The sequence below is a fragment of the Argopecten irradians genome, chromosome 5 (assembly GCF_041381155.1).
Source record: "Argopecten irradians isolate NY chromosome 5, Ai_NY, whole genome shotgun sequence".
In the NCBI taxonomy this organism is placed as follows: domain Eukaryota; kingdom Metazoa; phylum Mollusca; class Bivalvia; order Pectinida; family Pectinidae; genus Argopecten; species Argopecten irradians.
The window spans coordinates 28,229,873-28,351,768 of record NC_091138.1 but is presented as its reverse complement, the minus strand read 5'-3'; the positions used below and the strand labels follow the sequence as shown (position 1 = coordinate 28,351,768).

The following is a 121,896-nucleotide window of genomic DNA, read 5'->3' as shown; positions in this document are numbered from 1 at the left end:
AAGACATTTTTCATGAAAACTTTTTCTATGAGGAAAATTTTTAAAAGTTAATTCATGTCGTGTCAAAATACCAACAAGAAACAGTGTGTATTTTAATGTTTCAAGTTTTTCCAAGTACACTGTAATGAACACATTTTCTCGGAGTGGATATGGTGTTCTGAAATAACATCACTAGGCTAATCCAACTCCATGAGGTAGTTCTCGGGTACCCAACATTTCAGATACCGACCATTGGTGACAGTTTTTTATGCAGGTACTCTTGGGTTTTCTCAGCCTCCTAAATCTGGCTCATGTCCCTAAATGACCCCAATTGTTCAAAGGCCATAGACAAAATAAACCCACTCCTAAACTCTCTGTACACAACAAAGACAACACGTATCATTTGTATGACATATAATAATGCTTTATTAAGTGATCATACCTACATCAGGAACACATTTGATTTTGATTTGATATACATCTGTTGTACAATCTCTCATATTAAAAATAATATATATATAAGGCCACTGTATAGGTATGTACAATGTATATGTAGCACTGTGATTGCATCGAGCACGCCATTTCATTGACTGCTGAAATAACATAGAAATAAATATATAACAACGTTAACAGTATCGTCCAATGCATTGCACTAAATTCCACTGGAAGTTTACACACCAGAGTATCACAATGTCTCACCTCAGGTTTAGTATTCAAAGCAACAGACTTCAATATTTCTGTTGTCACTAATTTACTCTCAAAGATTTTCCTTGGTGCTTCATGTTAATATTTACAAATTAATTACATGTTTGACCATGAGGTGACAAACATGGTGTATATATATATGTTGATCCAATACAATGGTTTAGATACGTATTAAGTTTTAGCAAATTACAGAGTTATCTACTCTTGACGGTATTAGTATTGATTGTTATGTCATTAGTTCATGTGTGGAAATTAAAGTCACTTTGTCACTTTCTCTGGAATATATGTAAAGTAACAAACACATCATGCGATAACCAATTCCTTCATAAGGGTAGATAACTCTGTTATATGCAAAGACAGAGTAATTTGTTTGCCAATTCTATTATAACACTATACAATGTTTCAATATATTAATCCAAGACTAATGATTATGCATGTATCTATATATGGCAGGTACCGATACGTAGCCTGGACTCTAGGATGATCAATGAGATATACACCATGTAACATATACCCACTTACAATGATGCTTCACAGATGTATTTCAGATGTCGGACATATTATTAAGTTATGATAAAAACATAACTGGCCTGTTGAATTCTATGATGGTTGGTATAACTTGCATGTTGGCTCTATCAAACAGAAACAACATGTGTGTTGAGACTATCTCTATGGCAAGTACTGATAACTAAATACAAAATACCGTAAATGATCGGGAAATTTGGAACTGATGACGAGGGAAATGACTCATTCCTGAGTTTAAATCTGATGAGAAGAGCACCACCTGGTTAACCAGAATTCTGATATGTAATATGAGAAATGAGAACGCATGCCAAAGCGAATTTTTATTTTAGGATGTGAAATGATAATCATATACACTACATCATATGAAAAAGTTGAACAATTTTGTGATTTTTTTTATAGATTAATATGCTTCAATGTGTTCAATATCTACAGTGGATTTCTTCCATAGGAATAAACAAGTTTATATTGGTATATATACTAAACCTAACTATTTACACAATCTAATGACATCAGAAAAAAAAATCTTCCTTTGTAATAAACAAATTCATATTGAATAATCATGCTCAAATTTGGCACAAACTACAACAGTTATAAGTACATGTAGGTAAATCACAATTTATGTATAAGATGGCACCAAAGACAACCTCACCGGACTACAAGTGTTCATGATTCTCTACCAACTTTACAATTGGACCATTCTATATAATTCCTTATGAATGCCATATCCTACAAGTCAATAGCGAACAGCACATGGACATTAAAAATAAGTGTTATCTAGGCACAAAAACTGTAATCTCACTTATAAGAGAACACAAAATATTTCAATTTTTGGCTTCAGTTTTTGGTTCACTGTAATGAATCTCTGGTTTGACTTAATCTGATCTCATTCTTAATGTCATCAGTATTAATGTGATTTACATTGAACAATTATTTTATAGATCACACACTGTGCGTGAATATATCACAAATGCTTTCATTCTCAAACTACAGCAGGTACATATTATACTTAAACATGCATAATTTAAACATTGTATTGGCGTACACATGTATCTCGAATAAAAAAAAATTCATCTACACACACAATACCCCGAATTATTACTCATAACCATACTTTCCAAAAAGCTTACTTACATACGTGTCCCTCTAAAAATGAATATATGTACACATGTGATCTAAAAACTTCCAATGTTACACGACTGGTTATATCATAGTTGGTAAAATTATTTTATACTAGCTGGTAATATTCATGCATCCTTAAGATGTCTCCCATACAATTCAATAAAACACAGTCCAATAATGCTGTCCATTACATAAAGAATCTTTTTATCAGATGTGGGCCAAATTTAAGGCACTACATACAAGTCACCGTTACCTACTTTTGGTGCATGCAAGATTAACACTATATCATCTAGATGAACCCATGACCCAAATAAATTGTTCTACACCCCTGTGTAACAGAGATATAGTGCCAAATTATAACTATTTTATCTTTGTAATGTTGGTAAAACATATAAAGATGCAAATCACAATCTGATGAAGACTAGCTATTCATGTTAAAACTAGTCATGAATGATTAAGATGTTTATGAGTATTTGAATCTCAAACATTTCTCTATACACTTTTCTATGACATTAAAGGCAAGACATACAATTTCTATATAAACAACTTGTCATAAATTTCATAGAGAATTTTCATCACTGTACAGTAATAAAGTAAATAAGTGATCATAATCACAAACAAACACAACCCAGCACACACTTTCATTCCACATGAGCTAAAGAGTACATTCAAACACACAAAATACTTATACACCAAACCACTATCATTCAGTCACACACTCAACATCAGCCTCCTTAAAACTATTACCTTTAATTCAAACACAATCTGTCATAATCTTAATATTCATTCAAACACATTTCCTTTAAACAACCAATTTGAAGAACTTTTTCCATTCAAATATCCCTGATCACCTCTTATATGTTCTCATTGAATGCTTAAGTACAAACACTTTGAAATGAATCGGACAAATTATGATGAAATGAAGTACAATGTTATCTACCAGTGAATGGAAAGACTAACTGCAGTGATATGTTCTCAGGTCTATAAGTAGAAGTGCCTTCATGTAAGGTACATGTAGATGTCTATGATCAGGGTTATATAGAGACACTTGAAACTTCATTGAGGCCTTCATGATGTCTAAAGGACACTTAATCAGTAATGAGTGTGGCCGTGTGCTAGTCTAGGCCAAAATACTATCAGTTACTGTGGTGACAATGGCCTCATCAGTCTAGGCCACAATACTATCAGTTACTGTGGTGACAATGGCCTTATCAATCTCGGCCACTTGACACTGTGATGGTGGTGGCTGTGGTCTTTATCAGGCTAATTAAGCCACAATACATTTCATTGGTAGTCGTGGTTTTAACCTGTATCAGGTCTTTCTCTGTAGTTGAGGTAGTTGCGGCCTTTATTAGGCTAGGCCACTGGACGTTTCATCGGTAATTATGGTTGTGGTCTGTATCAGACTACATCACTAGACACTTAGTTGTAATTAGGTTAAGTCATTAGCAGTGGTCCATTCATAGGGGTTTGATACCAGGATGGAGTCTAATAATGTTAATCCTAGGCTGTGGTCCAACTGTGACCTTGACCCCTAGGTGTGTCTGTCTGTCTGTCTAAGACTATAACAGTAGAGTGTGGTCCATCCATGAAATTGACCTGGAGTTATGACCATACTTGACCTTGGCCCCTTGGTGAGAGCCACCCACGACATTGTCCTTAGCTGGCTATGGACAATCAGTCCTTGTCCTAGAATGTACTCCATCTTTTTCAAGAGTTTGATCACTGATCTGCCTTTGACCTCCGATTGGTCTATCTGTGAAGAGCCCTCTCCCTTTGGCTGTGACCTTATTGTCACAGTGTGGCCAAAGGTTAGATGTGCTTCTGGGGCAGGAAGTACATCAGCAACTGGCAAGGCAGTTGTAGACTACTATTACCAACCTCATGATGTTGTTTCAGAAGTATGACTCTGATATGTCAAAGTTTCCATCTACAGAATGGTTGAGGTTGAATCTGGTTGGACGGATTTGTTGCGATTCCTGCGAGGACTCCGATGAGATGGATGGATCTCGCCAAAGTTCTGGTTCATCCTAACAGAAACATATGCCATTTTAATAATGATGTCCTTATATAGTAGTTTCTCGAAAACATCTTAAATACATATATCTACTTTTAATAATATAAGTTTTGTTCTAATCAAAGAATCATCAAAAAGATGAGTCATTATATACACAGAATGAAATAAGTCATTAGAGCTTAATGTCTTCCCTAACGAACTTCATTGACAGTCTATTATAAGATACTGAGAGAACATGAGGAAGCTATGAAACACTTACTCCTCAGATGGAAACGATTGATCTATACATAGTTATCTATAACAGTAACCATAGAATAATTGATCCTGACATTTCAATCAACAGCGACTGTTATCTTTATCAAACCTGTTTTTTTACAGCATTTCTTTTATCTCCCCACACAAATTCAAAATGTATTTAAGTGCATCTTCTAAACGAGAGTGATCATGACTGCAAGGGGAGATAACTCTGACTGTGTGTGATGAATAATCAGATTATATGCATGTACTTCTAAGTGTCAAAAGTGAGGAATGAGAGTACCAGTGTGAAGGGACTATATGTACACCTACATACAGTTTAGTGATGAGGTTCTGGTATGTGCTAGATGTATGGTATTATAGGTAAGGCATGGTTATAAAAAATATCAGTACCTCAAATATCAGTAGTGGTAATATGACATCTATGATAAACAAAATAGAATGATTTTTCTTAAAGCTATACACATACAATCATAAATCACATGTTTATTTGTATTGATTTTTTTCCGATACTCTGGATATGATATATGATAATCAATTTATCAATATAATGAGTTAGTGAAAATTCTCACTGGAATTTTTAACCTGTGACAGCCAAACATGATTATAATACATATCATTGCTTACCCTAGTACGATGTAGACTCCACGGAGGCTCAAGGTCAATGCTGGAAGAGGATCGAACAGGATGGGTCGGATCATCCGAGTCAGCCAGGTATATAGGGTTAAGGCGAAGTGGTATCCCTGAGGGATAGATGACAGTTTCATCTTCCCGATGCAGACGAGGAATATGTTGGTAATCTTCATCCTTACAATGAGCTCGTCGTCTGTCATTATAAAATGTTACATAGTAAGAAAACAATAAAAACACTTAAGTCAGTGGTGATGAAATTTTTTTAGTTCTGTAGAACTTTAATATATGAACAAAGCACAATGTTTTATAATTGACAATTAAATACAAAATGCATTTATAATCCGTGAGGAGGTATTAATCTTCATGCCATCAACTTCATAAAATTTTCCCAAAGTGAAAAAAAGTACAACACACTACTTATCATATATAATTACAAACTCTAAACTACAGAGAATATAAGAAGTATACTATTAAAACAAACAATAGACTTTTTATTGACATTTTGAGGACAAAGCCTACAATACAAACCTTTTGAGGACACAGAAGATGATAATGACAGCTATTGTGAACACTGCGAGAGATGCCCCGACAGCACTAACTGTAGTGATAGTTAATAGTCCACCCTCTGAAAAAATTAAACAAATCAATAACTAAATCAGAAACCAAAAAGTACATACACTCAATCATCAAAACAAAAACTTCATTGTTATCTAAATGGCTCCATGACATAATAGTTAAATACATCCATTAAATATGCGGTCATTGTTAATTTAAAGCCATTAAATTCTAAAGGTACTTTTACACCAATTAATTATGTGAACATTATTTTTTTAAAGCAACCAAATTCTTAAGTTACTACTGTTTTAAAAATTCAAGATTAAATTTTTAACTTTTGTAACATTTTCTATACCTGCTGTCTGACAGTCGTTTCCTGAGAACCCTCTGTTACACAAACAGAAAGCTGTTCCACCATCATCTTTACGACATTCTCCATTGCCACTACATCTGCCTTTACAGTTGTCTGAAGTGAAAATATTAACATTACAAAGTACTCTCCAACATTGCTCTGTAAAGGAAATATAAACTGGTACCTTATAAAACAATAAAGATGTTTTAGTACCAGAATTTTGCATCTTCTTTGAAATTAATTGATGAGATTGAAATTTCACAATTTACATTTTAGCATTTTTCTGCTACACCGTACTTGCACAATAATTTTACATTAAAGAGTGATTACTTTTATGAGTGTTAGGGAATAAAATAAAGGTAAATAGCATCTTTGGAAACTATAAGTATACCAAACCCAGGTCTATTATTGTTGGAAATGAACAATTATTGGATTGTATACTTGAGTTAAAGCATTCACCCCTGAAATTTCATAATGGACTGGTCTACTCTTGGATTTAGAAGAGCCCAACTGTTTCTTCAGAGGTGTATGAATTTACAATATTGACCTCTGGTGAGCTTACCTTTACAGTAGGTGCCGTTCCCCGAGAAGCCACTTATACACTCACACCTGTACAGATCAGGAAGGTCTATACAGGTGGCATTAGCGTGACAGTCATCCTGGCGCAGCATGCACTCGTCCACAGGCCCACTATAACACTGACTGCTGGACGTCGACCCAGGGTGGACAGTGGTCATTCCTTTACCACAGGTGTGACAACTGGACTGTCCAGTCTCTGGTTGGTAAGTTCCACGTGGACAGATCACACAACTGTTGGTGGAGTTTCTGTACTGGCCAGCAGGACATTCCACTGTAAAATGATTCAGTACATATCAAAACATGTCATACCTATTCAGTTTGTAGATGGAGATTATATATAATATCAGGGAGCTTTTTCATATAGATATAAAGCAAAAGAAAATTACAGCAACATGATCAGAAATCTAATTTGTGATCTCTGACCTCGAGATAGATGCTATTGATTTATCACACACAATGACTTGGAAAGGATTGGTTTTTTACACACTATTATTTCAGATAATGAATAATGACTGTACAAATGTATCAACAAACCAATAGAGCAGTCCAGTAGAGAGTTGGCCCCAGTGGTCAGTGTTGTGTAGCTGTACGGACAGGGAGCACAGGCTAACAGGTCGACACTGTCACGATATGTCCCTTTCTGACACGGCAAACACTTAGTCTCAGTACCAGAAATAGTCAACTCCTCTCCTAGACCACAGGCATCTGTAACAGACAGATCGTATACCAAGGTTAAAGGTCATAGACCAAGGTCACATTATCAAAAGGATGAAATACAAAATGACTAGACTACATCAACAGAAAGTTATGTACTGAAACAGTTTTCTTTACCTAGAAATAAAGATGATATATTTTACATGCATGTTGAGATGCACTGAGTAGTTTGCTGAAAAAAAAGATAGATACTGAATATACAAATGTATCTAAATTTAGGTACAGATGTACTGAGTAATTACACTTACAGGTACAGAGGTCCTGGGAATCTGCTCCTAGGTCTGTGGTCATCTGACCGTTGGGACAGGATTTACAACTGACCTGTCCTGCCTCATCCTGATAGTAACCAATACTACAGTCACTGCATCCTTGTTTTTCTTTACTGTAAAACTGACCAATAGGACAGAAAGCTGGAACAAAGAAATACAGTTAAACATGAATACGGAAAAGTAAGTAACATTCTTAGTCTCAATTTTAACAAAAGTTTAGCAATATAAGGGGCATAACTCCCTGACAATTCTTATAACTTTCACTTGAAATCTAACATATAAATTGCGCTGTTAAGTAAGTAATGAAGCCATATACAATCAAATAACTAGCTGGAACTCAATTGGTAGAAAATAAAGATTTTGAGTTTAGCTGGTCTCAGGTTGGAAGCTGAGTCTGGCCATGTATTCTGCTACTGTTCTATTTCATAAGTGCAACCAAACATCTTAGGTTTCAAGAAAGGCAAATTTCAAAATGGAGGGCATGCATGTGCTTTTTTTAGTTTCTCTTACAATAGAACTTATCTATTCAAAGCTTCCCAAAATATTAGATATATAAAACAAAGAACATGAACAGATCGACATAGACACAAGCAGTCTACCACTCTGTACCTCTGTTATGTTAGGTTATAACTGTGTGACTTACTGAAGCAATGTGAACTGGTGGTTGAGCCTTGTGCCTTGGTTGTGGTTCCTGCTGGACAGCTCTGACATGTTGTCTGTTTCTCAGAATCAGAGAACTCACCAACTGGACATAATTCACACGTCTCACCATTTTTATACGTCCCAACAGCACAATTCACTGTAAGGATAATGAAAAATAATATTGCATACAATACTACCAATTTAATAATTTGACTAATTAACACACACAGCTACTTTTGAAATGTTTATCACAAAATCAGTTTACAGACTGAAAGAAGTTTTTCCACCATTTTCCTCACTTTTACACTTAGTAATGAGGAAATTAAATACAAACATATCCTAATGTTTGCTTACCACAGAGTTTATCTGATGTGAGAACCTGTCCACTCTCCCCACACTGTATAGCACTTTGAATACTGACGTTGTTCTTATCCAGTACAAAGTCAGAGGTATCAAAGCTTCCCTCCTTCACCATGGTCTCAAATATCAGATTCCCAGCGTCACCAGAGCTGCCCAAGGATGATCTGAATCAACAAGAAATGGTGACAAAAACCTTTAGAGAATTTCACATAGATCTAGATCATTATTAGCATATATTTGACTACATTTCAATCATGTTTTACTCTCATGGGGAAGACTTTCACAAAAGTAATGCTTTTTTGAGATCAGAAATAAACTGACATGGAAATTTGCTGTCCCTGAATTGATGAAGACTTATTTTCTACATTATACATATTGATACTTCATAATAGATGACTACACTCACCCATTCACAGGTAAATCAAAGACGACACTATACGTGGTGTCAGCTTGTCTCTTCCTCCTCCTCCTTCCCATGACCAATCCTCCACAGTCTACGTGGAGGCTGACCCTGCTACAGTCGGAGGACGGACATAAAGACTGGTACATCTCTACAAACACAGCCATAGTGTCCTCCCTTAGGCTCAGTTTGGACTCCTCTGTACACACTGGTCCAGAAAACTTCATTTCCCCTGTCAGACTACCAGCTGCTGACGTCACGCCTACAACATCAACTCAGCAGTTGTAGGTTAAAGGTGTCTTTACAAAAAGTAATTTACAGATGTCGTTAATGTGTTTAATTATTATAATTGTAACCATGCAACCTCGTTAACTCGCCAGTTCAAGTAGAGTACTCAAGTTAAGTGTAATTGAATAATTCTAATACATGAAATTGAACAAAGTTCAATTTAATGAGGTTCAAATGTATTTCAAAAAGTCAAATAAAATCATGAGAAACAAAATGTAATCCTGCCAAATACCACTGGAATATCCTAATTTTAGATTATTTAGTTCAAAAGATAAGTGATTAAGAGATACAGCAGTTTGATAGGGTTAAGATTAAGATACAGTATGTGCTATACAGTACAATACATATTACCCACCAGCACAACTTGGGAGTGTGAAATCTGTTCCCTGAGGAGGGTCCCAGAAGCCTTCCCTGCCACAGGAGTACCAGGTTGGGACCGAGACCGGGAAGTTCTGCAGACTAGAGTCTTGACAGGCGATGTGTAAGGACAGGCCTTCCTCCCAACTACTCCACTCCATCTGGACATTGATAGGGCTCACGGGCACCACACAGTCCTGGGCTGTTAACATAGTATAATACAAATCAACGCTACCCTTTGTATGATACCATGGCAACCAAATGTTACACAAAGTATTGGCAGGGAGGAGGAGTTATAAACCTAATTATTGTTTACCATAGCTAGTGATGGCCCATTTTACTCTGTGAAAGATTTGGTTGTGTATCATAACAACCTGTGTAATCAATGGAAAGATGACAAAATATGAACCACAACCATTTATAGTTTATCTAATATTAAAGCCAGGATGATATACAGAACATTGAATTGTTTCTATTGTGATAATAGTAAAAACCTTACGTTTAATAAATATATCAAAGGTACAGATGGCAAAGTTGCCCTCGTCATCAAAGGCTGTGTAGTGAACTCTGTATTGTCCGTAGGATAACGTGATTCCAGGTCGGTGCGTCTTGATGATATTCTTTACGCCTACATCGTCCGAGAATCCTGGCTCCTGCCAGTCGACCCTGTGGAGACGCTGGTTACTGACAATCAATATGTCGTCTGTACAGTTGTGCACAATAGGAGGGTTCTTGTCTGCAAGTAAAAAACCCATTATCAAAGTCTTTGCAATTTATACTAATTCTATGAAAAATTTCACAACATAAATAATTTTTGTTTAAAATAATAAAACTGTTTCTTTTAAAAACTTTAATCAGGATCTGAATTCACGATGGATAATATTAACAATTTTTGACATATTCACAGAAATCTTCATAATCTGTTTTTGACTTGAAGATACCTACCTATTACTTGGTCACAGCGGGGCCCCTTCATACCTGGAGGACAAGTGGAGGCCCCACAGATGGTCGGCATGATGACACTGACATTACCAAGGAGATAGCTACTGAACTCCGCCCACTGATGGCGATCTCCGAGTTCCTGGCTGGTCGTACAGTTGTTGGCCATAGCTTGGATAGCTGTCTGACTCAGGGCCAGACTGTACACATTCACCTGACTGATCTCCCCTTCAAAGGGATTACGGGCAGTAACTGATGCTGACCTCTGTCCCAACACCATGGATTGCCTGTGAGGGAATGATAACAGAGCTTAAAATGCCATAAAGCAAATCATGACAACATAAACAATTGATGAACAAGTAACCCTGGTATTTAATTTGCATATTGTTTAGATGTCAGGCTTGGTCACACTTGCGGTTTTGCTGTAGTTAACCATAGACCTTGGACCGTAGTAGACCGTAGTTGTGAACCAAACTAACCCTTTGTAAACCATAGCACACCATACTTCTGACCTTGGGTTAACCTTGGATTTACTGTGGAAAAACCATAGGGAAAGCCAGAAATTTTGAACATATTCAAAATTTGGCTTCAGTATTTCAACCGTGAGAGACCTTGGAATACCTTACTTAACCATAGTAGACCATAGTAGACCATACGGTATGCCTTAGTATACCAGTAGCTAGGCCGTAGTAGGCTGTAAAAGACTGTTGTAGGCCGTAGTAGACCTATGTAGGCTGAAGTTCCTCATTTAGCTGCAGTTAGCCGTACCCTACACTATGGTTTAATATGGTTTACTATGGTATTTTTGACCGCAAGTGTGACCAGACCTGTATTAAGATGGCTTCTTTTGGTGACAAGAAAGTTTAGGACTTAATCAAAATCACACCTTTAAGCAAACTTTTTTGTCTTTTTGTTAATGCTGCAAACCTCATGGTTTTTTTAATTAGTGCTAGGAAATAATTGGTATTATCTATCAGTCCTTTAGCTTTGAACTATATTAAAGTTAAAAAAAGACTTACTTATCAGGCATGGGCAATTGTTGGCTGTATGAACTTCCTTCGTTGATGACCTGGCCGTCGACATACACTGACCATTGGCCAGAGTCTGACCACGTAAAAGCCACATGGTGCCACAGCTTGTCATGAACTGCCCAGTTAACCGTGAGTGGTGAGGAGAATGATAGCACCAGTTTATCTCCCAGCATGGCAAGTAATTCAGAACCTGATCCACTGTTGTTCAAAACACAAATAAGACAATTTATCAATTTTTCTTTATAGAATCACATAATCAAAGATATTTCATTTTCATATGTAAGTATTGTGCTGCAATTTCTATCATTATCTCACTACAAAATTGACAAACAGGTCTGTTCTGCATGTTCTAAACAATGTAAATATGGCATTCATACAAAGTTTACCATTACAAAGCTTCAGAATTGTAGATTATCTCATTAAATATTATTTATTTGTCTATATTCAAAGCTCTGATCAAAATTTATATGGAGGCTGCATAAATGATTCATTCCCTGGTTACAGTATTAATATGAGCCCTGGTTACAGTATTAATATGAGCCCTAGTTACAATATCAATATGAACCCTGGTTACAGTATCAATATGAGCCCTGGTTACCGTATCAATATGAGCCCTGGTTACAATATCAATATGAGCCCTGGTTACAATATTAATATAAGCCCTGGTCACAATACCAATATAAGCCCTGGTTACAGTATCAATATGAGTCCTAGTTACAGTATCAATAGGAGTCCTGGTTACAATATCAATATGAGCCCTGGTTACAGTATAAATATCAGCCATGTTTACAGTATCAATATGAGCCCTGGTTACTGTATCACTGTATCAATATGAGCCCTGGTTTCAGTATCAATATCAGCCCTGTTTATAATATCAATATCAGTCTTGGTTTCAGTATCAATATCAGTCCTGGTTACAGTATCAATATCAGTCCTGGTTAGAGTATCAATATGAACCCTGGTTACCCTATCAATATGAGCCCTGGTTTACCTACACAATACGTCTGGTTACAGTATCAATATGAGCCCTGGTTACCCTATCAACAATATCAGCCTGGTTTTATACATATCAATATGAGCCCTGGTTACAGTATCAATATGAGCCCTGGTTACAGTATCAATATGAGCCCTGGTTACCCTACAGATCAGTATGAGCCCTGGTTACAGTATCAATATGAGCCCTAGTTACAGATCAGTATGAGCCCTGGTTACAGTATCAATATGAGCCCTGGTTACAGTATCAATATGAGCCCTGGTTACAGTATCAATATGAGCCCTGGTTACAGTATCAATATGAGCCCTGGTTACAGTATCAATATGAGCCCTGGTTACAGTATCAATATCAGCCCTGGTTACAGTATCAATATGAGCCCTGGTTACAGTATCAATATGAGCCCTGGTTACAGTATCAATATGAGCCCTGGTTACAGTATCAATATGAGCCCTGGTTACAGTATCAATATGAGCCCTGGTTACAGTATCAATATGAGCCCTGGTTACAGTATCAATATGAGCCCTGGTTACAGTATCAATATGAGCCCTGGTTACAGTATCAATATGAGCCCTGGTTACAGTATCAATATGAGCCCTGGTTACAGTATCAATATGAGCCCTGGTTACAGTATCAATATGAGCCCTGGTTACAGTATCAATATGAGCCCTGGTTACAGTATCAATATGAGCCCTGGTTACAGTATCAATATGAGCCCTGGTTACAGTATCAATATGAGCCCTGGTTACAGTATCAATATGAGCCCTGGTTACAGTATCAATATGAGCCTGGTTACAGTATCAATATGAGCCCTGGTTACAGTATCAATATGAGCCCTAGTTACAGATCAGTATGAGCCCTGGTTACAGTAGCCCTGGTTAAGTATCAATATGAGCCCTGTTACAGTATCAATATGAGCCCTGGTTACAGTATCAATATGAGCCCTGGTTACAGTATCAATATGAGCCCTGTTACAGTATCATATGAGCCCTGGTTACCTATCATATAAGCCCTGGTTACAGATCAGTATGACCTGGTTACTGTATCAATATCAGCCCTGGTTACAGTATCAATATGAGCCCTGGTTACAGTATCAATATGAGCCCTGGTTACAGATCAGTATGAGCCCTGGTTACCCTATCAATATCAGCCCTGGTTACAGTATCAATATGAGCCCTGGATACAGTATCAATATGAGCCCTGGTTACAGTATCAATATAAGCCCTGGTTATAGTATCAATATGAGCCCTAGTTACAGATCAGTATGAACCCTGGTTAAAGTATCAATATGAGCCCTGGTTACAGTATCAATATGACCCCTAGTCACAGATCAGTATGAGCCCTGGTTACAGTATCAATATGAGCCCTGGTTACAGTATCAATATGAGCCCTAGTTACAGATCAGTATGAGCCCTGGTTACTGTATCAATATGAGCCCTGGTTACAGTATAAATATGAGCCCTAGTTACATATCAGTATGAGCCCTGGTTACAGTATCAGTATGAGCCCTAGTTACAAATCAGTATGAGCCCTGGTTACTGTATCAATATAAGCCCTGGTTACAGTATCAATATGAGCCCTGGTTACCATATCACTACAAACTCTTGTTAGAGTATCACACTGACCTATGTAGAGAGAGGAATGTCATGTTTGTTGTCTGGTTCCTGAAGTGTACCCACAGACACACAGACAGCTGGGAGGTCTGTTGTAGAGATATTACTGGAGACTGGACTATAGAGCCAGACTGACCAGGGAACACAAGGTCAAAGTCTCTCGTCATCACTGTAACAGACAAACAAATACAATTACAATCCTGATGTTTATCAGAGAATATTGTGACAGACAAGAAGACACAACGATTATTACAGTAAAATCATATGCGTTCATTTCATAAGTACTGGTATGGTATCATTAGATTTTTATTTTCTTATTTAAAGTAAAATCCTTCAACTCTTTCTTTCAAGGTAACAAGTTTTCAACTAAACTCGAACTTCTTCTTTCTGTAAAGTGTCCATACTTACTCTTGTCACAGTGCTTCCCTGTATAAAGTGGAGGACATTGACATCCAGATGAGGAACAGGTAGCACCGTTCTTACAGGGATTGTTCACCTCACATTCATCTATCTGATCCCTACAGACGTCCCCGGTGTAGGCAGGTGGACAAACACACATCACCTGGTCCCCCTCTACCACACAGCTCCCACCATTCTCACAGGATAACAGGTCACAGGGGTCAACAGCTTCATCACACTGTGGGCCAGTGTAGTCTGAATGTGGAACTCAAATCTTAACTATCTGTGTGTTGGTGTTATGTTTGAAAATTCATCATGAACAATATCTGGGTATTGTTGGCATATTATATGGAAACATTGAACTTAAAGTAAATTTTTAGTTTTCTTTAAATCCCAGTTAGATCTAGATTTTAAAAGAGTATACTGTTAACTAAACAACTGTTATCTTTATCAGAATACCAAGAAAAACATGACAGATGTTGATCATATTACCGTGTGTACATGTACAGTTGTAGCCGAGGTGCTTGTCTTGACAGGCTCCACCATTATGACAGGGCATACTTAAACAATCATCCACATCGTTTTCACAGTTGAGTCCAGTCCATCCAGGTTTACACCTGATAATCACAAAAGTCACACAATATACAACAGGTGCAAGTTTCACAAGGCATCAAAAGCAAAGAGTCACTCTGATATAGGTGTCCGATGTGTAACATGATGTACCTACAACAGTGTGTGTAATTACGGTGTCCGATGTGTAACATGATGTACCTACAACTGTAGTTGCCTAGGAGTCTGACACAGGGACTTGAGTTGTGACACTAGGTACCTACAACTGTAGTTGCCTAGGAGCCTGACACAGGGACTTGAGTTGTGACAATAGGTACCTTCAACTGTAGTTTCCTAGGAGACAGTGACTGAGTTTTACTTTATGTACATATAACTGTAGTTGCCTAGGAGCCTGACACAGGGACTTGGTTTGTGACACTACCTACCTACAACTGTAGTTGCCTAGGAGACTGACACAGGGACTTGAGTTGTGACACTACCTACCTACAACTGTAGTTGCCTAGGAGACTGACACAGGTGCCTGAGTTGTGACACTACCTACCTACAACTATAGCTGCCTAGGAGACTGCTGACACAGGTGCCTGAGTTTTGACACTACCTACCTACAACTGTAGTTGCCTAGGAGACTGACACAGGTGCCTGAGTTGTGACACTACCTACCTACAACTATAGCTGCCTAGGAGACTGCTGACACAGGTGCCTGAGTTTTGACACTACCTACCTACAACTGTAGTTGCCTAGGAGACTGACACAGGTGCCTGAGTTGTGACATGGTGATGAAGAGCACTGATCCAGCAGGCTGTCACACCTAGCCCCTGTGAAGCCCTGCTGACAAGTACAGGTATAACTGTTGACACTATCTGTACATGTTCCGCCATTGTAACATGGTCCAGATGCACAATCATCCACGTTCACCTGTAAACAACAAACACAATTACATATACCTATATCCATTTATAAAACTTTTATCAAGTAAACCTACTGGCACTTCAAGTTTAATGAGCGTTAAGTCTGCAAAACAATTCATAATACAAATTAAAACTGGAATAAATCCCCTTCTCTACTAGACTTTATACTAAGTTTATTAACAATCATATATTTGAAACATGTCATGGCAATCCAATAAAGGCAATTGTCTGACTGGTGAGGCCTTACCTGGCAGTCGAGTCCAGAGTACCCTTTAGGACAGTTACAGATGTAGTCGACATCAATATCTTGACATGTAGCTCCATTCTGACAGGGATGGGAAGTACATTCTTCCAACATTGTCTCACAATGCACACCTGTAAGTCACATCATTATCACATCAAATATTTTCTTATTTAACTTACAAATTCCTCTTTTCCTCACTTATCTATATCTGTATCAATAATCAATGAAAAGAATAGGATCGTCTATATCTGAATTTTTTAGTTGTGTCAGCAGTATACAATATGAACTTCTCGACAAAACGTACCTGTCCACCCTGGTTTACAGACACAACGGAATCCGGCCACAAGGTCTTCACAGTTGACTGTGTTGTTTTCCTGACATGGTGATGGCAAACAATCGTCAATGTTCACAGCACAAGTCTTCCCTGTATATCCTACGATAGATAGCATACCACACATCAGGAAATCAATCTTACGTCTCAAATAAGAGAAATGGAATATTCTTTTAAGTCTGATATTGTAAACATTTCAACTATCAAATTTCCATTTCTAGATGGTAATATCCTTGCATACTGTAAGTTGAACTAAAAAAGGTAACAATTAAGATAGTATGAAGTGGAGTTTCTGCTCTCCATAATTACAGATCAGAAGATTTACCTGCGACACAATCACAATCATAATCAGCTACTTTATCTATACATGTGCCTCCATTCTCACAGGAAAAACTTTGGCACTCATCAATGTCGTCCTGACAGTTGGTCCCTGTGTATCCCGGCTGTAAAGATAAATAGTTACATTATACATACACAGAAACGTGTTATTGAAATGATCATCATTTAGTTATTCTGATTATAACCAACCGTGTGTGGATTACAAACTTTAGATCTGTGCTATCTAACAATGCAGTAGTCAGTCACAATAGTTGTGTTGATGAAGGAGGAGGGAAAGAAACTGTTAAACCTAAAGTCTTGAGTAAAGATTGAAGCTAAACAGTGACATTAAACCTAAAGACTAGAGTAAAGATTGTAGCTGAACAGTGACTTTAAACCTAAAGTCTAGAGTAAAGATGGAAGCTAAATAGTTACTTTAAACCTAAAGTCTAGAGTAAAGATTGTAGCTAAATAGTGACTTTAAACCTAAAGTCTAGAGTAAAGATTGTAGCTAAACAGTGACTTTAAACCTAAAGTCTAGAGTAAAGATTGTAGCTAAATAGTGACTTTAAACCTAAAGTCTAGAGTAAAGATTGTAGCTAAACAGTGACTTTAAACCTAAAGTCTAGAGTAAAGATTGTAGCTAAACAGTGACTTTAAACCTAAAGTCTAGAGTAAAGATGGAGCTAAACAGTGACTTTAAACCTAAAGTCTAGAGTAAAGATTGTAGCTAAACAGTGACTTTAAACCTAAAGTCTAGAGTAAAGATGGTAGCTAAACAGTGACTTTAAACCTAAAGTCTAGAGTAAAGATGGAAGCTAAACAGTGACTTTAAACCTAAAGTCTAGAGTAAAGATTGTAGCTAAACAGTGACTTTAAACCTAAAGTCTAGAGTAAAGATTGTAGCTAAAGTGACTTTAAACCTAAAGTCTAGAGTAAAGATTGTAGCTAAAACAGTGACTTTAAACCTAAAGTCTAGAGTAAAGATTGTAGCTAAATAGTGACTTTAAACCTAAAGTCTAGAGTAAAGATTGTAGCTAAATAGTGACTTTAAACCTAAAGTCTAGAGTAAAGATTGTAGCTAAATAGTGACTTTAAACCTAAAGTCTAGAGTAAAGATTGTAGCTAAAAGTGACTTTAAACCTAAAGTCTAGAGTAAAGATTGTAGCTAAACAGTGACTTTAAACCTAAAGTCTAGAGTAAAGATTGTAGCTAAACAGTGACTTTAAACCTAAAGTCTAGAGTAAAGATTGTAGCTAAACAGTGACTTTAAACCTAAAGTCTAGAGTAAAGATTGTAGCTAAACAGTGACTTTAAACCTAAAGTCTAGAGTAAAGATTGTAGCTATAAACAGTGACTTTAAACCTAAAGTCTAGAGTAAAGATTGTAGCTAAACAGTGACTTTAAACCTAAAGTCTAGAGTAAAGATTGTAGCTAAACAGTGACTTTAAACCTAAAGTCTAGAGTAAAGATTGTAGCTAAACAGTGACTTTAAACCTAAAGTCTAGAGTAAAGATTGTAGCTAAACAGTGACTTTAAACCTAAAGTCTAGAGTAAAGATGGAAGCTAAACAGTGACTTTAAACCTTAAGTCTAGAGTAAAGATTGTAGCTATAAACAGTGACTTTAAACCTAAAGTCTAGAGTAAAGATTGTAGCTAAAAACAGTGACTTTAAACCTAAAGTCTAGAGTAAAGATTGTAGCTAAACAGTGACTTTAAACCTAAAGTCTAGAGTAAAGATTGTAGCTAAACAGTGACTTTAAACCTAAAGTCTAGAGTAAAGATTGTAGCTATAAACAGTGACTTTAAACCTAAAGTCTAGAGTAAAGATGGAAGCTAAACAGTGACTTTAAACCTAAAGTCTAGAGTAAAGATTGAGCTAAAACAGTGACTTTAAACCTAAAGTCTAGAGTAAAGATGGTAGCTATAAACAGTGACTTTAAACCTAAAGTCTAGAGTAAAGATTGTAGCTAAACAGTGACTTTAAACCTAAAGTCTAGAGTAAAGATTGTAGCTATGCTAAACAGTGACTTAAAACCTAAAGTCTAGAGTAAAGATTGTAAGCTATAAACAGTGACTTTAAACCTAAAGTCTAGAGTAAAGATTGTAGCTAAACAGTGACTTTAAACCTAAAGTCTAGAGTAAAGATTGTAGCTAAAAACAGTGACTTTAAACCTAAAGTCTAGAGTAAAGATTGTAGCTATAAACAGTGACTTTATAAACCTAAAGTCTAGAGTAAAAGATTGTAGCTATGGTAAACAGTGACTTTAAACCTAAAGTCTAGAGTAAAGATGGTAGCTAAACAGTGCCTTTAAACCTAAAGTCTAGAGTAAAGATGGTAGCTAAATAGTGACTTTAAACCTAAAGTCTAGAGTAAAGATGTAGCTAAACAGTGACTTTAAACCTAAAGTCTAGAGTAAAGATTGTAGCTAAAACAGTGACTTTAAACCTAAAGTCTAGAGTAAAGATTGTAGCTATAAACAGTGACTTTAAACCTAAAGTCTAGAGTAAAGATTGTAGCTAAACAGTGACTTTAAACCTAAAGTCTAGAGTAAAGATTGTAGCTAAAAACAGTGACTTTAAAACCTAAAGTCTAGAGTAAAGATTGTAGCTATGGTAAACAGTGACTTTAAACCCTAAAGTCTAGAGTAAAGATTGTAGCTAAAACAGTGACTTTAAACCTAAAGTCTAGAGTAAAGATTGTAGCTAAAACAGTGACTTTAAACCTAAAGTCTAGAGTAAAGATTGTAGCTAAACAGTGACTTTAAACCTAAAGTCTAGAGTAAAGATTGTAGCTAAAACAGTGACTTTAAACCTAAAGTCTAGAGTAAAGATTGTAGCTAAAAACAGTGACTTTAAACCTAAAGTCTAGAGTAAAGATTTAACCTAGCTAAAAGCCAGTGACTTTAAACCTAAAGTCTAGAGTAAAGATTGTAGCTAAAAACAGTGACTTTAAACCTAAAGTCTAGAGTAAAGATGGTAGCTATAAACAGTGACTTTAAACCTAAAGTCTAGAGTAAAGATTGTAGCTATAAACAGTGACTTTAAACCTAAAGTCTAGAGTAAAGATTGTAGCTATAAACAGTGACTTTAAACCTAAAGTCTAGAGTAAAGATTGTAGCTAAACAGTGACTTTAAACCTAAAGTCTAGAGTAAAGATTGTAGCTAAACAGTGACTTTAAACCTAAAGTCTAGAGTAAAGATTGTAGCTAAACAGTGACTTTAAACCTAAAGTCTAGAGTAAAGATTGTAGCTAAAATAGTGACTTTAAACCTAAAGTCTAGAGTAAAGATTGTAGCTAAACAGTGACTTTAAACCTAAAGTCTAGAGTAAAGATGGTAGCTAAAACAGTGACTTTAAACCTAAAGTCTAGAGTAAAGATTGTAGCTAAAACAGTGACTTTAAACCTAAAGTCTAGAGTAAAGATTGTAGCTAAATAGTGTGACTTTAAACCTAAAGTCTAGAGTAAAGATTGTAGCTAAATAGTGACTTTAAACCTAAAGTCTAGAGTAAAGATTGTAGCTAAAACAGTGACTTTAAACTAAAGTCTAGAGTAAAGATTGTAGCTAAACAGTGACTTTAAAACCTAAAGTCTAGAGTAAAGATTGTAGCTAATAGTGACTTTAAACCTAAAGTCTAGAGTAAAGATTGTAGCTAAATAGTGACTTTAAACCTAAAGTCTAGAGTAAAGATTGTAGCTAAATAGTGACTTTAAACCTAAAGTCTAGAGTAAAGATTGTAGCTAAAACAGTGACTTTTAAACCTAAAGTCTAGAGTAAAGATTGTAGCTAATTAGTGACTTTAAACCTAAAGTCTAGAGTAAAGATTGTAGCTAAATAGTGACTTTAAACCTAAAGTCTAGAGTAAAGATTGTAGCTATAAACAGTGACTTTAAACCTAAAGTCTAGAGTAAAGATGGTAGCTAAACAGTGACTTTAAACCTAAAGTCTAGAGTAAAGATGGTAGCTAAATAGTGACTTTAAACCTAAAGTCTAGAGTAAAGATTGTAGCTAAACAGTGACTTTAAACCTAAAGTCTAGAGTAAAGATGGTAGCTAAATAGTGACTTTAAACCTAAAAGTCTAGAGTAAAGATTGTAGCTAAAACAGTGACTTTAAACCTAAAGTCTAGAGTAAAGATTGTAGCTAAAACAGTGACTTTAAACCTAAAGTCTAGAGTAAAGATTGTAGCTAAAACAGTGACTTTAAACCTAAAAGTCTAGAGTAAAGATTGTAGCTAAACAGTGACTTTAAACCTAAAGTCTAGAGTAAAGATGTAGCTATAAACAGTGACTTTAAACCTAAAGTCTAGAGTAAAGATGGTAGCTAAACAGTGACTTTAAACCTAAAGTCTAGAGTAAAGATTGTAGCTAAACAGTGACTTTAAACCTAAAGTCTAGAGTAAAGATTGTAGCTAAACAGTGACTTTAAACCTAAAGTCTAGAGTAAAGATTGTAGCTAAACAGTGACTTTAAACCTAAAGTCTAGAGTAAAGATGGTAGCTAAACAGTGACTTTAAACCTAAAGTCTAGAGTAAAGATTGTAGCTAAACAGTTGACTTTAAACCTAAAGTCTAGAGTAAAGATTGTAGCTAAACAGTGACTTTAAACCTAAAGTCTAGAGTAAAGATTGTAGCTAAAACAGTGACTTTAAACCTAAAGTCTAGAGTAAAGATTGTAGCTAAACAGTGACTTTAAACCTAAAGTCTAGAGTAAAGATGGTAGCTAAACAGTGACTTTAAACCTAAAGTCTAGAGTAAAGATTGTAGCTAAAACAGTGACTTTAAACCTAAAGTCTAGAGTAAAGATTGTAGCTAAACAGTGACTTTAAACCTAAAGTCTAGAGTAAAGATTGTAGCTAAAACAGTGACTTTAAACCTAAAGTCTAGAGTAAAGATTGTAGCTAAACAGTGACTTTAAACCTAAAGTCTAGAGTAAAGATTGTAGCTAAAACAGTGACTTTAAACCTAAAGTCTAGAGTAAAGATGGTGTAGCTAAACAGTGACTTTAAACCTAAAGTCTAGAGTAAAGATTGTAGCTAGTAAACAGTGACTTTAAACCTAAAGTCTAGAGTAAAGATTGTAGCTAAAACAGTGACTTTAAACCTAAAGTCTAGAGTAAAGATTGTAGCTAAACAGTGACTTTAAACCTAAAGTCTAGAGTAAAGATTGTAGCTATAAATAGTGACTTTAAACCTGAAGTCTAAAGTAAAGATTGTAGCTATAAACAGTGACTTTAAACCTAAAGTCTAGAGTAAAGATTGTAGCTAAACAGTGACTTTAAACCTAAAGTCTAGAGTAAAGATTGTAGCTAAAAACAGTGACTTTAAACCTAAAGTCTAGAGTAAAGATTGTAGCTAGCTAAACAGTGACTTTAAACCTAAAGTCTAGAGTAAAAGATTGTAGCTAAAACAGTGACTTTAAACCTAAAGTCTAGAGTAAAGATTGTAGCTAAAAACAGTGACTTTAAACCTAAAGTCTAGAGTAAAGATGTAGCTAAACAGTGACTTTAAACCTAAAGTCTAGAGTAAAGATTGTAGCTAAACAGTGACTTTAAACCTAAAGTCTAGAGTAAAGATTGTAGCTAAACAGTGACTTTAAACCTAAGTCTAGAGTAAATTGTAGCAGTGACTTTAAACCTAAAGTCTAGAGTAAAGATTGTAGCTATAAACAGTGACTTTAAACCTAAAGTCTAGAGTAAAGATTGTAGCTAAACAGTGACTTTAAACCTAAAGTCTAGAGTAAAGATTGTAGCTATAAACAGTGACTTTAAACCTAAAGTCTAGAGTAAAGATTGTAGCTAAACAGTGACTTTAAACCTAAAGTCTAGAGTAAAGATTGTAGCTATAAACAGTGACTTTAAACCTAAAGTCTAGAGTAAAGATGTACAGTGACTTTAAACTAAAGTCTAGAGTAAAGATTGTAGCTATAAACAGTGACTTTAAACCTAAAGTCTAGAGTAAAGATTGTAGCTAAAACAGTGACTTTAAACCTAAAGTCTAGAGTAAAGATGGTAGCTAAACAGTGACTTTAAACCTAAAGTCTAGAGTAAAGATTGTAGCTATAAACAGTGACTTTAAACCTAAAGTCTAGAGTAAAGATGGAAGCTAAACAGTGACTTTAAACCTAAAGTCTAGAGTAAAGATTGTAGCTAAATAGTGACTTTAAACCTAAAGTCTAGAGTAAAGATTGTAGCTATAAACAGTGACTTTAAACCTAAAGTCTAGAGTAAAGATTGTAGCTATAAACAGTGACTTTAAACCTAAAGTCTAGAGTAAAGATTGTAGCTAAATAGTGACTTTAAACCTAAAGTCTAGAGTAAAGATTGTAGCTATAAATAGTGACTTTAAACCTAAAGTCAAGAGTAAAGATTGTAGCTAAGCAGTGCCTTTAAACCTAAAGTCTAGAGTAAAGATTGTAGCTAAGCAGTGCCTTTAAACCTAAAGTCTAGAGTAAAGATTGTAGCTAAACAGTGACTTTAAACCTAAAGTCTAGAGTAAAGATGGAAGCTAAACAGTGACTTTAAACCTAAAGTCTAGAGTAAAGATTGTAGCTAAACAGTGACTTTAAACCTAAAGTCTAGAGTAAAGATGGAAGCTAAACAGTGACTTTAAACCTTAAGTCTAGAGTAAAGATTGTAGCTAAACAGTGACTTTAAACCTAAAGTCTAGAGTAAAGATTGTAGCTAAACAGTGACTTTAAACCTAAAGTCTAGAGTAAAGATGGAAGCTAAACAGTGACTTTAAACCTAAAGTCTAGAGTAAAGATTGTAGCTAAACAGTGACTTTAAACCTAAAGTCTAGAGTAAAGATTGTAGCTAAACAGTGACTTTAAACCTAAAGTCTAGAGTAAAGATTGTAGCTAAACAGTGACTTTAAACCTAAAGTCTAGAGTAAAGATTGTAGCTAAAACAGTAGTGACTTTAAACCTAAAGTCTAGAGTAAAGATTGTAGCTAAATAGTGACTTTAAACCTAAAGTCTAGAGTAAAGATTGTAGCTAAATAGTGACTTTAAACCTAAAGTCTAGAGTAAAGATTGTAGCTAAACAGTGACTTTAAACCTAAAGTCTAGAGTAAAGATTGTAGCTAAATAGTGACTTTAAACCTAAAGTCTAGAGTAAAGATTGTAGCTAAACAGTGACTTTAAACCTAAAGTCTAGAGTAAAGATTGTAGCTACGGTAAACAGTGCCTTTAAACCTAAAGTCTAGATAAAAGATTGTAGCTACCGTAAACAGTGACTTTAAACCTAAAGTCTAGAGTAAAGATTGTAGCTAAATAGTGACTTTAAACCTAAAGTCTAGAGTAAAGATTGTAGCTAAACAGTGACTTTAAACCTAAAGTCTAGAGTAAAGATTGTAGCTAAACAGTGACTTTAAACCTAAAGTCTAGAGTAAAGATTGTAGCTAAACAGTGACTTTAAACCTAAAGTCTAGAGTAAAGATTGTAGCTAAACAGTGACTTTAAACCTAAAGTCTAGAGTAAAGATTGTAACTGTTCAGTGACTTTAAACCTAAAGTCTAGAGTAAAGATTGTAGCTTTCAGTGACTTTAAACCTGAAGTCTAGAGAAAAGACTTTAAACGACCAAACAGACTACTGTAAACCAACTCTCTTTCACATACAATTTATCAGCACATAAAAAAATGCAAAAGTTTATCTCTATGAATTAATATCTATATCTCTTAACTTTATTTGAATTTCCATTCAATTTTTAAATCTGCAAATGTTAATCTTCACAAACTTGTGAAATGGAAATTGTGAAATACAGTAGCCACGAAAAATAGTTGGTATACACTATGTATCTGTAATGTTTACCTGGCATATACAGGAATAGTTATGGATGCCATCTAGACACAGGGCCTGGTTCTGACAGGGAGTCGATTCACATTTGTCCTTGGACATCTCACATTGGGTTCCAGAGAATTCTACATAACAATAAAACTTATAATATTAGCAAAACAATCAACCATAGTGCTGGAAATCCAGTGGTTGATCAATGATAAAAACATGCCTCAAATATGCACATCATAAAAACCACAACAGTTTTATCACTGTTTTTATAATTAACTGTTTTTTCATACTATTTTATGGGATGAGGCATGAAAACCATTACCATTTCAATTTTTTCTCTATGATTGATAGGCTTGTACTTAAATTTTAAACTTGTCCACAAGAAAATTAGTTTTCTTAATGAAATGTGCCACCTCCCCACAAACAGAAATGACGTACCTGGTAAACAGGAGCACTTGAAGTCATCTATAAAGTCGTGACACATACCAAGGTTGAGACAGGTGTTTGGGAGACAGTCTATAACCGATGTGTTACACCGTTTCCCTTGGTAACCTGTTCCCTATAACCAAAGCAACAATCTGGGGTCAATAACACATCATACAGCCTTTGATTTTAAATGCATGTAGCAAAATGATCAAAAAAATAAACATTAACCGTGAGAAATGATTACTGAAATATAACCATATGTAGAATTGATATGGTATGGTGTGAATATATGATCTATATATGTGCAAGTGGAAAATGCCATTTATTTACACATACACATGATTGTATTCTAGTTTTATTCTCCCTTGTGTCATATGCTGAATTAGAGTAATATTCAGAATTTGGGATACTAAATCCTTGTAACTTACATTACAGAAACAACGGTATTCCCCAATCATGTCTATACAGGTCCCTCCGTTCATACATGGCTGACTGTCACACTCATTTACTTGGGTGTCACATCTACAGCAAAAACAGAAATTTACTTTATAAGATAATATAGTAAGATAAATATTATAATCAATAGCTTTTAACTATTTTTTGTTACTTTCTGACAAATATGAAATACTAAATACCTCATTTTTGTAATGTTCAAAGGAAGAAGATTATGGAAGTAATGTGTAAATAGATAATACTTCATTATCAGACCCAGGATATATAGCCCTAAACTTTGACACAGTAACTTACCCGAGTCCTTTGTAACCTGGGTAACAGGTACAGGAATATCCGTTGAGTTTATCTACACAGTTACCATGGAGACAAGGGTTGGATTCACATTCATTAATGTCTGTCTGACAGTACAAGCCAGTAAAGCCTGAAAAATACACCATTATTATAATACTACAACTGAAAACATAGTATATGTACATGTATATATAATCTGTCGAATGTAGAATTACAATACATACATGTACTGTGTAAATAATAAATTAGTGCTCCTCTTGAAATGAACACCTGCTTGAAAGTTTACCAGCGAGACCTATCAATAGTTAGGGTCATTTAAGGTCAGCCTCTACTGTAGGATATGTGTTACTTGTGTAAATGTCTGTATATAGAGGAAGGGTGCAATATATTTGTGTTGCATTTCCTTGTAATAGTGTTCTTATTATAGTGCTGCCTCACTGAATTATGCCTCCAAAGAAACCATGCAGCACACTAATGTTGAGCGATCCCCCTTATACAAAAAGTAAAACTTTACTAGGTATAGTTAACACTTTAGTTAAAGAGGTAAGATGTTGTATAAAAGGTCTTACCTGGTCGGCACATACAGATGTTGGGGCTACTGTTACCCAAACATGTTGCTCCGTTCATGCAGGGATAGCTATGGCATATATTCATCTGGTCTTCACAACTCTCACCTGTGGTGAACAGAGACCAATTACTAAGTAGTTCAAAGGGTAACAATAGTGAATTATAGCCTGACTGCTAAGGGACTGTATAGTATGTAGGAGTACAAAGATGCACAGCCAAACTGGGGTTCGAAGCCAAGACCCTCCAAACACTAACTGGATGCTCTACCAATTGATCTACCTAGTCACCCACAATCAATCCAATCCAGAACCAACTGTAACCTCAAATGTAATTATCAACAATTGATTTAGTCTTCAGTTTATATTTTTTCTCATTATAAATAAACAGAATTGTATATTTAACAGTATGTACTTTCACAGTGATAATCTAATCATACAAAATGTAATTTCGGTATATCGGAAATGATTTACATGTACAAGGATTTTCAGGCACATATTTTATATTATATCACATAAGTCTTAAAAAAGCTGCTGTATAAATTATCAACTTACCAGTAAATCCTGACAGACAGGAACATCTGTGGAATCGACCATGGTCCAGACTTGTACATGTACCATTGTTTCGACAAACTTGTGGATAGCAAGGATCCAGCGCTGTGAACAGACAACATAAACTCCTAAAATATCTCACTTTTGACATTGTTTCTTGATAAGATAACAATAAAATTTGAAAAGTAAACAAAGATTGAAGTAGACCTACAAGAACAGTTTACTTGGTATAACTTACATATATCAGCTTACATCAAACAAATGTTTCAAACAAGAGTAGATATAGAAGCCAGAGTCCCCCAAATCCAGAGTTTGACCCATGGACATCCAACACCAAACATGGATGCTCAACCACTTGACAGATCACCAGTTGTCAATCAAACCCCACAGGACTTTGCATTTTGTATTGTGTATGCTACAATGTTTGCTCCGATATTGAATAGAAACATGCGCGTTTGTTAGCATGAGGCATGACATTATTACACCTGGCGATCGGTCAATTTAGCTACCTGGTTGCAAGCAATCAACCTGGTCCAACACTGCTACATACATACTAATGTTTCAATATCAACTTTAAATCAGTTGTAGTAGAGTTTACTCTCCATTTTTAATGTGTCAAGTGGTAACAGAACACTAGCCTACCTTTACACTGTGTTTGTGAAGTACCACCAGATGATGTGGTGCCTGTCCCCCTCGGACATTCTGTACAGGATGTTGATCGGGTGTGGTTAGAATAGAAGTGATGAGGACAGTGAATACAAGGCTTCAGACCCGTCAAGCTATAGGCTCCCATTGGGCATTCATCTGGGTTAAAAAAAAAATCCCAAATAAGCATCTCTCACAGTAGATTTCGCATTAACCATGAACATGTGTGTCATCCAAGAACCTTCTATCTGATTGATATTTAATATGTGATTTTTAATGATTCTAGATATCAAATGATACTCAAGAAACAAAAGGAAACTAAAAATGTTAGAAGATAGCAAAATATGGAAGCCTGGTGTGCAAGTTAGTTACATCAGAACATTCACATGTGTTTGCAGAGAAAACACAAGCAATAATAAAATTCAAACTAATGTAGTAAATACAAACCTGTACAGTGTGAGGGAGATGATGATCCAATGTCCACTGTGCTGGATGACATCCCAGGGCATGTGGTGCAGGTTATACTGCCACTGTTTACAGAGTAGCTTCCCTTGGCACATTTGGTACATGGCTGTAGACCAGTATTGGAGTATTCTCCAGGTTTACACAAAGCTGTGGGTCAGAATATATTTTATTTTCATGGTGTCTTTCCTAAACCTTATATTTTGTTAAAGTTACAATTTTCAATCACAAATGCAATTAAAACTGCGTGCAAAGGATCTCATGTTTAACTCTGTGTCTGAATCTGAAAAGCTGCAAGCTAAGTATTGTCACTTCTCCAAGGAGATTATTCCTTCACTACAATAACAAACATGAAGATACATAACTGTAGTTAAGCTGTAATTTACACCTGATAAGTGTAAACCAGCAGAAGATACAATATGTGTGCTTATTTCTATTCTAATTCTCTTGTATATGATTGATATGGTACATAAGGGATATCTTGCAATGTTTCTATCACCACATCCTTATCTCAATTTTGATTGTAAGTTTTGTTGACTGAGCCTACCTAGACAGTGACTGTCGTCCTGAATGTCCTGGGAACAGATTCGACAATAAGGATGGCGATCCGCCTCACTGCCTCCGGGACAGGATTCACACTGACTTGTATTGGAATTAGGGAATGTACCCAACACACATTGACCTGTACAACACCAAATCACATTACCACGTTATACAATGCAAATTTGGCAACATCAGTTCTGTAACTCTAATAGTATAAATTTCTTTACACATACTATTTTTAAAATTAGCTCATGATCAGCATGTAAACCAAAAACTTAACTTTTTTCTTCAGGCAAAAGTATTAGGCATTTCAAAGAATTAAAACTTTTGGAATTTTTTTAGTTTTATTTAAAAAATTGTAGAGGCCATATAGGATTTTGACAGACAAAACATATGTTTAGAAAACAAAGCGAAAGAAAAAAAAATTGTGCTCAATTAAATACCAATAAAGAAAATGTTTGAGCTCCATCCATTCTACTATAATTGTGTCACTTACTGCATTGATGCTCTCCGTTAACCACACTGTAGTTAGGACATGTGAAGCCTTTTTGTAAACTGTTGTTGGAATAAGTCAGTTTGAATTCCCCACAATTGGACGAATGTAGAATTTCATTATTGAGGGCATCCAAAGCATTTGTGGCATAATTAGCACATAGTGACATTTGTTGTGGGGTTGCTGACAATGAGGTGGGATGTTTCCACATTTGGGCCGTAACATTGGCAACTTCCTGTAAAAGGTAATACATTAATATTTATTATTATCAAATTTGGGCCGTTGTGTTGGTACTCTCTTCAAAAGTTATCTCCCTTACAGTAGGTATCCTTGCGACATCCTTATTTCATGAGCGAAACATGCATCTTTTGCTCTAGAAAGCATAATGTTACTTTTGCAAACGCATGTCACAATCAATACCTATCTGCCAAGGCAGATAACTCTGTAATATGCAAATAAGAATAAGCAAAACTTAGTACTGCAGACTTTAAGTCCTGATGAAGCCCAACGAAGTGGACATAACTAGTAGACCCACTACCTATTATAAATACTCTAGATGAACTTGCCTCTTGTATATTAGGATACGCTGTTTCAGTTGATTCAAACCTAATACAGAATTACTGAAGTTGATACAAACCTGACTGATGATGACATGTTTCACCACCACATTAAACATCTGTGGTAGTATGGCTGAACAGTTAATGGTTTCCAACACTTTAGTCTTCACCAGAGAGCTTACATTACAAACACTCAAACTGACTGATTTAAAGTGTAAGCTGAAGTCTAACTGGTAGATGGGGAAACTATCATGTCCTGAAAGAAAGTAAGACTCAATCTAATATCATTTTAATCAAATTAACCTCAAAAGAGAGAAAAAATATCTACCAGACATACTGTTTATTTGTTTAATTTTTACATGGAATTTTTTTTTCTAATTTCTAAAATGCTAATTCGTCTTCATACATTTTTTAAATTTCTAACAGCAATAAGCTATACATGTTATTTAACTTGACCCTTGTCATCTTTTTAAATTCATTTGTGGGTAGATCCAGAAACTATTTTAACCATGAATATAACAAAATTTAATCCAAAGGCAACTACATGTATATATTATATGCTCCAAATGAAATCTGACAGGAATAGAACTGAATGGGACAGGACAGAATGGTCATAGGTAACACTAAATGTCACCACATTACATACCAAGGGTATCAAATGTTGAGTACTTACTCTGAGCTTCGTAGGTGAAATTACAGGAGGCTGTGTTTCCGGAGTTGTCGTATACTGTGACTTTGACTGGGATATGAGTCCGTATGCTGATGGGACTACCCTCTTGTGGGTAAAACGTGTGTTGGGCAATGTCCCTTGTCAAATTGAAATAGTTTCCTTGGTAGCGGATCGGAACAATTGTCTGGTTTGTGTAATACTTTTCAATTACTACAGACCTTGGGCATTCAATGGCAGGAGGAAATGTATCTGTAAAAGAAAGTAAAACATGTATACCTCAAGTAACTTATTACAAGGTCAACCCTACTGTAATAGCCTTTTGAATTATTTAATAAACTCCCCCTCAAAGTTGGTTGACTGTAAACTCTAACAGGTTACTTTTACAGCCACCTTCATGTTGTGGAGTTTATAGTTCACTTACCTCTCAGTATGACCTGGAAGCTACACCTGGCCTCATTAGCACTGGTATCCACGGCAGACACAGTTACTGTGGTATTCTACAACAAACATATTTCATTTGTAATATGTTATGGATATAAATTAATTAATTCTGCAAATGTGACACATATTATCTGCCAATACAAAATGCTTCATCTGTCAATATGATCCTGTGAATTTGTTCTACATCTGATGAAAACTTTTTCTTACTTGACCCAGAATTTTAACCTTCCAGTGAATGAAACGTCATTCAGTCCCGCTAAAAAGTGACATCATATTCACCGGAATGAAGTCATTTTTATGATATAAAAAATTTCTGATGGCAGTGTCGTTTTAAAGCTTGTATTGTAAGATACTAACCATGTATTCTCTATATGAATTATAGAAATTATCAAATGAACAGTTGTATCAATAATTTAATATCAGTTGAATAATTGAAACATTAACTTATTAGGATACCTTTCTGAAGATATATGGTGTTCTGAAGTCTGGTGGAGAATAGGTCACTGTGACTGAACTGTTGGAGTTGTCGTATACCGATGGAACCGTAATATTGACAGGAACAGGGCCTCCTGGTGGTAGACTAACAAACACTGGTGAGAGGGGACAATCTCTGAAGGTCGGTCGCTCTGTATCTGATGAAAGAAATATACAACAAATATGAAATAGGCCACAACAACTGTTAATTAAGAAAAAATACATGTATGTATAGAATCAAAATATTTTATCTTTCTATAATTTGATTCAAACATCAAAAATTAAGTGGTACGTGTATCATTTTAAAGTAAGTAGGTAATTAATTCATATGTGTAAGCAAATGATAGACTATATGTTCATTCCAAGAAATTAATTAGACACAAGTAGTACAAACAAGACCAATATAGGTCTGAATATATTCTGTCTTTATATATTACAGAGTTACTTCCCTTGAGGGTAGGTCACGTCATTATATTGTGAGTGAAACTTTGTTTTCTCTGAAAAGTATGACGTTTCGGTTACAACAAGATAACGTCATAATCAATACCTTCCCGCAAGGGCAGATAACTCTGTAATATGCAAATAAGGAATAATAGTAGTTGATATTATCATGTCTCATTGCTTCATTTTAACTGTTAATTGAGATATTTAGTGATTGCACTCTAATGACTTACCTCTACACACAGGGATATGTGTACTCCACACCATGTTCACAGCCGGGTGGGTCTCTACACTTCTCCGCCCTCTGACCATGTTTAGAGCAGATTGTGTCTGCAGACGCTGCCACCTACTCGCACTCTTTACAAGATTCAAAGTGGGAATCTGCTTAACATTTCTCTGATTTCTCCTAATGTTTATGGGCGCAATAGGGTTCACATTTTGATGATTCTGTGCTAGGTTTACAGAGGGAGCTGTCTTCGTCTTGTCCTTATTAAAACTATCTGATAAAGCAACAGACCACTTTTTCTTCCATTTCTCTCCTCTCATTGATTGATTAGGTCTTTTATTTGTGTACTCACGAAACCTCTGTCTCATCCACTTTTTATATAACATCATACCAGGATAACGAACCTTTGAATTGGTAGAAGACATTATTGCAGGCCTTCCCCTAGTAGGTTGTTTATTTCTGATATAAGGCCTGGAACCCCGTATAAGTCTCCGTCTATTCCGACTGCTGTAAGGGGAGGTAAATGGTGATTGTCTTTTGTCCTGGTATGAAGAGGTCTGGCTCGGACGATTTCTCCAAAAGTTGTTGCTATTGTATGGATGCGTAGATCTCTTTTTCCTGTTATCTGGAAACATTAAATGAAGGATTTACATAATGAGAAATATTACTATTCTTCATTGAAATTCATTATCAAGGTTAAAACACCAGGTCAATTTTATAGACATGTGATGTCAAGGTCAAGGTCAAGGTCTCATGCACAAGGTATTTCTATGATGTCCTTAATGTGTAATACAAGGTCAAATACATAATTTAGAGGATACAGGATTCTTAAACACTCTACAGTCACAAGATCATAGTCATACAATTACATGTCCTATTCAATCATGCAGAATTAAGGTAAACAATTCAGTTATATAAATCAAGATTATCCCAAGTCATACAAAGTTAAGTCAAGTCATACTAGCTAGGCTAAGTCAAATAGTCACAAATAGTCAAATAGTTATCTTACAGTAAATGCCTAAATTGAAGAAGCAAAGAACCTAAATTTTTCATTTCAAATGAACAAATTATAAACTCTATAATTATAATAATTTTTAATTGTTAAAAAATCAATCAATTCAGTCAAACACTTTCTAGTCACACTGGCAATGATTGTTAGGCAAATACCAACAGCTATAAAGCAGATAGGCAAAGATGTTAAATAATCTAAGCCTGTTAAACTTGTATAATCTAAAGCATATAAGATATTGTGCATGCATACATAGATCATTCACATAAAAATAAGGGATGTGAACAATGGAATAATAGCGTCCAAGCCAGATCAACAAGTTTAAAATACTGTTGAGAGGTATAAGATACACATATATGTATAAAACCCTTAACTACTTAAATCTCATGAAAATTCAATAATCTCCTATCTTACATTTCACAAATATTATTACATAACTTAATTTCAAAAGTTCATTATCATTTCCCAAGGAGAACTAGCATTTCGAGACAGGTGCATGTGTGACCAGACTTTTCAATGGAGGCCATTCCTCTCACTTAAGGGTGATTTATCTGAACATACCACAAGCTTTGGCCTCAAGATAATTGAAAAAATGTTAACATCAATGCCATCTTATCTATGTAATTTAAAAAGGGGGGAAATTAATTCATTTGAACATTGTGGTCATTAGTCCAAGCATGCTGCTGACCCAATACCATAACCCTGAGTGTCTTAGTTATCGAGAAAAGGTTGAAAATTGTTATGGACAGTTGACAAACAACCTTATACAAAAATCAATTGCACCAGATCATCTGGGACAATGATTATGTCTGGGATCACCTACAAACCATGCAGTTATTAAAAAACATGCATCCTAACCATGCAGATAATAATAATGAAGTCAGTGAATAACAACAGAGTAATTCTAAAACATGCTAACACCCATGCTACATAGTAAAAGATTCTTACAAAATTTGATTTAAAACATCAATAATTTTAAAACCTAGCTTTGAGTTTTGCAACATGAATAAGTTAGACTATACATGTTTACAGATAGACAAAATGTTGAAATGTTTTAAAGAAAAAATCACAAGGACCATTCACACATGACTTTTACTGACATTTGATTCCATAGTTAAATGTTTGACTTTAGTATATTGTAGCACGATGAAATATTTAAGTCAAGTCTCAGTTTGTATATATAATAGTATTACAAAATTATCAAATAAAATGAAAAATCTTTTTTATCATTCCAGCTGACAGCATTGATTTGTATTACATCCAGTAGTCAAAGTAACATGTGATCCGTAAGTTGTTCGACTTTTTACAATTAACGATTGCCACTAGCACGCCTCATGTTTGCACACACACATGTTTCAATTCAATGTTGGAGCAAATTTCGTATATCATACACATAGAAAATTGCAGTCACCTGTAGTACCCAGGGGGTTGACTGACAGGCGATTTGTCAATACCCAAAGTTCATATGTTATTAAGCCAATAAAAACAAACAGTTCTTTACTGACACTGTATTGAAAGGCATTTTAGGCTGCAGTATAAGAAAGAATAATATACATAATGATATAAAAGTTAAAGGAAGAGAAACCGACAACCAATCGTCAAAAGAGAAGCCATATATTTACAATTTTTTATAAAAAGATACATCTATTCCGTCTTTGCATGTTACAGAGTAATCTCCCTTGTGAGAAGGTATCGATTACGACATCATTATTTTGTGAGCACATATTTCACTTCACTTTCTCTGGAAAATATGACATCACAATCAATACCTATCTATAAGGGCAGATAACTCTGTAATATACATTTAAGGAATGCTAGATTGGAAACCTGATGTGAGAGAGTGACATTAGTTAGTGAGTGAAGCACACACTGTACAGTGTTAGGTCTGTAAGCCTGATATGTAGGTGATACATGGGAATACCAAGTACCTTGGAAGTCGAGTAACTTTGTATTTATATTACAAACTGATGACTGACAACAAGTCAGACAAGATGTGGAAGGGTCTGTTGGGTCACAGGGGTGGGAGCCATCGTCACACAGGGAGCTGGGACCACACCCCTTCGATATGGTGGGGTTCTTCTTATGATAATTTACCAGGGTTTGACAGGAGTTCTGGCAGATGGAACAAGATCACTTTATATATCTGTACTTATTTGGTGATATCAACCACTATACTGATAACGTTTTTTATTCATTACTTTTATTCAGAATTAGATGTCTTTCATTATAAATACAATTTTTTAATATTGCATATTATCGTATTCTTCAAACTTCAACTGATTTTTCAGATATATTTTGAATAATCATATAATATCTGCTGTAAATACTGTTTTGCTATAAAGTAAATTAATACAGCTATATTCATTGAAAGAGTGTTATTACGGAGAACTATATACTTAACAAAAACAGAAACACATGTCATGATTAAAAGATCTCAAATTCTTTTTAAAAGTTTCTATGAAATGGTATCAAAATAACAAATATGTCTGCAAAACATGAATGCTCCCGCATCCGAATGGAATCTGAATGAGATGATATGGGACAGAATGTGAAGAAATGAGACCTGACATGGTAACTTCCATGACTGGTGTACAGTGACTCTTAGAGCCTAAGAGGTAATCATTCTACTGTAACGGCTCTGGATCAGGTCAATTGGTGATCAGGTAAATAAATGTAGCTTCAGCAGTAGAGCTTCCAGCTAGTGTTTGGAGGTCCCAGGTTTAAACCCAAGCCTGGCTGTACATTTTTCCATCCCTACTACATTTCAATCAATGATGCATTCCATTGTGTGTTTATTAAGGGGGTTCTGACAATTTCTCATATGAAGCTTATCACAAAGATGCTCCATAGCAGAACACATGTCATACTAAATTAGAAACTTTATAATCTATTACCCTGTGACAATAGTACAATCACTGCCTTACAAAAAAGGTCAAATTTGTCCATCTTGTTGCACCTGATCACAATACCCAGCAACAGAAAGCATCATAAACACTAAGTAACACCGAAGTGGGACATAATATTGTAATGATCCAATAGCATCAAAATTTCTTTACCACTTTAAATTTAGGATAAGCATGACATTTTCACGTATTTCTGTTTTTCTCAAGGGCATAATTATAAACTTTATCTATAAGACAAACTTGATACTGCCATAAAACTAATATTCACCTCAGGTCCTTGACACCAAACAGACATGAGAGAACCGATACATCTGTCATGACTTTTAGATTCTGGACAATAAGCACACCAAAACGAAAGGAGTGCAGAACTGGTAGTTGTAGGTGTAATCGTGGAAGTTGTAGGTTTAGTAGTAGTTGAAGGTGTAACACTGGTAGTTGTAGGTGTAGTAGTGGTGGTTGTAGGTGTGGTAGTGGTAGTTGTAGGTGTAGTAGTGGTAGTTGTAGGTGTAGTAGTGGTGGTTGTAGGTGTGGTAGTGGTAGTTGTAGGTGTAGTAGTGGTAGTTGTAAGTATAGTAGTGGTGGTTGTAGGTGTGGTAGTGGTTGTTGTAGGTGTAATAGTGGTAGTTGTAGATGGAGTCATGGTAGTTGTAGGTGTGGTAGTGGTAGTTGTAGGTATAGTAGTGGTGGTTTTAGGTGTGGTATTTGTAGTGGTAGTTGTAGGTGTAATAATGGTAGTTGTAGGTGTAATAGTGGTGGATGTAGGTGTAGTAGTGGTGGTTGTAGGTGTAGTAGTGGTGGTTGTAGGTGTAAAAGTGGTAGTTGTAGGTGTAATAGTGGTAGTTGTAGGTGTAGTAGTGGTGGTTGTAGGTGTGGTATTTGTAGTGGTAGTTGTAGGTGTAATAATGGTAGTTGTAGGTGTAGTAGTGGTGGTTGTAGGCATGGTAGTGGTAGTTGTAGGTGTAGTAGCGGTAGTTGTAGGTGTAGTAGTGGTGGTTGTAGGTGTGGTAGTGGTAGTGGTAGTTGTAGGTGTAGTAGCGGAAGATGTAGGTGTAGTAGTGATGGTTGTAGGTGTGGTAGTTGTAGTGGTAGTTGTAGGTGTAATAGTGGTAGTTGTAGGTGTAGTAGTTGTGGTTGTAGGTGTAGTAGTGGCAGTTGTAGGTGTAGTAGTGGTGACTGTAGGTGTAGAAGTGGTGGTTGTAGGTGTAGTGGTGGTAGTGGTATAGTGGTGTTATTATAGGTGTGGTAGTGGTAGGTGTAGTGGTGGTAGTTGTAGATGTGAAGTGTAGTTGTAGGTGTAGTAGTGGTAGTTGTAGGTGTAGTAGTGGTAGTAGGTGTAGTGTAGTTGTAGTAGTGGTAGTTGTAGGTGTGTAGTGGTAGTTGTAGGTGTAGTAGTGGTGTTGTAGGTGTAGTAGTTTGGTGTAGTGTGTAGTGGTAGTTGTAGGTGTGTAGTGGTAGTTGTAGTGTAGGTAGTGTGGTAGTTGTAGTGTAGTAGTGGTAGTTGTAGGTGTAGTAGTGGTAGTTGTAGTGTAGTATGTGTAGTGGTAGTTGTAGGTGTAGTAGTGTAGTGGTAGTTGTAGGTGTAGTAGTGGTAGTTGTAGGTAGTAGTGGTAGTTGTAGGTGTAGTAGTGGTAGTTGTAGTGTGATGTTGTAGGTGTAGTAGTGGTAGTTGTAGTGTAGAGTTGTAGTAGAGTGGTAGTTGTAGTGTGTAGTGGTAGTTGTAGGTGTAGTAGTGGTAGTGTGTGTAGTGTAGTTGTAGTGTGAGTGTAGTAGTGGTAGTGGTAGTTGTAGGTGTAGTAGTGGTAGTTGTAGTTGTAGGTAGTGTAGTAGTGTAGTGGTAGTAGTGTTAGGTGTAGTAGTGGTAGTTGTAGGTGTAGTAGTGGTAGTTGTAGTTGTAGGTGTAGTAGTGGTAGTTGTAGGTGTAGTAGTGGTAGTTGTAGGTGTAGTAGTGGTAGTTGTAGTTGTAGGTGTAGTAGTGGTAGTTGTAGGTGTAGTAGTGGTAGTTGTAGGTGTAGTAGTGGTAGTTGTAGGTGTAGTAGTGGTAGTTGTAGGTGTAGTGGTTGTAGTGTAGTAGTGTAGTTGTAGGTGTAGTAGTGGTAGTTGTAGGTGTAGTAGTGGTAGTTGTAGGTGTAGTAGTGGTAGTTGTAGGTGTAGTGGTAGTTGTAGTTGTAGTGTAGTGTGTAGTGTAGTTGTAGGTGTAGTAGTGGTAGTTGTAGGTGTAGTAGTGGTAGTTGTAGGTGTGTAGTGGTAGTTGTAGGTGTAGTAGTGGTAGTTGTAGGTGTAGTAGTGGTAGTTGTAGGTGTAGTAGTGGTAGTTGTAGTGTGTAGTAGTGGTAGTTGTAGGTGTGTAGTGTAGTAGTGGTAGTTGTAGGTGTAGTATGGTAGTTGTAGGTGTAGTAGTGGTAGTAGTGTAGGTGTAGTTGTAGTGTAGTAGTGTAGTTGTAGGTGTAGTAGTGGTAGTTGTAGGTGTAGTGGTAGTTGTAGGTGTAGTAGTGGTAGTTGTAGTTGTAGTAGTGGTAGTTGTAGTGTAGTAGTGGTAGTTGTAGGTGTGGTAGTGGTAGTTGTAGTGTGTAGTGGTAGTTGTAGGTGTAGTAGTGTAGTTGTAGGTGTAGTGTAGTTGTAGTTGTAAGGTGTAGTAGTGGTAGTTGTAGGTGTAGTAGTGGTAGTTGTAGGTGTAGTGGAGTTGTGTAGTGGTAGTTGTATTGTAGGTGTAGTAGTGGTAGTTGTAGGTGTAGTAGTGGTAGTTGTAGTGTAGTGTGGTAGTGGTAGTTGTAGTGTAGGTGTAGTGTAGTAGTTGTAGTGTGTAGTGTAGTGTGGTAGTTGTAGGTGTAGTAGTGGTAGTTGTAGGTGTAGTAGTGGTAGTTGTAGGTGTAGTAGTGGTAGTTGTAGGTGTGTAGTGGTAGTTGTAGGTGTAGTAGTGGTAGTTGTAGGTGTAGTGGTGGTAGTTGTAGGTGTGTAGTGTAGTTGTAGTGTAGTGTAGTGTAGGTGAGTGTGGTAGTTGTAGGTGTAGTGTGGTAGTTGTAGGTGTAGTGGGTAGTTGTAGGTGTAGTAGTGGTAGTTGTAGGTGTAGTAGTGGTAGTTGTAGGTGTAGTAGTGGTAGTTGTAGGTGGTTGTAGTGTAGTTGGTAGTTGTAGGTGTAGTAGTGGTAGTTGTAGGTGTGTAGTGGTAGTTGTAGTGTGTAGTAGTGGTAGTTGTAGGTGTAGTGTGGTAGTTGTAGGTGTGTGTGTAGTGGTAGTGGTAGTTGTAGGTGTAGTGTAGTGGTAGTTGTAGGTGTAGTGGTGGTAGTTGTAGTAGGTGAGTAGTGGTAGTTGTAGGTGTAGTAGTGGTAGTTGTAGTGTAGTGGTAGTGTGGTGTAGTGTAGTGTAGTAGTGGTAGTTGTAGGTGTAGGTGTGTGTTGTAGTGTAGTGGTTGTGTGTAGTGTAGTTGTAGTTTGGTGTAGTGGTGTAGTTGTAGGTGTGTAGGTAGTTGTAGGTGTGTAGTGGTAGTTGTAGTAGAGTGGTAGTTGTAGGTGTAGTGGTGGTAGTTGTAGGTGTAGTAGTGGTAGTTGTAGGTGTAGTAGTGGTAGTTGTAGGTGTGTAGTAGTGGTAGTTGTAGTGTGTGTAGTGTGGTAGTTTGTAGGTGTAGTGGTGGTTGTAGGTGTAGTGTAGTGTGTAGTAGGTGTGTGTGGTAGTGTAGTGTGTAGTTGTAGTTGTAGTGTGTAGTTGTAGGTGTAGTGTGGTAGTTGTAGGTGTGTAGGGGTAGTTGTAGGTGTAGTGTAGTGGTAGTTGTAGGTGTAGTGTGTGTAGTTGTAGGTGTAGTAGTAGTGTAGTGTAGTGTAGTGTGTAGTGGTGTTGTAGGTGTAGTGTAGTGTAGGTGTAGTAGTGTAGTTGTAGGTGTAGTAGTGGTGAGTTGTAGGTGTAGTAGTGTGTAGTGTAGGTGTAGTTGTGGTGTAGTAGTGTATGTGGTAGTTGTAGGTGGTAGTGTAGTAGTGTGGTGGGTAGTTGTGTGTTGTTGTGTAGTAGTGGTAGTTGTAGGTGTGTAGAGTTGTAGGTGTAAGTTAGAGTGGTAGTTGTTTGGTAGTAGTGTGTAGTGTAGTGGTAGTAGTAGTGTAGTAGGTGTAGTAGTGTAGTGTAGTGTAGTAGGTGTAGTAGTGTGTAGTTGTAGTTGTAGTGTAGTAGTTGTAGGTGTGTAGTGGTAGTTGTAGGTGTAGTAGTGGTAGTTGTAGTGGTGTAGTAGTGTAGTTGTAGTGTAGTAGTGTAGTTGTAGTGTAGTATGTGTAGTTGTAGTTGTAGTAGTAGTTGTAGGTGTAGTAGTGGTAGTTGTAGTGTGTAGTGGTAGTTGTAAGTGTAGTAGTGGTAGTTGTAGGTGTAGTGGTAGTGTAGTTTGTAGTAGTGTGGTAGTTGTAGTGTAGTGTGTTGTTGGTGTAGTAGTGTGTGGTAGTTGTAGTGTAGTGTAGTGTAGTGTGTAGTGGTAGTTGTAGGTGTGTAGTGGTAGTTGTAGGTGTAGTAGTGGTAGTTGTAGGTGTAGTGGGTGTGTAGTGTGTAGTTGTGTAGGTGTAGTAGTGTTGTGGGTAGTTGTGTGTAGTAGTTGTGGTGTAGTGGTGGTAGTGTAGGTGTAGTGGTGGTAGTTGTAGGTGTAGTAGTGGTAGTTGTGGTGTAGTGTGTGTAGTGTGTGTGTGTGGTGTAGTGTGTAGTTGTAGTGTGTAGTGGTGGTTGTAGGTGTGTAGTGGTAGTTGTGGGTGTAGTGGTGGTAGTTTAGGTGTGGTAGTTGTAGGTGTGTAGGTGTAGTTGTAGGTGTAGTGTGGTAGTTGTAGGTGTAGTAGTGGTAGTTGTAGGTGTAGTAGGGTAGTGGTAGGTGTAGTAGGGTAGTAGGTGAGTGGTAGTGTAGTTAGTGTGGTAGTTGTAGTTGTGGTGTAGTGGTGTTGTAGGTGTGGTGTGTAGTGGTAGGTTGTAGGTGTAGTGTTGGTGTAGTAGTGTAGTGTGGGTAGTTGTGGTAGTTTGGTGTGTAGTGTAGGTGTAGTGTAGTTTAGGTGTGAGTGGTGGTTGTAGGTGTTGTGTAGTTAGTGTGTTGTGGTAGTTGTAGGTGAGTGTGGTAGTTTGGTGTGTAGTGTAGTTGTAGTGTAGTGTAGGTGGTAGTTGTAGGTGTAGTATGGTAGTTGTAGGTGTAGTGTAGTGTAGTGTAGTGGTGGTAGTTGTAGGTGTGTAGTGGTAGTTGTGTTGTTAGTTGTAGTGTGTAGGTAGGTAGGTAGTTGTAGGTGTAGTGGTGGTAGTGGTAGTTGTAGTGTAGTGTGGTAGTTGTAGGTGTGGAGTGTGTAGTTGTAGTGTAGTGGTAGTTGTAGGTGTAGTGGTAGTTGTAGGTGTGTAGTGGTGGTAGTTGTAGGTGTAGTATGGTGGTAGTTGTAGTGTAGTATGGTAGTTGTAGGTGTAGTGTGGTAGTTGTAGGTGTAGTAGTGGTAGTGTAGGTGTAGTGTAGGTAGTTGTTGTAGGTGTAGTAGTGGTAGTTGTAGGTGTAGTGTGTAGTTGTAGGTGTGTAGTGGTAGTTGTAGGTGTAGTGTGTAGTTGTAGGTGTGGTAGTGGTAGTTGTAGGTGTAGTATGGTAGTTGTAGTGTAGTGTGTTAGTTGTAGTTGTAGTAGTGGTAGTTGTAGTGTGTATGTAGTGTTTGTAGTTGTAGGTAGTTGTAGGTGTAGTAGTGGTAGTTGTAGGTGTAGTAGTGGTAGTTGTAGGTGTAGTAGTGGTAGTTGTAGGTGTAGTAGTGGTAGTTGTAGGTGTAGTAGTGGTAGTTGTAGGTGTAGTGGTGGTAGTTGTAGGTGTAGTAGTGGTAGTTGTAGTTGTAGGTGTAGTAGTGGTAGTTGTAGGTGTAGTAGTGGTAGTTGTAGGTGTAGTAGTGGTAGTTGTAGGTGTAGTAGTGGTAGTTGTAGGTTTAGTTGGTGGTAGTTGTAGGTGTAGTAGTGGTAGTTGTAGGTGTAGTAGTGGTTGTTGTAGGTGTAGTAGTGGTAGTTGTAGGTGTAGTAGTGGTAGTTGTAGGTGTAGTAGTGGTAGTTGTAGGTGTAGTAGTGGTAGTTGTAGGTGTAGTAGTGGTAGTTGTAGGTGTAGTAGTGGTAGTTGTAGGTGTAGTAGTGGTAGTTGTAGGTGTAGTAGTGGTAGTGTTGTAGGTGTAGTAGTGGTAGTTTTAGGTGTAGTAGTGGTAGTTGTAGTAGTGGTAGTTGTAGGTGTAGTGTGTGTAGTTGTAGTTGTGTGTAGTAGTGGTAGTGGTAGTTAGTGTAGTGGTGTAGGTGTAGTAGTGTAGTTGTAGGTGTTGTAGTGGTAGTTGTAGGTATAGTAATGGTAGTAGTTGTAGGTGTAGTAGTGGTAGTTGTAGGTTTTTTGGTTGTTGTAGTTGTAAATGAAATAGTTGTAGTTTTAAGAGAAGCAATGGAAGTTGTTTGTGTATCAGTGACTGTGTTAGTCAGTGTAGTATGTTCAGTTGTTGGAGTTGAACTTTGTGTTTGAGTTACTGAAGTGCTGAATGTGGAAAAAGAGAATGATTCAGTCGTTGAAATTGTGCTTCTGTCTCCTGAAAGAAACATAATTCATTGATCATTTGATGTAAGATTTCAATGAAACTAAAAATCAGTCTACACTTGCCATCTACAAAAGAACTGCTGATGAGTTGTTAGTATCTGATTTACATATATTGACTGGTAAAGGTTAAGGCAATGGCTAATGTATGGATTTACTACAGTGTTCTAAGGTTGTTTAAAAAAGTTAAATGAAATAGATTGGTAGTCCTGGGTTGACTGAGAATGTTGCTAATGTTTTTCTCTGGGTCTATCACAATTCACAGTTCTGCAATGTGAGAGATGAACTTTTAGTCTGAAACTTCAAGAGATGTTCTACACTGTCCATCACATGCAGATCTTTCCTACAATGTTCATGCAACTCCCATCTCCAACACCATATCTTTGGATACAGAGAAAGTTCTAATTACATATTTTACTGGCAAACAATAGAATCTACAACATGACCAAATACTGAATATTTTTACATGCCAAGATGCATAACAATTAAGACACCATACACTTCACCATGGTAACAATGGAGCTAATATCACATACCAGCAGCACAAACACAGATAAATACAACCTACCTGAGAGACATTGTACCAAAGTTGCATCCCACGTGGTACCTTCAGGGCATGACATGTATTTCTGCTTCACTCGGAATTCTACATTCGGATCCAAAACAATGCCTGGACACTTTGTCTCATCAACTAAATATGGCATTTCCTCATCAAAAGTAGGCTTTAGGAAATTAATGATTCTAGTTTCCATGGTAGGTGCACAGGACTTCAATGCTCCTGCATTCCCACTCCTGCTCCACAGCTCAAAAGGAATTTTGATGATTGCCTGAACAAGCAAGATTGTTATAGCAATTAATGATATGTAAATTTTTTAATTCTAAATATAAATCCTAATTCCAATAGCAAGAATTCCCAAATTACCCATAGCAACCAAGAATTATATCTCTCCAATGTTAACAGAGAATTGTCTGTGAAATAGGAATAGCAAGATTCTTTGAGCAGAAATGACAAAAGATCCCAGAGGAATCTTGGTGCCCACCAAACAATGATCTTTGACAATGGAAAGAGGGAATCAAACTTCAACTATCAAAATCCGAGGTGATGGCTTGTCAGCCATCTTGTTGACTAATCAGTCATATAGGGTACATAATACATATGAAATTTGAGACAGATCCTTTCAATACTTTCATCCATTCAAAATGGCAGCCTATTGGCCATCTTGTTGACAGATCAGGCCAAAATTGCAATATGCACAAGATAAAAAAATGAAAAGCTTAGTAACTGTTTACTTACCCTATCATACATGCTTCTTGTTGATGCATTCTGTTGACGAACAGACAACAAAACATCTGGAGTACAGAGAGATGTGCTATTGATTTCTCTGGAGATGTTTTTGAGGAATACACCAATTTCGTAGGATATTTCCTGCATCAGATTATTGAGACATTCCTCCCCCCCACCAACATCCCAGGTATACCCGACCTCGCCTGTCATAATGTATCCTACAGACGTCGCTGCAAACAACAATCATGTAATTTGTTATATCATACTTATGGACATCAGGAAACAGCAAACACAAAACTCTGATAAATATCCTAGATATATTTATTGAAAGTGAAACAACAACTTAAAACCAGCGATAATGTAACAGCAAGGAATTACAACAATTGCACAACCAGTCATGATATATCCAAATATTGACATCAAGAAAAATCAAATATGGTTAAACATGTTGATTGAATCTAACTTCAACATAAGTACCTTGTAATAATGTAAATAAACACCCTTGAACTTGAGCATGCCCAGAGAGTTATCTATATAGTATATGATGTACCAACCAAAATAATGTACCGGTAATTAACCTACACAGAAATAATACAGTATTTCTAACCCTGATATACAGTGGAACTTGGTTAATACGAACTCGAAGGGACAGAGTTATCTGAGTGTTCGAATTAAGCGAGTTCTCATGTTTACTAACTATCACTTTACTTGGTATATATAGACTAGTGTTATGTCGTAAAACGATGTGAACAAGAAAGATGTCAAAATCGCCGATGGTAGTTGCAAATTATAGCAAGAAAACCTAGATATATATTCTGAAATGCCGTTCTACGGCAGATTTATGCAAAAGAAATCGGCATTTTCGGCAATCTCATTGTCCAAAAAATCTCATTTCGAGTTATAAGAACATGTTATGAATGATTTTTGTCATTCGGACCCAAAATTAACTTCGTATTATGCGAGTTCTTCGATTTTCCGAATTCGAATTATCCGAGTTCTTTAAACAAAGATAAAGAGGGAGTTCGTCCAGGACCGTCAAAGTACTTCGTATTAAGCCGGGTTGTCGAATTATCCGAGTTTGTATCAACCAAGTTCCACTGTACTTGATTTTTAATGTTTGATTTTAAAATCCTACCAGATGACAGACAGTAGAAATAATTTTCCTGGAAGTCCAGTTCATGGCTACAACCAAACTCGAGACCAAGGTATCTGGATGACTCAACGAGGAGACTGCCACATGTGGGCAGTGTAAGTCGTGTCTGGTTGAAGAATGTGAGGAAGTCACTGACTACCATTCCCCCGCACATACTCAGATTCTCCTTGGTTACATTGATAGAGACAGCCGATATCTCCAGGGTAAAGTTGATACTGATCTACAAATCAGAAAACATTAACAATTCAGTATTGCTTAAATACACAAAACCTTCAATTGGTATAAAATATTGGGTGATAATGATCTAAAATGTCTGGAAAGATCATAATTGCACAATGAATTTCAAAAAGGAAAACATGATTTATTTACAATTTAGCCTTTCAAAGTCATTTAACTCTTTCCGTACCGTAACTAAGGACTGAGTTCCGGACTGAAAGTCATTATTAAGCTCCTTCCCGGACATTTGTAAAATATGGCCGTGTGTTTATTGTGTGTTCTGACGAGGTTGAATTATGTTGATATAATCTTGAAAATCGAGAACCAATGTTCGTGGCCTTCACAAATTTGTTTGATAACATAGATATCTTTATTTTTCCCAGGTTTGTATTTTACTGACAGTTGAATGATTGAGATCGTCACCATGTTGTTTACATTGGTGATGACAATCGGAGCATATCGCGGGAAATATACAAGCTAGCTGGGTCGCATGATAGAAAATAAGAACATTTTTCCTATAAAAATTTTGTTACAAACCGAGGAAGTAGTTTTTTCATAAAATTTTATTGTGTAACTCATATGTTGTCTGCTGGACATAACAAATCCTAAATCAGTTCACACCAAGTGCCTTGTCATCTGTATTCGACGGGATGAGATACCACGTTTTTCTGTCATCTGTATATGACAACGGTACAGAAAGAGTTAATAATGCAAAACCCTGTTAGATTTAAAGAAATTTGTTGGTCCAAGTTAAACTCAAATTAAATACTGTAACATTAAAATCCATTAATCAATTTTACTACCGTTTTGATGACTTCAAGAAAACCAGGTTTGACTTTTAAGTTTAGGTTACAGTTTCATGGAGAAACTGTTAAGGAATACCTTTGTCAAGGAAAAGTATTTGAACATTTATCGTTCTACAGTTCTTTACCTTAGTATGTGCAATAACCAAGAAGGAATCATCTGAGACGTTACCAGTCATGGCAGGACACCAGTTGGAGATGTTACGCTTTAACCAGTTGCCAGTAAATTCAACAAACTCTGAGTTACAGGCAGTGGTTGGTGTTGTCGGGATCTGAATGTTTACAGACAGAAATGCCATGTAGACGGGGATAAGACGTAGTATTGAGCTGTAGTCTGTCTGGGGTGTTGTCACGGACGTCATTGACACTGTTGATGTTGCTTCAGTAGGTGGTGAGTTCTCTATACACACATGAGTTCCTGACGTCTCTGATACAGAGTAACCTTCCTCACATTCCCAAGTCGACTCAATGATATGGAATCTGTGTATCTGTAGCACACCACAGATCCCGTCCAGCTCCAATAGTCTAGTGTTGAGGTTTGTCTCGAATATCTGGTTCAGTTGGGGGATGATTTCATTGTTGGCACAATTCTCAACATTAGCATCACTGGCCGTGAAGCTCTGCATGGCAAAGGGCACAGTAAAGGTCAACTGAAATGTGAGTAAACACAAAACGTCATGCATGAACGATGAAAACAACAAACTAAATAAGCAAAAAGGTCTAAAAACTGGCTAACAACAAAATGAAAGTGTTAGTTGTACTCACAATATTTTTCAGCAGGAAAAGTTAAAATCTAAGGTTGTTCTATTAGCATATAACATTTATTTTTTTGGCATGAAATATTTATCTGCATAAATGTTCATTAGCATAAAGTGTTATTCTATTAGCATAACATGTTGTTTATTAGCATAACATGTTGTTTATTAGCATAACATGTTGTTTATTAGCATAACATGTTGTTTATTAGCATAATATGTTGTTTTATTATTATCGACATGGAACAGAGGCAGTCTTCCAAACTGTGTTACACTAAAACTACCATATTTTTATGTCCTCATAATAATTTTAAAAGAAATTAAAGTATTGTTTTTACGGTATAATCTTGATATCATAAAAGTTTTAAAAATTTTAATTTACTAAACTAATGCTATCATTAATTTGTGCGCTTTGTACTATGACTCATGATGATAAAACAAAAATAACAAACATATTCAAGCTTTTGTTTAAAATTAAAATGTTAATAAGTTCTAAGTGTTTTAATTACAAATGTACTACTTTTAGACTGGCAACAAAGGATTAACAACCACGATCTGGGAATTTTTACAATAATTAACTTACCATTTTATCTAGAATGGTAATTTTGCCATTGGTCTTCATGATGAGTAAATTGGAAGCATAGCTACACATAGTTTTCTCAAACTCCACACCCGTTTGGATTTCATCACTTGTGTTTTGTACGGCTTCCTCTATCGCTATCTTGAGCAGTGGGATACAGGTGAAGTTGAGGATGCCAGTGCTGATGATTTCCGTCTCCATAACAATCACATAATACGGGATGACTCCTGATGGACAAACAGCATAAACAGTGGCACAATACATTAATTTGTGAGCTCTGTATTCTGCAAGCAAGCAATCTGTCATATACAAATTTCGCAACAAACATGAAAGCATAAGCCATGTGTGCTTGAAGCTTCAATATAGTTATAAGCATATCTGCTAGATTGGCTTTAGCTATGAATAAGCTGATTGTGTCTAAGAACACTACATGTATATTGTACTTGTCAGAGAAATAGCTTACTACATAATGCATAAGGCAGGGATATCAATACACAAATTTCTATATTTCAACATTACAGACAGAAATACAGAATCAAGAAGTTTTAAATAATTTCATCAATTGAGCAGAAGAAACAAGAACACAAGGCAAGCTGGCTGGGGCCCCCCTTGTATTAGAGATTATGAATTACCTGGGTTTGGTAATGTGGTGGTAGGTACCGTGGGAGCTGTGGTGGCCACGGTTGTACTTGTGGTCGCCTCTGTACAGTCTGGACAGTAGGTACACAATGTCCTTGTGGTATCTATCTCATAGCCCAGGAAACATTCCCACTCACTTCTGTCAAACCAAGGATCAGTTAGTGATACGCCGGCACACGTGCCTGATATCTGCTGAATTTCATTTTCTATTTCATTTTTTAGTTTTTCTTCAATGTATGTCTGCAGACCTGCATTGGCACATGATTCAATAGCATTGTTATCAACTGTTGATACACCACTTGTTAGCAGGAATGCAGGAATGATGGTGAGCTGGGCCTACAAAATTAAGGGAAAATCTATGATTAAATGAAAACTCATATATAAATTTTTTTTTGGAAAAGAAATAAACACATCTTTGAACATTATGTGGAAAATCTTTGTTTATCAGATGAAATCAAATGTTGTATATTTTATAGATATCAAGTGATTAAAAATTTAAGGTCTTTGAACCTTTAGGTTAAGATCAGCAATTTGAATACATTTGATAGTAAACACATTGATGTTTATAAAATATACCTGGGCGACTGTGAGGGAGACGAGGTAGATGGGCGAGGTCACCTCCCTACACAGCTTGTATGTGGTCAATTGCTGTGACAGCCTGGCGTAAACGTTAGCAATAGATTGGTTAACAGCAGCCTGAAGGGTCGTCCTACACTCGTCCTGGTCAATCTGGTTACCGGTCAGCATGGCCTGGTAGTACAATGCCAGGTGGGAGCGCACTGGTGTAAAACATCAAATACAACTACAAACTTGGAAAAGATTTATACAACTTAACGTAAAATATTTCATAATCAAAACACTTTTGTCTATCCTTATTAAAACCTTCTCACTTGGCAAACTTCCCATACAACAAGATCATTTATTACATGATACTAGAACAAGAAAAAGAGACAATGTCAGCAAATTTTATGTTGGTTCCCCCATTTATAAGGCATGTCTAAGGCTGGCCAGTAAATCTCTGACATCACGAATGATATATCTTGGTGTACGGTTATAGACCATGAGCACAATTGCTTTTCTAAAATGTCTGTAACAAAATGGACATTTTCGCGAGAGTATTTCATCATACTCTCCATGATCTTTGAGGAAACATTTGTTAAAGGTGATGACCTTATTCTCAGTCCAAGGTATATTTACCATGTTATTCTTTTGTGGTTAGTTTGAAAATATTGGCTCTTAGCTGTCTTTACGTACCAAAGGTATGCACCATAATCATAAGATAACCATGTGAAGTATAAACAATGTCCAAAGACCAGACATCAATATTCGGACACAAATTTACTTTTGTTTTTTGACAAATTCTCCTTAAAATCTTGTGTGAATCTCGACAAAAATCTGCAGAATCTATAGATGATATTTGCATAAATGTCTATGGCTCATTTCAAAAGATATCATATGTTACATTTTTATAAATTTTGTCAATGGAATTATAATATAAGAACAAGAACAAATTCATGTAAGTTTTGTTACATTTCATGTAATCATCTATTTCATTAAAACCAAATAAAGGAGAAATACTTCAAACATATCTGAAGAAAGTAAAGGTAGTGTTCTACAAACTTTTGAAATTGAAGAAACTCTGTTTAAAAAAAAATCATGATAGTAAATTAAAAATTAATCAAAATGTATGACACATATAGTAAAAATATGACATGTCCGAATACTTATGTCTGGACTTGGTAGTTCCCCTGTCTTGTGTACATATCTTAGACTTAAGAGTAACACTGAGCACTGATTTGCCCCATATGAGTTTTTCGAGTTTCGTGCACTATTCTTGAGCCTTAGAAATACCGGGTGGTTGAGTATAAATGTAAGAGTACAAACATATATTGATAGGTTAAGATTACATGTACTAAATATCAGACACGTACTGGGTGGTTGAGTTGGAGGGGGAGGTGGAGGAGCTATCGAGGAAGGCTGAGTGGTTGTAGGACTAGATATAGTTGAGGTAGCATCAGGTAATGTCTGTGATGTTATGGTAGAACTGGTCACAGAATCAGAAGTAGTAGAGTCCGCTGTGGCTGGTGATGTGACTACTGTCTGTTTGGAAGATTCAGTAGATGTTGCGGTAGACGTTAGCTCTGTAGGACTAGATGTAGTAGTGACTGGGACTGTAGGAACGCTCATTGTCCGACTAGTGGCTGTGGTACTGGTTGGTTGTGACGATACTCTGGTTGTAGTGACTTGACCTGTTGTAGTAACAGCTGGTACCATGGTTGTAGTACCAGCACTTGATGGTATGGTAGTTGTACTAGTTGGACTGGTGGTCGTGGCACAGCTAGTACACTTAGTACAGGTAGTTTTATCGTCGCTGAGTATATAGTCAGTCTCACACACCCAGTCATACCAGCCTGTACCGACCAGGTGTGCAGTGGTTACTGAACACCGAGTGAATTCGTGCAGGGAGTTGACTAGTTTGTCTGTGATATAGTTATATATGTCTCTACCACACTGTTCCACGGCACTGACACTGGTACTAGTAAGATGGAACCGCATAACAGCCAAAACTGTGATCTGAGAAAAAAGAATTGTAAAATGTCAATCTATTTTTTTGTTGCATAAAAAAACAATAGGTCCAAAGAGCCTGTGTTGCACACCTGGATATTTCAGCAAATATGACAATGGTTCCATTTAAAGTTACATAACAAACAATATCTGGGTTTTGCATCTTCATCAACAGTATAAAGCAATGAAGCTATATCTTTACTCATTCACCCATGAAATTTCAAAATGGATTGGTGTAGTCTTTGATTTAAAGATTTAAAGACAGGATGAGCTCTGATCATGATTGTAGTTATGAAGCATATCCTAACAATGCTCGAGTACTGTCAGAATACTGTGGGAAAGTTCTGTTTTGTCTGGAAAGTAACTGATACCATGTGCTGCAATAAACAAGACTAAAGTAACTTCTTGTCTTATTTACCTCAACATAACAAATGAATATGTACCAGATGATAATATACCAGAGGAATATTTACCTGGGATGTAGAGTTCAGGTGATAATGAGGTACACCCTCCAATGTAACAAGTTTACAGGATTTTGTCTTTGTCATTTCCCCACGTGTATCGCGCATGATTTGAAGATCTAACTCAAGCACAGCATTGTGTAAACAGGACACGTTATTTGAAACCTGGCTCCTGAACTCAACTGAGTATCCAATGAAGAACTTACTGGGAACAGCTGCAAAGAGTTACTAACACTGGAGAAAATTGTCTTATACAATCTTACACTATTAAGTAGTAATGTCATGTTAATGCATGTAAGAATGAGGAAGATAGTTTTGTGTTGAGGTTCTGGAAAAAGTTACCTTCTCTATATTTATAAAGATCCAGTACTTCATGTTTCAAAAAAATAGACATTACGACGTATTGCTTACAATCACTATAAAAATAACAAATTAATAAGAATTTCTAGATGTTTATGAGTAACATATGTTTGATTAACACAGAATCATTAGTTTAAAAAGAAATTATCAAAAAGAAAATGCAAATTATTTACTTTGTGGTCCCTCTGTACTGGTTTGGTAAGAGGTGGAAGAAGTTGTCTCTGGAGTAGTTGATTGAATAGTTGTCTCCCCTGTAGTTGTAGGTTGGGTAGTTGTCTCCCCTGTAGTGGTAGGTTGAGTAGTTGTCGCCCCTGGAGTAGTAGGTTGAGTAGTTGTCTCCCCTGGAGTAGTAGGTTGAGTAGTTGTCTCCCCTGGAGTAGTAGATTGAGTAGTTGTCTCTCCTGTTGTGGTAGGTGGAGTAGTTGTCTCCCCTGTTGTGATAGGTAAAGTTGTAGTGTCTCTTGGAGTAGTTGGCTGAGTAGTTGTCTCTCCTGTTATTGTAGGTAGAGTAGTTGTCTCCCCTGTTGTGGTCGGTTGAGTAGTTGTCTCCCCAGGAGTAGTAGATTGAGTAGTTGTCTCCCCTGTTGTGATAGGCTGAGTAGTTGTCTCCCCTGGAGTAGTAGGCCGAGTAGTTGTCTCCCCTGTAGTGGTAGGTTGGGTAGTTGTCTCCTCTGTAATGTTAGGTGGGATAGTTGTCTCCTCTGTAGTGGTAGGTGGGGTAGTTGTCTCCTCTGTAGTGGTAGGTGGGGTAGTTGTCTCCCCTGTAGTGGTAGGTGGAGTAGTTGTCTCCCATGTAGTGGTAGGTGGGGTAGTTGTTTTCTCTGTTGTGGTAGGTGGTGTAATTGTTCCCACTGTAGTAGAAAACTGAGTACTTGTTGTCCCTGGGGTTGTAGGTTGGGAAGTTGTCTCCCCTGGGGTTGTAGGTTGGGTAGTTGTCTCCCCTGGGGTTGTAGGTTGGGTAATTGTTGTAGTAGTAGGTTGAAAAGTAGATTTGGTTGAAGGAAGGGTAGTTGTATCCCTTGGAGTGGTGGGTTGGGTTGTAGGCTGAGATGTAGGTTGGAAAGTAGTCTCCCCTGAAGTTGTTGGTTGAGTAGTAGATTGAGTAGTTGACTGGGTAGTAGACTGGGTTGTAGGTTGGTAAGTAGTTCCCTCTATAGTTGTATATAGGGTTGTAGACTGAGGATGAGTAGTAGAGTGGGTTGCAGGCTGAGTAGTAGACTGGGCGGTGGGCTGGGTAGTAGGCCTGGTCGTACTATAACCAAGAGTAGGAAGGGTTGTACCTGATTTTGTAGTTGTTTCTGTGGTCTCTGGTCGAGAGGTGGTGCTTGATGTTGAGGCTATGGTTGATTCTGTGGAGGACTGATGAACAGTCGAAGTTTCTGTCACAGATGTAGGCTGTTGGGTAGTTTCTGTAGATTGTCCGTCTGTTGAGGTAGGCACTGTCATATCTGTACTGGGTAGGACTGTCGTACTAATCTGGCTATCATCAACAATACAGTCTGAAACAAACCAAATTAGATGTTAAAACATTTATCAAGCTTCAGACACCTTTTCATATTTAACTGCTGTAGTTCTTTGGTTTTGGTAAAATACTTCATAGTCATGTTAAACCAAAAGAAACTTAGACAGTAGCACCACTGTATTTCTCCTAGTAATAAATCTGCGTCTTAGACTAAAATGAAGTTGAAAACATAAAGTATGCCAGTGACTAATGCATTACTTCTATTGTGACAATTTCAATTTTTTCAAAGAAAGTTCAACAATAAATGTATCCTAAACCCAAATACATAATTATATAATCACGGATGATCTTACCTAGGTCCTCTAGACAGCGTGGGGTATATCCAGAATCACAGACATCTACTGTGTCTGAGGAGTGAATACTGTAGCCTGGATCACATGACCACGACTTGGCTCTAGTGACAAGGTAGGGCGGGTTCAGGGTAACTTGTGGACAGGAGGTCGCCTGAAGGACACTGATAAAGGACCTGGATGTGGCTAATGTTTGATCTATTCTGCTACCACAGTCACAGGCAGAGTCCTTCAGACTTGTATCCGACATGCTTATTCGCAAGATCTGTAATCTGGCATTCATTCGAATTGTCTGTAATATTAAGAGGTAGATTTAGCTTTAGAGTGTTCTTGTAGACAGGTGATATAAACAGGTTAATTATGATTTTCTAATTTATAGGGGACATATATAGGTAAAGAAACACAGGTAGCTAACGAGACTTACCGTACTGTTCACTCTGACAACACTATGATCGCTGCTGATACCCAGGTCAAAGTGAGAGTTTAAATGAGGACATGCTTCAGTTTTAAGGTGTAGACGTGCCCTCCATAACTTAATGTTGGCATCGTTAGAGAACAGTTGAAGGCAACGCTCTGGTATATCTACACCGTCCTCCACATGGTACAGCCCCGACACCTCCAGTTGTAGATGAACAGGCTCTTTCTCTGTTTGAGTCACACGAACCCTGCACTGTAAACTTCCCTGGTCTGTATAACAAATGGTAAACCTTGTTGGAGCCTTATTAGTAATAATTTTATGTAGGTGAATTTATTTCAATTATTTATGATAATTATTTGACATCGTTGACCTTGAATACAGATCTTTTATACTTTCCACTGGTTAAAAATTTTGTATACAATTTAACATAACAAATGTGTATAACTCATTCTGATGTAATGACTAAGGTTCTAGCATACTTTTATGCACAGAAATTCTAACCATACCTATACCTTTATAAACACTAGTGCAATTTTCTATTTTCCAGACACCAGAGGAAATGAATTGGTTATTCAGCCAAACTGATAGATTGATTTATTTGTCTCCTTGTTACAGTAGAAGTTTTACCTGTCAGTGTGTACCCAGGAGGAGTACAGGTGAAGGCCAGCGTGGAATCCTTGATGTATGGGGGAACACCCTGGGCCACAGACCCGTAAAGAGGGGAGGCAGGAACTGAACAGGATAGGGCTAAAACAACAAACAGTATCAAAGATTTAAATGACAAACAGTATCAAATAGATAAAACCATATTTTGCATGACCAAAATCAGCCTTAAAATGTAAACTAATAGAATACAAAAAGATTAAATTTCCTTTATGAACAATATAAGTAAATACCAACAGGAGATGTGTAAGAACATCCTCATTTAATTATCAGCATCATTCTGTAAAAAGATAAAAATATAAGGTCAATCTGTCTAAAATGACCACCTAAGGAATAAAGAAAAACTGGTTTTATACATTAAAGATGCTCCACCGCCGACAGAGCATAAATGATATTCATCATTTGAACAATAATTGGTGTTTAATCGTATATATATATATATGCCTAATTAACACAAAAATTAATATAATTTATTTCGCCTTTGATGCATGCACAATCAGTACTTCATTCCATATAGGATATATTGCCATGGAATTTTTTCGGGATGCAGTTAATTATTTTTCATATTCTCAACTTGAAGTAAAATTAGAAGCTCAAACTTTTCAATGGTGGTAATGGTGTAAAGTAAGTATTTTTTGTAACTGAAGAAAAATACTAAATCGTCTGCTCCTGTTTTTGATAGTGAAAAAAAATACCATTTGTCGGCGGTGGAGCATCTTTAAATTTGGTTGAAATTTATCATTTGGTACCCAAACTCTTACTAGGCAGGAGGTCTTTATACAGAGGTGGTCACTAAGGCAGGTTTTACTAAATAATGATATAGTGATAACATGCCCATCAGTGACTGTACTTACGATTACAGAAGGCATTCTGGCCTTCCCAGACTCCATCCTCACGACAAACCCTACGAGACGTGCCATACAACAGAAAACCACAGTAGCACTTGTACGTTGCCACAGCCAGATAGGTTGTAGATCCATAGAAAACTTTCCCATTATCAGGGTGATACAGAGGTCCACAGTCTACAGCTGTAATATCAAGGCAAAATCATCAGAAACACTGTGTAGGTGTCTATTACTACTAACAAACAATAGGTGAGACATAAGTGTCCCTGTCTCCATAGGATATCCTAATAGAGCAGGTCAGGATATGAAGGAATGGACATAAGAAACAGTGTACAATATGTACATGTATTATATTTTTCAGTTTCATGGCATTGGCATAACAGAGTCATTAAGTAGAATTTACTACAATAAATAAAAGATTTGCTTCACAATCAAAAGGCAACTGATAGTTTCAAATTTGTCAAAATAGTTATTCTGACCCATATAAAAATGCTGCCTGTTGGAAGAATCTAACTAGCTACCAAATGATTGGCTGAACACTATGACCACTGACAGACCTGAGCAACAGACAATGTCAAAACTTTCAAAATTATAAATCTGTACCTTTACAAGTGGGTGCTATTCCAGTCCACTGAAAGTCCCCAGTATCTGGACTCCATTGGCAGAACCTAGTCTTACAACTTGTGGGCTCATAACCTTGGTTACATTCATAGGTGACATTGGCCCCTGCGGTCCTGTTACTGGCATGTACTTGTCCATTGAGAGGAGGGGTAAGATCTGGGCAGGTTTGTACTGTAACCAATAAACCATCAAAGTCAAAATATTTATCTGACACATCCAATTCTTACATATGATGTATTGATGTTGAATTTTGTAGAGGAAATAATTCATGATTGGCAATTGTAACTATATCAAATTTCGACTAATTTTGAAGCTAATATTCTGCATTGGTTTATATATAGATACATACACATGCAAATGCATTGTGGGTATTTCTTATTGTACTGTACTTAAATAAAATAGATATACAGAATATGTGGATGTGTCGCCTGCACAGCATCACAAAAAATAGTTATTTACAGTTGAAAATATTGTTAATAATTTAGGTGAAGTAATCAAGTTCCATAACTCTTGCAAATATTGATGGATTTTGAAAAGTATCAAAACCATCTAAGATCTCATTGATATAAAGCAATATACCAAATTTGGTTGAAATCGGACAATAAATACTAAAGTTTTCAAGCGGAAGCCACGTTTCGACTATTTTAAGGTCCTGTAACTCTTGCAAATATTGACAGATTTTGACCAGTATGGAACCCATCTAAGATCTCATTAATATAAAGCAACAAACCAAATTTGGTTGTAATCGGACAATAAAAATATTTAAGTTATCGAGCAAAAACCATGGATTTTTCTGTTTTGATGATTTTTAAGTCCCGTAACTCTTGAAAATATTGATGGATTTTGACCATTATTGAACTCATCCAAATTCAATGATATAAAACATTTATGAAATTTGGTTGAAATGGACGATACATATTTATGTTATCGAGCGGAAACCACTGATTTTTCTGTTTTGATTTAAAGTCCCGTAACTCTTGCAAATTTTTTGACCATTATCGAACTCATCCGAGAACTCAGTGATATAAAACCATTTATGAAATTTGGTTGAAATTGGACAATAAAATTTAAGTTATCGAGCGGAAACCATGGATTTTCCTGTTTTGATGATTTTAAAGTCCCGTAACTCTTGAAAATATTAATGGATTTTGACCATTATTGAACTCATTTCAGATATCAATGATAGAAAACAATTTATGAAATTTGGTTGAAATTGGACGATAAATATTTAAGTTATCGAGCGGAAACCAAGGATTTTTCTGTTTTGACGATTTTAAAGTCCCGTAACTCTTGCAAATATTGACAAATTTTGACCATTATCAAACTTATCTGAGAACTTATTGATATAAAACAATTTATGAAATTCGGTTGAAATTGGACGATAAATATTTAAGTTATCGAGCGGAAACCAAGGATTTTTCTGTTTTGACGATTTTAAAGTCCCGTAACTCTTGCAAATATTGACAAATTTTGACCATTATCAAACTTATCCGAGAACTTATTGATATAAAACAATTTATGAAATTAGGTTGAAATTGGACAATAAATATTTAAGTTATCGAGCGGAAACCAATGATTTTTCCTGTTTTGACGATTTTAAAATCACGTAACTCTTGCAAATATTGACGGATTTATACCATTATCGAACTCATCTGAGATCTCATTTATATAAAGCTATATACTAAATTTGGTTGAAATTGGACAATAAATACTTCAGTTATCGCACGGAAACCGTTTCCCGGACACCGACACGACGACGCCGACATAGTGATACCTAAGTGTCGCCCTTGCGTTGTACTGTACTTAAATAAAATAGATATACAGAATATGTTGGCAGGGCTTTTTCTAAGTAAATTGGGAAAATTAAGGCCCCTGAGTGAATTTGGGAAAAAACATCTGCATATCAACATAATGATTTTTTGTAAAAGACAATTAAATGATCACATATGCATATTATCTTTATTTTTTCTTTAATGATAGATACCTCTATGTTTTGTTCCTTGCATTAAGGCATTCCCTGTGTGTTTTATTCAACGAAATCAAGATGCATCCATTTTCAGATTGGGAAAAAAACAATGAAATTGGAAAAATTCTAGCCTAAATCTCATTTGAATAGGGCAAAATATCGGCCCTTGAGAGACCATAGAAAAAAGCCCTGGTTGGTTTCGAGATAACAAAACAATGTGGATAAAGTATGATTTACTGTCAATTAGTCCCATCTGCAGGTGGTTGTAACATCCTGTTTTGACATAATTTTGGTGACGTCACAATCACCAGAAGGTGAAACTAATTGATATGATAAATTGTACAATTACCCACATCATTTTGGTACCTTGAAACCCCATATAGAGCTACTGCTAAAGTTTACTGATTATAATGTATGTTCTTACATTGACAGGTTGTGATGGTTTGTGTCCACTGTCCGTTGGTCTGGCATTGAACAGGACTGGGTGAGTCCGGCAGTCTACCCCAGGGACAGTTTACATACACATACGTCCCAGCGATGTAACTTCTATCATATAACAGAATTGAATCTGCCAACATCTCACCAACCTCTGACACATCAAACGCTGGACATGTAACTAAAAGGGGATATTTTCACATATAGACACGTCTTAAACAAACTTTTAAAATTAGACAATTTATTAGAATAAAACTTTTTAGAAAACAGAACTTATTAAATACAGTAATATATTCTATATTGCAATGATACCAAGACACATTCCTATCTAAGATTATACAAATTTTTTAGAGTAACTTTGTTAATGATGTAACAGAATTCTTCTAAAGCTTCTATTTAAGACAATTTTTATTTTAAAAATTTAATTGTTGACCAACATGTATGCTTACCAATTTATAGTTTTTTAAACAATGAGATCAAATTCAAAATATTTGACCAGTAAAATGTATTGTATGTGTCTAGATCTGTAGAATTCAAAGTCCTATGAACATGATTTAACCTAAGCATGCTTCAACCTATTGTATAGTATTGTCAATTGAGAAGATGATGCTTCCTTCTCTGGGGCCCCTGGTCTGGTTTACGTACCTATACAGGACACATTTGGTATCAGTAGTCCTTTTTTGGTGAAGACCCAGTACTCCCCTGTGTAGAGTGTATAGCCTTGGTCACACTGACATCTGTATCCACCATCGAAGTTGGAGCAATGGTGTTCACAGATGTTTCTGTCGTCACATTCATTTACATCTGTAAGTTAGAAATGTTAATGTGAGCAAATATCTACACAACATTTTCTAGAATGTTAGAATACATGTAGTATTGTACGTACATAAAACATAAATGATCTTTTTGTCTGGTTTTTACTAGTATACAACTTTGTCAAATACCAGTAGATTCACAAAGAAAAGAGAAAAAAATGATGTAGAAACATATGAAGATCGCAGTTTATTGGAAGCATGTCATCAAATACATCTCAGTAATGTTTTTCTCTGGTGCTTGATATTTGATTGAAATTTTAGAATGTATTTATATTAACACCAAACAGTATAACAATAATTTGCATGCCTTAGGTTATGGTAAGTCCTATTAATACTGTTGATTTATTTATTGTGTTATTCTACATCTAACACACGTCATACTCCAGACATTTCTGCAGCAACACTTCCTACTTACAAAAGATTCAACAGTGCATATGTTAAAGAAGCAAATCAAAGAGAAGAAAATTCTCAGCTGCAAATGCTAGTAGTAATAAATCATAAAAGAAAAATATCTATAATAAAAAAGTATTCAACTATCAAGGTGAAATAAGATTGATATTAAGTGCATATGATAGATGAAATCTGTACAAATTCTTATTTTATAAAATCCAAAGTAACAAGCCTGACAGTATAGAACAAACCGAAACAAAGGTGTTTTTAAGGACATGCTGTTGTTTAATAAACATAATGTAACAGTACAGTACAGGCAGAAAACAAAGCAATAGTGGTCAGGTTATCAGAATACTTGGGTCAATCAGACCACAAGCACCACGGTCAGTTGTAACGTCCAGATAATTCTGTGATCCATCCCATGCATTTGTGTATGGGTGTATTACAAACACAACAGTCTACAACTCAGCTAACAAACTGATTCACATGCACTACATCTGTCCTAGCAGGAACAATGTGTTACCTGCCTACAAACCAACTCTGCTTACCTTTATCATGGGACTCTACAGAGAAAACCAACCCTATAGTTACTATTACCACTTCTACTACCTCGTACTTAGTAATCTTCATCATCAAACACTCATCATTTACAGTCTATTGATTTCTGAGTTAGGTAACTGAACTACATCCAATCAAAAGCTATCACAGTCTAGGGGCCCACTTCATTCAATCTTAATTCTTATGCAAATTGCTGGATGCTGAGTTTTTACTCATGTTCAGGAATAGGCATTTACATCAGTTAAAGTATATACACACTTCATCTGATCACCAGAGTAGATTTATACTGCCATAAAGTTAATCAAGCCAAATGCTTGCCTTGAACAAAGAAAGAAATTTAGGAAATATGTAAAGAGATTAAAGACTTTTGTGAAGGTTCAGTGAAATCCTTATTGAGAGTCTGGTAAGAAGTATACTCATAATCTTTATATCTGAGAGACATATCATAAAACATAGGTAGTGACTACAGAAGGTATAAGAGTAGACTGTGTTAAGATACCAGGTATGCTTACCAACACAGTCTTTAAAGTTATCCTCCAGGTTATCTCCCTTGTACCAGCCTTGGTGACAATCGCAGTAATACTCCCCTGGAAGGTTACGACACGTACTGTTGGTCTTATTACATGTGTTGTCACTGTCAGACTTACACTCATCTATATCTGGAAAACAAGAATGACAGTAAATGATTACAATGATGCTGCTACTAGATTTACATTTGTGTATTATCAATCTAAATGAAATCGGAAGCAATGAACTCTTTTATTTCAAACTAAAGCTGTAAGATCTAAACAAGAAATTTCTAAATGACAAAATGAAAAGAAATGAAAGAAATAATATTCTTGTATTGATATCATCTACATAATCTTAAACCAAATATATTAAAATCAAAGATTTTTTTATTTCACAACAAAACACCAATTAAAGACCTATCTATTTTTCATGAAGGTTAGATATATCTACTTTTGATCCTCACCTACACACATAGGAATGTCTCTTTCATACTCTCCCCTCATGTTACACTGGACAGTGTCCTGTACTCCAGGTGGCAGTTTATAACCCTCATCACACACAATATGGATTGTCTCCCCTCCCATAGGCTGACGCAGCCAGGGTGACGTGATTCTACCATTTAGTATCTCAACCTCCGGACAAAGTGGAGCTGTAAAAAATTATAATAAAGTTTTAATTCACAATAATCTGTTTGAGGATCAATCAACTGAAAACTCAATTAATATACAAAATCAATATTAGTTGAGGGTTTTATAATTTTCAAATATCTTGAAAGGTTGTTAAATGCATTAGTTTTCCTGGAATGTGAAAAAACTTTGACTTACGAGCACAATAAGGAGCTGGACTAGACCACTGGCCCGCCGCTGTACAATAGGCCATGGAAGCGTTCATCATACGGAAATGTTCAGTACACGTAAAGTTTACAATAGCACCATACTGAAAATCACCAGGGGGGATCGTACTGATCCAAGAATTAACACCGTTAGATATTTTTGGACATGTCAATTCTGTAAAGAAAGAAAATTATATTATATAAATATCAAATATTTTATTGAAAGAATTGTTTGTTTTAATAACAGATTATTGTATAGGCACCATGGACACATTATGTCATACCTTGACAGGAGGGAATCTGCTCCCAGCCAGATTCTGTACACCTCACTTGGGAACTGCCCTGAAGGATGTAGCCAAGATCACATTGATAGACTGCTATTCCGTTATATTCTGTAGAGTTCATATTAACGAGGCCTCCACGGGGCGGAATAGAAGGAGATCTACAGTCATACACTGAAAACAAAACAAATTTACATCGTTAAGAAAATATTTAAAATCTAAATATCTTTTCCCCACAGTTACAGCTAATCATCATTTATATGGGTTTAAGAATCAGAGCATCATCATTGCTAAGTGCTTTTAGAATTCACTTTCCCGAAAAGACATCTTGAAACTAGGTTTGTGGCTTAATTTTATTGACTTCTTTAATAAAACATTGGCAATTAATCATCATAAGAATATAAAAGAAGAAATTTAAGTTATATCAAGGTAAGTTTAATGATAACACAATGAATCCCGTAATTGTGAGAGAGCTCACCTATACACCGGGGGGAGGGGGCTGACCACACCCCTCCTATATCACAGACACGTGGGTTGGGTAGATCTAAGTAGTACCCTTTATCACAGCTATAGTCGACAACAGCTCCCAGTCTGGTACTGGTTGTGTCAACTTTGGCATTATCAGGTAGCGGATGTAGACTAGGACAATCTGTAGAAAATACAATAGGGTAAAGGTTCTGTTGCATACATGTCATTTTTTCTATATAAAGAAAAAGTCTCCAGGTAAACAAAAACTTAAACACCCAACATTTTATCTTACCCTGTTAAATCTTTAAACGGAATAAAATCACTTTCAAAAATTACTCCAAGAAACAGCAATTGGCAAAAACATAAAAATTATTGGACATAAGTAAATTTGAGACAAAACAGACGGCAATATTTAATTCAAAACAAAATGGCTGTGATATTTTGTCTCATCCAATATGATTCTACTTTCCTGTAAACACTTTTGCAGTGATCAATTTTTACAATTTTTATCTTAATTCAATAGGAAGCAAGCAAAAAAAATGTATGAAGCATGATGTATTTCACAGACAAAACACCATTACAAAAATTATATTTTATTTCATATTCCGTCTATGCATATTACAGAGTTACTTCCCTTGCAGGTAGGTATCCATTGTGACCTGATTATTTTGTCATTTTCTCTGATACCCTCACAAACACACAATGTCAGAATCAATACCTGCCTGTAAAGGTGGTAGCTCTGTAACATACAAATAAAAAAGTTGTACTTAAACCTTATACTTTAATGTTAAATGACCTTACCATATGAGATACTAGCATGCCATCCACTGTAAGACACGACAGAATCCGAGGAAAATTTGACCAAAAGAAAGCCAGTATTAGACCTGATCGGTTCTGGCTGAAGCTTGCCTGAGAATACTGCTGGATGATTGTCATGAGAACTTGTATTAAATACCTGTAACAAATAGGAAGCCATTTTATCGAGGAGATTCCAATTAACTGTATTTATTAGGATATTCTAGATTTTGTTGGTTGCATTTACTTATAAACTTGTTTAAAGGGATATGAACCTTAAATAAGTTGTTCTGTATGCTTAGATATGGTTTTCAGATGTTTATTGAATATTTATTACAATGATTGGTCATCTTAACGACAGGCAAACATGGGGAATACCTACCTCAAAAATGATAAAAATAGACCGTCATATTCTATATTTGGAACACAAAACGAAAGCTGGCAGAAAGCGAGGTTATAGTGAACAACAAACTTGCTGACATGACAAGGAATATTTATTTTCCACATTTTAAGATTATTTTCTAATTTACGATGGTTGACAAATGAAGTTTAAGCCATATTTGTTATAAAACAATTTGTATTTAGCGTAAGAATGATAAGTCAAAAGTCAAATGAGACTTTTCATTCGACAGGGCACCGCGAAGTGAGGTTCCTGACTTATTGCACATATGCACATCAGGCAAGTATAAAGTGGGGAGTTGCTCCCGTCTCTTGCATTTCAGCGATCCATTTATATTTACCTACTTTCCAAATCGCGCACGAAACTGACCCTTGACGTACACTGTTTTCTATTAGAATTCGTTTGTGTTCGCTTCACCCACTTTTTTGACCCACCATTTTGTTTACATTAATTCAATTTGTGCATTGCATTGTGGGAGGTCACTAAAGTTCAACACTACTATACTATCGTTACAAAATTCGACCGGGCCGGTTCAAAATACAAAAAGATGGAATTTCCATTATAATTATTTTATTTGACACATTTGCACAATAACTGGTATATATTACTTAGTTGGGTATCTCACACGTCTTAAATATGTATTTTACTCAAATTTACATGGTTTATTTAGGTTCATGTCCCTTTAATCAATGCTTCAATAAGCTTCTATCTATGCAGTTGTGATCATGCATTTACTGTAAACCTACTGAGGCTACTAAATTTCGTTATTTCCATTTCAAAACATGTTCGTGAATATTGCAGATTTAAAAATTACACTGTATTGTATATTATTGAAATATATCGAATGAGACAAACTTACTGTTACAACATCAAATTGTGACTCTGTATGAAAATTAGCACCAAAGATGAGAGAGAGTTTACGATGGTGGGGGTCTTGTATTGTCCAGGAACAGTCCAGAGCCCCTGGGTAGCTCTCAACCCCATATCCTGGGGATGTGATCTCCAACGCCCCTCTTGGAAGCACCAGGTCACAGCCTTAACAAAGTATTAGAAATATTTAGGCGCCATTCAAAGGATGGAAAAAACTGGCTGCTTAAGACAAATGGCTGCTAAAATAATGTTTTTCTTCAAAAGTTAATGTAAATACATGAATGTTGTGTCGTTTTGAAATTGATATCAGTCCTTCACAAAAATGTTAAATCCATTTTTACAGAAGATCTCTATAAAAGAGGTTTTAATCCTGCATATATTGAGTAACAGATGTACAGTATAAAAGTATTTAAGTAATATAAAACTACTTTAGATTTTGAATACCTTAATATCACACATATTTTACATAGAAATGCCTAGATAGTAATTCCATATATTTAGTTTAGTACTTATGGACTTAACTCATTTATAGGTCATATTAAACATGATTTTCACTGAATCTAATACTGTATACCGATTTTTACCCAATTGTATGTAAAGTGTGGTAAAGCTTTGATACTTAAGCTTAATTTTTCATATAATTGTATGCTTCCTAATTTACTGTTAGCTGAATTTTTACAGAATATCATGTTACCTCTTACGTTTCATGCTATGCAGGCATTATTTTTCTTGATTTTACCTGATTTATAGGTGGCGTTGAAGCCTGACTTGGCCTCTCCACCGGAGTTAGTGACCAGTCTAATGAAGAGACTGTCCCCTCCGCTAACCAGAACACGGTGGACATTTTCTCCTGAGTATCGACCATATAATGGTCCACTGTCATCAACACCCTCACGAACTTCCACCCAGTCTACTGTCTCCTCCAAGGAAAAATCAACAAACTGCAAAGAACACAAGAATCATTGTTGAAACATGCATGGAACACATCAATTATGACTATCTTAAACAAAAGTATTTCAAAGTTTCACGATTAATTCAAAGTTTCCTGACAAAAATCATCCACTAACTAACCAATCCGTTTGCTTGATAGAAAATCATAGCTCCCCAAGACTTTGTATAAAGTTTTAACAAGATTTCAACCTAATATTTTTAGATTTTGTTGGGAAGATCCAAACAGTTTTAAGAAACAACATGATAACCAAGACCACTATATTTACCTGTAATGAGACAACATCCCGGCCTGCCTGGATGACCCAATCACAGATAAGGTTTGGAGGATAACTGCTGGGGTAGTCCGGTGAAGAAAACCAGTTCTCAGTACTGTCAGCGATCAGGTTTCCACCACACGAATCTATCACTACTGCAATTACACAAATAACAAATATTTGTAACATTACAATTTTGTGTGAAAAATACTAGAAAATTGGAAATTAAACAAATGCATAATTTTATAAAGAAGAGAGCCTTTAGGCCAGTTTATTTTTCACTTTACACCTTTTTGTTGAAGAGATTTACTATATTATACCCCTAAAATCTTAAATAAAAGTCAATGTCATTAATTTTGTTGCCCTTCATCCACTGTTGTCTTAGCTGCAACATACTTGACAGCACAAATATTTGATTATCTGTTGTTGTTAAAATGGAAAAGTTGATGCCTGCATGTGCAATATTTAAGCTGGTGAACTATCACCAAAAGTCGGTCGGACATGCACAATGTTATTTATATTGGTTGTACCATCCAAAACACTTTAAATACCTGTGATGACCATCAAACATTTTTGTATTATCAGATATATCCAATAAAAAGTAAAAAAAAAAAATAACTGGTATATATACATCTTTAATATTATTATATATATAACTTTATGTAATTGAAGTATCCTGGACCCAAATGTACAACCTATCTAATGGAAGGGTGGGACCATATGGATTTTGGACTCTATGACATGCCATCATAAATCTGAGAAGAAGGTTGAAGAGTCCCTGGTGGTTCATATAACTGTCAGACCACATACAGAGCAGATATTTTATAAACAGTCTGTAGTATGATAAACATCACACACCATTTGCACTTTAGCAACCCTGACCTAAAACAAAGTGAATCATATACACATTTTCTAGCCCCCTTATATCAGCTATTATCTATATACATGTATTATCTATAGGTAACATTTGACAAAGGCTAAACTTGATTCAGAAACAACATAGATTAAAATCAATCATTTAAAAAAATTCCATTTTATCTGACCGATAAAACTTTCAATTTGATTCTTTATATCACAACACTTACTTATGATCAGTATATCTAACCAATAAAACTGATGATTCTATTGTTCATATGACACCTTACAAAACTGTATCAAGAGATATGAAAATATAGCAGACAAATCAAAGTCATGGAACCCATGACCTCTGAAATTAAGCTAGATATTCCAAAGATTCAGCAACGATGACCTAACCGATGACCATGAACACTAGCTAGATATTCCACATATTGAGCTATCCAGTCAACAACGACCAAACTAGCCCAGTCCTGTATCACATAATTTTTACTGCATCAATTAAATATCAATCAAACAAATTATAGAGTAAGCTTATTGAATAATATTTTCAACACTTTTTTGTTTTGTGTTAAACCTTTACTGACTGTATACCGTCATCACACATGTGTTCACTGGCTAGATAAAGTGTTATAAAGCGGTCATGCTACTGAGGATGTATCTAGTCAGGACTAAATATGACAAGTATAAGTTGTTTATTCCCCTCCCCGAGCCACACACTCAGGCATCACCTGAAGGATCACACAGATCCAGGATTGTTTATACTACATCTATCTAATCTATAATTATCATTTACAGAGTTGACACCCATTGTCCAGTGTACACAGAAACTAACACCCAATGTGAAAAACTAGTTGTACATGTGTATAAGATGTTGGTTGATAAAGCGCTGGTCCAGACAGTCTAAGTAAATGTACAGTAACGAGCACTTTCTGTCTCCAAACTAGAGCGAGATATCTCGTGATCATTAACATGGACCTGTATAGGCTTCGTTTTTGACATGTTTACAATCTAATGTTATCACGATTGCATCATGTGTGCTTGACATCCGGTTTCTGTAGACAAACCTAACCTCTTTACTCTAAATCAAATGGTACCATTTCGAGCACCATATCAATTACACAGGCATGTTACATCCCAAGTGCAGAGCCTCATAATTGTGTCACACAGATCTATTTATAAAGCATTGATTGTGTCCTCCATATCACAGAAAAAAGCACCAGGAATCAAAAATACTTTCAACAACATTTCTATCTCAGATATTGTATCATATGGATCTATATATAGCAAATGGTGACCTACATTTGGAACTCTACCTATTCATTTCTAAAACAAGAGAATTCTTAAGTTGATAATAAATCCCCTCCCCCCCCCCCTATTCATTTCTAAAACAAGAGAATTCTTAAGTTGATAATAAATCCCCTCCCCCCCCCCCTTCAAGTTAATGTCTCCCTTCCCTATCTACTGAGACAGCTAGGAAGGAACAGGACTCAAAAAGAAAGTTATGCAATGTAACTGTATAATCATCCCCCCTTCCTGAAAAAAAGATGTATATATTTAAAATGGATCTTATCCCTCCAAGTTAAATGCCTTTAGTAAATTTAGGTAAACAATGAAAGGTAAGAAAATGTTGGTGGAAAATTGAAGTGAGGTAAATTGATGATATGAGTCACATGTGTAAGCTGTTTATTCTTTGATAAAAGTGTTGTGCGAGGACCTCTAATGAAGCATGGCATGTAATCCAGACATGTATACAGATGTTTCATTCTCTGTCACTAAGGTGTTTACAAAGTACCAAGACTGGTGGAGGTTAGATAGCACCCAAATCTGTTACAGCAAGTACCGACCTTGACCTCAGATAAACTTTGTTCTATAACACAACTCATAAATCATTATTACTTCATGGCATGGCTTGAAACAGTGTGAACTTTTATCTGAAACCAGGAAGCCACTACAGTTATAGTGATAGCTATAGGTTGAGATAAGGACTAGCTGCAGCATGTCAGACTGGCTACATTGTCAAGGTCTGCAGTGCTGTCTGTCACCATGTGTAATTTCTGGGTGGAGCTCCTGTAACATTGATCTGGAATCAAACAACAGCTGAATGACCTGCTATAGAGTAGGGGATAATGTTATTCTATATGATCAACAAAGTGACTGACCTGCTACAGTGGCAATAATGATATACTACAGTGTAATAGGAAAGCAGAAAATGTAGCAGTCAGATCAAACTCGAACCCAGGACCTAAGAAGACTTTTAAAGTCAGATGATCTACTCATTGAGCTACCTGGTCACTGTTGAACAACCCAGCTCAATCCCGTTAAAATGCTCTGTCTCTCATATTAGACCCTTATTCCATCACTTTAGGCATTTTAATTTGGCACCTGCAAATATGTATTAGGAGAGGAGACTATAGAATTGTTGCTAAAGTGGACAACTAAAACCCCCATTGCAGAACCCTATATTTAGTTTACCCGACTTCCCTTTATGTCAGGGTTCTGTCTACCTTTTATCAAAATCAGTCAAGTAGTTTAGGAGTTCACCAGAAATATTTGTCTACAGACAGACAGACAGACGGACAGACATAGTATACCCCCTCTTAACTGCGTTGTGGGGGTATAAAAATGAAGTGGTTAGACCGGGGCTCGAACCTAGGACCTCTGACTGAACACTATAGCTAAATGCTCTATGGACTTAGCTACCTGGTTGATGATTCCAGTCCACTAGTATCAACATTCACAAAGTGACCTACTAATTGTCATTACACGAGATAAGATTAGAGAAGAGGATCAACAGTCATTAAACTGACCTGATATCACAGATAAGATTTTATAATCATTACAAGTCTACTTCAGTATATCTCCATTTTGTTTAATCTTTGTCGGAAAATATTTCCGAAGGCTCGCTAATGACCTGCCGAACCATCCCAGAAGTATTATTGGGAAGCATGAGCTCACAGCTTTCAGGCGTGTTCCACTAAGTCTTTCGATCATCTCCTTAAGTAGTAGAAGTCATTGATGGCCATATACCAGTGAAGGCAATCGCTGTGGTATATCAAATTATGAAATGTCATATGACCATTTTTTCTCCAATGAAAACTCATCTTAAATGGCAGCGATGTATAAATGCACTTCAGATTTTTTTTTCATCAATTTCAAAAGGATATACTAGAATAGAGTGTGGAAGGAGGAAATCATAACTGAATTCACTGCAAGTTACACAAAAGCATGACATTAAATTACATTAACATCAGCAAAATGATGTCAACAGGTAACCATATAACGAAGTATAAATAGGTATGGTAGCTGACCGAGTTCTTTGCCAAGCACCTGTATAATTATTAGAGCATGTGATGATGAGCATGCAATACCCCTCTTCATGTCAATCTCTAAATTGATGTCCCTAATTAACTTATCTCCTGTACTCATGTCCAACGCCTAATAAACTAAAATAGCTCTCCAAAAGATAGGCCCTAAGGGAGGTAATAAAGGTGAGGTGTACTGATAAGGGGAGATAATGGGGAGGGTGTGGACACTGATATGCTGATAAAGGGCTACAAGGACTACCCTAGTGGCCTATAAATGCCTTACTGATATTGTTACTGTAATGAGGTCTGCAGTAGTCTAATTATCACACATGGTGTGTATAAGGCTCCACACCTCAGCTGCTGTATAAACACAGGAAATTACCAATAGCTACACAGCTTCACACTTTCTGTAATTGCGGATACAAATACAATTTTCATGCTCAACTAAAATTAATATTTGTTCCCACAAATTTCGTGCTATGTGGACAGAATTCTTAATGACAATTTAGGAAGAAAATGGAGTGAAATGGCAATTTATGATGAAAAATTGAAAGGCAGACACCAAATCAAGGCTATATGGTAAGGGACCATCTTAGCTTATTTTGAAGAGAATAACATTTGTAAATTGAATAGGGTATGTGCTCAGGAGTACATAGGCACTGGGCTAAAATTTGAAATAATTTCCATCGGGATCAGGGCCAGTTATCTACCCAACAAGAAAGAGCCCAAATAACTTTGCTATTGCCTCTGATGTTTGTTTGAAGGTTAATTCATCTAAGTTTATTGCTCAAATTTTCAGTTAAATTGAGAAAAAAAACTATTGTTAGTTCATTGCTCAAATTTTATTCCTGACAGAATAAAGGATGTTATTGCCCAGGTTAAAACAGCAAATGAGGTTTACAACAATCACTGGTGAGATAGATAAGGATTTTAATTATTGCTTATAAATGTGTTAGCATAGGAATTTTGGGTGTTAATTCCTGACCAATATTATCTTTACTAAACAAGAGTACATCCCATGCTATCATCCCCAGCAAGTCTGGTAATGAAACATTAATAAACTTTGGGTGTGTCCACAAAACCTCCCAGCACTTGGTATAAAATACTGCTTCTTGTGAGATAAATTTCTTACAAGGATAATAATAGCAGTCAATCATGGTTAGATATAGCCATCTTCACTGGTGTTTATTTTAGGCAGCTGAGACTGATCTCCGGAAAACCTTGATGTAAACAGGTGGGAGAGGGCTGCTAACTGCTCAAGTGGCCTACACCCCGAGAAAGGTAAACACAGGTAGGCGTGGCACCCTTAACAGAGGGGGGAGGGGCACCCTTAACAGATGGGACCTTGTTCTGGTGAGGGAATTAACAGTTATTTATGAGTACATGTATATCATCATTAAAATACTACAGGGAATCCAGGAAACAGACATACATCATAAACGTGATACAATCAATCATGCATATCAAATCTGTCTTAATCACGATCAATCGGAATTCATAACCATTTTCGTCTATATATAGCTGCCTGGCATTGTAATAGCGTTCATGTACTCATTAAACTCAGAAATTATTATTTCAGCCTAATAAAACCATACAAATTGTTCTGTTACACTAGCTGTATTCAAAAATAAACTTTTTATTGAATAATACATCACCTTTAACATCATTTTTTTTTTATTCTTTATGGGCTCTGTATATGTTATAAAAAAAATATTGAATAAATGTTATAGGCCAGACTTACAATATCACATTATCCATAGGTTTTATGGAATCCACAGCTATTTCTGGGTCTAAAGTGAATGTGTTACCTATAATCTGTCACTTTTATTGCAGAGTAAATGTCACTCGTATGTTTAATCTGTGAACATTTGGAGCCAATTGAAAATGCATTTTTAATGTGTGAAAAGTCTGGCTCCCCATACAACTGAAGATCAAGAAAATGTCAGGTGGACATTTCTAGAAGATTTTTATACGAAAAGTGACATAGACAAAGAAAATGGGTTTTGACAAAATATTATTGTCCAAATTTACACCTGTATGTTACATTTTAAATAAAACTTGTTGACAGCTAAAGCAAGGTGTCAGTGCTGATATTATTTCCCAATTACAAGTAACATGACACATTTTTCAGTGCAACCCTGTTGACTAATCGTATTTCAGTTTAGCTACCAAACTTTTGTAAATATATCAATCAAAACTTCTGCTGACACCCATTTTTATAATCAAATTTCCTCCATATCCGATTTCGAAAAAGTTTAATTACATGAGCTTAAAGTGTGTTTAGGTGTCAGGCTCGTACTGGTACAGTGCATAAGGGCTCTGGTTATAATGCTGTCTCACCTATCGCATCATTTAGAAGAAATCTGATTGATGCTTCATACTTGTTACATTGTGAAAATTCATCAAGGAAAATGCATTAAAAGCTTTAATCTAAGAAAAGTACAAGCCAATGTACCAATAGACCTGCAAGTCTAAGAGCAATTCACTAATTATCCAGGCTCCATGAGACTTGAAGTTATAAGGATTCTGTTATCTGAAGGCAAAAATGAGGAGAATTGTAAAGAAATGTGCATTGTAGACATTTATCACCAAAACCTTGATAAGATTTTTTGGATTTGATATGACGTTTTAGTTTGTATAGTTGGACAAACTTTTGATATGGGGTTAAGAAACAATCAATTGTCTACTATACTTAAGTTTATGACCATTAACTTAACTAGAGATATATAACTCGTACACAAAACTCTGTGTTTTGCACTTTATCATGCCACTGCTCTGTCTTTTGAGCTCCCAACAGGGAAATAATTAAGCTAAACGTCATTAAAAAGGCTACAATTTCAGGGTTCTCACTAAGATTTTTAATAGATGGTTGAAAATTAATAATAGGTGGTTGGGGGCAGCCGGCAACAGGCAACCCGCTTTTAACAAGAACCCTGAATTTAGCAGGTGATGTACCAGTAATAATTTGTGAGATAGGTCTTCAATCAATGATAATTAATTTTCATTAGGTTGGTGATCATATGTAACACCTGACTAAATAATCTAGCTAACTATCAAATCTTTCTGGAAATCACTCATGTTCAGGAATGTACAATCTGTATGTCAAACTTGCTAAACAGGCTACATTGATATTTTAATCCTTTACTTAACCACTTCACAAACAAAAGTATCATAAAGTTTATTGTAGCTGGTCTCATAACTTAAACTTTCACCTTTCATGTTGAAGAAAGAAAGTTTGAATTTGATGTTAAACAAACAACCACAAATGCACATTCTTCTTGACAAAGCTGTTGTAAACCAATAAGTGTTTAACACCTGATGAAGGCTGAGAGCAGAGAATAAAAAGTGATTCGTGAGCAGGTTTGATTAAATACACCTGACCCATGTAACACTACTGACATTCTGTTTAACAAGTGTTCTCTATGTCTTATAAAAACCCACCAGCCTATAAGTTAAACCAACTCAGCCATACAATTAGCCAAATTTAATTTGTGTGTCTCGTTTACAAGGCATATCTGTACTGCACACAATACACAAAAAGTTCTCTTTTCTATGATGCATTCAAACAGAAATGACATCAAGAAGATTTTGTTTTCAATTGAATTTCATCAGAATTAATGTGTTACATCCTGCAAGAGTTTGTACAGTAATGTCAATTAATGCTTATAGGAAAAGTAATTAGATTGTGTCATTATTATACACTGGGTACATTTTGAACTTCATTCAATTGGTTGATATTTCATTTTATGAATGTCCATTGCAGTGACATTGAACCTGGATTCCTGAAATATTGAACTCATTGACCAAGGTCATATTGGTGAATCTTATACCTTTATCACTTTATGGTGTAGCAAGATTGACCTAGGTTGATGATCGGTGACCAGATAACTCATTGGCTAGTGTTCATAGGTCACAGGTTCAAACCCTTGTCGGGTCACTATATTTTCATCTCTCCTGTTACAAAATTGAAGAGCTTGCTAATCCCTGTGTTAAGCATTGGGAGTACACTTCGCAAAGGATACGAGTAATTGTGAGTTGTTATGTTTTCAGGGCGAGACCTGGAGAAAGGAAGGAGGTATACAGCAGGATTGGATTGGGTCGATCATCAGTGACCATGCAGGTAGCTTGATTGATGGAGTATTTAGCTGGTGTCTGAAGGTCGGGCTTGAACCTAGGCCAGTCTGGCCACTAAAGTTTCTCCTAGCTCTCCTGTTAAAATAGTCTTTAGAAATAAAGCCTTCTTCTGATAGAAGACACTACCATACTGATTTCCACAAAAAATGTCACAAAATTTGTCTGTGATCATACATGTACATATGCAATGGCGCGAATTGGTACCCGGCGAGAACTGGTTGCTTGCCAGTATCTACTGTTAGGGATTGATAAATAGGTAGACGATTAACTGAACCTCAGAAAATGTAACAATCTTTACATTGAAATGGACTGTGCAAAAATACTTCATGTTTGAAGTAAGCAGCAAGGAATAGAAACGAAATATTACAAAATAGCTGACATGATTTCTTTATTTGACAACAAGGTAAAAACCGCGAAGTTGCACAAACATAACTGCTCAAAATATCCTGCTTGATCAATATAAGCCTGTAATCAATAGGGATTTCTCGATCTCCTTATATAATCCTTTCATACCATTTCTGTTAATGTTCATATCTCCAACAATAGTAATGACAAATGATGCCGACAAAACCAGCAATTCTGTCCCATTATAATCACCATATGCACAACCAAAAAGTTATGAAGTTCTTCAAATTGGATCATTTGTAAATACATTTGTCTAATTCTAAACAACACTGTATTCTCTTAATTACTTTGCTGGAATGTGTGGTAAAAAGATTAGAATTGATTTTCATAAAACATTACAGGAAATTCTATGCTGATTCTTGGCAAAGAATTAAATAATTATGAATAATTTAATCACCAAAACTGAAAATTCAGTCTTCATTGATTCTTGCAATTGAAATATGTTTTCTGTAAAAGAAAATATATGTAAACATTTGAAAAAAAAATTCAACCAAGACCAAGAAATATTTCTAGCTAGGAGATGAGAGCATCTCCAGTGATATGCATTCAAAAGGAGTCACTTAAGGGATGTGATTTTCTCATAAAAAAAAAAACAAAAACAAAAAACAATATAATGTAAAGGATGTCATAAGAGAGTGAATTTCCATACTTAAAGTTACACAACAATTATTACAATATTATTTGATGTGTAACACAAACTTAAAACTACTGAACACTGGGTGTGAACCTAAATACTTCACTCACATGTTCACCTTCTTGCACTGGCTTGTTTTTAATGCTGGAGTTAAGTGGTTCTATGTTACATAACTTTGGATGACTTCAACTTTTTTATTTTTAGTGCTACATTTGCTAGAAATTTCTACCACAGGAATGTTATTTAGATTCTAAATGTAAGAAATAAATACAATTACTAAGGAGGTATCAATATTTCCATTCTTGATTTTTTTACATCTTATCACAAGTGTTAGTAAATGTGCCAGCCATGTTAAGGAGATAGAAGAAAGCTGACTGGAGTACCTAGAGAAAAGCCATTGACCAACAGCCAGAGCAAGGCAACTTTGAATTCCCCATGTTTCAATCTTACAACTAAGACGTTGTTGAGAGCTCTTAGTAATGTTTTGGGATAACTTATTTACACTGTAATATACTTGCATATAATAAAATTACTGTTGTAGAGAAAAAAAAAATGCCTACATGCCTGGTCTCCTTTGGATGTTGTAGTTTTGTTACATATTTTATACTTCATCATACAGAAAATATTTTGAGAATTATCTTTAACTATTCATCAAAGATGGTGATCCAAATTAAGATCCATTTAGCGATTGTAATAGACTGATTACTCCATTCTTGTGAAGAGAATCAACACCATAAAGTTTCTGCATAAGTTTGATTCAATCATTTGTTTGTAAACATGACAAACTGAACTAGAAAAACTGTTTTCTTATTTACAACATCCCTGGTATTTTCATCTTTTATTTTAATATAATGATAATGACTGAAAAGTTTGATAATGACTTACTTAACCCTGAACATGCTACATATGTACTTGTTTCAGATAAAGAAAATGTTTGTTTTTATTTTCCTTTGTCTCTCTTTACAGGTAAAATTACATAAATGACCTGGATGCACATGTGTTATAACAAATGATAAACAATTTTATGCTTCTTTCGATAGCCTGATGATGACACTAATTAATTTCACAGTTAGATTACAAAGGTTTGCATTCAATAAATATTATATATGTTGACAATGCCTCTGACAGTTATTATTAAGCCGCAGGCATAAAATTATAAATACCTGTATTTATCTAATCTACATATGAGTCAACGAATTGTGATTGATGGTAATAGGTCATTTAAAATTACTTTTAAAATCTTAACTTGATGTTATTCGTTTGACAGAATCCAACATCAACATGCATAATTCCGTCTGTGCTATAGAATGTCAGAAAAATCAGGTGTCTCTGGTGGTAGATAAGGCATGGTTTAATAAACAGTAGAAACACCTGTTGTCGAATACAGACTTAATGAAGATTATTCTCATCATACTTTCAATTTATGCTAATTGGTTTGTTGTAAAAATCTCATTTGAAATATGAATTTCTGAAGTACAAATAAAGTTCAAGTATGCAGAAAAGAATTTGTGCAGAATTATATCTCTGAAAATTTGTACTAGGTATTTCAGCAAAAATCAATGAACCAGGTGACTGATAAAATATCTCTATGGAATTTGAAAGCCACTTCTGTAATCTTACATATTTTCTGTAGAAAAAAAGGGTAATGGGAGCAATAGTTATATATTACAGCAATAAATGAATTCAGAAAGATAGAAATAACAATAAAGTATTTATAGTAACGTTTATAGTCAATCTGCATGGCCATTAGTAACATTCCCTATCTCTGTCCCATAGGCACAAAAAATCTATATAAAATCTACAACACTTTCAACAAAACCTTTAGCAATTTATTTTCTCATCTGCAAACAAAATATGCTTGAATGTAGGGTTAAGTCTGAACTTTCACACTGCATAATTCCTTACTATTACAAGATGTGCATTCTACTTGACTGAATAAACACTATGAAAACAGATACAATCTTTAGATATGATTTACCTGTGAAATGCCTATACACAGACAACTAACAGAGAGGATGAAATGTGACACAGTCAGTTTATACCAATAAATATGCTAAACCCCCTAAACCATTCAAGTTAATACAGAGAACAGGCCTTTTTGTTACCCTCAGTGTGTGTGTCTTTCCATCTCCGTATTGTACCAATCTTGGGCGTTTCCTTTTGTATCAAATTAACTCATTTGCTTGAGCAATCAAGTGGTAAAAATACATACAGGGGTACAAATTTCAAACATCCAGCTGCAGATATTCAACTGCATGAACTTGATAGCACAAACGCCCATCTGTAAGCTTATATATGCACAGATTTGTCTTGATGCTGTGTTTAATCTCTTCTTTAAATCACATTACAAATTCTGGGGTTATAGTCAGCACGCTAATGAGGTTTTAGTTTTTGTATTTTATATATGTTGATGACTTCTTTTCTCATAAAGGTTATTCTCCACAAGGTGTTATGCACAGCTGACATCGATTGAAAAACATTACATTTGCATTTTTTTTTTCTTTGATTTATTCATTTATTTTTTATTTTTGCTTCTATCACAATAGATATAAAGGACTTTATCTTTTAACTTTTATACACTCCTACCATATAGTTATTGTTTATCAATCTTACACTCCTACCATATAGTTATTGTTTATCAATCTTACACTCCTACCATATAGTTATTGTTTATCAATCTTACACTCCTACCATATAGTTATTGTTTATCAATCTTACACTCCTACCATAAAGTTATTGTTTATCAATCTAAGTAAAAGCATTAGTTATAATTAAAGATGAAGAGAAGTTAATTGGAAGAAACTTTAGGATACCTAGCTGTTCAAATAATGGTTCTATGGAAGCTTTCATATAAATAATTTCTATATACATACAGAAGCAAATTAGCTTAGGAAATCTACAGGCAACAATTCACATTCATTCTGGTTGATTTGGACTTGAAGAACACATATTGGATTGTGACAAGCACTGCCTGTTTCTAATGACTTCACCATTTGCCTGATTATACCTATATATACTTTTAAGATGCTGTTGGAATATGAATTTATATCATCGATTAAAACATCATAATATTCATCAAATCCCTACCTATCAAATGTTCAGCCTTTATACATGTACGTGTACATAGTTTCATGAACAATACCCACATTCATATAAAAGTGTTTCGTTGCCTTCTTTGAAGGTCAACACAGGTATTAAAATGAATCATCCAACAAAAGAAATTTGTTCTTTCTGGATATTTTGCAAATCATTTTTCCCACCATTTTGTTGTTAAAACAAGCATAAACATACACCATGTTACCACATGTGATGTGCATAGAGGTATTTTTTTCATTTTCATGGGGATACTAATTTGGTTAAAATATAAAATATAAAATGAGTTTTTTCAGCACAAGTATTTCTTGGTTAATAAGTATAATTAACTTACCTTCCTCCCAGCTGGCGTTAAAGCCAGACAGTTGAATACTATCATCTGACTTGAAAATGACTAGAAGAATATTATTGGAGGAAATCCTGACTTGTGGTGTGTCAGCGCCTGAAAGTCTTCCGACCAGCGGATCATTCACAGTGCTTCCATCGTAGATTTCTATAAAATCATTCAGCTCTTCTATCTCGAAGCTGTCAAACTGGACACAGAAAACAAATCATTTTATTTGTTTGTGAACTTGAATTCACAATATCTATTCAACAAAATTATCTTAAATATATAATTTAATCAGTTGTTCTTTGCAATAAGTGAGCAAGAATGACCATACGGTTGCTCAATCTCAAACTCAGTATCTCTGAATAGTGTCTACAAGGTTCATTTGTTTTTTCTTTGTTTTTGTTTTATGTCCTATTAACAGTTAAGGAAGTGGAGGAAAGCAATAATACCCAGAGACAAACTTGGCAAGTTCTCCACTTGGATTCCTTACTAGAAACCAAGAGGTTAAGGACTAATGGTACGCAATATGTCAGAATTGTGTTAACACTCACCATTGCAGCCCTATGTCATAAATACAGATAGACATACATTCTGTCCAACCCCAATTTCTTTGACCCGCCAATAAATACCAAGTTGAGCACCATACTGAACATTTCAAATACAAACTAAATCAGGACTCGAACCTTAAACCTTAGACTATTGGACAACAGTTATCTGAACTAACTAACCATGATTGTACATCAGTGTTCTGTACTATGAAATAACCGTTCTGGAAGACTGGATTATTTTATCTGGTGTGACAATTAATTCATTTATCCTTACAAACCCATTTGAATTCTTCTAATTCAAAGGTTGGAAGAGTCCATTATACATTTTCGGGGGTGATATGGTACTTACCTGTAATTGTATCTTGGTTCCTATGGATGATTCTATACTCCAATGACATGATGAGAGTTTGGGATATGATTGTGGAAAGTTTGGCGAATGGAATGTTTTTTGTGTTCCTTGAAGATAGCCACCACACACAGCTGAAAAGATGATAAATCAACTAAAGTAAACTATTAAAACCTGACACTATTACAGGAATGACAAATGACTACATCTTAAAGGGATTATGAAATAAAACCGTGATAATGAATAGGCTTTTCATTATCTGTCCATGCACCCATTAAAATAAACAGTGAAGGAATTTGTGTTAAAATCTAATGTAATCCTAGTAAAGTTTTGTAACTCAGATTTCATTGAACAAGAAAATTCAGGTAACAAAGGAAATGTTTCATGACAGGTACAATAATATACAGAAAACACTGACCTCTACAGCAACTGGGGGACAGAGATTTTCTTTCAACAATATGCTGATTAAGTATTATAACTATAATTACTGCTTAATCTGGAGGCTATATCAGCATATTATACCAATACAGTGTACACTGTCTGACATCTAAAAACATGGCCATCAATTAATGTTATAATGGTCATCAATATCATGATGTTCATTATGTTATGATTTTAAGTGTATATCTTTAGCATGCCTACTAACACCTGAAATCCTTTTTAGGAGAATCCTTATGTAAAAGTAAATAATTGATTAGAATATTCATTTAAACAATCACATGGTTCACACATGTGTGGCACCTCAAAGGATTTTTAAAATGATGATGAAATTATTTTCATGTTATAATTTGAAAATTTTGGCACACCCTCAGAAACAATTCAGAACTAGCTGTAAAATAACAAGCTATATGGTGCATATGATTATTGAATTACCTGGTAATACAACCGTTCATAAAATTAATAGCTCCAGATTACTTGTATCTCTATGATTTTCTATGGTATAATTTGACACTGGGGGCCTGAGGAGATAATAACATTACACACACCAGATGAACTTGAGGTAATGCACCAACAGCTGTTTATTGGAACAGTACAAAGGTTAGAAAACCACACACTTCTCTTTTTATCATTAAATAATCTTAACATTAATCAATGCAACACTTTACAAAAACAGGCAACAACTTATATCCCACCCACATCCCAATCTATTGTCAAAGATATTGGAAAATAAACATTTAACCCAAAGACATTAAATACTTGTTCAATTCTTGGAACACTAGTTGATTATCGACACAATGTCCACCTAACTTTCCACTATGTAGATTATGTACATTTTTCATAAATATGTTGCATGTCCACAAATGTTATCCAAAACACTACTGTATTGAAAACCTCATCAAAACATTGTGTGATTTGGTGTATATAGTACTTGATCTATATGTCAATCAAGGTTAATGAAATCAGCTGAGAAGTACATTGGAATCTCTGTCTACAGATGTCAGGTGTATTTAATGTGTTTTTTATCACGGTTTACAGTTGGATTATATCTATCATTTTTCCTATCTAGGTTACTTAAAAGTTTAAACAATAGACCATTATGAAGTATCATTGTATTCCTAATGAGAGTTACCCTATTTGATAAACAATACAAGGTGACCTTCCTTGGTGACCTGACAAAGTGGAATGGAAGCTACATCACCTACATACACATATCTCCATAAATCATAGTAGCTTGACTTGGATATCATTTAAAACAAACAAATATGATGATTACCTTCATCAAATCTGACATCATCCAGCTTGGCAGTTGATATTCTTATACCTAATTTTTAAGCCATTTAATTAATAGATATCATCAAGAGCATTCCTAGATGCTGCACCAGAAAGTACAAAAGCCTTCAAATATATTTATGGAAGAACAGGGAAAATACAGATTCCTGTCAAGTGTCCCAACCACGAATATTGAACCTGGGTCTTTGGTGTGGAAATCTACAGCTCTACCGACTGAGCCAAAGAAGCATGCTCCGCCAGCTGAATGACAGAAGGTGTATTTAACACTATGCACAGAGGCCGTATTTAACACTATGCACATACCACACCGACCCACTCCTTTTACATATTAAGATTGCAAAATGTAATCACATTGTCTAATATTTTGGTATGAATTGTTTGTGTCCTTAGTATAAAGCATGTTTTTATTACTTTACAAACTTTCAAGTTGACATTATTAAGCAGCACAGTAGTGCAGCCTTTAGTATAGAGTTATTGTGGCCTTATAAATAGATCCTTCATCAAAACCTGCCTAAGAAATCCCTCTCTATAACAACCAACTGTGTAATAAGACTACTTTCTCAGAGTCTAAAATGGTCAATATCAACATAATTTGACCTGATATGTACATGTAACAGTCACGTGGCTAAAATTTCATTTTTTTTATCCCATGGGGAATCTTTATAAACAGGGCTGACAATTAATCACTGGTTATTATCTAACCATTATTTCTCATGTAGTTTAATATATTTACCTCTACAGTTTTGTTCATCTGATTCATCTGCACAGTCTACCTTTCCATCACACACTGATGAGTTGCTGATACATCTACTTCCGTCCTTACACTGGAAATGGTCTCTAGCACACGCCTCACTCTCACACACAAATGGACGACGGTCCTCACATCTACCCAACCCCCACCGGTACTTTCCATACTCTGTGGGGACTAGGCTGAGGGAACAGCATTGCTGGATACCTGTCAATACAAATGTATTTATGAAATTTCACTTTTTCACAATTTAATTTCATTGCAAATCTAGGGTCATACAACAGAATGAATCAGTTTTAAAGACTTTGACAACTTTCTTACTAGACATTAAGGATGGATCTTCAAACTAAAATTTGTATTAATTACCAAATAGCTGGAAAAACAGGAATATCAAATTTTAGTTGTTTTAAATTTCTGCAATCTGGTTTTCAAGGAATATATGATCTAAGTTTCAATAATATGCAAAACAAAACTTTACAATCATAGCCAAATTTGTGTCCTAGCAAAATCATGAAAATATCATCCCCTAAAATCTAATTGGCTAATACAGCATCTCATTATGATAATGCTAAAACAAATAATGCAGCTACATGACCTTCAATTATCATTGATGGTATGTATGATGCATTAGACACCCATGAAGTTGTAAATGAATTATTGTGCTTCTTAGGTGGTTAATTGCTGCAGTGGTAACACACAACCTTATCCACAAAGTAACACTTTACACTTCATGGGAGACATAAAAGTGTGACTGATCGACAATTTATATATTTTGATATAAATTGTTAGGAAATTATTGAACTTCATGGGAGACATAAAAGTGTGACTGATCGACAATTTATATTATTTGATATAAATTGTTAGGAAATTATTGAAAAGTGAATAAGTACTATATTTTGGTATTATTATTGCTTAAAACCGGTGAGTCATACATCATCGTCACAACTAATTTGCAAATGAATTAAGATTGTATTTATATCAATTTACACAAAAACTCATTGTTAGCTCATGCCCCAATTACAGGGCTATAGACTAAATGTATTTTAGGAGGAGGTGTGTAGAAATATCAGTAACAACATGGAGATGCATTATGAATGGGATAGCATTGTGATAAAATGATCCTATCATTTACAGAACATTATATACTGTGTATCACCTATGACTCATCTCTGTATCTAAGAAATAGTAGTATGTGTAAAGATCTGTGTATTGTGCTTTAACGTTGCACATGGCTTTGATCTGGTATTGGGTATCTGTTTATCTGAAGTGCATCCTTGTCTATATTGAACCCATATTTTTCAATGATTAATGATGTATAAATAACTTTTTAGTAACCTTTTACTTGAAACATATATGATATACCTGACATTTAATAATAGTTTTTAAGTTAAAAATGCAACATTTATTGGGTTACATTTCTCTAGAAACAATAAAATCACAGAAGGTCAAAGCAATAAAAAAAATTGACTTGAGCTAACATTCCGCGTTATTTTAAGTAGACAAAAATACATTAATAACCAAGCACACCTAGAGATTCAGTCATTACTGTCATAACTTCAGTACCTTTCTAATACTTAATCACTATACAGGAAATCCTATTGACCTTGCTAGAGCCGCCAGCACTTTGTAATAATTACCATACAAGTATCCTTACATTCCAAATCAATCATATTTTTCATTTCTAGTTTTGAAACAGGATTTTCAATTGTCCTGACACTCCGAATCAATTACAGTTTATGTCTTTATACCACAAGTACTGTTACATGAGCTTTATGTAGTACTAGAAATATATACTTATGTATATCTACATATCAGGTTATTAGTGTTTATAGACACTTAGAGAGTTTATTTCGCTGACACCGTCACAGGTAAAAAAATGTATGGAGTTTATTGTAGTGTGACAGGTAAAAAGTTTGACCTCATGTTGTATGAAAACCAACAAAAGCCCAATGATTACTGTTACAAGTTCATAATGTTATACGTACTGAAAATATTTCACTAAGAATGTTAATTATATTTCTAGGAACCCTCGTAAAAATAATACAGAATGCAATTTTTTTTTGTGAAATGCTTTTATGTACATGTAATTATATCACTGTGTTATACATACGGTAATATAATAGTACACTGGTCCTAAATAGAACAAGACATAAAAATAAATATTTTTTCTATGGTTCTAGTCAAATTTAACCTGACATTAAAAATCATTTGATTTAAATACTGAGAGAATTAATTAGGCTACTTTTACCTTCAATCATACGATCTACTGACTTTGAGGAAATGAAGGTTAGATGAAGATGTATCATATTGCTGTAAATTGATCGAAAGACTACTAAATGGTTGAAAGAAAGACTAAAATTTTTAGACAGTTTTTGCATCACCTAAAAGTAAAAAACCTGAAATAAACCTGACTGAAGACTAATTAATTACTTGTAATGATCTGGCTAATAAAAATACCAGATTTCCCCATAAATGAATAAATTGAAAGACTTTAGAAGACTAATGGTAGCATGATAGAATGGTAAGAGTCCCTATGTATACCTGATTGAAAGACTGATGGTTGATTGAGGGACCAGTATCCCTCGTAAGCCTGTGCTATCTGTCCATTTGTCCATAAGAACTGCCCACCTTCATCTCGATACAATCCTGAAGAAGAATTTTAAAAAATTATTCATGAACAAAAGATCATTAAAAAACCACTTACACTCAAAATGCACATCTTTAAAAATATGAATGATGGATTTAAGATTGAAAATAATTGAAAATGAATGGCAAAAGGAAATAAAGTCATTTAATTGATGCCAAGTTAAGGTGATAAACTGAATATTTCCTTATTTTATAACTATTTATATATGCAAACTTAAAACTATATGTATACAATACAATCATGACAGGAAATAGATTCTGTAACATTTGGACCAATTAGCATACACCTGATGCTTTATGAAAGGACAAACATACCAAATGCCCAGGAAAAGCACTCATACTGATTCGTAAATTTTGATGACGAATAAGTGATTTTCATTGCAAATCATTGGCTGCATGTAAATTTTTCCGTGTAATTTAAAAAAAAATATATTGAGGTATGTTGGAAAATGTCACTTATCAATTTATTTTTTTGGTAAGTATGAACTCCCTTTGCAGGATATGAAGTTGATTATTCTACAATGTCTTGACACATCTATGTAAATTAAATCAGAATGAAAGAATTACCAATCCAGATTGTTGTTATTGACTCTTCAACACCCTGAGTGTTGTTGCTTGAGCTGCTAACAGCTACAGTGATCTCATCTCCATACAGCTGATTGTAATTAAAGCCTCTTATCCTCAACAAGTTACCACCAGATCTGAAATATAAGAAATCCGTCTTTGAAGCTCTTATGTCTTATTTGATCACAAGTAGAATTTTCTTCACCGCTGATGAATGGTACTTTTTCTCTATCAAAAACAGGAGCAGAGGAAAATGTAAGTTTCTTCAGTTACAAAAGTTACTTATTGTACACCATTACCATCATTGAAAGATTTGAGCCTCTTATTTTACTTCAAGATAAAATTATTTTAAAAAATTCATTGTGTCAAGAAAAAAATCCATAGTATTATGTCAAATATGGAATGAGGAACTGATTGTGCATGTACCAAAAGAAAAATAAATTATTCTATGTATTTTTTTGTGTTAATTAGACACATATCTACACGATTAAACATCAGTTATTGTTCAAATGATGGGTATCTTGTAAGGTCTGTCGGTGGTGGAGCATCTTTAATGAATGCCATTTGTTTCTGAACTCAAATATCTAAGAAGCATAACCAATATTGGGAATTATCATCAAAGACAACTTCGCTAGCCAAGGGTATTCAGTCCAACACTCTCCCTGAAACCCTTGGTGGATCTCGCGTCAAAATTGAAGTTCCCACAACTGCAGGGATGCAGCAGATGGTGCAGTGCTAGAACTTCAGTTTTGACGCGAGATCTACCAAGGGTTTCAGTATCGTACTGTATACCCTTGGCTAGCGAAGTTGCAACAAAGAATGTATTTTATAGTTACATATGTGTCATGAAATGAATATTGATAACAAGGAACTAAAATACAGCAGGCAATATATTCCAGATATCACAATTATTTAAAATGATATTTAATTTTCGAAAACTATTGATTTCATTAAAATATAATCATATTTATTTCAAGACTATCAGACCTGGATAATTCATATTTTACCTAACGGCACACAAAGCTGACTATTGTGTTTGTTTAGCCAAACAATAAAGAATACTAATTATGTATCGTCATGAATATTTTTACAATTTGCATTTTATAACAAAGGATCATTGTTCCTTATTTGAAAGATGCTATCTAAATAAAAAAAAATTATACTATATCACATAACATAACATAAAATAAATAAATATTCTAAAAGGCATGAAATATACATTTGATAAATCTTATCTTTTGCCTTTTCTTTCTTTTAATTTTTTCCGATTCTTGTTTTGTTTTTTTTTTCTGTACAAATCTGCAGGTATACTCTGACATAGTGCCTCTTTAATCTTGTGTATATAATCTTAAATTCCAATCTGTATAAAACTTTTATGACTAAATAGCCATGAAAAGTTATCCTATCCGGTTTAACATTGTATTAGCTTTACTGTTCAACCATCATTGAAGTAAGATTAACAACCACTTTATTTAATATGGGCGGTCATAAATCATTAAATGTAATAACAAACTCCAAACTTTTGTGTGACCTTCACTCATAATATCCCAGAAATACACCACCAAACACACACTCAGTGTGAACATTGAATATACACTGTACATTTAGTGTACAACATGATTGTATTAAATTATAAGTTCTGAATGGTGCGACTGGCTAGCAAGATAACAAGAATGATACTGATCGGATGGTTTTAACCCAAACTGAATGGTTTTTTTCAAGTAACTACATGTACTTATATCACTACTTCCTATAAGCAAATGAAAGTACATGTACTCATAATTTAGGCTTAGGATGGCTAGAAATATCCATAAGACATAGAAAGGCAAGCTCAGCCTCTCTGTGAAATGATGACAACACAAAATGACTTGGGTGTACCACCCCCTTTCCATTTTATGCAGGACATAAATAGGTGTCATGCAATGTTTATATTTTATAATTTTAAAAATAATTTTTATTTCAGGATTCCATTTCAAATGACTTATTTTATTGGTCTGATATACAGAAGGTTTCAGATGGGCTTTGCCTAAAATGTGAGACTAAACCCTAGCTGTATAGGTGTTTACATCAAATTTGTATGAGAAAATGATAATTACATTCTAGCAATAATTTGGTAATCTATGAGGGTGTGTCGGTGTTATGCCAGACATATTAAATATTATTCTATACGCTATACACATTACAACTCATTTTCTCTTAGTGGTCCATCAACAGCTAATTGACATAAAAACATAAAAGTTGATAAAGCCACGATCCTCTAAAGTGATGACATAAACTATACATCTATGTCCTTGAATGATATACCTTTTATTTGAAGTGAAAATCCTCTAACATTAGACTTATAAAGGCTTATTTAACCTAATCTTGTTGATTTAATTTTTAATTTAGGCCATTGAGAAACAATGTTTTCACAATTATACTGAATGGGTGTCTATATGTTCATGGGTGCATGATAGGATATAAAAAGTTGAACATTTAGTATGTAGATAAAGCCTTGGGTGTGTATGTGTCAACAAGTGACAGCAGATACATGTCTACTCTATCTTATCTACCTACTATACATGTTCATATGTAGTGACCTAGGTGAACAAAACCTTGAACAAATACACCAAACAAAACTTACAAGAAGATATATCTGAATCATTCCTTTTCCATGGTAACAACAGGATGTTGTTCGTTTAGTGGGAGTTATCAATATATATACAATGCATTACAATCATCCCAGATCATAATCATATAACTAACAGAAAACAGATGAGCTTCCAAAATATTATAATTAATTCCAAAATCTTGTTTCTATCCTCGACCAGGTGGTAAAGCAGAGGTTGTATCAGTGTACCTAAACAGATGTTGGTGTTTATCTATAAACAGGATTGATCTGCCTGGTTATATAGCCGGCCACCCATACCTACTCCATGGTAACAGATTCTACATATTACCCAATATAAAACTTGTGTATTGATTTCAATAAGAAATTCAGAGCACCTCATATATCAATCTCACCATAAAGTTTCAGTTGATAGTATTATTGTTTTGTTGAAAAACAAAATTTTATTACTGCCGTTTTAAATCATATCAGGTAAAATATTTGACAAATTAATACTTAATCTAAACTGACATCTGTCAGCATTTATTGGTGTGATGTGTTACTCTCTACATATAATATTAAATGACAATTGTGTTGAACGTGCACATTGATTGTAATTAACAAAAGTTCATCTAAGTACTAGAAGAAGGTGAAAGAGATAAGTAGTGATATTCATTAATTTCATTGCTAAAGTTTTAAGTCAGTATTAAAAACAAATGTAAAATATTCAATAAATATTTAATGAAAATTTATATCTAATAGCATTAATTGCAACTGTAATATTCATATTATATGATTACAATTAAATTTATGTGTACATTAATAAAAAAAAAAGTCAGTTCATGCATCAGTACTATAAAAAGATGATCTAAGAGATGTATAAGTATTAGGGATGGTGGTGGAGTATGATTATAATGGACAGATCAGCCGTGTATCAAGGGCGAGGATGCCATGTACTCGTACATGTACATCCATTGTTTAGACTACAATATCATATGCACAAGTAGCAGTGAGGGAATGAAAGGTTAAATAGTACACCTTTAGTGCATGTATAGATCTCTTTGTTCTTTTTGCTTCTGTACTAAATGAACCTTTAGTTTTTAAACTTATATACTGATATAGCTTATTTTTCTATATTTTGAAATACTACAAAATTTCATATGAAATAGCTATGTAGGTATATACAATTTAAGTTACTTGATTGGCAACTACTAAATCTATAGCTTTATTTGTGGTAGTTTTACACCAAATCTTACATAGGTTAACCAATTAGCTGATGTGAGGAAAATTACAGCTTGTCATAATTGTCACTATATATAAACCTTTGTAAGACATTTGTATGACTTAATTTAAGACAAGCTTATTATCACTGTAACAATTATGCACTCTGTATAGGTCGATCTGCCACCTACTATCTCCTTAATATTAGGATTTTCCATGTGGCTTTTCATTAGGATTTTCCATGTGGCTTTTATCTGTAATTGCATTCATTTTGCCATTATGATCACTGCTTTTATTCGTGAATCATCAAACACCAATTATAAAATGAAGAATGAAATAAAAAAGGTTGAAAAATCACCTATATAGATCAACTGATTATCCTGATCAATTGCTACTTACTTTGTGTTCACTAATTTAGCATAGAAAATTATTTTAATTCATTCGAATTATTCAGTTATACAATCTTAATTGCAAAATGGCAAAATTAAGAGATTTCATTTAAAATCTAAGGGCTACATGATAATAATGCTTGGATATTGTATCTTGCATAAAACAAAATATGAAGGTTTTCAGAAGCTAAGTGTGCAGTGTTACAGAATCCATATAGACAAAGTACCTTTTACAATAGTCCTGTGCATCAGCAAATGTGATTTTCCTTGTGTCCACGTACAGACACTTTGTGTCAACCTTTCTCCAACCTAAAAAAAAAAATCAGAAAGATTATATTGTTCTATACAATTTAAACCAAAATCATGGACTATATAATATTAATTATCACAGAAAATATAAAGCAATTTGTGATTATAATTACACACAAAACATGCCTGATTACAGTACTTAAAAAGGGCTTTATCAAAAGAAATATTATTTTCATTTGACTTATTTACATTTACCATACAAAAAATCCTCAGTGATAAAAATGGTAAAATCCACAGTCAAACCTCATTGACTTAAAATGGGACCATCATAAAACTATGAATAATCTTAAGTAAATAAGTTAACATTATTTGCATTTGGTAATAATTTAAATATTAATTTTGGTCTGGGCCAACAAAAAAATTGAAAATAAACAGTGTCTTAAAGTTAAACATGTTAATCTAACAGATAATACTTATAAGTTGCCAGATCCAATGTTTGTACTAATATAAAATACAAGTCAATGTTAAGTGTGTATGATAATTAAGTTGGGTACTAAAACTACTTTACAACATATTTCGTATTTGTCTTGATTAATTTATCAAAAATCAAGGTGACTGCAGAGGTAAATATATCCAAGGAAAACTCTTTCTGCTCAGCTAACTATAGATTAAACAATGTCTTTAAAGTTATGATAAAGATAATGAATTACTATTTGATGAAGAGTTAATTCATCCAAATATAAAATGATGTTTGTACATACATGGATATCTTTGTAAACTTTAAAAACATTTCAGGTATTCAATGTGTGTGGTAAGAATGTTTCGAAAAAAAGAAAGTTTATATTACTACCTAATAACACTCAAAATATTTACATAATTGCAATTTCTATTCATCTAAAATATAATAATAGCACAAAGTTTTTCAAAACATATGAAACATGTAATAATAATGAACCACTAAGTAGAAAATATAATGTTAACAGGTCTTTATAATGAACAAGTTGTTAACTAGTTTAAATTCCATCTTTTTATATTAAAAAAACATTTTGTTTATTTTCATTAATTATACTTTTCTTCCGTGTGGTCTACAGCCATCTTTTGACTCACAGGTCAATGTACTGGTAATTTCATTTTAGAGGCCAATATAAAAGATTATCCTTGCAAAATATTTTTGAAAAAAATCAAACAAACAAACAAACAGTTAGGCCTATAGTATTTTTTTAATGTCATTAAGTTAACCTGTTTGCTTTTTAAATATGTAAATAACCACTAAATCAGTCATACAGTTGTATGTACTAAACGACAGGATTTTTTCTGCACTTTAAGTTTATGGGTCAACTCTTGAGGACCCTCTACAAAAATATAAAGAGGTCATTAAATCATTCTATCAATTAAATCCTTAAAGAGGTGAATGTTTAAGTACACTTTATATTTAATGTTATACCTATTAATGTAAAAAAAAAAAAAACTCACCAATCATCTTCCAGGCTTTTATTTCAACATGTTTACATCAACTTTCACTGTATAGTCATAAGTAAAGCCTGGTCCTTGTGATATTACTAATATTTGTTTTTATTAAAAAATGCGCTTTTATTGAATTTTGAAGATCGTAAAAGATGTGTGAAAGGGCCATAAGATAACTTGAAAAAATCAATGTTTATTTTTGAAACACAAATGGAATTTGCCATTAATAAAAAAAAATTAAAATAAATCATTAAGCTTGGGATCTACATATATATGCAACTACATTGTACATTGAAATTCAACTATTAATGACATCAAGATCAGTTTACTAAATTAACATTCAAATAGTAACTAGATAATAATACACACACTCCTAAGGCCAAATAAAAAAATATTCTTATTTCCGATAACAATTTTTAAAAATGAAGGGTCGGTAGGCAGGATTTTTACTTTATTTTTTTTTTAATATCTTTTCCTCTTTATCCCAGTTTCTTGCAGTGAAAAACTATTATTGATGTTTTAAATTTATAGAATCATCAGAAAGTGTCAAACAAATTTCTGATTTTGTGCAAAACTGCCAAAAATAAGGTTGTTATTTGTTTGTTGGAAGGCAAAACTGATAAAAAGTTTTTGAGTAGGCACTGATTTCATAGGATCGGTCAGGTTACCAGAAACACAAATATTTTTTTGTATGACCTAAGAAAATGATAAAAAGACTATTGTACATACCTTTCGGACAGGTTAACCAATCAATATCCTTTTGATATAAAGGTAGATTAAATTCGTAATTTGGAGCCTGAAAAATAAAATGTCCTGTTTAATAAAAATTTTCAATCTTTTGAAATTGAATGTTCATATATCAATAGAAGAATTTGGTATTGGTGGTATTAATGTAAAAGCTTGTGAATTTGTATGCTTGAAATTTTCTCTGAAATAAGACTAATATGCTAGTCTAATTTCAGAGAAAATTTCAAGCATACAATAGAAAGATATACCGTACATATTTTTTTCAACACTTAGTTTTGGTTATCACAATTTATGAAAAGAAAGTACAAAAACACTGTAAGGTATAAAAAGCCTTATTGTATGTGTTATATCATATTAGGACATACATGTAAGGTTCATATCTTTTGCAAAAAAAAACAATTTTCATTTTAACTTATGGTCCTTAAAAAAGAAATGTCTATCATCAAAAATACATCAATTTGCTGTCAAAACAATAAAATGTTTGATTATAAGTCTTGTTAATACTTTTGTATTTTAAATACTCAAAATGTACACTGTTCCTAGAAATAAATAACATGAGTAAATGTTGAGCCTAAGCAACAATGCATGGCCTTTCTACTATTTCATTAATTCATTTTTTTTGTTTATTTACTTGTTTATTTTTAAAAGGATACCATGCTGAGATTAGTTTACTTTTTTGAGTGTTTACTGGTTGTAAATAATATTTTTACATTATAGAATTCACATTGTATGACCATGGGTTATTTGTAGCCACCTTGAATAGTAATATTGAACTTCTGACATATTACTAAAATGTAACACTCAATATTGTTCCACTTAAAGCAATAATTAATGTTTACTAATGCCATTTATTCTTCCCCTATTATTATATAAATATCATATACATTACTGCTGTTAAAGGGATTCATTTGGCACTTTTTGAACTGGACAACCCTGTACTAAATATATTTGAAGGACATGTTAAATTAAAATTCCAATAACTGCTAAATATATTTGAAGGACATGTTAAATTAAAATTCCAATAACTGCAAATTCTCTGTTTTAAGCATATCAAGATCAATGCCCAAACATAGATCTACATTGTTTTCTGCTAAAATATAACCCAGTCACCAGGCCATTTGAATCAATGACCTTGATTTCTAATATTTTTCTTAAATGTAGACTATTGCGTCATTATAGTCCTCAATATCTTTCAATTCACAGCGGAGACTTTTGACTTGTTGTCTGGGTTCAACATAATAACGCCTGATTCTCGGCCAGTGGATACAAGCGCAGCAGACGACTCTTTGAATCTTTCAAAATGAAAGTGAAACTGTAAACAGCACCCCCTACCGGCACATGCAAGGAACACAACTCTCATCGCCTGTGAAGTACCCAGTGCACGTGTTGGTTAGCTTCATTGTGTCAACTTAAAAATAAATTATACACAATTCAGTTTAATAAAGAAAAAATATCAGACAACTTTGAAAAACTAGCTAGGTACCGCGATAATTGGACAAAGTATTTCATACCAAAAACATTTTATTCTCGATTCAGTCGAATCAACGGAATTTCTATCACTTATATAAAAATCTCTTATATGCATTATTATATTGTTATTTTTAACATTTTTGACTCTGTATTTTTGTTTCTTCGAAAAAGTACACTTTTCTATTTTTGTTTATCGATTAAACGAAATACCATGCTTCATTATAATCCCACAGAAGAGTTGCAGCAATTAATCTATTTCTAAATTCTAAATGAAAAACAAAAATGATAAAATAAAACAAGTTCATTTTTTAAATCGCCTTTTCAAAATAAAAGAGACATATTCTCGGTGAGGTGCAACAACATTTTTTTCGATATATTTTTTTGTAAATACTCCAAACAGGTTTGAACACCCAGACATGTGAAGCTGATCAACGTTTGAATGATTTAAATATCTGGTCAGACTTGATATGGAATTGTTACATGTAGTGCGTGGATGAAGGTATTCTTTCTTTGGAAAAAGATTAATACTCTTACTTCGCGATTTTATAGAAACATTACAAGGTAAAATTTCATTAGCATAAAATCTGAAAATTTTCGTACCAGGATATGAAATTTGAATACAAGTGACAAGTTTACATCATGTAAGGGGATACCATGGAAAATTTAATGAAAAAAGGGATAGTGGGTGAGGAAATAAGGACAAACGTCCGCACTGAGAATAAAGAACATTATCAGATGGACATCTCCAGGAGAGATTTGTTAGGTTTATTGCTGGGTGTGTGGGCATAGATACATGTATCACTTATTATGCACCATTGCCAGTGCGTGCTGTTTTATATCAACTTTATTTTTTCCATTCCCTAGAAATATTCAGTATCCAAAACCAGATGTGGATATTATAGATTATTCAGAATTATAACTATTAATTCGCTATAAGCTATACCTGCATCTAGTTATCTCGTACTCGCAATACGAAATTTACAGTTTTTATTGTTACAAATATATTCTTTTGTTATCACAATAGTATCTCAAGGATGTAATTAACACCAAAGATGATCAAAATACCCGGAGTGTTGATAACAATACCAGTTATAAATATAATTAACTGAACAAAATGCATATCTTATAGTTAGAAAACAATATCATATTTAAATCGGATGCAATTTGCTTTATAATCAAATGTGCATATACATGTTACGTACTGCTGAAATGCTACTACGTAACGTTAATAAACAATAATACAAATACGTTGCTTGTAAAAGGGACAATCGACATTACGGTGAATTATTATAAGAATTACGGTAACATGTGATTTACATATTAAGTCGATATACTTTTTCTTTGACTACGCCCTAGGTAATGAAGTACAGATATGAGCCGCAAAAAAGAGGTCAACAAAGCTGACCCACACATCGCCATTTTTCCTGTTGTACGGGACTAGATGTTAATTGCCTCGTAAACACTGTATAGTACAGAATCTATATCAATATGCTATAGCTAACCAAGACCGCCAACATCAGGTCGAGTTTTTTCTGATATGAAGATGCCGAGACATAAAATATAGACGATTTAAGTGATGTCGATACGATGTGAGTGAAAGGTGGCAGTAACGAAGGGCGGGGATGCCATGGAAAGATGAGCGATGACTGATGTCGATAAAAAAACGAGATGATAAGACGATAAGCTGAAAGAGGCGATGACAATTCCGGGGAAAAGCTGGAATAACTATTAATAGACAAGGAGATAGATTGTAGGAGACGAAAGGGCGTTCCTTAGAAAACTAAATAAACTGTTAAAGAATAAACTAAATAAAGTAAAACGCTTTGGCCTTATGTAACTCTTGTAAGTGTTGATTCTCTCAGAATGGAAAACTTATCAAGAACAAAACATCCCCATTGTACAGTGATGCTAATCAACAGAAGCAAACGCTTTACTTGTTGGCGAAAAAACAATACTTGTGTGACAAAGCAAACTCATTTCACACCTAAGGTCACAAAATACACGTTCCTTGTAGCGAAAAAACTAAATGACAAAAACCACACCTTACATTTGGATACAAACAAACCAGTCGACACAGGAGATTGCTATCAAACCAATTTACTGTCGAACACAACGTAGAACACGCAAACAACTGAATGATAATGCAAAGTCATGCACTGGAGTGACTGGACATTTTAGGACACAGACTATGGATGTACTCTGTAAGGTCATGGATGTACATGCACTGGACATTTTAGGACACAGACTATGGATGTACTCTGTAAGGTCATGGATGTACATGCACTGGACATTTTAGGACACAGACTGGATGTACTCTGTAAGGTCATGGATGTACATGCACTGGACATTTTAGGACACAGACTGGATGTACTCTGTAAGGTCATGGATGTACATGCACTGGACATTTTAGGACACAGACTGGATGTACTCTGTAAGGTCATGGATGTACATGCACTGGACATTTTAGGACACAGACTGGATGTACTCTGTAAGGTCATGGATGTACATGCACTGGACATTTTAGGACACAGACTGGATGTACTCTGTAAGGTCATGGCTGTACATACACTGGACATTTTAGGACACAGACTGGATGTACTCTGTAAGGTCATGGCTGTACATACACTGGACATTTTAGGACACAGACTGGATGTACTCTGTAAGGTCATGGCTGTACATACACTGGACATTTTAGGACACAGACTGGATGTACTCTGTAAGGTCATGGATGTACATACACTGGACATTTTAGGACACAGACTGGATGTACTCTGTAAGGTCATGGATGTACATGTACATACACTGGACATTTTAGGACACAGACTATGGATGTACTCTGTAAGGTCATGGATGTACATACACTGGACATTTTAGGACACAGACTATGGATGTACTCTGTAAGGTCATGGATGTACATGCACTGGACATTTTAGGACACAGACTGGATGTACTCTGTAGGTCATGGTGTACATACACTGGACATTTTAGGACACAGACTGGATGTACTCTGTAAGATCATGGATGTACAACAGGAAAGAAACAAACATCATAATGACAAAGTAAAGTCAGATGTACTAGGGGAGCATATCAGAGTTTCTTAGTTAAATGTTAAAGTTAATTCCTGGTATTGAAACCAAAACTTTTACATTCATATTATCAGCTTCCTTTACTTTGAAACTTTTGGTCTTTTAGAGTCAGACGACAACATTTTAATGATAGTTCTAAATAATATAATGAGTGATGGTTGGTATAGGGTTAAACATATGGGAGAGACTGTCCTTGGGCGGCCAAGCACTGAAGTCATTTTTTCTTCCTTTTATTTAGAACTACAAATAATGTATAAAGTTACGCAACCATCTGCGCACTTTCATTATGGCGTTTTCGTCATACATAACAAAGTGTTTGTGAATATTTTTAAGACTTTGGCTATTATTCACAATAAATTACACAGATTGATACTGTATTTCAAACGGGGGTTCGGGACCATTCGGATTCCAAACACGTTCACTATTGCGTTGTGTAGGCACAACTTGCGAAACAACAAGAGTGAAAGGAGCCGGAAGTAGAGCATTGTCTGAAAAGTTAAATATATGTGCAATATGATATACATCTGAGACATTTAGTGATGACGCCCAGATTTTGACGGGGTAGACGGGTGCGTTACCGGTACAATGATACAACAATGGCTACGTCATGTAACAATGTATCCTTTGTATTATAACGCCGGTCTGTAAACTTTAACACCAACTCTGTGTGTGTCAATCTATGTAAACAGATAGGCATCTAAATATACCCGTAACTCACTTCATTAAAGCTTCCCATTTCATTAATGATGGCAAATGATTTCGGCGAACAGAAGACTATGCAGAAAACAAAACAGAAATGCATATTACATTGCAGATCCACAATACCACCAAAAATCCACCAATTATTTCCCTTTTTTCATCGTGAAAATTCACATTATTACTTTGATTTGAAAAAAATGTCTTCAAGTCACATTTATTCTAGTGTTGGAAGCATTGCAATACCAGTTCGTTGGGCTTCCTTAATGTATGCGACTATGGTGACATATGCTTACTAACAAGGAAGTATTTATGAGGACATATCGATGTCGCGTCCCTATTATGACCAAAGATTGCCCTAAACTACTATAACCTGTACACAAAAGTGCACGCGTTCGTCTGTAGAGCGCTGAAATAGCTCAATAACGCCATATACGATTATAGGTAAGTCCTGTCTGAGTGCCATAGGTCAGTACAACTTTAGCACAAATATACCGTCATTTTCGTCAAAAACGCTTAAATGTTGGATGATTTTTTCTCGTTTGTAATGCATTTAATTGGCGCTCTTTATTTTTTTTCAGTTAATAAACTTGGCTTTTTTTTTAACTTCCACTAACGAACGTAACTGGCATTCATGGTGCGTTTCCTGTATTATAAAATTCTTACTATAATGTATGCAACATGTTCTCCCGAAATATTGCTTAATTAGGACCAATTACTGTAGAACGATTATCCACTGACAAACATGTTTCAAGGATTTGTACAAATAACAAATATCGAAAGGTGGAAACCTTGAACAAACTCTCCATCAACTGACTCCAGGCGCGTAACGTTATATTAAGACCCTCGCTGATCATTAATTAAAACGCCTAGAAGACCTTGCTCTTGACAAGATATTGACATGGATTGTACACAAGGGGGTAATAACATTAAAACAAACAACAACACTTCAAATCAACGGACAATGAATGAAGCATTCCTGGTGGATTTTCTCAGCGCTTAGCGTTACGAACACATGAGTGGTAAGACAATTGTTTTCTCTGGGGTCAAGGTCGTATCTTCTAAGTGGTATATCTATTCTGAAGTCTAAACACGTTAACCGCCAATATTGGACAACTCTCCTTGAGCGGTACTGGAGCGCCATTGTTTCACCTTTCGAACATTCCAGCAGATCAATATTCCAGTCGTCGTTATTAGCTCTCTGATATAATAGTTTGTTGTTTTGGCTGTATGTCATGTTCTCTGTCTTGATGGCTATCATCATTACAACACAACACTGTTAGGATCTTTATGAGCTGTAACTGTATGACTGAAACTTTGCAACTTTGGCCTTTTGCTGCGTTGACCTTTGCGACCGTGACCTTTTTAATTGGCATCAGTAAATAAGTCTTGAAGTAAATATATCACGTAATACGCTTTAAATAAGAGTTTCTAAGACAATATGTGAGACTCGATATTGAAATAGAACAAGATTTATGATTTTAAGATTTGTGATTGATACACGGTGAAAGTTTGTGCGATGGAACTTACTAATATTGCATGGCATTCGATGATAATACTATTTATGATACGCATGGCCAATGCTATGAAATTCTGCGTTTTACATATATTAAGATGCGAGATAGGTGTTTAGTTGTTGTAACCATGGGTCAGTCAGTAGGAGACCCCCTTTGCGGTATAGTACAGAGATTCCCGTCAGTCAGTAAGAGACCCCTTGGCAGTATAGTACAGAGATTCCCGCCAGTCAGTAGGAGACCCCTTGGCGGTATAGTACAGAGATTCCCAGGATGTTTTGGTTCACGATAAATACTGTGCAAAACACTCGTCTGTAACACTGTTTGAAATACAAGATAACTAAAACGGGCTCCACCCAGTGTAGCTGCCGATAGAGGGCGGGCCGATCTGGGGATATATCAGACTTGTAGATGGTGGTGTGTCTATGACCCCCACAAACTTCGTTAGACCAAGTTTTGTCAGATTCTATATCTATCTATACAGCACAGCTGTGTTCCCCTCCCCACTCCCCTTCCTGATCCTCCTCGGATTTACATCGGGTTGTCGAAAGTTGCAAAAAGGTACACAGTGCAATGACTAAGGCATTGACCTTGACCAATGTTACATGGATGTACATATCTAGCAGAATTCCATGAATCATTACCATTGAGATACCAAACATAAACAGATCTAGCCGTGTGCTGCTCGTCTGGGCGGGCACGCTTTTATCGTTTTTTATTCATTAAATGAGCATACTTTATCAACCGGCCTATATGGAGCTGCATATGATGCACTGGATCTGATCTCCGTACACAGAGCATGGACATCCAATTGATCATGGTGATAACTCCAATCCAATGAGGACTGTCCTATTTTAGGTTTTAATGAATAGTAAACCATTCACTGCTTTAGTATAGAAACTGGTGCGTAATACCCGCCATTCCATACAAATGGTACGAGTGTCATAAGACAATGGTTAAGTGCGTTAGGCGCCTGGTTTTCGTCTCCAAGTTGACAGAACTACACAGCGATCTAACTGTCCTTTAATGCTACAGCTAACGACCTTCTCCTGGCTGCACTTTTGCGTACAGAGCAGCGTGAATGTTTTTTCCATACTTTATAGGAATTACAGGTGTTTTCCCCTGGTGGCGCTTATCACAAATATGTTGTGGAGTCTCTCCAATATCGGCAACGTGACGTCATAGAGAAGGTCGCTTGCCGCCCATTTGGCACTCTCACATTCAAGCGTCATAGAGATGAAACCGAATCCATGTTTCTATATATAACGTTACAGCATCAATCTCCACTCTTTGGTACCACATTCCTCACAAGTGCCATGCGATTTCATATTGAGTTGTCTCCTCCCAAACTAGCCTTCTATTAACTGTCATTTTTGTGTTTTTATTAATTGTACAAACAATATACAGCACTGAGCACCGAAACATGGCCTTCCTTTTTGTTGATTTGAAAACAAGTTTATCACAGTTCCTTTTCCTTACCAAGTTATTGTGTTGTCTGAATGACTATTTATTTTTCAAACTGTACCGACTGTTAATGGTGTATAACTGAGGAATGTCCGCTGAGTCGCTGACCTCTACAAATGACTAGTTCAAATGTCAGCTCAGGTACCATAATTATATACAATTACGTGTGAGGGCAGGCTCCCTATATAATTATATACTGATCTAGTCTACATACAGTGACACAGAATTAGCATTACGAGACACTGACGGACGGCTCGGGGTCACATATCAGGTGGTCACACAGACAACCAAAGTGACCACACCCTACACAAGTCCGGACGGTACAGCACAGCGCCATATTACAGTACTGTCAGAGGGGCAATTGTTTACGTATGTTGTTGTCTGATTTCTGTCACATAGTTTAAGCGGCTGGGTGGGGTAACATTTATTCCCCGACAAATAAATGGACAGATCATATAAAGAACAGAATGACTTTCGATCCATCACGTCCAAACTTCACGTTGCTTCCTGGCGTCCTGAACATTATTTATTCTACAGTAATTAGGAAACAAGTTATATCAATTTATTATACAGACACTACGAGGATTGCGAATCACTAAACCTCACACAGTATAATGAATAGTTGGAAGAGCGAAGCTCGCTAGCCTCCTCAGCGGATGGGATCCGAGAGTACAGACATATACAGCATTTAGGTTTGGTAATCAAGTTATAATGTAACAAACTAGTCCACAAAGACACGCCTTGATTTTGGGAGCTTTTACCTCCGCAGGGAAGAAATGCGAAACACAATTATGGTGAAAAATAAGTTCAATATTAACTACCCGAAAGGAACTTAAGTGACTAATGTGTTTTGTTTAACGTCCAAATAAAGATCAGAGTTACTTAAAGACTGTGTCAGGTTTAACGAAAATAAGTCTTCTCTGCTTCCATAACGACCTAGCTCATACAAATCTGTGTCAAATTGAGATAACAACATTTTTCCATTGTCGACCTTAACGTTTTCACATAGTCTTCATTGCATTGTTGGGGCCTTTGACACAATCGTCAACAGTTAAGCTCGAACGCTTTCCTAGAATCACGACGTTTGTTTGACCTTGGTCACTCTTTGCCAACGTGTCAATACTATTGGTCAGCTATGCCATATGTTTTTATTTCCACTTGTCAAATACGACACAGGAACCAAATAAAATTACTTTGGTCAGATATAATAAATACGATGGGTTTCGATAAGTCTCATACATACGATTTTGAATTACATATATCAGCTTCCTTTGTTTAAAGAATATCAATAATTCTAATTCTGCTAATTGTCTTTGGAACCTTTTTTCGTGTATGTTAATGTATCTCACCAGTACCTCACCAGTCCAACATCAATAGAAAGCCTATTTGGCTTGTTATGATGTATGGTATTGTGAATTGTTTAAATGATGGACCAAATGGCTTACAACATGTCAATAAAGACCTTGACTAACTTGAAACATGTTTGATTGTCCGATCACGCGCCATACGATGGAAGTCAAGTCTTAAGTGTTTTATTCTTCTGGAATTAGGACATCGCAAGCAAACCGCAAACAAGCAAATTCGACTTAACATGCAGTTGAGCATGCGTATTGTCAACGACTACGAGATTCGTGAAAGCCTCTTTCACGACCAACACGTCATAGCTTGAACGTCACATGTGTTTATAAGTTGCAGAAAACAGTCCCTTATCATGTAAAAGCACTGCATCTGTTATAGTCCCAAGTCACAGTAATAATGAGTTGAATCTTTATGCAGCCGTAAAGAATGGTAACTGTATCAGGAATAAAACATCTCCAACTCTGAGGGCACGGTAAATAAAACTGACGCAAACACATTCAAAATGCAACTATTCAAACCATTTACTCCCAAACAAAACTAAAACGTCTACGTTGTCAATGGCAACTCGTCAATGAAATGATCGCTGCATAGGCCTTCAACTTCAAACTTGAGTCCTCAAATCGTTCCAAACACGACCAACTGTAAATCCTATACGTACTCAAAACACTACCTTCAAATTCAACTGTATGTCCAAAATGTACTGCAAACACGACCTTCAACTTCAACCTGAAGTCCTAAAATCGCCCCAATCATGACATTCAACTTCAACCACCTTTAGTCCTAAAATCGTCTTAAACGCGGCCTTCAAATTCAAACTTAAACCCTAAACTCCTTCTATACACGACCTTCAAATTCAACCTTTACTTTCAAAGCCAGAGCCACACGCTGAGCTCATCTATAACTAACCTAAAGCTAACACTTAGTTACTGTAAAAAGGAAGCTGCCTTAAGCCTGACTAACAGGGTATCAGACAAGGTCATGCTGTAGAACCTCCAGACTTGCTAGTCTCAGACCGCAAGACCATTGAAGGTCACTCAATTCGTCTGTGGCGGCGCCTAAGTGCCAAGAACATGTAGAGTGTGTGAATGACAAGAAACGCCCTTCCTAGCTTAATAATTATTTAACTGTTTACTGTAACAGGATGCCTGCCTAACAACCTATACATAATTACAGGGGTATTGTAGACGGTGTCTCGGTGTATCAAATGGCATGTGTTTAATCGCATCTATAAATATGGAATCCACCCGGAGCAGGAAGAGAAATTAAGATGATGTCATAAATATGTCTAAAAATGAAATCTTTATATACTTTCCCTTTTCTTTGAAACAAAGCCATTCTAGCCATGGACAAACGTTTGCTGCAAACGCACTGTACAAAGAATTTCCTGGTGTTTGGTAATATATTTCTTTGGACCAATGCAGCCAGCAAAAGTTTCATGTAAAGATATAAAATTACGAATCCTATGTAAGAAGACCAGGTGTTTCAGGGGAGCTAGTGCCCCGCCTGATGAATTAACGATACATCATCCATTTGTATAATTTTTGACTACTTGGATAGTATTTGCCTGCAACTACAATGTCCAATTAAGGCATTTTTTTACTATTTGGATAGTATTTGCTTGCAACTACACTGTCCAATTAAGGGTTTGTTTTAGACTATTTGGATAGTATTTGCTTCAACTACATTGTCCAATTAAGGTTTTGTTTTTGACTATTTGGATAGTATTTGCTTTCAACTACACTGTCCAATTAAGGTTTTGTTTTTGACTATTTGGATAGTATTTGTTTTCAACTACACTGTCCAATTAAGGTTTTGTTTTTGACTATTTGGATAGTATTTGCTTGCAACTATACTGTCCAATTAAGGTTTTTTTTACTATTTGGATAGTATTTGTTTTCAACTACACTGTCCAATTAAGGTTTTGTTTTTGACTATTTGGATAGTATTTGCTTGCAACTATACTGTCCAATTAAGGTTTTGTTTTTGACTATTTGGATAGTATTTGTTTTCAACTACACTGTCCAATTAAGGTTTTGTTTTTGACTATTTGGATAGTATTTGTTTTCAACTACACTGTCCAATTAAGGTTTTTTTTTGACTATTTGGATAGTATTTGCTTGCAACTACACTGTCCAATTAAGGTTTTTTTTACTATTTGGATAGTATTTGTTTTCAACTACACTGTCCAATTAAGGTTTTGTTTTTGACTATTTGGATAGTATTTGTTTTCAACTACACTGTCCAATTAAGGTTTTGTTTTTGACTATTTGGATAGTATTTGTTTTCAACTACACTGTCCAATTAAGGTTTTGTTTTTGACTATTTGGATAGTATTTGCTTGCAACTATACTGTCCAATTAAGGTTTTTTTTACTATTTGGATAGTATTTGTTTTCAACTACACTGTCCAATTAAGGTTTTGTTTTTGACTATTTGGATAGTATTTGTTTTCAACTACACTGTCCAATTAAGGTTTTGTTTTTGACTATTTGGATAGTATTTGTTTTCAACTACACTGTCCAATTAAGGTTTTGTTTTACTATTTGGATAGTATTTGCTTGCAACTACACTGTCCAATTAAGGTTTTTTTTTACTATTTGGATAGTATTTGTTTTCAACTACACTGTCCAATTAAGGTTTTGTTTTGACTATTTGGATAGTATTTGCTTGCAACTACACTGTCCAATTAAGGTTTTGTTTTTGACTATTTGGATAGTATTTGTTTTCAACTACACTGTCCAATTAAGGTTTTGTTTTTGACTATTTGGATAGTATTTGCTTGCAACTACACTGTCCAATTAAGGTTTTGTTTTTGACTATTTGGATTATTTTTTTCAACTATTTCCAATTAAGTATTTGTTTTGGAAGTTATTTGTTTTAACTACACTGTCCAATTAAGGTTTTGTTTTGACTATTTGGATAGTATTTGCTTGCAACTACACTGTCCAATTAAGGCATTGTTTTTTGACTATTTGGATAGTATTTGTTTTCAACTACACTGTCCAATTAAGGTTTTGTGTTTGACTATTTGGATAGTATTTGCTTGCAACTACACTGTCCAATTAAGGCATTGTTTTTTTACTATTTGGATAGTATTTGTTTTCAACTACACTGTCCAATTAAGGTTTTGTTTTTGACTATTTGGATAGTATTTGTTTTCAACTACACTGTCCAATTAAGGTTTTGTTTTTGACTATTTGGATAGTATTTGCTTGCAACTACACTGTCCAATTAAGGTTTTGTGTTTGACTATTTGGATAGTATTTGTTTTCAACTACACTGTCCAATTAAGGCGTTATTTTTGACTATTTGGATAGTATTTGCTTGCAACTATACTGTCCAATTAAGGTTTTGTTTTTGACTATTTGGATAGTATTTGCTTGCAACTACAATGTCCAATTAAGGCATTGTTTTTGACTATTTGAATAGTATTTGCTTGCAACTACATGTCCAATTAAGGTTTTGTGTTTGACTATTTGGATAGTATTTGTTTACAACTACACTGTCCAATTAAGGCGTTATTTTTGACTATTTGGATAGTATTTGCTTGCAACTAAACTGTCCAATTAAGGTTTTGTTTTAGACTATTTGGATAGTATTTGCTTGCAACTACAATGTCCAATTAAGGCATTGTTTTTGACTATTTGGATAGTATTTGCTTGCAACTATACTGTCCAATTAAGGTTTTGTTTTAGACTATTTGGATAGTATTTGCTTGCAACTACAATGTCCAATTAAGGCATTGTTTTTGACTATTTGGATAGTATTTGCTTGCAACTACACTGTCCAATTAAGGTTTTGTTTTTGACTATTTGGATAGTATTTGCTTGCAACTACACTGTCCAATTAAGGTTTTGTTTTTGACTATTTGGATAGTATTTGCTTGCAACTACAATGTCCAATTAAGGTTTTGTTTTTGACTATTTGGATAGTATTTGCTTTCAACTACACTGTCCAATTAAGGTTTTGTTTTAGACTATTTGGATAGTATTTGCTTGCAACTACACTGTCCAATTAAGGTTTTGTTTTTGACTATTTGGATAGTATTTGTTTTCAACTACACTGTCCAATTAAGGTTTTGTTTTAGACTATTTGGATAGTATTTGCTTTCAACTACACTGTCCAATTAAGGTTTGTTTTTGACTATTTGGATAGTATTTGCTTGCAACTACAATGTCCAATTAAGGCATTGTTTTTGACTATTTGGATAGTATTTGCTTGCAACTACACTGTCCAATTAAGGTTTTGTTTTTGACTATTTGGATAGTATTTGCTTTCAATTACACTGTCTAATTAAGGCATTGTTTTTGACTATTTGGATAGTATTTGCTTGCAACTACAATGTCCAATTAAGGCATTGTTTTTGACTATTTGGATAGTATTTGCTTGCAACTACAATGTCCAATTAAGGTTTTGTTTTTTACTATTTGGATAGTATTTGCTTGCAACTACACTGGTCAACATGATTATACATTAACTCAAAAAAATGTGCTTTACTATCCTGGCATTATGATCATTTTCTAATTGGCCTGACGTGTTTTATGAACGATTGTGGAACTAAGACCAGATGTCCTCGCAGGGAACTGTGTTCTTTTCTATTGGTTACAACCATTTTAGGCACAATCTGGGCCCAGTTTCCTGAACTTTAAGGAATTCCTTAAATGAAAAATCTCCATAGGAAAGCATTACTTGTGTAAACTATAGTAAAATCCTTTAAGTTAAGGAACCTTCCTTAAAATCTGTAATATTTTCCCATGGAAAGTTTAGTTATTAAGGGATTCTTTAAAGTTATGGAAAGTTCATCATGAAACCGGATCCCGGAGTTCACAATATTACGTGTCCCCGGTGTGCTACATATTGTGTTACGTTTACACAAAATTATTATTTTTTGTAACAAATATTGCGTGTATGTCATTCAAACAGTTTGTCTCTAATGCCTAAACTCTCCAACATTCCCTTATTTGAGTCATTTCCGTAGTTTTTCATTATCCGTCTACATCAATCTTCATTTAATATCTTAGAAAGTTTCAGGAATTTTCTAATATATTCGCTTGATACTGTCGGGCAATTATGAATTATATTAAAGTCAAAGTAAACACAATTAAATTATTAAAGTTGATACAAATTCCATAGCTGAGCAGAATAAAAAGATTGGGCGTGAATAATTTCAACGAATTAAAACAATTAAATGTAAACCAATTAAACGTTGCCTTTTCTCTAAGTGTAATACACATCTAAAACATACAAATCTACATCTCTTGAATCTTTTATATTGGTGACTTTTATGTAACTTAGCCAAAACCTCCATTTATAAACGTTATATAGTTAAGAAAAAATTTACATATTTCACATTTAAATCGCCTACAAGGTAGGAATCTAGATTTATAACGAGTTTTCTTGACGCTATTTATTTTTTGAAGATTTTTATTATAGTTTATTTAGCTTTCCCTTCAGACAGTTCTTCTATGCATTCTCCTTTGTCTAGACATTTTAACCCTTCATTAAGGTACTGATTTAGACATATACTATGTTGTTTGTATTTATATTTTGTAAGATAAAATAGTGACAATTGTATAGAGGCAGGTCATTGTATTGTGGTTTGCCTAAAGTTATATGTGCCGTATTTTTCATACTCAAGAACCAAGATGAGCTTTTAATATGTTATTCATTACCAAAAGTAACCATCATTTTGAGAATTACACTACTTTCAATCCATAGGTTTTTATTTTACAAGCACATATAAGGGCTGAAAATGATTTTTGGCAGTACTAGGTTTTTATTTTACAAGCACATATAAGGGCTGAAAATGATTTTTGGCAGTACCATGATATTTACATCTATAGTGAATTGAAATGAGTACCTACAGTCAGACCATGAAGCCAAATTGTGGTCTACAATTTCATTTCACATTTTTACAGTGTTATTAGTAATTGTAAAGTGATATCTACAGGTATGTTTCTATCTAAACATACATAACGCATAAAATACAACAACTTTACAGTATATAATGTATTTGTTGTAGCTAATATTTATAAGGCATCTGAAGTCATTTGAATGACTTTCACAGCTTAATTCATCAAACCTTGTGGTTTTCAATAGATTAATGAAGAAAAAATAACATAACAAAATTCTTGTCCAGTTACGGCACAACTTTAAAAAATATTCACCAAAACACTTTATTTATGAGCAAAGATTGAGAATGTAAATCGTCCCCTAAACCTTTAGTAATATAAAGTGATAAAATAGGGATCGGAAGTTGAAAAAGAAGAGAAAAAGGTTTAAATTCTAAAGTTGCGCTTAGAGGTTGTAAAATATGTTTTTATTAACGGTACTGTATTTGAAATAATATATTTTTCTGGTGTTTTTATCTTGGGAAGATTATACAGTAAAAGCTGACTATATGTACATACAGTAATGGTCCAGTTGCCAGAGTACTGTCAAAATGAAAATCTGTTACATTCTCTTATATTAACAGGTTACAAGTTTAGATCAAACTTCAAAACACCTACATAATCATTTTAACATGCTAAATGCTTGTTTTTCTTCATTTGAAAGATATTTTCTCTTTGTCCCCCCTCCCGGTTTATGTTCATATCAGCTAATTTTGGGGTATATAATACCAACAAACATATCACTTTTAGCACAAGGGCAGAGATACGATAACATTTACTTATGGCATCAGAAATGGTAAACCTTATCCTTTTCATAAAAATAATAGGACTTATCGAAACAATTAGAGCAAAACTATTTTGAAATTCCAAATAGTACCATATAAAGAAACAATTTCAAAATATTGTAAATCTTAGATGATCATGAATAAAAGTTCTCTTCGGTGAAAACAGCTAGCGGGCTAACGAATATATCCTTAGTATACCACATGTATATCCTAATATGGATAATGCTAAATCTGGTGTTATAATTCCGGGGATATACACGGCAGTTAGTCATCTAATTAGTCAGAGGCTTCTCAATTATTCGTTTAAGATATTCATCGGCTCCTAAGATAAAAAAAAACCATCTGTGTATATGAGCCTTCAGTGGTAATTTGCATATTCAAATGATATGCATATAGGGTCCTTCTCCTTAACCTCGCGCGTCAGTAATTTATTAATTTGATACAGAAATTTCGTAAGCTGCCGGGATTTGTTTTGACACTATGTCATAGCGACACAGTGGTAGATTTAAGTTGGGTATAACTGTCCTTTAAGTTACTTCATTTTGTTAGTAAAATCACTGCATTTTACTGCCCTTTAAGTTACTTATTTTGTTACTAAAATCACTGTGTTTTACTACCCTTTAAGTTACTTAATTTTGTCAGTAAAATAATCGCGTTTCACTGATATTTACTGTATTATAAAAGGATTATACATGTACAAATGCTATTTCTATATTTTTAGTGGTCATAATTTCCGTTCTTATAAATTAAACATCTTGGTGGTATAAAAAAACTTCTAAAACATACACATGTGCGTACTTTTCGCAACGACAGGAAATAAATAATAACAAAAAGAGTGAAATGGAAATGACATTTAAGGAATAATGCTGAGAATGTCTTACATATGAAGAAGCTATGAATTATTTATGTGTCGGATATGTGTCGGAAAATATTCCAACTTTTGCCATGGATCCCCGATTTCAAAGGTATTCGAGCCAGACACTCGATAGAGGGAGGGTTGGTGTGGGGGTGTAAATTGGACATGTGAAACGAAATCTTGAGAGGAACGGAAAGATTCTATATGGACACGATGGTATATGTATGGACACGCTAGATGGGGTCAAATTTGCGACATTAGATGGAGAGAGAACACCCATGATGATTGTTATATCTCACATCCCCAACAATGAATGGCACTATATGGCTCCCGAAATGAACAATATCCTCCTTTACGGACACCCTGAATTATCCCCCATTCTGGCAAGCTTGATAGTTGGTCAGACTGCTGGGGTTGGTACACAAATCTGACATTGGGTATTTGTGGTATTTTGTATTTTAATGGCGTGGGCCAACATCAGCAGTGTTTTTGTGTGTATTCACATCCAAGTGGCTTTCCAGCGGCCCACGCCCACGGATTTGTGCCAGGAAATACGCGTGTATTTACGTACAATACACGTGAAAGGAGCCCATTGAAGGACAAGAAAAAACTTAAGAATAAAGATGTAAACTCCCTACATAACAATGTAAACACTTCCTCCCCGTGTAATAATGTAAAATATAGTATCTATATAACATTGTACAAATGCTAAAACATAGTATCTATATAACATTGTACAAATGTTAAAACATAGTATCTGTATAACATTGTACAAATGTTAAAACATAGTACCTGTATAACATTGTACAAATGTTAAAACATAGTACCTGTATAACATTGTACAAATGTCAAATGCTAAAACATAGTATCTGTATAACATTGTACAAATGTTAAAACATAGTATCTGTATAACATTGTACAAATGTTAAAACATAGTACCTGTATAACATTGTACAAATGTTAATTCATAGTATCTGTATAACATTGTACAAATGCTAAAACATAGTATCTGTATAACATTGTACAAATGTTAAACATAGTACCTGTATAACATTGTACAAATGTTAAAACATAGTACCTGTATAACATTGTACAAATGTTAAAACATAGTATCTGTATAACATTGTACAAATGCTAAAACATAGTATCTGTATAACATTGTACAAATGTTAAAACATAGTATCTGTATAACATTGTACAAATGTTAAAACATAGTACCTGTATAACATTGTACAAATGTTAAAACATAGTATCTGTATAACATTGTACAAATGTTAAAACATAGTACCTGTATAACATTGTACAAATGTTAAAACATAGTACCTGTATAACATTGTACAAATGTTAAAACATAGTACCTGTATAACAATGTACAAATTAGTCTCCCAGTATATAACAACGTATAACTTTATAGACTCCGTGTATATCAATGTATAACATAGACTCCATACAATGTACTGTATAACTTAGATTACATGCTTATAACAATGTACAATGTATTACTTAGACTCCTTGTATAACAATGTATTAATATGAGTTAAAGTATGATTATGTATTACTAACTACTTAGACTCTTTGTATAACAACGATATAAAACTTTGACCCCATATAAAACAATGTACAATTTAGTTTATAAATAACCATTAAATATACAACTAAATATATGTCAACCCTCGTATATTATGCAATGTATTGATGTATGTTACTGTGTAGATTACATGTATAGAAACCTTACTTCGTGCCTCAGGATTACATTCTGTTTTTCTAATTCTGTTTTCGCAGTTTCTTTGTTTAAAATTCATAGTGAATCATACTTTAAACTTGTGTCAGTCAATGTAGATACATACATATATCAACGGGATATGAATACATACACAATGAAAATCATACACGTATACATAGACGTGCACATACTTTAACACGCACGTGGAAGTACACATCAATGATGAATGTTTCTATTCGCAGTCACAGAACTTATCATGTCCCACGGGTTATTACCTTCATAGTTGGTTCTTATACTGTATCTGACATTAGGCTACTGGGATAGACGAACGGGCTAATGTAACTTAATTATTGTAAATTAGAATGAACAGACGAAATGTAGCACTCTAAGATAGCCTGCGGTCAGTATATGGACGTAATCACCAGACAGTACTAAAGAATGAGAGAGCACTACAATATCATATACATGTATATCAGCTGTATGTACGTTACAAAAGATATGGCGGTTACATATCATTGTCTAGTGTCGTTTAGACCCCCGAGCTGATAACTTGACCTCCCTGTATTTAAGTTACTCCGCCTCTGTAGTAAACCTGCCGTCACCTATTTTGACGGATGACCAGTGATGTTATTTACCTGTGTAACAGCTACCAGTGGAGACAACGCTGAAATGATTGACCAGAGAACCACAGAAATCACAGTAAACCTTGATCCTAGTTTGGACATCAGCTGAAAAGTAATGTCCATTTGATTGCGGCACAATTTCGGACACTTCCTAGAGTCCGAGAATTCATCGGACTGACCCCCTCAGAATTCCAGGACAGGTACATCCCATAGTACAGAAAAAATAAATTCCAAATATTTCCGTGTTGACATCGGCGTGAAGTGTAACACTGCCATATTTTATAACTTACACACACATACACTAGCTGTGTACATACACGGTATCAGTGTACATGTGTACATGTTACACTCCTAGATTCTCTCCATCATTCACCGACGTTCACATGCTTTAAAATCACTATTGAAATTTACACGTTTCCTCTTAAGCCGTCATCCGTAAAGCGGCGAAGTGGAGCGACACCACAAATCGTAATACGAGATTTTAGGGGATCCGGGAGGGGGATTCTGGCAGTAGCTTATCCCCGTAGTGAACCTTAACGTTACTGATGAAGCCCCGTGTCCCCACATTCACGTGTAACCGTACGCTCGGTTATGAGGCGTGTTATTATCGACTATAACTCCTGGTGGTGTTAACCCCATACCAGCAGCCCCAACTCTGTCTATCGTCACGTAACACTTAACCAATGGGAACTCGTCCTTTCTCCCATTCATACAGTACCTACATACACCGGCGTACAACAACATATACTGTAACAGTGCAAAAATGTCTGGGGTTCCTTTTGTCCTAAATAACGATTTGCGTGCTGTAGTCCTGTGTAGTAGGTCTCATACACTGCCGCTATAATATAGACCTGCCTGCCATCGAACGCACTCAACTGAGTTATTATGGGTGTGGTCCCTTATTTGCCTATCATTTCCCCATATAAGCGGAACCCAAGGTGAAAATCGACACTTCTAGGGGGTGCCCAAACCATACTTTAAAAAATAATAACCCCATTCGTTATGTCAAGACTAATTATGGCATGAGAAAAGGCTCATTATATGGTCGGTATACGTAGCCTTTGTTGGTAGTTCACTTTAAAGCTCGCCTGTGACTTCTCTCCTTTACATCTACAATGTGTGATCGATCGTAATCAGCTGGTCAACCTAACCACGAGGGAGCTACGGTGGCACTGCCACTACATAGAAACAGCCGCCAGGTGGCTATTGGAAACCTGTGCAATCCGACACATTATGGACAATACACACAAAGCCAGGAAAACGTCACAATTTCAATGAAAATTGTACAATCTAAGATATATTTTTGTGCTACACATCTAAAACAGACCTAATATACAAATATAAATAGACACGTGTAAAAACACGAAAATTCTGAAGTTTAATGTCTAATGAAAGCAATACGGATAGCGACAGAGTCGGTACATAAACCTTTGTAGTTCGGAATGAAACGAATAATGCACGTGAACCTGACCTATACTTCTACATATTACAGACCATACGCACGAAATCATATTGAAACTTAGAAGCCACTAGGAATTATAAGAAAACCTGAATAGTCCGTCACGTAATGAAAGACACAGACATAGCAACTTGGGCGTTCAGCCGTAACCTCTAGAGATCGACACGTATACACGAGTGTATAACATCATCCTCGATATTCCAGGGGTTACTATCACTGACAAAAACACCATCCAAGATATTCCAGGGGTTACTATCATCCGAAATATCAGGGATGACAGAATACATATATTATAATTATACCATTATTTAAAGATGCGCCACCGCCGACAGAGCATAAATGATATTCATCATTTGAACAATAATCGGTATTTAATCGTGTATATATATGTCTAATTAACACAAAAAATAATATAAAATAATTTATTTCGCCATTGGTTCATGCGCAATTAGTACTTCATTCCATATAGGATAAAGTGACACGGAATTTTTTAGGGATGCAATTAATTATTTTTCATATTTTTAACTTAAAGTAAAATTAGAAGCTCAACTTTTCAATGATGGTAATGATATAAAGTAAGTAACTTTTGCAACTGAAGAAAAATACTCAATCGTCTGCTCCTGTTTTTGATAGTGAAAAAATACCATTTGTCAGCGGTGGAGCATCTTTAATAATTTACCGCTATACTACTATCGACTTCTGATTCAAATAATTGTGATTTAAAAATGTAGTTGTCTTATTTGCATTATACGGTAAAGGCTTTTTTTCATTTTACAGAATTTCGTTTATCTTTCGCTATGACGGGAATTTCCACAAAAACCCGTCATCATAAATTCATCATTACATAATGAAAATGTGAATCTCGTTATTTACACATAGAATATGTACATAGTTTATGCTAAACAAGCAAATGCATAGACAATATTCATAGTCAAATGTGCAGTCAAGTTGAATTAAAACAAGACCAAGACAAAAACTCGGCTGTACAATGTAGTATTGTGTAGGTACTTTTATTTTCTATTCTTTATCATGAAGTCAACGATTTATCATTTCACGTGCATAACGTGGTTCTTTGATATTTCTACTAATATTCATCAAATTGTATAATTTTCACTCTTTTTCTGTCAGGTTTAGATGCTGCTAGTTAGTTCAAAAGTTTAAAAGTATAGCGTATAGAACAAGAGGCCCATAGGACCTGTACCGCTCACCTGATTAATTTAGTAAATATTGAAAACCACACTCAATTAGTAAATATTGAAAACCACACTCAATAGCATGAGGTATCTTTTCCGATAGTTTTTTTATCATCTATTTTTGTAAATTTATTAATTTGATACCGCGTATATTTAAATTCAAAATATCTATTTGATATGACAAAATGATGGATGTATGTTGCTTGTCAAAATACAAAAAAAAGTACTGGTTCACCCCAGGGTGCCACATCTCAACCATCTGAGCTACACAGTCTTCAAACTAAACTTTTTCTGACATTAATTCGTACGCAGTCTGGGTGAAATTGAATTAAAATATGACATCAATCACATTTTTCTCGTTTTGAGACAGAAGCAAATTGGATGACCACTTTTCGGGAATAGGATTAGAGTTGTATTTGAATTTCCTACGCTGCATAAAATGAGCCTTAGTAAAAGTTGGTCCTCTGATGCGCTCTATGTTAAAAGTGGATTTTAAGGCGGGAAAACCTCCACCAAAAGTCACAAATTACACGATGATACAACTTTATGGTCATTTAATTAATTATCTACTGCAATTAAAAAAATACATGTTCTCAAATACAATCATAACTTCATATGTTGATATTAAAATCATAACTTCATATGTTGATATTAATTTTTAAATTTTGAAAACGGTCACCTTAAGGTCGAAATGGCCGCCATACCTCTTTGGTTAATTCAGCCGGCGGTTATTACGAGAAACCGATCGTTACTAATCTCGTTATTGAAAAAAATCAAACAGATGATTATGTCGTAATTACGAGAAAAAAATGTTTAATTTTAATGATGTAATCAGAAACAATCTAATGACATGGGCAGTCCAATGCTGTGATCAGATAGATTCCAATGTCGTAAGCAGATACAGTACTATACTGTGATATGTGACACAAACTCGTAGGCTGTGATATGTGACACAAACTCATAGGCTGTGATATGTGACACACACTCCTATACGATGATATGTGACACACACTCCTATACTGTGATATGTGACACACACACTCCTATGCTGTGATATGTGACACACACACTCCTATACTGTGGTATTTGACACACACACTCCTATACTGTGATATGTGACACACACACTCCTATACTGTGATATGTGACACACACACTCATATACTGTGATATGTGACACACACACTCCTAATACTTTATTTGAACACACACCATTGTGTTTGACACACACATCCTATACTGTGATATGTGACACACACACTCCTATACTGTGATATGTGACACACACACTCCTATACTGTGATATGTGACACACACACTCATATACTGTGATATGTGACACATACACTCCTATAATGTGATATGTGACACACACTCCTATAATGAGATATGTGACACACACATTTATATACTGTGATGTGTGACACGCACACTCCTATATTGTGATATGTGACACACTCTCATATATTGTGATATGTGACACACACACTCCTATTCGATGATATGTGACACATACACTCCTATTCTATGATATGTGACACACACACTCCTATTCTATGATATGTGACACACACACTCCTATACTGTGATATGCGACACACACACACTCCTGTACTGTGATGTGTGACACACTCACTCCTATTCTATGATATGTGACACACACACTCCTATACGGTGATATGCAACATAAACACTCCTAGGCTGTGATCTGTCAGGCATCGATTTGTACGTTCTTTACTATCATTTATAGAAGCGATTAGCAATGATGTGATTATTTCCTCATCAAACTGGGCGTTAACCTTGTATTAAACCAGACTTTCTGTTCAATCACAAATAGCCGACGGAACTTTAAAAACTTCAAGTAGCCCTACCGTTTTGATACACGTGTAAATCGCATCCTTGAAACAGTCCTTGAGAGACTTAAAGAGGTTATTAATTCCAAACTTTAAAAATTAAAACGGCAATATCTACCCTTGCAAATTCAAAAATTATTAAATTTCTTTTTTAAATGGATAAATTGTAATACATATCCCTGATTGCATGGTCGCGTTCGACGAAAGAACAGAATTAATTTATTACGAGTTGTCTAAACCGAATAATGTTCGTTCACTGTATGTACACCTGTTTATTCACCATGCGCGTACATGTAGACCGTACAGTGGTACACCAATCTGTACGCACTGATACAGTGTCTTTGTAATCTGTAAACTGATACCTGATACATGTACATGTTTAGTCCGCACACATACATGTATAATGGTAATCAGAGTGCGGTCTACACAGATACCGGTACCACAGTGCGGGGTATACACGGATACCGGTATCACAGTGCGGTTTACACAGATACTGGTATCAGAGTGGGCTGCACAGATACCGGTACTTGTAGACCGTACAAAAGATACACGAACCATTGTAAGCTGTAAAGTTTGTCAAGGTTTCGCGGTGTTGGAAAGCCGGAGTTCCTAATAACTCCTGTCGCGTTTAAAATATCATTCAATTGGCTGACTTGGGTTCGATTTCGCGGCCTAGAGATACAGACCCATGGTACAGCGTCAACCTCGTGGCCACGTGGAACCTTGGTAACGGGAAGATCGTCCCTTGGGGTCTCTGTAATCAATTAATAACACACATTTATCGGAGAAAAAAGTGCGTGTTGCTGCCCTTACTAGCAGTGGTAAGCCGTTAGTTTAGCTTTGAAGCGCCTAATTGGAGCACTTTGCTAAACATTGTTGAACTCTAAACAGCTGATATTTGTGATCATATAGTACACATTCCTGGTTACACCCAGTGTTTACCGCCAATATGAAATAATTAATCATACTCTTATTATATTAGGTTTATGAAAACAACTTGAGGCCGAGTTACGTACCGTAGTAACAGGAATGGGCGCGTGAATGTGACTGATGTGGCTTACACTGTGGTTAAAGTAAATTCTGTACAATAGATGAGGTGTAGAAACCGATGACAACAAGCGTGATTAAACATATTGACAAAAACAGGGCTGGTGGCAATGACCCTGATAATTATAGAGTTATTACCGGTTTGTGTGTATTGTGGGATTCTACGGTTATATTTGACAGATGGTAGATACTTCACAGGTAACGCAAATCACCTGCGTAATGGACTGGAATGTGCTTTTTAGGTTTGTAGGACATTGTCTTTTTATCTTTACTTTGAAATGTGAAGCTTGGCTTGCTCCCCTTAATCCGCATTTACATACCTGTAATTATTGAGTAATACTAGCATTCGCAAAAAGAGGAAGAACATTGGTTGCTTTAATACTAAGCTATAGTATTGTTAAGTAATTCCTAGCGATTTCCCAGCGAGAAGCTCGTCAATAGAGAGCAATGCAGGCTCTATTCGAAGTCGAAACGTGCGCCTTGCAGTAGCAAAACCATTCTACGAGGAAAACAAAACAAAACAAAAGAAAGAAAAATAGGAATTTGAACGAAATGCCAGTGCCATGCTAATTGAAAAAGAAAATATGGAATGTAAGAGTGTTTCGTTCTCAGAGCAGAGGTTGCCTTGTAGAAAACAACAACAGAATGGCACAATGCATAACGATCAACAAAAGACATTCCATACAAAAGGCAATTTGTATATTGCATATGAGGAACAAGAATGTGCGTTATACTATTGTGATACTGACATTATAGCGCTATACCAAGGCACAACGTATGATGCAAAAACCAACAGGGAGCACTAAGAGCAGCACTGCATACAAATAGAAACAATGTGATATACGGTGTCATGCAAAAGACAACATTTTACATTAGCTTTTGCTTTCAGCCTGAAGCTATATTTTGTATTGCACAAAGCAAGCAAATGGTGTACACAATGTACGTAATAGCGCCGTCATCCAGCAAAGGACAAGGATCCAGTCGATGTACGTAATAGCGCCGTATCCAACAACGAACAAGGATCCAGCCGATGTACGTAATAGCGCCGTCATCCACCAACGGACAAGGATCCAGCCGATGTACGTAATAGCGCCGTCATCCAACAACGGACAAGGATCCAGCCGATGTACGTAATAGCGCCGTCATCCAACAACGAACAAGGATCCAGCAAATCTACGTAATAGCGCCGTCATCCAACAACGGACAAGGATCCAGTCGATGTACGTAATAGCGCCGTCATCCAACAACGGACAAGGATCCAGCCGATGTACGTAATAGCGCCGTCATCCAACAAAGGACAAGGATCCAGCCGATGTACGTAATAGCGCCGTCATCCACCAACGGACAAGGATCCAGCCGATGTACGTAATAGCGCGTCATCCAACAAAGGACAAGGATCCAGCGATGTACGTAATAGCGCCGTCATCCAACAACAAGGGACAAGGATCCAGCATCCAAAGGATACGTATGTACGTAATCGCCGTCATCCAACAACGGACAAGGATCCAGTCGATGTACGTAATAGCGCCGTCATCCAACAACGGACAAGGATCCAGCCGATGTACGTAATAGCGCCGTCATCCAACAACGGACAAGGATCCAGCCGATGTACGTAATAGCGCCGTCATCCAACAACGGACAAGGATCCAGCCGATTACGTAATAGCGCCGTCATCCAACAAAGGACAAGGATCCAGCCGATGTACGTAATAGCGCCGTCATCCAACAACGGACAAGGATCCAGCCGATGTACGTAATAGCGCCGTCATCCAACAACGAACAAGGATCCAGCAAATCTACGTAATAGCGCCGTCATCCAACAAAGGACAAGGATCCAGCCGATGTACGTAATAGCGCCGTCATCCAACAAAGGACAAGGATCCAGCCGATGTACGTAATAGCGCCGTCATCCAACAACGGACAAGGATCCAGCCGATGTACGTAATAGCGCCGTCATCCACCAAAGGACAAGGATCCAGCCGATGTACGTAATAGCGCCGTCATCCACCAACGGACAAGGATCCAGTCGATGTACGTAATAGCGCCGTCATCCACCAACGGACAAGGATCCAGTCGATGTACGTAATAGCGCCGTCATCCACCAACGGACAAGGATCCAGTCGATGTACGTAATAGCGCCGTCATCCACCAACGGACAAGGATCCAGTCGATGTACGTAATAGCGCCGTCATCCACCAAAGGACAAGGATCCAGTCGATGTACGTAATAGCGCCGTCATCCACCAACGTACAAGGATCCAGTCGATGTACGTAATAGCGCCGTCATCCAACAACGGACAAGGATCCAGTCGATGTACGTAATAGCGCCGTCATCCAACAAGGAAAGATCAGGATGACGTAAAGCGGACAAGGATCCAGTCGATGTACGTAATAGCGCCGTCATCCAACAAAGGACCAGGATCCAGCCGATGTACGTAAAAGTGCCGTTATCTAACGATGGACAAGGCTCCAATCGATGTACGTAAAAGTTCACATAGCGACAAAACGTCATGCAAAGAATAAAACCAGAGATCCATGAGAAGAACTCCCAAAATAGAGCCAAATCTAATTACGACACAGCGCGTTGTGAAAAACGGTTAATTACCATGCGAAAGACAAATCAACAAGAATGCGTTAAATCGCAACTAATTTACATTTTGAAATGTCGCGTAGTTTGTCCATGGTGTAAAATATAGTTACTCTTCGTGTGATTCTAATTTGACTTCGCCAAAAATGTGTTGCCGAATCGGCACGTCGTAGCTTCCGAAATGCAAGCAGAAAACTCGTTTAGGGTGGCTTATAAACTGTTTTGTTCCTTATTTTTGTCCTGCAGAAAACTCCTTATAAACATCGTCGGTTACCCACGTAAACGGGACGTAGTGGAGTTTCGACACTTGGTTTCCGAGGCTGCCTTACTCCTTGAGGTTTACATCTCATTTTGCAACCCCTATCTTTAACCTATATCTTTACGTATATGATACCAATACAAAAGCCTGTGTTTCTGAACAGTGGCCTGTGTCTCTGTACAATGGCCGATGTCTCTGTACAGTGGCCCAAGTCTGTACAGTGGCCTGTGTCTCTGTATAGTGGCCAGTATCTTTGTACAGTGGCCTGTGTCTCTGTAAAGTGGTTTGTGTCTCTGTACAGTGTCTGTGTCTCTATACAGTGGTCCGTGTCTCTGTACAGTGGTCTGTGTCTCTGGACAGTGGTCTGTGTCTCTGTACTGTGGCCTGTGTCTCTGTACATTTTCTGTGTCTCTGTACAGTGTCTGTGTCTCTGCACAGTGGTGTGTCTCCGTACGGTGGTCTGTGTCTCTGTACAGTGGCTGTTCTCTGTACAGTGTTTGTGTCTCTGTACAGTGTCTGTGTCTCTGTACGTGGTCTGTGTCTCTGTACAGTGGTCTGTGTCTCTGTACAGTGGTCTGTGTCTCTGTACAGTGTCTGTGTCTCTGTACAGTGTGTCTCTGTACAGTGGTCTGTGTCTCTGTACAGTGTCTGTGTCTCTGTACAGTGGTCTGTGTCTCTGTACAGTGTCCTGTGTCTCTGTACAGTGGCCTGTGTCTCTGTACAGTGGCTGTGTCTCTGTACAGTGGCTGTGTCTATGTACAGTGGCCTTGTTATCTCTGTACAGTGGCTTGTGTCTCTGTACAGTGATCTTGTCTCTATACAGTGGCCTGAGTCTATGTACAGTGGTCTTGTGTCTCTGTACGGTGGCTTGTGTCTCTCACAGTGGCCTTTTTGTCTCTGTACAGTGGCCTGTATATCTTGCTACAGTGTCTGTGTATTTTGTACGGTGGTCTGTGTCTCTGTAACAGTGGCCTTTCTGTCTCTATACAGTGGTCTGTGTCTCTGTACAGTGGTGTGTGTCTCTGTACGGTGGTATGTGTCTCTGTACGGTGGAGTGTGTCTCTGTACAGTGTGTCTCTGTACAGCGTTGCAAATCAAATGTTTCTCTGTACAGTGGCCTGTGTGTCTCTGTACAGTGTCCTGTGTCTCTGTACAGTGCCGTGTGTCATTTGTACAGTGGGCTGTGTCTCTGTACAGTGGTCTGTGTCTCTGTACAGTGGCTTTGTCTCTGTACAGTGGCTGTGTCTCCTGTACAGTGGCCTGGTCTCTGTACAGGCCTGTGTCTCTGTACAGTGGGCTGTGTCTTTGTACAGTGGGCCTGTGTCTCTGTACAGTGGTTCTGAGTCTCTGGACATGTGGCCTGTGTCTCTGTACAGTGCCTGTATACAACAGTGGCCTGTGTCTCTGTACAGTGGCCTGTGTCTCCGTACAGTGGCCTGTGTCTCTGTACAGTGGCTGTGTCTCTGTACAGTGGCCTGTGTCTTAGACTGTTGTAGTGTGTTCTCTGTACAGTGGGTCTGTATCTCTGTACAGTGGCCTGTGTCTCTGTACAGTGGCCTGTGTCTCTGTACAGTGTCTCTGTACAGTGGCCTGTGTCTCTGTACAGTGGTCTGTGTCTCTGTACAGTGGTCTGTGTCTCTGTACAGTGGCCTGTGTCTCTGTACAGTGGCCTTTTTGTCTCTGTACAGTGGGTCTGTGTCTCTGTACAGTGGTGTGTGTCTCTGTTACGGTGGTATGTGTGTCTGTACAGTGTCTGTGTCCTCTATACAGTGGTGTGTCTCCTGTACTTGTAGTGGTGTGTGTCTCTGTACAGTGGCCTGTGTGTCTCTGTACAGTGGCATGTGTCTCTGTACAGTGGCCATGTGTCTTTCTCTGTACAGTGATCTGTGTCTCTGTACAGTGGTCTGTCTGTCTGTGTCTCTGTACAGTGGTTCTGTACAGTTGCCTCTAGTACAGTGGTCTGTGTCTCCTGTACAGTGTCTGTGTCTATGTCTCCTGTACTCTGTTACAGTGGTCAGTATGTCATTTGACAGTGGCTGTTCTGTACAGTACCGTGGTAAAAAGGTGTCTTGTACAGTGCCTTGTGTCTCTGTACAGTGGCCATTCGTGTCATCACCTACAGTGGCCTTGTGTCTCTGTACAGTGGCACTGTGTTACTCTGCACATGTGGTCTGTGTCTCTAGTACAGTGGCCTGAGTGTCTCTGCACAGTGCGTCCTGATATCCACCTGTACAGTGGCCTGGTGTCTCTCTGTACAGTGGCTCCTTCTGTCGAGTGTCTTCTCTGTAGAGTGGTGTGTGTCTCTGTACGGTGGTATGTGTCTCTGTACGGTGGTGGTGTGTCTCTGTACAGTGAGTGTGTGTCTCTGTACCGTGATTTGGTGTCTCTTGTTTAGTGGCACTGTTTCTCTTTAGTGGCATGTGTCTTTGTACAGTGGATCTGTGTCTCTGTACAGTGTCCTGTGTCTCTGTACAGTGGTCTTTGCCTCTGTACGCTGGTCTGTGTCCCTGTACAGTGTCTTATGCTCTGTACAGTTGCCGTATGTCATTTGACCAGTGGGCCCTGTTATCTGTACAACAGTGGGCTGTTATCTCAGTTACAGTGGCCTGGTCTCTGTACAGTGGCTGTGTCTCTGTACAGTGGCCTGTATATCTAACATTGGCTGTATCTTCAGTACAGTGGCCTGTGTCTTTGTACAGTGGCCTGTGTCTCTGTATAGTGGTTGAGTCTCTGGACAGTGGCCTGTGTCAGTAGCCTGAGTCCTTGACAGTGG

The 121,896-nt window shown here is 35.7% G+C and overlaps 1 protein-coding gene, 1 long non-coding RNA gene and 1 pseudogene across 6 annotated transcripts; 1 reads left to right on the top strand and 2 right to left on the bottom strand.

Moving 5' to 3' along the window:
* Window positions 1-378: 378 nt before the first annotated feature.
* LOC138323423 (uncharacterized) lies at window positions 379-111,569 on the bottom strand. Of its 5 annotated transcripts, XR_011208544.1 has the most exons (72): window positions 110,740-111,569; window positions 91,244-91,310; window positions 89,029-89,110; window positions 84,608-84,741; window positions 83,936-84,040; window positions 81,380-81,601; window positions 78,919-79,049; window positions 78,025-78,223; window positions 65,274-65,416; window positions 64,796-64,997; window positions 64,046-64,221; window positions 62,793-62,946; window positions 62,002-62,172; window positions 61,527-61,697; window positions 61,235-61,417; window positions 60,874-61,059; window positions 60,413-60,559; window positions 59,891-59,905; window positions 58,783-58,941; window positions 58,127-58,318; window positions 55,719-55,907; window positions 55,125-55,298; window positions 54,235-54,354; window positions 53,614-53,876; window positions 53,193-53,481; window positions 51,551-52,876; window positions 51,030-51,232; window positions 49,923-50,565; window positions 48,568-48,770; window positions 47,985-48,327; window positions 47,356-47,579; window positions 46,146-46,667; window positions 44,981-45,218; window positions 43,855-44,075; window positions 43,129-43,387; window positions 32,123-32,740; window positions 31,431-31,606; window positions 30,955-31,030; window positions 30,537-30,782; window positions 29,944-30,119; window positions 29,310-29,541; window positions 28,818-28,952; window positions 28,256-28,420; window positions 27,806-27,967; window positions 27,167-27,268; window positions 26,618-26,722; window positions 26,052-26,178; window positions 25,733-25,826; window positions 25,317-25,437; window positions 24,903-25,012; window positions 17,101-17,218; window positions 16,749-16,877; window positions 16,448-16,575; window positions 16,014-16,207; window positions 15,215-15,339; window positions 14,732-14,977; window positions 14,336-14,492; window positions 11,708-11,917; window positions 10,695-10,975; window positions 10,249-10,485; window positions 9,748-9,951; window positions 9,111-9,366; window positions 8,699-8,868; window positions 8,346-8,501; window positions 7,682-7,843; window positions 7,254-7,424; window positions 6,703-6,990; window positions 6,144-6,254; window positions 5,762-5,858; window positions 5,228-5,426; window positions 3,536-4,358; window positions 379-3,487 (listed from the first exon to the last, which is right to left on the bottom strand). XR_011208544.1 is itself a non-coding variant. In XM_069268030.1 (71 exons), exons 1-71 carry the CDS (start codon window positions 110,848-110,850, stop codon window positions 4,224-4,226), a joined length of 14,586 nt encoding a protein of 4,861 aa, XP_069124131.1. In that variant the 5' UTR covers window positions 110,851-111,569; the 3' UTR covers window positions 379-4,223. The 5 variants fall into 5 exon arrangements, 4 of the variants coding, with proteins under 4 accessions (XP_069124131.1, XP_069124133.1, XP_069124135.1 ...); XM_069268030.1 differs by having other exon boundaries at window positions 379-4,358; XM_069268032.1 differs by lacking the exon at window positions 59,891-59,905 and having other exon boundaries at window positions 379-4,358.
* LOC138324167 (uncharacterized) lies at window positions 41,028-43,069 on the bottom strand (annotated as a pseudogene).
* LOC138323424 (uncharacterized) lies at window positions 69,699-75,997 on the top strand. The gene is made up of 3 exons (XR_011208545.1): window positions 69,699-70,003; window positions 70,619-70,705; window positions 73,475-75,997. It is a non-coding gene; the product is annotated as an uncharacterized lncRNA (long non-coding RNA).
* Window positions 111,570-121,896: the final 10,327 nt, after the last annotated feature.

Coding starts and splice junctions, on each gene's coding strand:
- LOC138323423 (XM_069268030.1), bottom strand. CDS start 110,850: ATGGACATTACTTTTCAGCTGATGTCCAAACTAGGATCAAGGTTTACT. Junction 61,060..61,234: donor TCCAGCTCCTTATTGTGCTC/GTAAGTCAAAGT, acceptor AATTTTTTACAG/CTCCACTTTGTCCGGAGGTT. Junction 5,859..6,143: donor AAACGACTGTCAGACAGCAG/GTATAGAAAATG, acceptor TAATTTTTTCAG/AGGGTGGACTATTAACTATC.